The sequence below is a fragment of the Apium graveolens genome, chromosome 2 (assembly GCF_009905375.1).
Source record: "Apium graveolens cultivar Ventura chromosome 2, ASM990537v1, whole genome shotgun sequence".
Classification (NCBI taxonomy): Eukaryota; Viridiplantae; Streptophyta; class Magnoliopsida; order Apiales; family Apiaceae; genus Apium; species Apium graveolens.
In genome coordinates this window covers 30,713,967-30,858,145 of record NC_133648.1, presented here as the reverse complement: position 1 = coordinate 30,858,145, position 144,179 = coordinate 30,713,967, and the positions used below count along the sequence as shown (strand labels likewise).

At 34.6% G+C, this 144,179-nt stretch overlaps 9 protein-coding genes and 1 pseudogene across 14 annotated transcripts; 5 read left to right on the top strand and 5 right to left on the bottom strand.

Moving 5' to 3' along the window:
• Positions 1 to 3,116: 3,116 nt before the first annotated feature.
• On the bottom strand, positions 3,117 to 3,728 carry LOC141687419 (uncharacterized). The gene has a single exon (XM_074492695.1). It carries the CDS (start codon positions 3,726 to 3,728, stop codon positions 3,117 to 3,119), a length of 612 nt encoding a protein of 203 aa, XP_074348796.1.
• A 696-nt stretch (positions 3,729 to 4,424) lies between these two features.
• LOC141687416 (beta-galactosidase 3-like) lies at positions 4,425 to 7,351 on the top strand (annotated as a pseudogene).
• A 2,444-nt stretch (positions 7,352 to 9,795) lies between these two features.
• On the top strand, positions 9,796 to 15,771 carry LOC141705886 (uncharacterized). The gene is made up of 5 exons (XM_074508756.1): positions 9,796 to 10,048; positions 10,881 to 11,013; positions 12,624 to 12,868; positions 14,031 to 14,202; positions 15,372 to 15,771. The coding sequence occupies exons 1-5, from the start codon at positions 9,933 to 9,935 to the stop codon at positions 15,606 to 15,608; spliced, it is 903 nt and encodes a 300-aa protein (XP_074364857.1). The 5' UTR covers positions 9,796 to 9,932; the 3' UTR covers positions 15,609 to 15,771.
• Positions 15,772 to 50,004: 34,233 nt separating this feature from the next.
• On the bottom strand, positions 50,005 to 54,867 carry LOC141705885 (serine/threonine-protein kinase BSK7-like). Of its 5 annotated transcripts, none has more exons than XR_012568519.1 (6): positions 54,587 to 54,867; positions 53,624 to 53,932; positions 53,430 to 53,521; positions 51,230 to 51,382; positions 50,410 to 50,562; positions 50,005 to 50,247 (listed from the first exon to the last, which is right to left on the bottom strand). XR_012568519.1 is itself a non-coding variant. In XM_074508752.1 (6 exons), exons 3-5 carry the CDS (start codon positions 51,697 to 51,699, stop codon positions 50,527 to 50,529), a joined length of 288 nt encoding a protein of 95 aa, XP_074364853.1. In that variant the 5' UTR covers positions 51,700 to 53,521; positions 53,624 to 53,932; positions 54,587 to 54,867; the 3' UTR covers positions 50,005 to 50,247; positions 50,410 to 50,526. The 5 variants fall into 5 exon arrangements, 4 of the variants coding, with proteins under 4 accessions (XP_074364853.1, XP_074364855.1, XP_074364854.1 ...); XM_074508752.1 differs by having other exon boundaries at positions 51,601 to 53,521; XM_074508754.1 differs by having other exon boundaries at positions 50,472 to 50,562; positions 51,601 to 53,521.
• An 18,111-nt stretch (positions 54,868 to 72,978) lies between these two features.
• Positions 72,979 to 76,932, top strand: LOC141707229 (dnaJ protein homolog). The gene is made up of 7 exons (XM_074510272.1): positions 72,979 to 73,112; positions 73,210 to 73,370; positions 74,323 to 74,491; positions 74,583 to 74,724; positions 74,856 to 75,132; positions 75,255 to 75,453; positions 76,373 to 76,932. The coding sequence occupies exons 2-7, from the start codon at positions 73,221 to 73,223 to the stop codon at positions 76,690 to 76,692; spliced, it is 1,257 nt and encodes a 418-aa protein (XP_074366373.1). The 5' UTR covers positions 72,979 to 73,112; positions 73,210 to 73,220; the 3' UTR covers positions 76,693 to 76,932.
• Positions 76,933 to 78,045: 1,113 nt separating this feature from the next.
• Positions 78,046 to 79,379, bottom strand: LOC141705884 (uncharacterized). The gene has a single exon (XM_074508750.1). The coding sequence runs from the start codon at positions 79,294 to 79,296 to the stop codon at positions 78,277 to 78,279; it is 1,020 nt and encodes a 339-aa protein (XP_074364851.1). The 5' UTR covers positions 79,297 to 79,379; the 3' UTR covers positions 78,046 to 78,276.
• Positions 79,380 to 84,662: 5,283 nt separating this feature from the next.
• Positions 84,663 to 93,442, top strand: LOC141707227 (nuclear pore complex protein NUP1). 2 transcript variants are annotated; one of them, XM_074510270.1, is made up of 9 exons: positions 84,663 to 84,984; positions 86,746 to 86,792; positions 87,803 to 87,924; positions 88,746 to 88,953; positions 89,068 to 89,343; positions 89,434 to 89,532; positions 89,620 to 90,330; positions 90,797 to 91,104; positions 91,401 to 93,442. In XM_074510270.1, exons 1-9 carry the CDS (start codon positions 84,759 to 84,761, stop codon positions 92,998 to 93,000), a joined length of 3,597 nt encoding a protein of 1,198 aa, XP_074366371.1. In that variant the 5' UTR covers positions 84,663 to 84,758; the 3' UTR covers positions 93,001 to 93,442. The 2 variants fall into 2 exon arrangements, with proteins under 2 accessions (XP_074366371.1, XP_074366370.1); XM_074510269.1 differs by having other exon boundaries at positions 84,664 to 84,984; positions 90,740 to 91,104.
• A 2,956-nt stretch (positions 93,443 to 96,398) lies between these two features.
• Positions 96,399 to 104,584, bottom strand: LOC141707228 (calcium-dependent protein kinase 1-like). Its single transcript, XM_074510271.1, has 8 exons — positions 104,353 to 104,584; positions 103,253 to 104,068; positions 102,494 to 102,637; positions 102,243 to 102,395; positions 101,008 to 101,123; positions 99,804 to 99,971; positions 97,724 to 97,948; positions 96,399 to 96,835 (listed from the first exon to the last, which is right to left on the bottom strand). Exons 2-8 carry the CDS (start codon positions 104,031 to 104,033, stop codon positions 96,713 to 96,715), a joined length of 1,710 nt encoding a protein of 569 aa, XP_074366372.1. The 5' UTR covers positions 104,034 to 104,068; positions 104,353 to 104,584; the 3' UTR covers positions 96,399 to 96,712.
• Positions 104,585 to 106,954: 2,370 nt separating this feature from the next.
• On the top strand, positions 106,955 to 120,566 carry LOC141707226 (uncharacterized). The gene is made up of 13 exons (XM_074510268.1): positions 106,955 to 107,294; positions 107,918 to 108,045; positions 108,829 to 108,920; positions 109,486 to 109,599; positions 113,800 to 114,130; positions 114,559 to 114,738; positions 114,917 to 114,997; positions 116,655 to 116,873; positions 117,171 to 117,313; positions 119,014 to 119,180; positions 119,277 to 119,494; positions 119,662 to 119,754; positions 119,832 to 120,566. The coding sequence occupies exons 1-13, from the start codon at positions 107,066 to 107,068 to the stop codon at positions 120,012 to 120,014; spliced, it is 2,178 nt and encodes a 725-aa protein (XP_074366369.1). The 5' UTR covers positions 106,955 to 107,065; the 3' UTR covers positions 120,015 to 120,566.
• A 562-nt stretch (positions 120,567 to 121,128) lies between these two features.
• On the bottom strand, positions 121,129 to 124,802 carry LOC141707225 (GTP-binding protein BRASSINAZOLE INSENSITIVE PALE GREEN 2, chloroplastic). Its single transcript, XM_074510267.1, has 3 exons — positions 123,473 to 124,802; positions 122,895 to 123,062; positions 121,129 to 122,081 (listed from the first exon to the last, which is right to left on the bottom strand). The coding sequence occupies exons 1-3, from the start codon at positions 124,682 to 124,684 to the stop codon at positions 121,725 to 121,727; spliced, it is 1,737 nt and encodes a 578-aa protein (XP_074366368.1). The 5' UTR covers positions 124,685 to 124,802; the 3' UTR covers positions 121,129 to 121,724.
• Between the last annotated feature and the right edge of the window lie 19,377 nt (positions 124,803 to 144,179).

The following is a 144,179-nucleotide window of genomic DNA, read 5'->3' as shown; positions in this document are numbered from 1 at the left end:
AATATGTAATCGATACTCAATACAGTTAGTTTCAATTATTGATTTTTACATCAATGGCATCGTTCATAATTAAAAATTAATGAAAATAATAAATCATGTTACAAATAATCATTTTTCATACAAAGTTTATACTTATGGAAAAATCGGGTCAGGATCGGGGATCGGCCCAGATAGAAATAAGAAATTGTTCCCGATCCGCTCTCCGATTTTCGACTAAAGTCATCCTCGTTTCCCCACATATACCCAAAACCATCCCCGAATCTCCGCCGCTTTTAATACGAGGATCGGTTTGACATTGTCTTTGTTCCTCGATATGTACCCCAAAAAATCCCAGAATCACCGTCCTATCAGATGTGTCTTTCAGTGATGGGGTTCGGCAGGCCGGATTAAATGCCTGTGTGGAAATGTCTCTGCCATCGTAACGATGATTTGGTTTGTTAGAGTATCTCCAACACATACCTTTCCTTAACTATATTTTTTTCACATATGCAATTATTAGGAATGAATCATAATTGAAGCACTTCAAACTAAAACCCCTTACCTAAAAAATTTTAGGTGAGAGAAACTAAAATCCTATATTTAGGGAACCAATTTTGCTCTCCTATACATCTCGGTCACCTTCCCCTAACTTTTTCCTCCATTTTACTAATAAAATATAATATATAATCTTTAACACCCTCCAAACTTATTATTAAGTACTGTTTAATAATACTAGTTTAAAACCCGTGCGATGCACGGATCGCACAGTTTTTATTAATATTATATATTTTTTTTTAAAAGTTTTGAAGTCAATTTTTAATTTTTTCATTTAAAACTTTAAATGATATGATTTCATAATAATTATATTAGAAGAAGTATATGTTCATGACTTTTTAGAATATTTAAATTTATTTAAAGTGATTGCATTGGTAATGAAGGAAATATTATTGTAACGAAATTATTATTTTATTGAGGGTAAAAATATAATGTCTTCAATATGTGGGGATCTTAAAAAATATTAGTTTATCATTCTAATTACTTAATCGATTAACTATAACTCTATAAAAAATATTTGAAAAATACAATATTATTGCTTGAACGATATAGTTTTATTGATAATTTTATGTGTATTTTAAAAAAAATTATGTTTTAATTAAAATTTGATTTTTAGTACACATCAATAGGATACGAATTATACTTAATCTGATATTAATTTTATTTATCTCGGGTCGGTGGTTTACATTATTTTATTTTAGCCACATGCACAATACACCGACCAAATCAAACTAATTATTTTTAGTTTAATTTTATTTTTTTGAAAATCTGGATCAAAAAGATAATTTTGTTTTAGACTAAGTAATTAGTATATATGATTCTTTTTTTGTTGGTCAAATTGTATTTTTATTTTAGTTTTGTGTTAGTCTGAATAAATTATATAATGTATTTTTTATCCTGGATAAATAAAATATTTTATTTTGTTTATCGAAGTACATTAGTATAATTATTTTAGGAGGACTGATAGTATTATTATTTTATCTTATCCCGATTCATATGATATATCAACTAAATCTAGATAATTATATTTAATTTGTTTAAATTTAATTTAGCAGAAGTAACAAATTAGAATAATATAGAACTCGATATGAATTAAAATATAAATTGGTAGAAGAAGTTGAATTTAATATAAATTATAATGATATAGAGTTCGATATAAAATATAATTGAAATTGGTAAAATAATAGAGGAAGTTGACTGTAATATCAATTAGAATTAGAATTGATCGACCCAATAATTAGAATTAGAATAATTAAGTAAGGGTAATTAAGTAATTTCAACAAGTACCGATCGACCGACTACCAAACTTTTAATGTTTCGTCTATTATAATATATACTAGCCTAAAACTCGTGCGATGCACGGATTATTTTTAATATTACACAATTTTTTTGAATTTAATTTGAAGTAAAAAATTTAAGTTATAAAACTTATTTATTTGAAATTTTAATAATATGATTTGAAAATACTTATTAATATACACATAGGTGTATAACTCAGTGATACTCTAGTTTTAAAAAATAATTTAATGATTGAAATTTATATTTATATTAATATTTATAGGTGTGTTTACGAAAGAGTATTATATTTAATTAAAAGGTAAGTTTTAGTTGAGATCAATAGTATACGATTTGTAGTTTCAAAAAAAAAAATAGTATACGATTTGTCATTAGTTTGTTAACCGACTAAATCCAACTTTAGATTTATGTTAGTTTAATATGTTTAAACCCGAATAAATGGTAAAATTTTATATGTCAATAGCAAAAAAAATTATATTAGCTTGAGACCCGTTATATCAACCAAATCCAGCTAATTATACTTATTATTTTGTTTTATTTTATTTTGTCCGAGCGATTATTATTTTATTTTAGACTGAATGAATAATATGTATTATTTTGTATTAGTTTGATGACATTATATCAACCCCACGAATTTTCTTTCAAATTTTTATTTTATTATGGACTGGTCCAATAATATAATATTTTTAACGGGATCAATAATATTTATTATTTTATTTTAGTCTGATTCTTCAAATCCAACTAACTATATGTAATTTTTTTTTAATTTTTTTATTTAAAATTGAATAAATAGTACAATTTTGTTTAGCCCGGCCCTGTAAATTATATATATTATTTTGTTTTAACGAAAACCATTAGACATATTATAATTTTGTTATGAATATTTATCAATTTATGAGAGTGTTTTATTTTAAATATTGTTATAATTACGATGACTAGACCGACTACCAACCAACTTTTCATTATTTCGTCTTTAATATAATAGTATATATATATATATAGTATAGATAGATAGGTTGGGATTATAGATTTTTGATTCCCTAAATTTTTGAAAAGCAATATTTTAATATATTTTAGAAAACCAAAGTAGGTAACCATTGGAGTTACTCTTTCGTATCTTTTTAAGTTGTAAAAAAATACTGACTCTTATATATATATATATATATATATATATATAAGAGATTGAGAGAGAACTAGATAATAATGAAAGAGATCATCTTGTTATTCTATCAATCTCTCTTATATATATATAACACATTATTAGCACGATGCTCTAACCAGCTGAGCTAATAGGCCGAAGGATCAACTAGATCATCACTTCCAAGATGTGCTTCAAGATGGGCAATCCCCAAAGAATCATTTTGTTCGGTGAAATTAGTTTCAGCATTCTTTAAAGATGCTTGATATAGGTCAACAAAGTGCTTGGAGGTACGACATGTACTTCTCCAGTGACCTTTCATTCCACATCGACTACAAGTACTTTCACCCCTTTTAGCCATCGTACTTCCCTCAAATTTTTCCTCATTTATTGTCCGTTTCTGATAGTAAGGCTTTCTTTTAAAGTTGGGGGGGTTTTGTTGATTACGGCCTCTACCATGCATAAAATCATGATCACGGGCACGTCTACATCCATGCCCACGACCACGTCCACGTCCAACTGTTTTATTATCTATATATTCATTATTAGTCACCGCATTCAGTTCAGGGAATGGTGTTGAGCCAGTTGGACGTGCTTGATGATTTTTCAGCAAAAGTTCATTGTTTTGTTCAGCAAGAAGCAAAACAGAAATCAACTCAGAATATTTTGTGAATCCAAGTTCATGATATTGTTGCTGCAAGAGCATATTATTGGCATGGAAAGTGGAATATATCACTACTAGAATTCTGTCAATAGACATCGGTTGCTCAGACGACCGATGTTAAAGTTTTTTTAGAGATCGGTTATTTTAAAACCGATATTACTGCTTATATTAAATATCGGTCGAGAAAATAACCGTTGTCTATAGATATTTTTCAAAAATGAGAAACGTTAGTTAGACATCGGTTTTCTATATAACCGATGTCTTTATTTTATAGACATCGGTTGTATTTTACAACCGTTGTCGATGGTTAACTTAAAAAAATTAAAAAAAAACACGTGGAAACTTTCCCCCCATTATTCCCCAAATATCCCCCCCCCCTTAACAAAAAAAAACCTGTTTTTCCCCTAATTCTTTTTCTTGTCTCACTCTCACTCTCTCTACTCTCTCTCTCTGAGCTCTCTCTGTTCTCTCTGGTTCTTTCTCTCTCTCTCTTCCATCTCTCTGCTTCTCTCCCTCTCTCTCTCTCTCTTCCATCTCTCTCTCACGCACACAATATATCAGTTGATTGCAAGTATATAGGGTCTCAATTAAATCCCAAATTGAAGAACACCTTCAATTATCAAATCCCATCTACGAGAAACCCTAATTTCTGAATAGGTTTGTTTATTCAATTAGGTTTGTTTGTTCAATTAGGTTTGTTTGTTCAATTAGGTTTAATTTGTTCAATTAGGTTTGTTTGTTCAATTAGGTTTGTTTGTTCAATTAGGTTTAATTTGTCCGTCTCCCTTTCGTATGCCCACCAGAAAGCCATCTCTCTCCACTCGTTTATTCAGGTACTAATTATTACACACACTCTTGCCTTTTATATTGTGCTATTACGTTTATTATTTACACACAGTGATGATATTTGTGTGTGTTTTGTAGTTGTACGGTTGAAATAAGTTTGATGCAACCCTATCACACGACCACTGCTTCTGCTTTGATGACTTCTATACTTACGCTTTCGAGAGTCGGTTACGGTTGGCTCCCTGAAGGTATTTTATTTTTTCATCCTTTTTAACTAAAGATGGAGGCATTGATGTTATTGAGACATATGTGTTTTGGAATGTTCATGAGCCTTCTCCCGGCATTGTACTTTACTTTTATCTCTATTTCTAGTAATTGGTTCTTTTACATTGTTTCCATTTTTACTTTAAGATATATAATACATTTCTATTTAATTTCAGTACAATTTTGAGGGGAGATATGATCTAGTTAGGTTTCTAAAGACAGTGCAGAAAGCAGGGCTTTATGCGAATCTTCGAGTCGGGCCTTATGTCTGTGCCGAATGGAATTTTGGGTACTGTATATAGTTGTTTTAGATCTTATTTTATTTATTCTGATGCATGTGTCAGTGAGAATTAAAATGTGAAGTTGTTTTAATGGGATGTGTGTTTTTTTGTAAATTTATTCAGAAGGTTTCCTGTTTGGCTGAAATATGTTCCAGGCATTAGCTTTAGAATAGACAATGAGCCATTTAAGGTTATAATTTTGGATTTGAATTACTTCCATTTTTGCATATTTCTCAGTGTTATCGACTTAAGTAATTAACTTGTTAATTGAATGAAATGGCGGTGTTGCAGATGGCTATGAAAGGTTTTACAGAGAAAAATGTCAATTTGATGAAGAGTGAAAAAATGTATGAGTCTCAAGGAGGCCCCATTATTCTCTCCCAGGTTTGAGTTTAAAGCCGGTTATTGACCTTAGTTTTGTTATATACACAACATCATTTCAATTTGAGCTTACAACTTCAAAAGGATGGCGTGTGCATTAACTCACTAATAAAAGTTAATCATAAAATCTTCCAATTGCAATGTTTCTTAATAGTCATTGTTACTTACTAGAATATGTATATATATAAATACATATTGAGAATGAGTATGGGCTGCAAAGTAAAAGTCTTGGTTCTGCTGGATATGACTACATGACTTGGGCTGCAAATCTGGCTGTGGGAATGGATACAGGAGTCCCCAGGGTTATGTGCAAGGAGGACAATGCACCAGATCCAGTGGTAAGTACTCCTAGCACGCTGCATTACTACTACACTATTTTCTCCTTTTCAGTTGAATGCCCTCGGTTATTAATTTGACTCTCTCATAATAACCTCTTTCGTGATTTCACCTATTGTTACCACTCTTATTAATACTTTATACTAAAGTTAAACAACTAATTCTTCACCTTTTTATATGAAAATCACCGGTAACTAATTTATGCAACTGGTGCAGATTAATACATGTAATGGATTCTACTGTGATGACTTCTCCCCAAATAGACCCTACAAACCCACAATTTGGACAGAAGCGTGGAGTGGATGGTATGTGTAATCGTAATTATCTACTCTTCTGGAAGTTAGAAACTATATTTAGAAGTCACTTAATCCCTTTTTGCTATGTAAACTAAAAGGTTCGCCGATTTTGGAGGCCCAATATATAAGAGACCAATTCAGGATTTGGCATTTGCAGTCACCCGATTTATTCAACAGGGAGGGTCATTTGTTAATTACTATATGGTAATTGATTATGCTCTTGCAAAGATTTATGAAATATATCAGTTCAGCTCTTCTTTCCCAATGTCTGACTTTATATTTCAACATCTAAATAGTATCATGGTGGCACCAATTTTGGACGCACGCAGGAGGTCCATTTATCACTACAAGCTACGACTATGATGCTCCACTTGATGAATACGGTAATTGCAAATCTTTATGTTTCTTTTTCTATCAAATTTGTTAATTAACTTGATAAATTAAGCAAAAAGTCACTATCATTTGGATTTATATATCAAAAATAATTGGTGGATCACTTAAAGTCCGTGCTGCAAAAAAAATAAACGTTTTATATTATAATCTTACAGGTCTGATCAGGCAACCGAAATATGGTCATCTGAAGGAGCTTCACCAGGCTATTAAGCAGTGTGAAAAAGCTTTGATTGTTGTAGACCCCCGTGTTACCTCTTTAGGAAGCCAGCAAGAGGTTTTGCTACCATCTTTTAATGCTCTGCACATCGCAAACGCAAAATTCATTAGTTTGTAGTGTATTGATTGTTTATCATATTCCAGGCTCATATATATTCTGCAAAAGGTGGAGATTGTGCAGCTTTTCTCTCAAATTATGATTCAAAGTTTGCTGCAAGAGTATTGTTCAATGATAAACACTATAATCTGCCACCTTGGTCAATAAGTATTCTTCCCGACTTCCACAATGTAGTCTTCAATACTGCTAAAGTTTGTAAAGATAATGTCTCTTATTTAGTTTTGTTTGCAGCCTGTCTAATTGTAGAAGTCTGTCCTAAGATTGATAATCTAAATTTTGTCTCTGTTACAGGTTGGAGTTCAGACATCAAAAATGGAAATTTTACCGAGCAACGTTGATATTAACTCATGGGAGACCTATAATGAGGATATATCTTCTATGGAAGATAGCTCTGCGTTTACTACTTCTGGTCTATTGGAGCAAATTAATGTTACTAGGGATGCTAGTGACTATTTGTGGTATATAACCAGGTAAAAATTATGCTTAGTTGATATTCTTTTGATGGAAGGCTTTTATACTACTGCTTCTGTTTTAACATTGAGTTGTTTTTATGCGCATACTAGCTCTCATTGTTCAAGTGCTCTCAAGGGTGAGCACATGTCCTCCATTTGTTTAGTGTCACCTACCTTATTAACTGATACATACTAATTGATTCCTTCATCACTGTTTCAGTTTATGCATCAGATATCTTTTAAAGGATTGGAAAAGTTTTAGGCGAGACAAATATCTTTTTATTGATTGGAAGCATGGTAAAGAAAATTGGAGCCCGCATGAAAGGGGATGACTTGAGTACTAGAAATAGAAATATGGTTGATTTTACACATTAGTTGTACTTTGTTTAGAATGATAAACATATTTGATATTAGTTGTACATATTGAGAATTTGTTGATCTTGAATTCAATTGAGTAATAATATATATGTATTGGTTGAGTTTTGAGAATTAAGTTTTTTCAATATCGTGGTTAATACATTGTCTAATATTCGATGTTAATAAAGGGATATTAGCACATATAAACAAGGCAATAACATCAATTCAAAAATAAACACCTGATGTCTATTTATCAAATTGACATCGGTTATTTAGAAAACAATCGATGTCTATTGTTCAAATTAACATCGGTTATTTAAATACAACCGATGTCTAATAGGTTATAGACATCGGTTTTTTATTTGTAATCGATGTTATTTTATAAATATTGCTTGTGTATTATAGTTTTAATTGGGCCTAATCGTCCTAATATTACATTTCTACATTTAACATCAGTCGCGAAGACATCATACATTTTTTACATAGACCGATGTCTAAGGTCTTTTTTCTAGTAGTCAACATATCTTTATCGGTGATATTCTCGCCACATAATTTCAATTGAGATGTAATTTTAAACATGGCAGAGTTATACCCGCTCACACTTTTATAATCTTGCAATCGCAAGTGTAGCCAATCATAGCGAGCTTTAGGAAGTATCACCGTTTTTTGGTAGTTATATCTTTCTTTGAGATCCTTCCAAAATTTTGATGGATCTTTAATAGTCAAATATTCAGTTTTCAATTATTCATCAAGGTGGTGGCGAAGAAATATCATGGATTTTGCCTTATCTTGTTCGGAGGTTTTATTTCCCTCTTTTATAGTGTCACCGACGCCCATTGCACTAAGATGGATTTTAGCATCAAGAATCCATGTCAAATAATTTTTTCTGGTGACATGAAGTGCGTTGAATTCAAGCTTTGTAAGATTCGACATTTTGATTACTAAAAAGAGAGGGTAATACACATTAATATCAAGATAATGATATATCTTAATATAGAAGTTCACCAAAATTTCATATTTCACATGTATAATAAACATAATATAAAATCAGAAAAAATTCATGGCCATGAATTTATATTCTTGCCCATGAATTTCTGCTGTATCTCAAGTTGGTTCTCTTTCATGTGCATGCTTCGTTAAAACTTTTATAATAAGCATATTCGGTCAATATTTAAAAATATGCAAGAAAAACACATATGCATTAATATTTAAAAATGCATGATAATATAACATGATGATGGTGCATTGAATTCAATCTAAAGGTACATTGAATGCAATCTACTGTATAAAAATGGCTAATTATGATAAAGTCAAATCTGATCAGTTTCAAAGAATACCAATTTACTCTATGAAGATGATTTTATCTGAAAAAGTATAAAACACGAAAAATGTAGAAAATTTTGGGACCTTTCCAGAATGGTAAGGCTCGTTGAAAATGAACAAGTAACGAATTCAGAAAACGGATATTTGTGGACTGTAGAATCAGAATCAGCTCCTAATTATGATAATATTTTGATATTTAAGACTTTGAAATTGCATTATATGGTAATGGAATGTAAAGACAAAAGGTAGATATCGAAAAGCAATTTTCAGAATGGTATGACTTATACTATGTGAACTAATATTCAATTTAATATGAATTTTAGAAGTCACTGCATATCATCCTGAATCATACAATCAGATTACACAAAATGCAGATTTTGACATACTTATAAGCAGATTTTGGAAAAACACAATGAAGAAAGATTGTAGATAATCAAAAAGCCTTTACAACGAGTATAAACTCAATAAATTCAGATGAATAACGAATCAGATACAAAATATACAAGAATCAGGCACATAACAAGCACATAAAGATCATCCAATTGCAACCGAAGCAAAGTAAACTAAAAATAATGTACTTACCTGGTGGACAAACTGAAATAACGTAGAATCCTTCTTCTTCTTGAATTTCCAACACCTATTTACACTTTGATGATCTCCTTTCAACACTTAAGTAAACTTGATCTCCTTATTTTATAAGCAAATCGTGCTCATATATATAATATAAAAGTAGGGAGTAAGAAAAAATTTAAGGTTTCATTTTATTGATATCACAAGGTAATGTACATGTAATAAAACATAGGTTACTTGACAAGTGAAAAGCCAAGAGTCTATGTTAATTAATGTGAAAGGTCAAAAAAACATCTAGAAAGTTAAGAGTCATGCAATAATATCATAACACTAACATAATATTTTTAATTTTTAAAAAAAGAAAATAATAAAGTAAGTTGTTAAAAATTGTTTTAAGCTGAGTGCGAAAACGGTTGATTTGTACAATTTGATTCATGTTGTCCAGAGCTTCGCCGGCTGTTATTGTACTCGTCTATTGAGTATTGATACATAAACATAGTGGTTGTAATTTGATTCATACAAAAAAGATGGAAAAAGGTGTAAACAGATGGTTAGTTGACATTTCAAATTGGAACCCATCGCCCCTCTCTTTCTCTCAAGCCATTTCTCTTCTCCCCTCAGATTCTCACTCCTCCGTTACCAGGTCCTCCCCCTCCCTTATGTTTTTATATTTACTGTCTTCCGAGAACACATTTTAGCGCGAGAACAGTAATTTTAAAAACAAAACGGGGAGCTACACAATTGTTTTCGAAATAAAACATGTTTTGTATGGTTTAATTGCATTTATATATAGGTAATGCTTACTGGCTTATTGCTACACAACTAATTAACTGTATAATTGGAACAACCTGAACTTGACTACTTGACCACAATTTTGAGGCTAGGAACTGAGCTTCAAAGCTTGATTATAGGATTGTCAACAACTTACTTCACCTAATTGATATATATAGCATAAAAATAATTTTAAGTTCGAATTAAATCCAAGCTCAGCTATTTGCCGATGGGGCGAGGCTTGAGCCTTGAGCATCAAAGTAAAGCTTAGCTCGTCCAGATTGTAGCCTCAACTGTTTTGTGTTATTTATTTGACATATTCATCAGATAACAAATTATGGCTTAAACCTCAATTGTAAGTTATTAATTTTGTTAAAATATAAAACGAAACAGGCACTTATTTATCTGACTTACTTTAAGTTTAAGTTAAGAAAATTAATATTCGTTTAATTGCTGATTTTATAGTACTTCTATTGATCATTTTATTTTTTATAACTACTAAGTTATGCATTTATCAGTCAAAACCATCAAACTGATCAAGTTACTCACTAGTGAAAAGTGTATACGAGGGAAGGACTAGAAAAGAGGTGTCAATGTCGATGTAGTACCCTGGCTGGCATTCTGCATGATGATTATTGTATAACTAGTTACTCTAAGAATCTCAAAGGAGTAGTGTCTCTAATACAGAATGCTGCCATGTATAGGTTTGTGAAACTAGAAGACCAGAAGCGGGCCCTTGTGAGCCGGTTGCTTCAGTATACGCTTGTACATGAAGTTCTACAAATCCCTTTTGAGGAAATTCTTATCAAGCGCACCCTCGAAGGAAAACCCTTCCTGGTACCTGCTTCTCTGTTACTTTGTTTTTACTATTTTCCATGTCAAAGTCTTTTGTCTGTCCTCCTAAAGCCTTTGATTTAGTGTGAAAAAACAATTACCATATTCAACAACTGCTGGTGCTCTAATATGAATGTTTTAGTTTTGACATTACATGGAGCTATACCTCATCCCTTTCCCTAGAATGACCATAGAAAAAGATGATACTTATTTAGTGCCTGGTCAATTGTGTGCCTATTTACTGATTATGGTTTAGTTCTTGTCACTCGATACAGAGTAGTTTTTATTTCTGTGCAAGAATATTGTTGAAATATACCAGATTTGTTTCCTTTCTTTTAATATTTTTAGTTGGAGTAGTAGTGTAGTTGGGATCCTCCACAAAACATCTTTCCTAACTTCATTGTGTTTAATACTGTGATCTTGCATGTCAAAGGACATGCAATATATAATTTGATCACCTGGTTTAGACCTGTCACTAGTTTGTGAGACAGACAAGTGGCCTGCAAAGAGACTTGATTGGTGGCAGCAAGCTAGATCACCGTTGGAGAAAAAACAAGGCGGTGTAAGTCTACAGTCATCAAGTTTCGGTAAAATAATATGGGATTGATACAGGGAACTCCTCTTAATTAGATCATATTTGCAACTAATTAGTTTATAGTTGCAAGTGATCTAGGTCTCCTCCATACATAATAGGGTAGTGTTAATAGCAGTCTTTGTGCTTTTATGAGTATTAGCTTCTATGATGTCACTTCACTATGGTCAGTTCGTGTGGAATTCCCGAGGGCTGGTAAGGCTCGTAGTAGAGCTTTCAAGGGTTCAGCAATTTTTTGCTTAGAGCAATGTTAGGTATCCTCTGTGTAAACTGTAAAGTAAGTATATACAACTAAGCGTAAAATGCTAAAATCAATATAGATGGCCTTTAATATTTAGGCTAGAACAGGGTCAAATCATGTTTTAAGAAATTTAATATTTTCATAGATGCATCTGGTGATCATGGCACATCAACAAATTCCATTGTTAAAATAATCTGCCAGATAGTGTTTAGTACCACCGCAGCAAGTCCTACTGTTTATATTTTTTGGTATAAAATTCAATATCATGTTGCCAATCTCTTGATAGTCCGTCATTTTCGAGTGAATCCGTTTTGAGAGCTTTTACGAAGAGTCAATCTCCGATTTTAGTATAGTTGTTTTTCTATGTTTTATTTTTCCTTTCAAACACAAAAACCCTATAAAAGTACATGGAATTATTCCGACCACTAAATAACTAGGCAGAGGAAAAGGTCTGCTTCATAATTTGTGCCGATATTCAAAACTTTAATGAATACAAGTAGATGATTGAGCTTTGAAGAATAAGTAAAAGTGTTATCTTCCTTCATGTCTAGTAAAGAGCACAAGGAGAAAAGTTAAAAGAGGAAATTTTTTGTAACACTCAGTCATCTTAGACTTTTTCTCATTAGGGATAAATACATATTTAGGATTTACTTGTTATGAAATTTTCCATCTCTTATGAAGTCATTATAATTTTATGCATGGCTCTTATAGTTTGTTGGAAGTATGAAAATGTAGTCCTACTACTTGTCAAAACGTGATATACTTTATGGTTTGATATAGGAATACAAGAAGTCAAAGCTGGCATTTCCAAATTTTAATTTTAACGTGTCCCATCATGGTGACTATGTTGCAATAGCTTCTGAGCCAATATGCCTGGTGGGTGTGGACATTGTTTCTTTTGTCACTCCAGAGAAAGAAACAGTGCTTGAGTTCATTCAGAACTTCTCCACATACTTCTCAAGTTTAGAATGGGACAACATTGTTAAAGCTGGAAGCGACGAAGAAATCTTGCTTGAATTTTATCGGTACATAATAGTATATATCTCTTTACATGATTTTAGCCTTGAAAAATTTCTTTCACATAATATGTATATATACTTGATACTTTTACCCTGAACCATGTCAACCTTCAATGCTCCCAAGTCACGAACTGCTTTGCTATTACAGAGAAACTTTACATGTAAACCTATGAATTACTAAAATTTAATTGATTGTCATTTTCTTAGTTCTAGATGCTGTTTGGCTTATATAATCGCAAACTTTAGAGCAAATATTGAGCAAGCAAACATAAAGAGAGATAAAAGTGTTCAAAACATGAATAATTTAGCAAATAGAAGAAGTTCATAAGAGATAAATTGATAAAACAGCGTTTTGTTAAACCCTCAAAAAGTAGTGCATATTTACACTGAACGTTAAATAATCATGGGAATCAAAATTTACAAAGTGATCTCGGATGTTTTTTTTAGCGAGTAAAATGTTATAGGGCTTAATACGAGACAGAGGGATTTTCTAAAGAACTAAAAGCTATATAAGCAAAAAAGCATGTCTATTTGAGATACGATGTCGCTCTATATGTGTATGAGCAAGTATCAAAAGAAAACACACGTAAGCCCCTTAAAATGAAAATGATTGAAAAGTCTGCCATATTGACTGAATTGTTACCACCGCCGATGCCTGTGTTTGCAAGTAATTTCTTCGGTGCAAAAAAAATCTTGGGATTCTTTTCATCTTTCATAGGGATTTCTGACTTGCAGTAAAGATTTTGTAAAATAGATACCCTCAAGTATAAAAACGAAGTGTCATGGAAGTCCACCACATTTAGTTCTCTCCCTCCTATAAACACTTTCTTAATTCACTCTCCTCTTGTCCTCTGTAATTCGTAAACCTCTTTTCATTTGTCAAACAATTAGGAGCTAAACTTCGTCGAACTGGCTCTTTGAAGGTATATCAGTGCTTTAAATGGAGAGTGACTTTTCTTTAATCCTTCTGCTCCCTTTAGTTATCCTTTTGTCATATTCACTTCTTTTTCTGGAAGATATTGTTGTTTCCATATTCCACTTTATTAACGATGTGTACTTTTTCATTGTTTAACGAGTGTGTATAATACACAAGCACACACAAGCACACAGGGATGCAAGAATTACTTTGCTGCTGAAGCATATTTTGTAACAATGTAATATTTTGCAGATATTGGTGTGTGAAGGAATCATTTGTCAAGGCAATAGGGACTGGAGTAGGTTACAAGTTAGATGGCGTTGAATTTCATCACAGAGACTGGACCAACATACGTGTGAAAATCAATAGAAAAGAAATGAAGGACTGGAAATTTTGGCTTTTCAGCATCGGGAAAAATTACGCGGTGAGATATTAACTAGATGGCTTCCAATGCTTTATTCTATAATACTATACCGTGCTACTGTCTAAATTAATTGGTATAGCAATGTATGTCATATATTTGTATGTAACTCTTGCAGCAGAGTTGTTAAAGTTAATTCTGCAAACTAGGAAGCAGTGCTATGAGCTTCAAATAAAAAGAATATTATAGTAAAGAAGTGGTAAAATGTTTGTTCAGTGAAGAATGGGCATTGTTTAATCTTCATCAAAACAGTAACTCATATAGTAGGCATCTCTGTGTATTATGGCTCTATTCCTGCTAGATCTTTAGATTCTTCCAAGTCATAACTAATTTAACCAATCAAGAACTTTGTCGCTTAGACTCTTTATTTCACCTTGAGTACCTGTTTTGGAAAATAACACTAGGGCGCGGGTGTATGACAAAATTACTGTATATGCCAAATTTCAAGAATTTGGCAAGCACCACATTTGAATACTTCCAGAGTTAGTCCAGTTAACTTAGACCAACTTTATAGCTGCAGCATTTATCTCCTCTCCTGATCAAGACAGCTCACTAGATAAATTTGATTTCATGAACGTAACTAACTTAAATTGGCTTTTAGATTTAGGGAACATCTCTGAATCTGCTGACTGTAATGCTCTCTTGTATTTTTTTTGTTAAAGTTACAGAGTTACTTTTTATCTTTGACTTTACATGCCTTTCCCCTTATCATATCTCAATATAAGCTTTATTTTTCGATTTGGCAATAAAATGATAAAAGTCTGATCATGACCTGCATTTGGTCAGAGACATAATCTCTACGAAGTAGGCATTTTTTTTTGTCAAATTGTTGGTGTATTGTTAACACATGCCTATAGTTGATCAGGCATTTTCTACCTCCAAAGTGGAAAATTGAGAAGAAGGGTATCTCTTTTTAAATTTAGTACTGCGTGAGGCGAGGCAAGACCATACATTCTTGTTTTTCATTGAACTTGTAGCTATGAAAATGGGTTATTTCTTATTTCTATACTCACTACATGGAATTGGCCCTGCTGACTGTACCAGGCAATATTATTTTTGTTTCAGGGGATTATCATATATAGACATATTATACTTATATTTACTACCTTACTGCCTCTAACCTGACTCAACCTCAGCAGTCTAAGACATTTTTTTCTTGCGAACAACTGCAGGTGTCTATAGCCAGGGGTCACCCACGGATTGCTTCAGAGAATTACATGAAAACACTAGAGAAAACTCAGTTTGATGAAGATGAGTACAAGTTCGGTCTTAATCTTCCAAATACAAGTTTCATGTTGCGAACAGTAGAACAACTCATCTCAATCTTCCTGGGGTCACCAAAAATAACAAGAAATATGTCAAGAAAACCTCATGACCCTGAAGATAGAAGGCCTCACGCCGCTAGTTGAACTAATACTGAAAATTAAAAAAAAAATATTCACTCTGCAGGTCAGGAGGTACACGTAGTGGGATGATAATGATCTTTTCATTTGAGTACCCATTTCATATGAAGAGCTTGAGATGCCTTCATCATGAAGCCCTATTTATATCATTTTAATCTGGTTAAGTGTTTCTCGTTCTACGTATAGATTTTATTATACTACACAATACACATATCATCGTTATCCAGTAGTGCAAAGTGCAAACATGTCACTTGGCATATGTTTGTAAAAGATTCAAAGGTTACTAGTTAGGTTCCTCAGTTTTATTCCCCATCAAAGCCAGTACAAATGGAGAGCAGAGATATTAGATTCATAATCGGTTTCTTATGTCTCAAGTTGGGTCATTGAACCTTACTAGCATAGTGTTGGAAGCCCATCTCCTTATGCCCATTAAGTCAGCTTGGGCCGATAAAGACCGAAAACAAGAAACATTTATGGGCCGAAGCATGTCTGTCCCGTTATAGCGAAGATGGACCGGCCCAAGATGGACAAAGGCGTGATCTGTCAGCCATAACGCCCACGTCCCTTTTTTGGTGGAACCAACCAATAACTCCGGGAGTGTAACTTTAACAATCCAGGATGAAGCTAATTCATCAACACACACTTCCGATCACACGGACTATTTTGTATCCCGATTTACTCACATAAACCAGTTAACTTACTCTCATACCGGAGGTGAATCGGGAATCATCCGTCGCATTTTTCTCTTTGCAGGCTGAAGTCAATTCATCTGGACGAAGTCAGATCGGCAGAAAACTGGTTCCAACATATGGGGCCGTCTATGGGAACTACGAGATTAAGTCCTGAGATCTGAGATGATGACTAATAGCAATGATGAACAAGGGCCCTTTAATTACCCCTCGGAATATGGAAACTGATTTCGACGAGGAAGCTGAAATAGTCTCAACTCCCGAAGAACAGGCGATGCTGAGGAAACTGAGGGCAGAAAAGATCGCCAAAGAGAAGGGAAAATCGAAAGAAATTGATGAGGCTGAACAAGAAAAGACCAAAAAGCGAGAGGCTGATGCGCCGAAGCTCAAGGCTATAAATTTACGAAGGGAGGAGTTGGAACTGAAGGAGAAGGCGTTGAGGCCGTCACTTGAAGAGAATGAAGGGGCTAAGAGTTCTCGAAAGGAGAAACGAGTCCACGTTGAGGAAGATGAATCAACGGTCTATGACTCACACCACAAGAGGAGGAGGACGGAAGTCGCTTTGTCTTCGGACTCTGACCAGGAGGAAGAAGAGGATATGTCCCGCACTAGGTTGTCCAGGTTGGAAAAGGCCATGTTTGGGGACATGAAATTTGACCGTGAACCGGTGATGACTGAAAAGATTGAGGATATTGGCCTCTTCCAGGGGAAGGGAAACAGTTCCGGAAGATGGCTGAGTTCAATGGGAGGGGGGATCTCGAAGACTATTGTGACAAGTATGAATTGCTGATGACGGGAATGGGCCACGGCCAGACGATGTTGTGCAAGATGTTCAAGACATACCTAAAAAAGGGGTTTCGATGTGGTATAAATCACTTCGGTCACGTTCGATCTACTCCTATGAGCATCTGAAGGGGAAGTTCAAAATGCACTATTCACATTTGTGTCGAAGAGAGAAAGAAACTGAGACTTCCATCCATTGTAGACAGAGGACGAACGAGTCCCTAAGAGATTACCTAGCCATGTTCAAGTAGGAAGCATGCATGGTCACCAACCTGAATAAGACGAAAGCTATGGGGTATCTAACCACTGGACTGGACCCAATCAAAGGAAAAAAACCCATATCTTCTCTTTACGATTACCCCCTCCCCCCAAATCCCTTAATGACATATATGTGAGGGGTGAGAACATCCGGAGAAAAATGGAAATTTTGGAGGATATAGAGAACCCCGAAGAGATGACCGAAGCTACAAGTATGGCCGCTACGAGTACTCCCGAGGGTCTAATCGTGACCGAAGGGACGATCATAGGACTGATGGGAAGAAATAAACTGATCGGGGCCTGTAGAGGCGAAAAGATAGAGATTCAACCGTGTTTACCCCTCTTAACGCGCCAATTTCCAAGATTCTCCAGGAAATTAAAGACAAGTCAGGCTTCGTTCGCCCTGCCAAAATGAAAATGGTCGATCACAAGAAAAATGCCGACAAATACTGCGACTACCATCAGGATAAGGGGCATAACACTGATGAATGTTTCCACTTGAAGAAGCTAATAGAAAAGATGATCAAGGTCGGAGAGTTGAATGAGTTCGTATTGGATTTGAGAAACAAGCTGAAATAGAACGATCCAAGAAATAGAGGGACCGAAGAAAGGTATCGGGGAGAGGTAAAGACCATTTTAGGAGGCAATGCCCTTGGTCTCGATAGCAAGAATGCTGGGAAATGGTACGCCCGTCAAGTCTACAAATTGTATCAGTTCAATCTTGCAAGACAGTCCATGCCCCCTCTCCTTTACCGAAGAGGACTATGAAGATGTCATATGTCCTCACGAGGACCGGCTGGTAATCAATCCCATAAATGAAGAAAAATAAGATATAGAAAGTGATGGTATATGGAGGAAGTTCGGCTCACATTTTGTTCCATCGTACATACACTAAGATGAACCTAGCATGGCAACAAATGGAATCGTGTCGTGAAGCACCCCTTGAGGCCTTCAGCGAACATTATATTCCCTGTGAAGGTACTATCACTTTACCTGTTCTTATCGATAAAATGCTTTATACTGCTGAAAAACATGTCAAATTCTATATTGTGAGGATCGAGAGCCCTTATAAAGAACTTCTTGGCCGACCATCCTTATCCTCTTTTCAAGCCGTAGAGACGATATCGCATCTCAAGCTAAAATTCCCCACGGAAAAAGGGGTTGGAGAGATGAGAGGGGACCAGAAGACAACAAGGATTATTATGCTTGAGGATCTCGACAAAGACAGGGAATATGAGGAGAATGACTTGAATGGGAAAAGGAAATATTCGGAAGCCGAACTGAGTGGGAATAAATAATTATTAAACATTGAGTTAGAGAAATTTGGTGCCGACCTGTCTTGCCCAATTGCCGAACCAACAACCGAAGTGGAAGAGGTCGAGCTCTATGTTGGGTGTAAGACAAAAGGTTATTGAAGCAAAAGTTGAGAATTTGTTGGAAGTCAAGTTCATTGAGGAAATTGAATACCCCGATTGGCTCGCTAATGTGGTAGTGATCAAGAAAACAAACAGCAAATGGGGGATATGTGTAGACTACACGGACCTAAATAAGGCATGTCTGAAGGATCATTACCCTTTGTCGAGCATTGATCAATTGATAGGTGTTACGGCAGGCTACCAAGTCCTCAGCTTTCTTGATGCCTTCTCGGGCTACCATCAAATAGCTATGAACACTGCTGATATTCCGAAGACAGCCTTCATCACACCGAAGGGAACATACGCTTACTTCAAAATGCCCTGCGGCCTGCAGAATGCATGGGAAACCTTCCAGCATATGATCAATAAAGTCTTTGAAGAACAAAACAGACGCAACATGAAGTGTTATGTGGACGATATGATCGTAAGTCATTATTTCGGGATCATGCTGAAGATCTTCGAGAATGTTTTGAAACCCTGAGGAGAAGCAGCACGAAGGTTAATCCGAGCAAGTGTACATTTGGGGTAGCAAGTGAAAAGTTTACGGGAGACGTGGTAAGTGAACGAGACATAGAAGCCAACCCGAAAAAAATACATGCAGTGTTGGATATGGGCCCCCCGAAATGTATCAGGGACATATAGAAGCTAACAGGCTGATTGGCGGCACTTTGGCGCTTCATATCAAGATCAGCCGATAAGGCACTTCCTTTTTTCGCTGTACTGAAAGGCTCAAAAAATTTTGAATGGGGATCTGAATGCCAGATATCTTTTGAGCAAGTAAAATAGTATTTGACTAAAGCCCCTATGTTGATGAGACCAGATCCGAAAAAGACACTTCAACTTTATCTCGCTGTTTCAGATCGAACTCCGGGGGCAGTCATGCTGAAGGAATATGAAGGTAACCAACATCATGTTTTTTTATGTATCACACATGCTTAAAGATGCTGAAATAAAGTACCCCAATGCTGAGAAGTTCGCATATAGGTTGGTCATGGCCACCCGAAAATTGTGACATTATTTTCAAGAAAGAACAGTGCAAGTTGTGACCGACCAGCCACTTAAAAATATTCTGACAAGACCATAGGCTTCGGGAAGAGTGGTGGCATGATCGATTAATTTGGGCGAATATGATAGACTATGTGTCGAGAACATTTATTAAAGTACAAGCCATGGCCGATTTCATGGTAGAATGCACTTTCTCGGGATAGAAGGACCCTAAAGCTCGAAGAACAGTTGGTTCGACAACCGGGAAAATGGAAGCTCTTTGTCGATGGTTTAGTAGCGGGGTCGAAGTATGGGGCGGGCCTCATTGATAAGTGGATTTTATATCCACTTGGAATGCTTTATTACAAGCTTAAATTGGTGTTTTGGACTCAAGTTGTTGGTATTTTGATGTGTTTTTGTGTTAATGCATTTCAGGTATCAGTTATATGAAGAAAAGAGCTTTTAAAGGAAATATGATGAAAAGTGATCAGAATTGGAAGCCAAGGCCATTGTCAAGTTGTAGAGAATCTCAATAGCTTCGCGTGGGCAGTTGAATCGCCTAATTCTGACGAGTAGAACTCAAGTTATGGTCAAAACAAGATTCATCAGAATATTTTTCCCAGTCAGTAGCTGAGCGCCCGCTCAGCAGAGCTGAGCGCCCGCTCAGCAGAGCTGAGCGCCCGCTCAGAGAGCTGAGCGCCCGCTCAGGAGAGCTGAGCGGCCGCTCAGGGCGCGGCTGATCGCTGATTTCGCTGAAAAAGCCTTTTTTGAGTAGAATTTGACGATTTTAAGGGTCCAGGTCCACTAGGGGCGTATATATACTTAAAAAAAAGGGTTTTCATCATCCGGGAAGATTGGGATACCAAGGAGAAGACCTAGAAGCACAGAACAACTCCGAAAAAGAAGATCTTGTTTTCAACTTGTGATTCTTTGAATTAGTTGTAACTTTGGATGCTCGTTTTCGTTCTTGTTGAACCTAGATCTCGTTTATTCATACTTTGATTATTATTTAGTTTATTAAGACCTTGTTTATACCATGCTTTCATTGGAACCCATGGTGACGATGAGTTTGATTATGGGCTAATCGTTGTCATGGGGTTCTAGCGGATTTACTTATGGATTTCAATAATTAATTGTTTCGATATCTTGGTGTGTGGTGATTGTATGATATCCTAGTTGTTAGGTCCCAATTTGTTTGTAGAAGGGGGGGTTGAATGCAAACAATACCGTTTCGTCGAATAAAATGCGGAATAAAATTGTGAAACAAAATTCAAGTTAAATAAAACTTTTATTAAACTTGAAAGGTGTTACAACTACGGTATCGGTTACAAGGGATTAATCTCAAATCAATTATTACAAATCTAGAATAAATTCGACATGAACTTTTTCTATTTTTGTAATTAAAAGATCAAATGCTAAAAGCGATTTGAGATTAAGTTCTAGGGATTTTAATCCGCTAGATTGATACACAAGAACAAGAGAGTGATTTCTAGTTGATTGGATTTAACTTTACAAGCTAGAAATTGAAAACTTGAATTAGCAGATAAGATGAAATATTTTGGCTGCTTGTTCTCTTTTTGTTCTTGGCTTCTGTTTGATTGCTCTCTGTATGTGTTATGTAAATGAATTGGTCTCTGCTTGTTTTTAATCACCACAGCCGAGAATGTTGAACTGGTGTGACAATCCTTTAGAGCTAGTAAGACAATTAAAATGAACTAGCAAGACTTTCGGTATGACTATTGATTGTCATACCGATTGTCATAGTAGTACAAATGAAATTGTCTTACTGAATTAATAAGTGATTTTAATCTAAACAATAATTCTATCAAGACAATCAACTGAATTAGCATGACTTTCGGTATGACTATCAATTGTCATACCGATTGTCATACTAGTACAATCAGTTGTCTTTTTAGAATTAAAACAGATTTTAATCAATTAAAATTCTGTAAATCCTTAATATTAATTCTAACTTAATTAATCAATTTAATTCAATTAATCAATAAATTAATCTTTGCAGATATAATTTATTTTCTTAATTAAATTATATGACTTAATTAATTAATAGAGAATTAATACTAACGCTGAGCAGCATCCATTCTTCTGACAATCTTCTGAAAGTCACTGAGACTTATGAATCAATTCCGCCACTTCAATGCTGACACTCGATGTACTGTCTGGTTCATGAGTGACTAACTTCCGTGACGTTTCTTCATGTCTTGACTTTGATATTCTGATTGAATCCTTGTAATAAATTGATACCTTGACGAGATCTCTGTCACTTGATTAAATCCATGATCTTGATTTACATCATTGAGGCATGATCAAATTCTTGAACTTCTTCCAGTGAATCTTCAAGTCTGCAGATGAACAATGTTTCTTTGATCTTTGACAGATGTTACTTTGTGAGATCTCTCTGATGATTGATCCACTATTTACTTATTACATTCTTATTTGAGTTGAGTTAAATACTCGAATAAACGAGTAGGCTATGACATATGCCTTTCAATCTCCCCCTATTTGCTTGTTAGACAATAACAACAAATACCTAGAGGATAACTCAACTAACAAATAAGAAAAAGATATAAACAGTAAGGTAAAGTAAATAGTAGAAAAGTTCTGGATTATATTTAATATTTTCCAGATTCCAAATGAAATTTACAAGTGAATACAAGATAGATGTTCCTCTAGCCTGAACATATAACTACATTAGACTATCTTGATTCATAACGCTCTAATCATATTACATTGAGTTTTGAGCTAATTGACTTCAGTTGTCTTCTCTCCTGACTTCACCTTCTTCTAAATCTTGAAGCAATTCCTTGTCAAAGACACGATCCTTTTCTGAAGTGAAGCTTGATGGTCTGACTGGTTGAACTCCAACTGACTTCAGCTTATTCTTGAGTTGATTGTACCTTTTAACATTCTTTTCACAATAAGCTTGAATCAAGTCAGCAGCTTGAGTCTTCAACATGGATGAATATCCAGCAGTTCTCAAATGATGTTCCATCCAGACCAGATGCTTAGCTGAGTAGTCTTTAAGAGATTGTACATCTAGTTGACAGATTTGAAGACAATCAGACTTAAAGAATCTCACCTGATGAGGATTGTTGACCACTTGAGGACTAGCCCTGCTGGCAAACTCTTTAAGCCTTTTTCGAAGAACTTCATTCAATTCTGAGCTTCTTTTGACTTTGTTTAAAAGAACCCAAATCTCTGACAACGAACGATTCTCAAATAGATGAAGTGACACCTTGAATGATCCTTCACTCTGACAATATACAAAAATGCTCATCTCATTTAGGGATCTATCAAAAGCAGCTGTGATCCTTGAGACTTCAGTCTTGATAGCATTCATGTACATGTCATTGTTAGGATTTGAGATTTCCAGCTTGTCAAGAAGATGTAAGAATTGCCTATCATTGTTAGTGCATAGCTGAGGCATATCGAGTACTCTCCTAGCTTCATCCCATTTTTCACCAATCTTTAGTCTGACATCTCTTCTCCTTTCTTGAGCCTTAATGTCATGAAGACGTTGCTTTTGAAGAGTTTCTGTTCTTTGTATGTCTTTCCTCCTGTCAATGATCTGAGAGACCTTCTTGAGTTCAGCTTCTTTTCTTAGCATCTCTGACTGCTCTTTCTGAAATTCTTTCTCAAACCTAGGATCCACTGTATCTTCTTCTTCCCAATCTTCAAAATCACTTTCTTCTTCAGCTTCAAATAACCCATCTTTATCTTTCTGAACTGGTTCAGTGGGAATGTCAAAAATATCGAAGTCATCCTGTTCTCCACTGTAGTAGACATCATCAGCCTTTCCTTTATCTCCAGCAGAAGTATCTTTTTCTTTCCCTTTGGCACTACTCCCTTTCTTCTCCCCCTTAGTTGAGGGATCCTCTACTGACTTTCCTTTGGAACTTCCATCACCTCCAGAGCCTGATCCTCCACCAGACGGTCCTTCAAAATAAGCTCTTTATTCTTCATTAGGGTAATGAGAATTCTTGATCATGTAATATAGGTGCTTCATCCCTTCATTTAGATGTTCCATGCCCGTCTCTATCTTTAGAAATCTTGAGGAGTCCAGTGAATGATTCATCTCAACGAGGTCTTCAAGAGAAGTCATTCTTGTGTGTAGAGAGCAGAAGTTGGATATGTCATCAGCTGATAAATTTGGAGTGTCCTGAATAGAATTGAGCTTTGGTATTACAGTAGTCTTTAGATCTGAGATGTCATTCCTTATGATTGCAAGCTGATTGTTGACAGAGGTGGAAGAAGAAGACCGTTCAACCACTTGTGCTTTGAATGCTTGAGCTTCAGCTTGGCTTTTAGCAAGTTCTTCTTTTAGGGCAGCAATCTGAGCTAACAGGTTTACAGTATCAGTGTCTGTGTGTGCTCTCACCTGAAGTTCACTCGTGTTTGGTTCACTCATCTCACGTGCATGTGTTTCTCTCAATATAATTGCTCGTGAGGAGTCTTCCAGTTGCTGTTTGTTGGGTCCCAATATGTTTGTAGAAGGGGGGTTGAATACAAACAGTACCGAATAATCGAATAAAATGCGGAATAAAAAATGTGAAACAAAATTCAAGTTAAATAAAAATATTATTAAACTTGAAATGTGTTACAACAACTGTATCGATTACAAGGTATTAATCTCAAATCAATTATCACAAATCTAGAATAAATTCGACATGAACTTTTTCTATTTTTGCAATAATTAGAATCAAATGCTAAACGCGATTTGAGATTAAGTTCTAGGGATTTTAATCCGCTAGATTGATACACAAGAGCAAGATAAAGATTTCTAGTGGTTTGGATTTAACATTAACAAACTAGAAATTTAATCTTGAATTTCTGCAGAGAAGATGATTTTATATTTCAAGGCGGCTGCACTTTGTTCTTGGCTTGTGTTTTTGTAGTATTTTTTTGATATGCTGCTTCTCTGCTTCTATTTAATCAATCAGCTGAATCAATTGAATTGGAATGACAATCCTTTAAGCTTGTATGACTTTCGGTAGGACAATTGAATGAACTAGCAAGACAATCTGAATGAACTAGCAAGACAATCAGAATGAACTAGCAAGACAATTACCCTCCTAGAGTAACTTTCGGTGAGACAATTGACAATGGCCTAGCATGACAATCGGTATGACAATCCTGATTGTCATGCTAGTTCATTTTCAATTGTCTTGCTGATTTAATGCTTGAATTTAATCCAATTAAGCTTCTGAAAATTCCTAAAATTCCTAGAATTAATTCAGAATTAATTAATCAATTAATTCAATTAATAAATAAATTATTCTTCGCAGATATAATTTATTTTCTTAATTAAATTAGATGACTTAATTAATTAATAGAGAATTAATTCTAGTCTTGAGCAGCAACCATTCTTCTGCAAATCTTCTGAAAATCACTGAAAATTATGAATCAATTCCATCACTTCAACGTTGACACTCGATGTACTGTCTGGTTCATGAGTGACTAACTTCCGTGACGTTTCTTCATGTCTTGACTCTGACACTTTGATTTTCTTCAGATTAAATCCTTGTAATAAATGATACTCTGACGAGATCTCTGTCACTTGATTAAATCCACGATCTTGATTTATATCACTGAGGCATGATCAACTTCTTGAACTTCTTCCAGTGAATTACCTCCTCAAGTCTGTAGATGAACCTTGTTCTGAATCCTTTGACAGATATTACTTTGCGAGATCTCTCTGACGGTCGATCCACTATTTACTTATTACATTCTTATTTGAGTTGAGTTGAATCCTCGAATATACAAATAGGTCTATGACATATGACTTACAATCTCCCCCTATTTGTTTGTTAGACAATAACACACAAATACCTAGAGGATAACTCAACTAACAAATAAGAAAAAGATATAAATATACATGCAAAGTAAATAGTAGAAAAGTTCTGGATGAGATTTAACATTTTCCAGATTCCAAGTAGATGTTCCTCTAGACTGAACATATCTTCAAGTAGTTCCATCTTCATTTGTACAACCACATTTCCTGTTGAGAAGCCCATATCTCTTGCTTCTCCCCCTATGAGAATCAACTGATTAAAGAAGATCACCTTCGTTTTACCACCTCTCCCGTACAATAGGATCCGCAGATAAAGACCAATGGTACTCCCCTAACAGCTTCTTCCCTTACTAGGAAATCACCTTGTGTTTACCACCTCTCCCGTACAATAGGATCCGTAGTTAGAAACAACAATGGTGTGGTGTAGTGTACATTTTTAGGATCTTTTTCTTCCTCCATGCTATTTCTCCCCCTTAGTTGAGGAATCCTCCAAACTATTTCTTAAGCTTTTATCTCCCCCTTAAAGAAGGAATGTATGCCGTCGTCTGAAGGAGTTCTCATATTTCACTTGGTTGGAAAAGAAATAACAAGTAGTTTCTCTTTCTACCTCACTGTGAGTGTGTGATTCTGTTTAGTGTACCTCACATGTGTTTCACTCTTCTCTCCACTCGTGTTTACACTCATTCTCACAAGTGTATCACTCTTCTCTCATAGCTCCATAATCCAGCTGTACCTGCAAGGAAAATCACCTTAGCCATCCTTAAGGAGGTCACAGGTGGTGCAATGGGAGTTCACAAATCCCCATCCTTGTTAAACTCGTCAGATGAATCTGAGTCATAATTTACAAGTTGCTAGTTTCCCTTTTAGGGTTCCAGATTTGAATTCTGGGAAGGTAAACAATGATCCAACGAATTTAGCATAAAGATCAAAGTTCCCTTCTAATGTCTGTGAAGACATTTCCTTGTGACTTATCAGGTAATATATGAATCATTGTCAACAAGTTGCCGATCTGCACCTATGTCAGATCCACTATCCGCAGATGCATCCAGGGGATTTAAGCCTGGGGAGGTAGACACTGACCACTGACATATGGCTTTTGGATCAGTATCCTCTCCTAACACCTGTAAAGGCAATTGGTCCACTAACGAACCTTGAACAATCGAATCTGACCTTAAAATGGTCGAAACTCTTGTTTCCGTCAACTCATCCTTTGTGTGTGTAACCTCTCCTTGTGCATCAAGAATTGATTATGTTTGAAGTGGTGACACTACATCGGATACCTTGGCCGACAGGCAAAATTCAATAGACTCACCCTGTTGAGAGAATAAATCTAGTAACTGTTTTTGTGCCTTTTCAGCCATTACATCTTTTTGAGAAGATGTATGGGGGCTAGCAGTTGTCTCGGTTTAAATACTACTCATCTATGTAGGAGACAGAGCTACTGGGTTGACTACAGAACCTTCCTTATGTGGTGCACTAAGGCACTATCTCCCTCACGCTCATTCATACTACATTTAGTGGTAAGATAGTGATGGTTGGTTCTGTTTTTGTGTTTGTCTTTACAGTCTGGGATAGACGTTGTGGGTTTTCAACATCATGACTGTCAATGAAAGAAAGTCATTGGAGACTGAACCTGTAACACAGAATATATGGTAATAGAGAGAAAATGATTTACAATAGTGATTTCAAAAGATTTTACATGACATAAGAAATCACTAATGTAGAAAGAAGTTTGATTTTGTTTTTCAATATGAATGAGTTTTTGATAAAACATTGATCACTTAGTGTAAAGTCTAAGTAATTCTCATTCATGTCAAAAGCTTACAAATATCTGCAACATAATATTAACAAGATATCATTGACCGATACTTGTCAAGTACTTTAGATACTAATTGTTATGTTGCATAATCAATATACCACTGCACATATAAAACAATATGATTGTGCTTAGTGATAAACTAGTTATAAATATGACAACTCTACTAGTTCATATAAGATTACAACTTCTGTTAGAGTGCCATACCATGTCCTTGACGATTGCTTGAGCAGTATACTAGTTCATACCAACCTGAAGTGAGATTGTGAAGAAGAGATTGCATAGTCCAATAGATCTGCAGCTGCAAAGTCCATGAACTGTGGTGCACTGACTTCCTCTTTTAACTCACCAATCAGGAGTACACTTGTACACATTTTACTAGAGTACAATTCCAAGTGTAATGTGCAGAAGGTGCCTGATATGTCATAATATTCTCAAGTCTCGTCACTGGTGCTATATGTTAGATACTGCTTCCTGATAATAACCTAGCACAATATACAAAATTACAATGATAACATTCCCAGCTTGCAAACAGCCATATCCCTCAGATAAACCTTTGCTGTTATCTCCAAAGGTAACCATGGGGCCAGCTTTCTCAATTCACATTTGATAGCAGGGCTCTATCTCCGGTCATATGTCTTGATGATCCACTGTCAAGAATCCACACTACCGGTTACACCTGTTTAATGCCCTGCACTACAAATGGATTAGACCTTCTTCGGAACCCAAACTTGGTTGGGCCCGGCATACTTGTAGAACTGTCCTTTGTCAGGCAAAACAACATTTTTAATTTTAATTGCCTCAACTTTCTCAATGACTGAACATTTGACCTTGTAAACAGCGTTAACAAATTTCTGTTTAAGCTTAGGCACAAATGTCTCCTTTCTAGCCTTAGAAGGACTAGCAGTCTTAGACCTATCATGCTTCTTGTTATTCACATGCTGACGAGGAGTAGTCTTATCATTAGACACATGCTTACCATTAAAATAAGCATACATCATATTAAAAGCACAAGACATACAATTAGCAACACCACATGCTTTATGAGAGTGATTAACAGCAGGCAATTTATGCATGGTAGACATGGCATTATTGTTATCCAACTCATGTGTGTCTGAGTTAGTCTCAGTTGCTTTCACAACTTTGACTGGAACTTTTGACTCACTTGACTTGGAAACAATCTTCTCATAAGCATGATCCTCAGCACGTATTTCTTCTTGAATAACAGAAGAGGTCGCATCAAATGGTTCAGCAATTGATGCTTTATAGAGGGGTTCATCAACACCCTTAAGCACATATGGTACTTCCCTCCCTTTAGCACAGACATGAGGAGGGGAGTTTATGCCTAATTCTCCAATAGCAGCATTGTAATCATAACCTATTCCAGATGTTTGATTAACAGCTTGCTTACTGTAGAACTCTTTAGCCTTCGAACAAGAATTGAAGTAGGCTCTAACCTTAGTCTCAAGACCGGTGATCTTATCTTTGAGAATAGTTTCGAGTTTTCTATAACAGTCAACTCTATTCTCTAGAAAAGATACCTGTTCTTTTAATTTGTCTTGATTAATGTGCACAAGTCTTAATTCATTGACCTCTTTCTCAAGGTCTGTGATCTGTAAACTTAACAGTTCATTATCACGACGTGCACAATCTAAGTTACCTCTTAGATGATAAACCATTTCAGCATCAGAAAGTTTTACCTCTATTCTTGACGATGAAGCTTATCCATCAATAGCCATAAGAGCAAGATTTCCTTCATCTTCATCTTCACTGTCAGTATCATCCCAGCTTCTTCCCTTTGCCAGATAAGCCCTTTCAGAGTTCTTTCTTACTTGCTTTGGCTTCCTACATTCTGTGGCAAAGTGTCCCAACTCATTGCAGTTATAGCATCTAATGGTGCTTCGATCAACCATCCCTGTTTTGTACCCACCACTGCTGGTGTTAGAGGATGAAGATCCACCTTTCTGGAATTTGTTGTAGTTGGACTTGTACTTAAGCTTGGGATTCCTCTTGAATCTGATATGGGAGAATCTCTTGACAATTTGGGCCATTGACTCGTCTTCCAATTGCTCCAGCTCTTCCAAGGAATAAAAATCATCACTTGATTGATTTGTAGTAGGAGGATCATATTCTGCTACTAACTCATTTTCCTCACCCTTGGAAAACTGTACCATTCTTTCTAACTGTTGAGATTGTTGTTGTTGTTGACCTTCAGCTACAAGTGCAGTAGATGTGCTGACCATTCTATCCTTCCCGTAGACTTCCTTCTGTTGAATCTGCTCCAACTCATAAGTTTTTAACACTCCATAGAGCCTGTCCAAAGAAATCTCACTCAGATCTCTAGCTTCTCTAATGGCAGTGATTCTATGTTCAAGATGAGCTGGCAGTGTTAAAAGGAACTTTTTGTTGACCTCCCTGATTGAATAATACTTTCCATTGATGTTCAGGTTGTTGATCAACGCATTGTACCTCTCAAACACTTCAGTAATTCCTTCTCCTGGATTTGATTTGAAATGTTCATATTCAGAGGTTAGGATTTCCAACTTGTTCTCCCTAACTTCCTCTGTGCCTTCATTAATTACCTCAATAGTTTCCCACATGTGTTTGGAATTTTTACAGTTCATCACATGTCTGTTCATCAAGGGATCAAGGGAATCAATTAATATTAATTGAAGGCTGGCATCCAAGGAGGCTTCTTCCTTCTCAGCAGGAGTAAAATCTTCAGGCTCTTTTGGATAGGTTCTAGCTTCAGTAGTCACCACACCATCTATTATTACCTCCGGTTCAATAACCATCGGAGTTTTTATACCCTTCTTTAACAAGTTTGAATATTTGGGATTTGCAACTTGTAAAAATAATAGCATCTTCTTCTTCCACATGATATAATTCTCTTTATCAAATTGTGGAATTTTAACGGTTCCAACTTTATGTGAAGTCATTATGAATTTTTGAATAAATAAAAATTCAAGGAGTTGAAAAATCACAAAAGTCTAGGATCTTGATTTGTTCGTTAATCAGAAGGCTCTGATACCAATTGTTGGGTCCCAATATGTTTGTAGAAGGGGGGGTTGAATACAAACAGTACCGAATAATCGAATAAAATGCGGAATAAAAAATGTGAAACAAAATTCAAGTTAAATAAAAATATTATTAAACTTGAAATGTGTTACAACAACTGTATCGATTACAAGGTATTAATCTCAAATCAATTATCACAAATCTAGAATAAATTCGACATGAACTTTTTCTATTTTTGCAATAATTAGAATCAAATGCTAAACGCGATTTGAGATTAAGTTCTAGGGATTTTAATCCGCTAGATTGATACACAAGAGCAAGATAAAGATTTCTAGTGGTTTGGATTTAACATTAACAAACTAGAAATTTAATCTTGAATTTCTGCAGAGAAGATGATTTTATATTTCAAGGCGGCTGCACTTTGTTCTTGGCTTGTGTTTTTGTAGTATTTTTTTGATATGCTGCTTCTCTGCTTCTATTTAATCAATCAGCTGAATCAATTGAATTGGAATGACAATCCTTTAAGCTTGTATGACTTTCGGTAGGACAATTGAATGAACTAGCAAGACAATCTGAATGAACTAGCAAGACAATCAGAATGAACTAGCAAGACAATTACCCTCCTAGAGTAACTTTCGGTGAGACAATTGACAATGGCCTAGCATGACAATCGGTATGACAATCCTGATTGTCATGCTAGTTCATTTTCAATTGTCTTGTTGATTTAATGCTTGAATTTAATCCAATTAAGCTTCTGAAAATTCCTAAAATTCCTAGAATTAATTCAGAATTAATTAATCAATTAATTCAATTAATAAATAAATTATTCTTCGCAGATATAATTTATTTTCTTAATTAAATTAGATGACTTAATTAATTAATAGAGAATTAATTCTAGTCTTGAGCAGCAACCATTCTTCTGCAAATCTTCTGAAAATCACTGAAAATTATGAATCAATTCCATCACTTCAACGTTGACACTCGATGTACTGTCTGGTTCATGAGTGACTAACTTCCGTGACGTTTCTTCATGTCTTGACTCTGACACTTTGATTTTCTTCAGATTAAATCCTTGTAATAAATGATACTCTGACGAGATCTCTGTCACTTGATTAAATCCACGATCTTGATTTATATCACTGAGGCATGATCAACTTCTTGAACTTCTTCCAGTGAATTACCTCCTCAAGTCTGTAGATGAACCTTGTTCTGAATCCTTTGACAGATATTACTTTGCGAGATCTCTCTGACGGTCGATCCACTATTTACTTATTACATTCTTATTTGAGTTGAGTTGAATCCTCGAATATACAAATAGGTCTATGACATATGACTTACACTGTTCTTGTGTACCTGCATTAAAAATCACCCTAGCCTCTTCAAGAGAGGTCAGTGGTGGTGCAATGGGAATTCGCGAGTCCCGATCCTCAGTCAATGCTATCAAATCTTTTGGAATAGATGTCTGAATTGCTTCAGGGATAGATTGACCGAGTTGCCCTCCACTTTCTCCAGATAAATCTGCGAGTGGAGAATCCCATAAGGGAGCCAGAGGTGTTGGATCTGGGAGGGGAGAAAATGACTCTATTAAAGATGGCGGAGAGTCAGATTTTCCCTCTGAAGCATGTGACTGCTCTTCTGCCGTAACTATGGCAGGCACTGTAACCGACTCTACGTGCACTCCTCGCTATGTGTCCTGAGTATGATCTGGGGAAGTGTATGGTTCCATTGTGAGTAATGGAATTGTGCTTGACTCAGTACAAGATGCCATGGCCCTATGGCGAATTTCAATAGATTCATCCTGTTGAGAGAATGAATCTAGTAACTGTTCATTGGCCATTTCAAAGTCCATGTCCTGTTGGGAGGACAAGGATGGGCTTTCAGATGCCTCAGAATATGTTCTTCTTTTCTTAGGAGGAGGCAGAGCTGAGGGTTCACTCATATTTAACAATGTACTACTTCCTAGTAATCTCCTGGGTAACATTTTAGACAGTGGGGGAGAGGTTGAGATAGAATGAGACGCTGTGTTTGGCTCTATGACCTGGGATTGAAGCTGTGGTTCTACAACTTCATGGTCAGCCCTATCAACCACTGGGGGTCTGTCAACAGAAGTAGGAAGAGAGTGAGAGTGAGGAATTACTACCTGTAATGGAAGAGCCTGGGTGGCTTGAACCACTGGAGGTTGAGGTTGCTGTTCATGACCGGGAAGATTGAAAATAGGTAAGGGAATATAATTGGCCATGAAAGCAGATACAAGTACTGGAACTTGCATGAATTTGAAGGTTGTGTCTTGGCGAGTGTAAATCTTTTTGCTAACTGGAGGGGGTTCAGTTACAGCAGAGTTAGCAAAAAGGGCTTTGTGTTCAGGTGTGAGTAGATGATCTGCTATAAGCATGAGAAAACGAGCATAGTAACATGATACCCTACGATTTGTAGAATGATCACGTAAAGCAGAACTTAGACGTCTCAAGAGAATGGGAAAAAATAGTTTGCCAAAATTGATCCTTTGATTGAAAACAACCGCAAGACCAATATACTGCAGAGTGGAAGTGATGTTATGAAAATTGGATTTTGTGCAGTTGGCAAACACTTTGGAAAGTGTATCGAAGAAAATATCCCATTCAGACACCAAATTTGATTTAGAAAGTTTGGTTAAATTGATCACCCCCTGATAGTGAATAGCATTGAAAAAATTTGTGATATCATTTTCAGAGGGTAAATTACAGAAATTGTCAAGTGGAAAATTTAGCGCACGATTGACGACTGTTTCATCAACTACATACTGTGTGTTTGCCACGGTGAATGAAAAAGATTTTGAATCATCGGCCACAGTAGAGGTTGTGCAAATCAGTCTAAGAAGATCGATATTTAAAATCACATTTGATTTAATAGCAGAGCTAACAATCGAATGGTCATTTAAAAATCTAATCCAAGGCTTAAATTTTTCAACATCACATTTTTCCGGATTAAAATAACCAACCTGATTATGCGCGACAATTTGGAAATTGAGAGCCATTTAAAATAATAATAAGACACACGCTTTTCAAAATTTTAAGAATAATATTAAGAAAATTCGAATTAATTAAATTAATTTAATAATTCGAATTAAATTAATTATAATCGAAAAATTTAGACAGAAATGTATCTCGTTAGAATTTTTTAACTCACAAACACAGTTTTAATAAGCCAAAAGACACAAATCAGAAATTAAAATTAAAAATAAAAAGTTCAAAATCAACAACACAAATGGAATTTGAAGGGGCAAACTGATTTTTATAAAAAAAATTTTAATAAAAAATCAACAGCACCTTTGTATATATATACTTGTATGTATATATCACAAAGTGATGAAATAGTAAGCTGAGTAAAAACTCGAGCAAGGAAATACTCAGATTGATGGTTTGGTTCGAAGAGAGAGAAGAGAGAAAATTAAGAGATAAAAACTGTTAGATTTTTTGAAATGAACTGAACTGATGAAATGGTTTAAAAACAATACACCAAACGCCTTTATATAACAGCTGGTATGACAATCCGGGATTGTCATACCGATTGTCATACCAGGCAAAAGAAGGAAAAGAAATACAATAGAATAAGTATTAAAATTATAACTGGTATGACAATCTGATAGTCATACCGATTGTCATACCAGGCAAAATAAAATAAAATAGATATATATAATGTTTATAACTGGCAAGACAATCAATAGTCATACCGATTGTCTTGCCAGTATAAAACTATACTAAAAAACACTGAAATGACAATTATATTTGCAAATGACTTTCAGCAAGACAATTTCAATTGTCTTGCCGATTGTCATTCTGGAAATAAAAGGATTTCACACAGAATTAATATGAAAATAAGTATATATATATAAGTACTGAAATGATTTTCAGCAAGACAATTCAATTGTCTTGCCGATTGTCATTGCAGTAGAAAACAAAATAAAATAAAAGGAACAGACTTCTATTTATGTACTGAAACTATATTACAAAATAGTAAAACTGAAATAAACACTTAAAATTTTTACAGAAACAAAGACAATATATCAGAATTTATTATTTTTATTCCAAAAATAGATTTCTCTTGAATTTTAGCAAATAAAATTCATAGAAAAATATTTTTAGAGGAAATACAATATTCTGAGATATTTTAAATTAACAAGAAGGGAAAATAACAATAGATAAGATAATATATATTACATAGAAATAAGCAAGAAATATGATAAAATGATAAAATAAATTTGCAAATGAATTTTTCATTTATGAAAAATTCATTTGTAAATTCATTCAAGAACAGATCCCAGATATTAACTAAATTAATCACTAAAACTATTCAACATGCCCAATTTACCAACTAATCCGGTAAATGTGGATTCGTCAAGTGGTTTAGTGAAAATATCTGCTATTTGTTCTTCTGTTGGAACAAAAAATAGTTCAACAGTACCATTCATGACGTGCTCTCTAATAAAATGATACCTGATGTCAATGTGCTTTGTCCTCGAGTGCTGCACAGGGTTGTTGGTAATGGCTATTGCACTTGTGTTGTCACATAAAATAGGAATCTTGTTCAATACAGAGCCATAGTCTCGTAGTTGGTTCCTAATCCACAAGATCTGAGCACAGCAGCTTCCAGCAGCAATATATTCAGCCTCGGCCGTTGAGTTGGAAACTGTTTGCTGTTTCTTGCTGTACCATGAGACTAGCCTGCTTCCTAGGAATTGACAACTTCCTGAGGTGCTTTTCCTATCAACAACACTTCCTGCATAATCTGAATCTGTATATCCAACAAGGTTAAAACCAGATTCTTAAGGGTACCAAATACCTAGATTTGGTGTTCCCTTAAGATATCTTAAGATTCGTTTAACAGCAACGAGATGAATATCTCTAGGATCCGCTTGGAACCTTGCACATAAGCATGTAGCATACATAATATCTGGTCTACTTGCAGTAAGATAGAGTAACGAGCCAATCATACCTCTGTAGCTTGTGATATCTACTTTAATGGAGTTTTCACATGGTCCAAGCTTGACAGCTGTAGTTGATGGAGTCCTTGCTGATGCAGAATCCTCTAGATTGTACTTTTTGAGTAGTTCTTTGAGATACTTGGATTGACAAATAAATGTTCCATCTAACCTTTGATTTACTTGTAATCCAAGAAAGAACTTCAGCTCTCCCATCATGCTCATTTCAAACTTGCTGTGCATTAATTTAGCAAATCTCTTACAGAGATTATCATTAGTAGACCCAAATATTATATCATCCACATAGACTTGGACTAATATAGTATCATTCTTATGTTTTTTAGAAAAGAGAGTTTTGTCTATGACACCTCTAATAAAGCTATTTTCAATAAGAAATTCAGAGAGAGTGTCATACCATTTTCTTGGAGACTGTTTTAGCCCATAGATAGCCTTGAAAAGAAAGAAGACAAAATCCAAATGATCTGGATCTTCAAAACCAGGAGGTTGCTCTACATATACCTCTTCATCCAGCTTTCCATTCAGAAAGGCGCTCTTGACATCCATTTGATAAACTTTAAAGTTTGAAAATGCTGCGAATGCCAGAAATATCCTGATGGCCTCAAGTCTAGCCACTGGAGCATAGGTTTCATCATAATCAATACCTTCAGCTTGAGAATACCCTTTAGCTACCAGTCTTGCCTTGTTTCTGTAACCACACCATCTTCATCTAGTTTATTCCTGAATACCCACCTAGTACCAACAGCTTTCTTGTGTACAGGCCTAGGTACCAGTTTCCAGACTTGTTGACTTTCAAACTGATTGAGTTCATCTTGCATAGCAATCACCCAATCTGGATCAGACAGTGCTTCTTCAATTTTCTTAGGTTGCATCTCAGAAAGAAATCCTGAGAACATACACTCATTTTGAGTAGCACGTCTAGTTCTGACTCCAACATCTGGATCACCAATAATCAACTCAAAAGGGTGAGCTTTATTCCAGACAATCTGTCTTGGAAGATTTGATCTTGATGATTCGCCTTGAAATTCATTGTGATGTTGTGTCCTACTAGATGATCCTTCAGCATCTCCCCCTGAGTTGTTGCCATGTTGACTTGAAGATTCTCCGTCAGTAGCAGTGGTATCTCCATTGTTGCCAAAGTTTCCATCACTATTACCTTGAGTATCATCAGGATTAACAGGTTCTTCACCAGCAACAACCTCAGGTTCTTGACCATGTTCTGATTCTGAATCTGACGTATCATCAAACTTCAGTTTCTCAGAAGGATCTTCAGTTTGGATACTAGGGAGTTTAGTGTCATCAAATGTAACATTGACACTTTCAGTTACTTTATGTTGATCAATGATATACACTCTATATGATCTTCTTCCATATCCAACAAAAATACCCTCATATGCCTTTGCCTCGAACTTACCACGACGATCATCTCCATCCTTGAGCACGAAGCATCTGGCACCAAATACATGAAAGTATTTGATAGAAGGTTTCTGTTCATTCAAAATCTCATAAGGAGTTTTCATGAAGTCTTTGTTGATTAGAGTTCGATTCTGAGTATAACATGCAGTATTGACAGCTTCAGCCCAAAAGTACATTGGAAGACCTGATTCATTTAACATCGTTCTTGCAGCTTCAATCAATGTATGATTCTTCCTTTCTACCACTCCATTTTGCTGAGGGGTTCTAGGAGCTGAAAATTGTCTGGTAATCCCTTTGTCTGTACAGAATCCATTGAGAAGTGTATTCTTGAATTCTGTCCCATTATCTGACCTTATTGCTCTAACAGGGACGTTAGAATCTAACTCAATCATCTTGATATGATCAATCACAACTTGTGGTGTTTCATCCTTAGAGTGAAGAAATAAAACCCACGTATACTTGGAATAGTCATCAACTATCACAAGACAGTAACACTTCTTTGACATAGAAAGGATATTAACTGGACCAAATAAATCCATGTGCAATAATTGCAGAACACCAGTTATGGAAGATGTGTCAGTGCCTTTGTGACTTGCTTTCTTTGACTTTCCTTTCTGGAAAGCCTCACATAGTCCTTCTGGAGAGAATTCCAGCTGAGGCAAACCTCTTACCAATTCTCTTTTGACAAGAGAATTCATTGTTTTGAAATTGAGATGGGAAAGTCTCTTGTGCCATAGCCAACTCTCATCTGACGATGCCTTTGCATAGAAACAATTGACTTCAAGATTGCTTCCAGAGTTCATGTCAGCTACGAACAGATTTCCTTTCCGGATTCCCATTAAGGAGGGTTTTTCACTTTTCTTGTGCAGAATCTGACACTTCAGCTTGTCGAATAAAACATTGTAGCCGTTGTCACAGAACTGACTAATGCTAAGCAGATTGTGTTCAAGTCCTTGCACAACATATACATTTTCAATGATAACATTTCCAGCTTGCAAACAGCCATATCCCTCCGTTAAACCTTTGCTGTTATCTCCAAAGGTAACCACTGGGCCAGCTTTCTCAACCACATTTGATAGCAGGGCTCTATCTCCGGTCATATGTCTTGACGATCCGCTGTCAAGAATCCACACTACCGGTTGTACCTGTTTAATGCCCTGCAATACAAATGGATTAGAACTTCTTCGGAACCCAAGCTTGGCTGGGTCCGGCATACTTGTAAAATTGGCCTTTATCAGGCAAAACAACATTCTTAATTTCACTATTCTCAACATTCTCAATGACTGAACATTTGACCTTTAAAACAGCCTTATCAAATTTATGTTTAGGCTTAGGCACAAATGTCTCCTTTCTAGCTTTAGGAGGACTAGCAGTCTTAGACCTATCATGCTTTCTATTATTCACATGCTGACGAGGAGTAGTCTTATCATTAGAAACATGCTTACCATTAAAATAAGCAAACAACAGATTAAAAGCACAAGACATACAATCAGGAACACCACATGCTTTATGAGAAGGATTAACAATAGGCAACTTATGCATGGTAGACATGGCATCTGTTCTATCCAACTCATGTGTGTCTGAGTTAGTCTCAGTTGCTTTCACAACCTTGACTGGAACTTTTGACACACTTGACTTGGAGACAGCTTTCTCATAAGCATTATCTTCAGCACGGATTTCTTCTTGAATAATAAAAGAGGTCTCATCAAATGATTCAGCAATTGATTCTTTATAGAGGGGTTCATCAACACCCTTAAGCACATGTGGTACTTCCCTGCCTTTAGCACATACATGAGGAGGGGAGTTTATGCCTAATTTTCTAATAGCAGCATTGTAATCATAACCTATTCCATGTGTTTGATTAACAGCTTGCTTATTGTAAAACTCTTTGGACTTCGAACAAGAATTAAAGTAAGCTTTAACCTTAGCCTCAAGACCGGTGATCTTGTCTTTGAGAATAGTTTCGAGTTGTCTATAACAGTCAACTCTATTCTCTAGAAAAGATACTTGTTCTTTTAGTTTATCTTGATTAATGTGCACAAGTCTTAATTCATTGACCTCTTTCTCAAGGTCTTTGATTTGTTGATTTAACAATTCATTATCACGACGAGCACAATCTAAGTTACCTCTTAGATGATAAACCATTTCAGCATCAGAAAGTTTTACCTCTTTTCTTGACGATGAGGTGCTTGCATCACTAGCCATGAGAGCAAGATTCCCAACTTCTTCATCTTCACTGTCAGTATCATCCCAGCTTCTTCCCTTTGCCAGGTACGCCCTTTCAGATTTACTCTTCTGATTAGAATCATAAGAGTTCTTCCTAGCTTGTTTTAGCTTCCTGCATTCTGTGGCCAAGTGTCCCAACTCATTACAGTTGAAGCATCGAATGGTGCTTCGATCAACCATCCCTGTTTTATACCCACCACTGCTGGTGTTAGAGGATGAAGATCCACCTTTCTGGAATCTGTTGTAGTTGGACTTGTACTTGAACTTGGGATTCCTTTTGAATCTGACATTTGAGAATCTCTTGACAATCAGGGCCATTGACTCATCCTCCAATTGCTCCAGTTCTTCCAAGGAATAATAATCATCTCCTGATTGATTTGTAGTAGGAGAATCAAATTCTGCTACTATCACATTATCTTCAACCTTGGAAGACTGTACCATTCTTTCTGACTGTTGAGATTGATGTTGATATTGTGGTTGTTGTTGTTGTTCATCAGCTACTAGAGCAGTAGACGTGCTGACCACTCTTCCTTTCCCGTAAACTTCCTTCTGCTGAATCTGCTCCAACTCATAAGTCTTTAACACACCATAGAGCCTTTCCAAAGAAATCTCACTCAGATCTCTTGCTTCTCTTATGGCAGTGATTCTATGTTCGAGATGAGTTGGCAGTGTTAAAAGGAACTTTTTGTTGACCTCCCTGATGGAATAGTATTTACCATTAATATTCAGGTTGTTGATCAATGCATTGTACCTCTCAAACACTTCAGTGATTCCTTCTCCTGGATTTGATTTGAAATATTCATATTCAGAGGTTAGGATTTCTAGTTTGTTCTCCCTAACTTCCTCTGTGCCTTCATTAATAATCTCAATAGTTTCCCAGATATGTTTGGAATCTTTACAATTCATCACATGTCTATTCATCAGGGGATTAAGGGAATCTACTAAGATTAATTGAAGGCTAGCATCCAGGGAAGCTTCTTCTATTTCAGCAGGAGAGAAGTCCTCAGGATCCTTCACATAAGTTCTCGCTTTGGTGATCACCACATCATTTTCTATTACCTCCGGTTCCATAACCAGAGGAATTTTTGGACCCTTCTTCAACACTTGCAAATATTTGGGGTTAGCAACCTGTAAAAACAGTAGCATCTTCTTCTTCCACATAACATAATTTTCTTTATCGAAAAGTGGAATTTTAACGGTTCCAACTTTTTGTGTAGTCATTACGAATTTTTTGAGTGAATAAAAAATTCAAGAAGTGAAAGAAACACAAAAGTCTAGGATCTTGATTTGTACGTTAATCAGAAGGCTCTGATACCACTTGTTAGGTCCCAATTTGTTTGTAGAAGGGGGGGTTGAATGCAAACAATACCGTTTCGTCGAATAAAATGCGGAATAAAATTGTGAAACAAAATTCAAGTTAAATAAAACTTTTATTAAACTTGAAAGGTGTTACAACTACGGTATCGGTTACAAGGGATTAATCTCAAATCAATTATTACAAATCTAGAATAAATTCGACATGAACTTTTTCTATTTTTGTAATTAAAAGATCAAATGCTAAAAGCGATTTGAGATTAAGTTCTAGGGATTTTAATCCGCTAGATTGATACACAAGAACAAGAGAGTGATTTCTAGTTGATTGGATTTAACTTTACAAGCTAGAAATTGAAAACTTGAATTAGCAGATAAGATGAAATATTTTGGCTGCTTGTTCTCTTTTTGTTCTTGGCTTCTGTTTGATTGCTCTCTGTATGTGTTATGTAAATGAATTGGTCTCTGCTTGTTTTTAATCACCACAGCCGAGAATGTTGAACTGGTGTGACAATCCTTTAGAGCTAGTAAGACAATTAAAATGAACTAGCAAGACTTTCGGTATGACTATTGATTGTCATACCGATTGTCATAGTAGTACAAATGAAATTGTCTTACTGAATTAATAAGTGATTTTAATCTAAACAATAATTCTATCAAGACAATCAACTGAATTAGCATGACTTTCGGTATGACTATCAATTGTCATACCGATTGTCATACTAGTACAATCAGTTGTCTTTTTAGAATTAAAACAGATTTTAATCAATTAAAATTCTGTAAATCCTTAATATTAATTCTAACTTAATTAATCAATTTAATTCAATTAATCAATAAATTAATCTTTGCAGATATAATTTATTTTCTTAATTAAATTATATGACTTAATTAATTAATAGAGAATTAATACTAACGCTGAGCAGCATCCATTCTTCTGACAATCTTCTGAAAGTCACTGAGACTTATGAATCAATTCCGCCACTTCAATGCTGACACTCGATGTACTGTCTGGTTCATGAGTGACTAACTTCCGTGACGTTTCTTCATGTCTTGACTTTGATATTCTGATTGAATCCTTGTAATAAATTGATACCTTGACGAGATCTCTGTCACTTGATTAAATCCACGATCTTGATTTACATCACTGAGGCATGATCAAATTCTTGAACTTCTTCCAGTGAATCTTCAAGTCTGCAGATGAACAATGTTTCTTTGATCTTTGACAGATGTTACTTTGTGAGATCTCTCTGATGATTGATCCACTATTTACTTATTACATTCTTATTTGAGTTGAGTTAAATACTCGAATAAACGAGTAGGCTATGACATATGCCTTTCACTAGTATTGGTTGTGCTTATTCGTCTTATGTGCGTAGCTAACATATAAGATAGTGTGTTAATCTCTATTGAAGCGACAGTGAATATAGAGGTTTAGAACTTGCCATGCTAGCATAGGTTCATGTATTTGTTATATATGATTCGTAGGTAACTCTAACCATTTTACTTGCCCTATGTAATCAAGATAGATAACTTGTGCTTAAACCGTTATGTTGTCAAATTCTATAGACATATAGGGTCTCAATATAATTGGTGCCTATTCAGCTTCTATCTCTTTTGTGGATGTCTGGTAGAATGGTAATCGTGCAATGAAAGTTGGCATTTATCAGTTTCGTGTTATCTGATTAGTGTCATCACCATCACATGCTAAGGTTAAGAACAATAAGGCTATTGAATGAAGTATTTAATGAAGTTAGGATCCCATGTTTGTCATATATAGTAATTCAACCTCAATTCTCTTAGTTAATGTTATTTAGTATAATCTCTTAGTTTAATAAAAACCCAATTTGTTATTTGTCTTAGCATTGAGCGATAACCATACATTGTTGCATAGGTGCATAAATTGAACTTAACCTAAACCAGTCTATGTGGGAACGAATCTGATTTATATCTTATACTACTTGCGAACGCGTATACTTGCGTGAATATTAGCGCGTATTTTCGCCCTAACACTCATCCTGTCCTCTCCCGATGGATTTGAAATATGCCAGGCTATTCGGTTCACTTTTCCCCTCACCAACAATGAGGCCGAGTATGAAGCCTTGCTAGCTGGGATAAACTTGGTGAAGAACCTAGAAGCAAAACACCTGAGGGTGTTCAGTGATTCCATACTGGTAGTAAAGCACTTTTTGGGGGACTACGAACTGAGGGATCCTCAGACCCCGCGCCTATGCTATCAAGGTACGGGAATTGTCTTTGTCTTTTCAGTCTTTTGAATTGAGTCAAATTGCCAGGGAAAATAATAGCTGAACCGATGCACTATCTCGTTTGGCGTCAACCAAGACTCAGAGCCTCACTGGTTCAATCTACCTTTCCGAAGTGAAGACTCCTTCAATTGATAAGTAACAGTGTATGGAAATCCATCAAGTGATAACATGGATGACACCAATTCTAGCCTTTCTGGAAAAGGAGACATTACCCCTGAGTAAAAAAGAGGCGCAAAAAGTTAGATAAATTATTAATTGGAAACTTTACAAAAAGTCGGTTTCCTCTCCTCTTCTCCGATGCTTCGACACTAAAGAACAGAAACTAGATCTAGAGACGGTCCATGAAGGCATCTGCGGCGAGCAGCTTGCTGGAAAAGCCTTAGCCTTCAAAATTCTCCGACAAGATTTCTATTGGCCGACGCTAAGAGCCGATGCACACCAGTACACAAAGAAATGCAGACAATGTCAACTATTCAGCACTATTTTGAAGCAACCCCCAGAGGAAATGGCTTTGGTCCTTAGTCCTATCCCTTTCGCCATGTGGGCAGTAGATATTGTGGGAATCATGTCGGCCAACACTAAACAGGCAAAGTATTGCATTGTGGCTATCAACTATATGACCAAATGGGTTGAAGCTCGTCCGTTGGCCACTATAACCAAAGAGGCAGCGAAGAAGTTTATGCTAGAACAAGTTATACCGAGGTTTGAGATCCTCAAAATGTGTGTTTCGGACAATGGTACCCAGTTTATTGGAAATAAATTTAGAACTTTCTTGCACCGTGTCGGAGTCCGGCATAAATTTAGCCTTTTTAGTCACCCTCAAGGCAATGCGGCAATTGAGGTCGCGAATAAGATCATCTTTGACGGCATCAAGAAGAGATTGGGTAAAGCCAAAGGCTTTTTGGCTGAAGAGTTTCCATGGGTCTTATGGGCCTACTGAACGACACCGAGATCGTCCATATGTGAAATACCTTTCTGACTAGCCTATGGAACAGATGTTCTTCACCTAGTTGAAGTAGGCCTGGACTCCTATCGAATCGAGATTTTTAACATTGAAAGCAACAAGGTCGATTTGAGAGCCAACATAGATCCCTTAGAAGAAGAAAGGGAAGTAGTGCACCATAGAAATCTCAAGTACCAACTTCAGAATGCCCAATACTATGATTCGGGCGTAAAAAACGTAATTTCTTCGTCGGCGACCTAGTATTGAGGGAGTTAGCTAGATCAATGTCTACTAACCAAGGAAAACTTCAGCCTAATTGGGAGGGCCCCTACTTGATGGCCGAAGTAATCATGCCGGGAACATACAAGCTGAAGACCTTGACATGAATGCCTATCAAAAACACTTGGCATGCCTCTACACTCCAGAAAATTTTCCAGTAAACTTGTTTGAAGCCCAGCTAGTCTATTTCAGATTATTTAATTCTGTCATTTAATTCAGTATTGCAATTTGAATTCCCTAAAACTGAAGCATGTATGACATTGTATGAACTCACATTTTTAAATGAAAGTTACATGTTACCCATTCCATTGTTACTTAGCATTGAATGACAAATGTCTAGTTTAGCGAATTATCGAACGCGTATATTTTAAAGACAAAATTTTAGACCTTCGAATAGGGGTAAGAAATCAGCCAATTTATTATATTTCTGAAGTCGCCACGCGTCTTTCTCTAAAACTGTGCAGCGAGAAGGTAATCAACAATTTTACTAAAGCCCAAATTCAGGCTGAAGAAGTAAACTTTTTCAAAATTTTACCAACGCCCAAATTAAGGCCGAAGAAGTAAACTTTTTTAAAAATTTACAAAGACCCAAATGGAGGCCAAAGAAGTAAACTTTTTCAAAAATTTACTAAGATCCAAATTGAGGTCGAAGAAGTAAACTTTTTTAAAAATTTACCAAGGCCCAAATGGAGGCCGAAGAAGTAATTTTTATCAAAAAATTACTAAGGCCCAAATGGAGGCCGAAGTGGTAAACTTTTTCAAAAACTTACTAACAGCCAAATTGAGGCCAAAAAAGTAATTTTTTTCAAAAATTTACTAAGCCCCAAATTGAGACTGAATAAGTAAACTTTATCAAAATTTCGTTAAGGCCCAAATTGAGGCCGAAGAAGTAATATTTTTCAAAAATTTACTAAGGCCCATATGAAGGCCAAAAAAGTAAACTTTTTTCAAAAATTTACTAAGGCCCAAATTGAGACCGAAGAAGTAAACTTTTTCAAAAATTTACTAATGCCCAAATTGAGGCAAAAAAAGTAAATAAAATATAAACTAAAAATGTCAGGCGAAACGAAATGTAGTTAAAATAAAAGTAAAGCCCGAAGGCAACTGAAAGTTAGGCCCGAAGGCATAAGAAGTCGAGCCCAATGGCATTAAGTTTACACAAATTTAAAAAAACAAGGGAACAATATAGGCTAATCAGAGAGGTCTTCATCAGGATCGGAGGAGACGACAAGGGGCTCATCCTCAGCAGGCTTGCCAACAGGGTCGTCCATGCCATCATCAAGTAGAAATTTGCAATCCCAACCCCTGTCGTGAGCCCGAATGCCGGCCTCATCGAAGCCCATTTGGAAGCACCGCTCCTCCGTGACCTATGGTTTTTTCTTCTCCTTACGGAGCATCGTCCCAGAAGTCCGCAGCTGGGTGTCCCTCCGCTATAGGGGTGAGTAAAAAACCGAATTAAAACCGAACCCAAAATTGAAACCGGTAATAACCGCATAAAACCGAACCGCACGAAACCGAACCGAAATCGAAAATTGAAAAACCGAACTGAATCGAATGGTTGCGGTTCCAGTTTTAGGGTAAATCCGAACCGAAATAAACCGAACTGCACCGATTTTTAAAATAAATAAATATTAATAATATATACATGTACATATATTAAATTAAATATATTATAAACTGTAAGTAAGGTATGTTTATCATTAGTTCCTTCCCTATAATCAGGGTTACAATTTTACAAATTCTAACTTTTACTTAACTTAAAAATCATGTTTGCTCAACTAATATAGCATTGTGGTATTCTCTGTATGTTGTGTTGTCCAATTTTTTACAAATGCAGGCTCAAAGGTATGAAGCAGTTTGTCATTGCTGCTTGCTTGCTTTGGTTTCATCCTGTAAAACAAAATCAGTTTTTTTTATAGTTTCCGGGTTTTATTATCATCTTTGAACAATGTATATTATTCTCATTTTTATGTCTTGCGGTTTTATAACCGAAACGATTCAAACCGAAACTGAGTTTTTTAAAACCGAAACTGATCTGGCGGTATGGTTGCGGTTTCGATTTTTAATTTTAAAAACCGAAGGTATGCGGTTCCGGTTTCGGTTTTACCATAAAACCGCACCAATCCGCACCGCGCTCTCCCCTACTCCGCTCTACCTTCTTCTCAGTCGGGACAACTCCTTCTCCATAGTCTTCTTATCAGTGGACAAGGCCGAAGCTTGCCCCTCCGACACTTCCAGTACCTTTTGTACTCGGTCCAATTCCTCTTCAGCTTGGGTCGCCCTGACCTTCATCTATGTCACCCCTTTCATCCTGGCCTGCATGTTTTAGACCTTATCGGCCACAACAGCCGCCCAAGGAACAGCCTGAGAGGGATGCACAAAAGAAAATTAAGACAAAGATAATATAGAGGAAAGAAAAAGGATTGTAGTAAAACCGAAGGCAAAAATATACCAGGGAAAGACGAGCCATGAGTTCGGTACAGGCATCAGTAGGGTCGATCGTGCCCTCTAGAGAGATCGGGACCAACCTCCCGTATGGTCGCAGGAGCCTTGGACACTGTGGAGTCAATAGAAAGTATACGTCATTTATGGGTGTACGTCTCTATGACGTCACCGTCCTGAGCACGAAGCCTTTTTCGGGGATCCACTTCCGAGTCTGACGGATCAGGCCTGTTTTTGCCAAAAAGCTCCAATAAAGGAGTGGACGCATGAGTGGGAGAAGGTACAGGAGCACGAGCATCGGCGTCGTCAGGCCAAGAATCCCTTTCAGCAGCCCGCTTTTGGGCTAGCTTCTCCTCCACCTTTCGCCTCTTCCTTTCTAAAATATCATGGCGGATGGACACTGTATCAATAAAAAACGAGACAAACATCAGTAAACAGGTTGAATATCAGTAAATCTGAATATCTACAAGCAGTATTACAAGAAAAAGAAAAAACAAGTAAGTAAAAAGTATTACCACTACCCCATAGGGAGAACAACCAGTCAGGGTCCCTACTTTGGGTCAGAGCTAATTTCGGAAGTTTAGCATTAACAAGTTTATGATAGTCTGCAGACTCTTCGACTCCCAGGACCGGTAAAACTATTGAAGTAGGGTCGACGTCCCTCCAAACGCCGAACTCAGCCAGCAAGATGGTGGAGAGGCAACACCAGTGCGTATGGCTTTTTTTGTTGCTAGAATTGGTGGCACACCAGTCTCCCCGACTGGACCTTCGGCTTATGGTGAAGAAGTTGTCACTCTTCCCGTTCCTACGGAAGTCATGGTGAAATCATAAAAGGGTGGTTGAAGGCTTTACCTTCGTCGTCTGGCATCGAAAATGGAAGTTATTTATATGGATGAATTCGTTAGGGTCCATCTGGCCGAAAGCTATCTTCATCTCCCTGAAAAGGTGTTTAAGGAGTTTCAGCAGATGGACCCGAAAGCAGCCTCAGAAATTGCTATTGCGTAGTTGCCTAAAACGGCAGGGACAGGCGGGTTGTGTTATAGCCTATCTGGTTCCTTCGGCATATACATGTGGTAGGCTCCTCTAGGAATGTGATACTTGGTGTAAAAGGTTTCTATGTCTGTTTTCTTGAGTTGTTTGTGGTTGTTTGCGGCTGGGAAAACAACTATGTCGCCAAAATGGGCGGGGCCCGAAGGAATTCGTGCCACATTAGAAGGACCGGCACCTTGGTTAGACCGATCCATAATCCTGCATATGAAAATAAGGAAATGTTAGCCATGTACTCAGACCGAACATATAAGAAGCAAGAAGAAGGAAAAGAGAAGGTCGAGTATCAGTCCGCAGAAGGGAAAATATAAAAGCTAATAGAGTTAAGGGATCGGCTCCCGAAGTATGTTCAAAGACTTCAAGGGTTTGAAGACTGTTCAAGACCACGAACACAATCGCATGCCATCTTTAAATCCCATAAACTCTCTAAAAAGAAGAAAAATGAGAAAGAATCCAGGAACAATGTAATAATTTCTAACGTCCACGTCCCTTCTTTGGTGGAACCGATCGATACCTCCGGGAGTGTAACATTAACAATCCAGGTTATATACACGATGAAACTAATTCATCAACACACACTTCAGATCATACAGACTATCTTGTATCCCGGTTTACCCACATAAATCAGTTAACTTATTCTCACACTGGGGGTGAATCGGGGGATCTTCCCTCACATTATTCTCTTTACAGGCCAAGTCAATTCATCTGGACGAAGTCAGATCGGCAGAAAACGGGTTCCAACACATAGTAACCCGTGCTTAGCACCAGTTATTTTCTAGAATATTTTTATGCAACATATAATAGTGTTTTTGATTATTTTTTTATTGCTAAGTTTTCCATGGCTCACATATATATGCTATAAGATGAATAAATATCAATATGTGTGATTTGCATGTAAGACATTACCAACCTACACAACGTTACTAATAGCTCATTAAATAAATTATATAAATTTTCTTGTTTATTTCATGTACTCTGTAACAAGTGTATGTTATTTAGTTAGTCTACATTTGAAAAGAAAAAAAATCAAATGCTAATCCATAAAAAGAAATCGGCGGTATATCCACATGAAGTAAACTAAGAATTATTTCATATGTTGAATTATTTTCGATTGCAAAATGTTTATTAATATTCACAAGAATACAAAAATGGTTAAATAAATCATTAGATGATCAAACTATTTTATTACTCAAGTCAATAGTCTAATCAATAATCAATTTTTTTGACCGTTAGATCATGATTCCAACGGCTTTAATTAAAAAAATAGCACTCCGCTGTAATTTTTAGTGATCGTGCATCGCTAGTCGCTCCACTAAAAATTATAGCAGAGTTGTCAAAGTTTTAATTACGGTGTCAAACACTTGCATCTACACTTATCCATTTCCTTGATATCTACTTTCACAATTATTCCTCCACAACCATCCAATATTATTCTGTTATCTACCAACACTAATTACATTAGTTTGATATTTAAATTTGAATGGATAAGAGTTGTATAAAATCGAAAATACAATGCTTATACACTACATAAATATTTAGCATGTGGTATATAAATGAGTCTCTTATTTTTTTGTATCATGATATGTGGCGGAGAAGAAGGAGAGCGAGATTGTGTATTGTATATTGTTATATGAGTTGTATAATTTTTTTATAATTTTAATTTTTAGTATACTAATATGATTTTAGTATCTTAAAAATATAAAATTATATATTTATTATTGTAATATCTTCAACCATTCTGCTATAATTTTTAGCGGAGCTATTGAGTCTTCGCTATAATTCTTAGCGGAGCGATAATCACTCCTCTAAAAATTATAGCGGAGTGCTGATAATTATTTTTAATCCTAACCGTTGGAATCGATCCAACGCCAAAAAAAAAAATTTTGGTTAGACGGTCCTTCACAATTATAAACGATTTACAAGTACCCTTCTCAATTGAAAAAGTTTAAAAATACATAATCAAGTTCGTAAAACTTACTGTCAAAATACCGAACAAAGTAAAACTTATATGAACGTTAATGTAAGTTGTTTTTTGACAAAAATAATATTAGTTTTCAAGATATTGACGTCTAGGTTGATGTTATATAATTTAAATGTCATAATTCACTACTAGAAAAAGTAAAATAGACATCGGCTAAAAACCGATGTCTATGAACAAAAAAATCTGATGTCTTTGTGGGTGATGGTAAAGACCGCCCATTTAATATCGATTTTATACTGATGTTAAAGAAGACATATAACATCAGTTCTTAAAGATGTTAAATTTCTAATGCATATCTAATCTTTATATATTATCATAATATGATATTTTTATCAATTTAAACATATGTGAGATAAGCAAAATATTTTCATTTACCCATTAAACTGATGTTACTAATACCAGTAACAACGAGTTTCAAGATAAATCGATGTAAACATAACTTTTGACATCGGTTCTTTATTTCAAATTGATATCTATTGGTGACAAACCGATGTCTATAAAGCTTAATAACATCGGTTTTCTGTTTTAAGATATTTTTTTGTTGTAGTAAATAACATCGATTTTATTCGATATTACTGATGTCAATGTTCCACTAAAACTAATTTATTAAGTTTTGATAGACATCGGTTTTTTATTAATGTACATATTATAAATATAGATGCCGAAAATTTCCAAACCAATAAACTGTCAAAATCAAATACTACTTTATATAAGTTGTCTATATATCTAACAACCAATATCCAAACATCAAGTACAACATTTTCATCTAATCCTAAGATCAAATAATATACATATTCATCCATCTATTCTAATTATTAATTATGCACTAGCTACAACATCCAACAACATGCAAAGCTTCCGGTTCCAATCCTCAGAACTGTTTCAATGAGTGCTTCTACTTTTGAACCTGAAAAATTAAGGTCCCCTAATTCTGCGCTGGAAATAATTATGTGCTGGGAAGGATCTGGTCGATTAGCCTTTTGGTTCGCCTGTACAAATATCAAGCGTGTTTACATGCTTAGAAATTTTAGAATTCATAGTGTATATGAACTAAGTTGAGTGTCACCACTAACCGGTTCAATTTAGATACATAGACACATAGAAAGTAAATGAAGGCAAGACATAACATAAAATTTTATTCAGTAGCTTACTATAACTGCTTAGGAGAAGATGGATATTAAACTCCATACATATGTGAAGCACTCAACAGCACCTTAAAATTCTTTACGCCTGAAAGCAGCATCTCCTTTTTTCTTTGAGTTTATAGTTTAATGAACCTGATGTGTCCACGTCTGAAATGACAGCTGCATCCAGATAAAACAAACCAATGAGAACAAAAATTACTATATAGAAAATTTGGTGGATATGAGAATTCGATTATTGGTAATAACCGACTCTTGTACTATTTTTGGCTACAAATTCAAAAAAAATGATGATTTTAAATGGGATTTTGTTCTCTGAATCTTTTTAAATCCTAGTGGGATTCCCTAGAAGCAAGTTAATTAATTCCCCAGTGCAGCTACATTAGTGAACCAAGATCTAACAAAAATGCTAAGAAACAAAGAAAAAAGATTTGAAGAGAGCCGCCAAGACTTCTTCCTAAGTTATTTGACAAGCTTTCATATCTTTAAAGATCTTCTGGCTGGTATAGCTAGACCCCGAGTGGATTGGAGCCCCGAAAAGAAACGTAGAACAAAGAACATGCTAAGTCTAAAGTTGGTCCATTCATAGTTCAAGTCTTATATCCCAAGTAAGCATGTAAAGCCAATATACAGGCAAGGAATAAACGAAAATATAAGAACATGTCATATTTCAAATAAACTTCTAACAAGACAAAAAGGTATTTGAAAGGTTTAAGGGCTGAAACATCAATTCTCTTTTAATATAAAGAGAGTGGACATACATAGAGTTACATATCTTGTACAAAATTAAACTTCACTGATGGAGATGATAGTAAGTAGAACTATATACCTCAGTTGCAGCTCCCTCATCATCTTTGTACCCGAGTTTTTCTAGTATTTCATGTATAGATGTCAAATCCTTTCTCAAGAAGGCATCACCAAGTGGAGATAAAGGAAAAGCAGCATTGTTGTCTGGTACCCCCATTAGCTCATTAGATGAGACCTGAAAAGGTAGAACAAATCCAAACAGAAGAAATATGCAATTAAATGCCAAGCCCACATTTCTCCAGTGTTTTCCAAGGAGTCCATCAAGAACTTCATACCAATATCCTCACAAAAAAAACCCATTACTAAATATCAATTTTATGTATTTGTATAATTTTGACAATGTAAAGATCTAAGTATGTATGCATGGAGATTGGTCATAGGAGTAATATGAACCTGAATGACATGGTTTCTGAAATCAACTTTTTCTCTTTCTTTTTTTGTTATGTACTCAACATAGAGAATACTGATTAGATAGGCTGTCAAACTTCCCATTAATCCATAGAACAGCTGAACCAAGCATCATAAGTAGAGCCACCATGCCAGAAGAGCTGATAAATGCTTGCTTTTAAATCTTTAGGCTTCCCACTTTCAGTTTCCATTTCAACATAGTTCCCTGTTAATACAATTTCTACTACAACTTTTTCTTCCCCCATTGTTTTTTATCACAATGTCTAATATTTTTCTACTATTTTAACAAATTACCCAAAATCATTCATTCATATAGTTTTAAGATGATTCCTGAATCTGACAAAAATGATATATTCATTTTTTTCACTTTATGGTCTATCAACGATACATAACAAATTCATAAGAAGCTTGCATTTTTATCTCCATATAAGCATATAAAGATGCTTTCATGACTTACAAGTTATAACAATGTGTCTTGGATCTAACTGCTAGATACATTTTGACATCATATTTACAGCGGGCACAACGCCACAACTATTATATTGTTAGTAAGACATTAATATCAACTAGTATACTCTGGTATTAACAAGATGAGGTCCATCACAAGTAATAGACAACATGCTCCTTAACATATTAATCATCCAATTTTCACCATTCAAGATTCCATCCAATTTTAATCATCTCCTTTTAATTTGTTGTAGCTCCCTACAGCAGATACCTATAAAGACCTTCTTTTACTTCTATATGTTCTCACCTAAGCAATAAGAAAAGAGGTTCGCTGTTATATATATGTACTCTAATAAGTTCAAAAATTCATGTTCCCTCGACCAACAAAACTATTTATTACTTCTGTACTTAATAGTATCTCCAACTAAGCTCACATCTATAATTCAAAAACTAGTAAACAAAAAATATAAATACATCTGCAATTATAACCATAAAAACCAATGCAAACCATCATTCAGCAACTAAACCCCGGAATTCCCACCCATCAAAGCTCTCAAGTCTCCACATCTAAATATTAATTAACTCAAATATACTAAAACAAGAGCATTCGATTAAATCTAACGAAACAAACATCACATAATTTGAAACACAGTTCACAATATAACAAGCTTAAACAAGCATATAAACCCCAGAAACCTAACCAGACATACTAATTCAAGCAAATTCAAACAAACATCGCGTAAAACTAAGCAAAATTCACTGAAATCAAGCTCAATGAACGAGATTAACACTACCAATATTTACACATGCTATTCGATGCTTAAATTTTCAGTCTTATGAACCAACAAAGGAAAGAAAACAATCACATATTACAAATGTTTAAACAAACTGGACTATTAAGGAATATTACAATAATCAAAGAGCCGTGACTTTCCTATTGCCCAACATAACATATGTTTTACAACCTTCTCTGCTACAATATCCCCAGAACTACTCCCTACCATTAGTTGACATCTGAAAACTTACTCACACGACATACCAACTACAAATGCAACAGGAAGCAGGGTCTATGTTTCTGTGGTCATGACAACAACATACACTAGCCATTTCAAGAACTATAATGCCTTAAGTTAGCAGCGGTAAGTATCGCGAAAAAATGAGCCCATTGTAGGACTTTCGAAAGCATTCATTACAAACACAACAAATATCATATAAGCTTAAAAAATAAAAAATAAAATACTAAGTTACATTTAAGATTCCGATGGCATAAAAGCACCCCAAATCACTATAACTAAACAAGTCGATTTCTATTACCCAAAATCTTCATTATTATCTCATTACCCACTATTCTCGAAAAGGTGTCATACCTCAGCTTTCTTGAAGTGGGCATAAAGGTCATCGATGTATTCGACAACGGCAACGGCAAATAGCACTTGGTCACCTGGTTAAACCGTATATTCTAAGAAAAACATATAAAAAAATATGCATATAGTTAATTTTCGAGTTTCTAATCTAACAACCTAAATAATCTAACAAGGATTAACAATTACTATATACATACAATGGGTAAATTGCTGCATTTTCCAGTTTGGGCACAATTATTTTCAGACCTAGCAACTTGGCCTCGACCATCAAAGACACCACCATTGAGCGTCAAGGCATCGATTTTTTGGAAAATGATTCATCCGTCCTGTGATTTGAGTTGGTTGAGGTCTGTAGGAGCCTTCAAATTTCCTTGAAACTCAACTGTAATGGGAGCTTTACAGGGACCGAGGAATGTCATCGGTCCAGAAGCATATTGTCCTGGTGGAACCACTAGCTTACTCAGAGTTGGCGATGAACATGCTTTTTGCCAAGAACTTGTAAGAGCCTGCAGAAAAATCAAATATGCAACATAAATTTAATTTCACAAACTAAACATTGCAATACAATAATAACAATGATAACAATGTCACCTTACTATTGACATCCAGATTAGGAAACATAAAAATGCTTGAATAGGATAATGTGATGTTACTTATAGATTGATCAAAAGGGAGCCTGAGATGACCACCCCAAATCCAGGAAGCCTAAATTTAGGCAGGGTATCTTTGAAGCCACCGTGTATTATGACTGCTGGTATATATATGTATTTAAACATGAGGTTGAGATAAATTTGGTGTTGTTCATAAAATATATAGAATCAATATAGCACACTGCACAATCTCATTCTCAACCATACTTTGACTGCTTTACTATTATCATTTCATAACTTGTTTGTTTAAGATAAAAATTATGCATCAAGCTCTAATTAACCAAGAATATATGATATATAATTACCCGCAGTTCCACTCCGCACAAACATAAATCGATATTGAGACTATATATTGAGACTATATCGTTATTGAGATTTAAAATTTATGGACAAATATCGAAACTTAGTTTGTTCCATGGTTATTAACATATCCTCAACTAATTAAAAAAACAAGGGTTTTAAATTGAAACCCCCAATTTGAAAATTTGAAATTTGGTGTTTAAAACTTACCCGGTTCAAGTTAGCCTCATTCTTGAGATTCTCGCCTCTTTAAACCTCCGTCTCCAAATTTCAACCTCTGGACTGGAAACCCCCAAATTGAAATCGAAGCTTTGACCTTGAAGCTTTGGTATTTGACCTCGAAGCTTGTAAAGGGCAGAGTTGGGGCAGATATGCTTGTTGAAATCGAAGATTATAGATATTCATCAGCAATGAGTACACTGTTCTTGTTCTTCAGTGTTCCGTCTAGAGAGAGGGTAGAGAGTAAATTGTTTCTTTCATTTTATGATTAATATTTTATTGAATCTGTATGTAGTAATTGATAGAGTATGTTATTATATTTTTAATTTATGTTTTTAAGTGTAAAGTTGAAAAGAGAGGGGAAATAAAAAAAAGACTAAGGCAAAAACCGGGAAGTTGAAAGAGGGAATCAAAATTTTGGTTAAGGGGGAAAATGGGGAAGGCGCACTCCAGTAATTTTTAAAATATACTTATAACATCGGTTGGGCTAAAACACCGATGTGTATATTAATAAAAGACATCAGTTGGTTAAAACCGATGTAGAAAACACCTTTTACATCGGCTCCAGAAGCAACCGATGTCTAAGAGACGATGTCTATTCTACTTTTTCTAGTAGTGATTCATCAACTAAATATTAGATGTGAGGATAATTTAATTTTTTTAAACTAAATAAAATGTCTTATGTATTGTCAATGATACATCGCTCATCGATTAATTTTCGATATTTTAATCTTATGTCTTAAATTCAATCTTTCAATATCAACTTTGTAAATATTCCTATAACTGTATCGATTGATGGTACTTTTTTGTTGCTGAAAAATTCATATTTACAAACCTTAAGTTTACTTAAATTTAAAATGTTCATACATATATATATATGTGATATATATATATATATATTTATATAAAGATGGGATCTATTTATTTTTAAGCTAATTTTATATTTTGTTTTTTTCACATGACACACACACGTATTATATAGGCACGACAGTGTGGCAAAAGTTTATATAAAAATATATGTTTACACATAATTTTAAATACCTAGTATATACATGGGCAAATTTGTCATTGCACTCTAATAAAATGTCTCACTATATTTCATGAATAAAATATGTAAAATAAATGGTAATATAGTAATGGTGATATTATAATTATGTTTGAAGTTAATAGTAAAAAGATTTATAATTTAGGATAATCACGTATAATGTGTATGATAAAAACCACAGGTGGCAATATGGTGTAGTGGTATGAAAATCTATATGTGCATTAATTGACATGAATTTGATTCTCAATAACAATAAAATTTTGAAATAAATATTAAACACACGGACAAAAATTGTCATTTCACGAGAATAAAATATCTTACTAATTTTATATGCTTGTTGGGCTATTATATATAGAATAGATTTTCTCGAACCAAAATAGTACCCCCTCGTCCCAATTTGTCTGTACTATATGATTTTGTGTGGTCAAATTGACTCAATTTTGACCGTAAATTAAAAATTAAACTTTCATTATTTTTAAAACCCGAAAAATATATATTAAAGTAGATTACATGTACTTTCTAATGATATAAATTTTATAATTTTTTTATTATATTCCATATAATTTTTTTGCTCAAAATTGGGTCAATTTGACCATAAAAAGTCAAACATGACTGATAAATTGGGACGGAGAAAGTAAGAGTTAGGTTTCACCTAGTTTGCTAGTGACTTGGCCGAAAATAAATCCTAGTGATCCAGTTATGAATCCGAATTCATCTTTAATATAGCAAATATAATAAGGATTCGTATAAAACGAGAGAATTCGAATTCTACTTTAAAATTCGAACTTAATATCGAGTCAAATCTCACTGTTCCAATATTCGGTCATATTTATATAAACGATTAGAATAATTTCAGAGTACTTGTATTCATTAAGGATATTCTATTCCAATTCGTTAATTATTTTCATACATGTATATTAAAATAACATTTTACAAAATAATCGCATTTTAGTTTTGTAAATATTTATTCGAATATTCATAATTTTTTAGTTTTATTATAGACAAATATGAATCCGAATATATAAAAACGGGTAATTTAGTTTTAATCGAGTAAAACTGGATAAAATACTAATATTCGTATTCGTATTCAAGTCGAAAGTAAGTGTTAGGTCACACACACACACACTGTAGAGGGGGTGAATACAGTGTAAATTACAATCAAATCGAACTTTAATAACTCAAGTAACAGAAAATAAACTTTATTGAAATAATAAACTCTGTTACAGTATGGAACTATTACCTCTCAGTGATGAACAAAAATCATGAGAGCTGCTACGGTTATTATGAATAATATTTTCGATAATGATAACACTTATAGTGTAAACCCTATGTCTGTGTTTATATACTACACAGTTACAAGATAATTGCTAATTGATATGGAATATAATTCTGCTTCCTAAAATATATCAATCATATATCTTTTCTTCCAAGTATTCTATTCTTCATAGAATTCCTTCTTCATGCATATCTCTTCTTATGTTTGTCTTGATCTTCTTTCCTTTAATCAACTGCTGTCCTTATCTGAACGTCCTTCAGTACTTAAGTTCTGATATCCATCTTCTGATGATTATCTCCTGATAATATAAGTACTGATATCCTTAAGTCCTGACTTCCAGTAAGTACTAATTTATCCTGTTTAAGTAAGATCTGAAAACTAAACATAAATCATATTAGCCATGACATTATCAAATATATCTAACAATCTCCCCCAACTTGTAAATTAGCATAATATACAAGTTTAACAAATATTTGATGATGTCAAAAACATTAAGTACAAATGCATGAGAATTAGACTAGATAACTACAACTTACAATCCTTAAAGCTTTACCAATCTTTAACTTCTGATAACAACTTCAGTCTATACAAATATCAGAATTTAAGCAGTTGTAGATCTTGACTTGGCTTCATCTTCTGATCTCTCTGATGTCAGGAGTTGTTTTGAGATAGTTCTTCAATAAACATCTCTCAGCATATCTGAGTTCATCAATAATCCTCCTTTTAGCATCTTTAAGTTCTGCAGTATCTTCACCGATTTGAAAGATTGCAGCCCTGAGATCATTAATCTTAGCTTTTCTTATATCCTGATCCAGTCTGATCAAATATGCCTTATCAGACTCAAGATTGAATTCCACAACCCTGTAACCCAGAAAGGTAGTTATAATCTTAGCAGTGTTGGGGTTCATTTCAACTATATCACCCTTGTTATCTCTGTACTTTGGAAGATATGTGCTGTCAGACTTAACAGAATAATGCTTTTTCTGTCTCTGAATCTGATCCTTCAAATAGTTTGCAGCACTTTCTGTTAATCTGTCATTCACTTGAAGTAAGAATAGTACATGCTCCAGTTCTTCAAAATACTTCAATGGAATGGCATTTTGCCTTATATGATAAACCCTACCATCTGTCATGAAGTACAACAAGATGTGTTCTTTCAAGTAGGTATGGTAAACCATTTGTACAGATTCCAGTTGATTCAATCTCTCAGGAGTTGCTCCAATACCTGGTTCAGTCAAGGAAGTTGGATCATTGATAGTGTTCTGTATTCTTCTTTCATCAGCACTTTCCAATCCAGTTTTATCTCTTGCTTCCTTTCCAGTAACCACTTTTGCTTCAAAACCACTTGCAGCAGTCTTCAAAGGTTGAGTCTGTTTTGCTTTAGTGAATCCTGGTAGGAGTTTCTTTGATTTATCTTCTGATATCAAGTTAACTTGAGCTATGTCAGAGGTTACTTGCTTCTTCAAAATATCAGAATTTACTGTCTCTTGACTCTGAACAACTTGAGCCATGTCAGAGGTTGTCTTAAAAACTTTTCTTGAAGTCAGAGCAAGATCATTCTTTTCATTAGTAATTTCTTCATTCACAGGAGGCACATAAACCTTGATAGGTTCACCAACTTTTTCTTTACCCTTGGATCTTGGATATATCTGCGGTTGTGATTTAGCCATTGTTGCTTCAGTATTTGTCCTTTCTTTTATCACAATGCCTTTGAGTTTTGGAAGTGTCTTTTTACCAGAAGCTTCAGATTTAGACTTGCCTTTTTTTTATTTAAGTTTGGCTTCTTCTTCCATTAAACTCTCCAAGTCCATTCCTGGATTTTCCTGAAGAAATAACTGTCTTGACATTTCTTCATCAAGATCTAAAAGTTCATCAGAACTTATCCTTTTACCAGTAGCAGAACTAATTCTTTTTCCTGTATCAGAACTTGTCTTATGACTTGTGATTTCAGCTTTTCTTGATGAGAGACCTCTACCTTGACTATGACCTCTACCCATTCCAGGGTTTCCTTGATCATCCTTTTCATCATCCTTCCCCTTCAGTGTCTTATCAGTTTTGCATTTGGACTTAATTACTTTCTTCCCCTTTTTGGCATCAGCAGGTAAGAGAAGAGAGACAAGCAATTCCATTGAGGCTTGGATTTCATTAAGTTTAGATTGCTGAGAAGCTTGATTTTTCAGAATATCATCAATCTGAGCTTGTTATGACTCTTGATTTTTCTCAATATAAGCAACTCTGTCAAAGGTAGGTTGAAAGAATTTTTTCTTGTCAATCTTCTGAACTTGTTCTTGCTCCATTAATTCTTCCCGTAAGTGATGTAACTCTGCATGAGTAGTTGAATGGAGACCTTGTAGATGTTTAGTACTCAATCCAGTGACTCTAAGCTGTGTTTTGAAATCATCAGTATTTAACATTTCATCAGCTTTTGTCAAGTGCTTAGCCAGATGTTGTGCAGTTGGAGCACAGGTAACTGAGTTCCATTCCTTAGTCCACTCTTGTCCTGCAGGAGTTTCACTCCAGGGCACTGGTGCTTCTCTGGTAACAAACTTCTTAACTAATTCAGATTTAAGAACAGTTTGTTGAGGGGCATGTCCTGAAGGACCTGCTTCATCAGCATCTGCATTTGGAGCAGCATCACCAGTATCTCCAGCATTTGCAGCATCAGAACTTACAAAATCAGTATCTTCTGATAAAACAACAGTATGAGTAGCAATGGAGGCTTCAGGATCATCCTCTAATTGCTGATCTGGTTCCAAGTTCTGATCAACAGCTATATCCTGATGCTCACCTTTAGTCTGATCATCATCATCTAGATGTAGAGAAGGTGTAGTAGATAGTTCTGGAGTTTGAGCAGCATCAGTAACGGGTGTTGTTGATGGATTAGTTGTTGTTGGAGCTTCTAAGTAAAGTACTTCAGGCACAACCAAGTTCTGGATATTAATATCAGCACTTGTGTCTGAATCAACAGGAGATACACTCTTAGGAGACACATATGGTGTGTTGGCCTTTTCAGTAGTAGCTTCCTTAGTTGGAGTTAATGGAGAAGCAGTAGCTTTAGCAGATTCTTGTTCTTGTGAGATCAGAGATTCCTGATCGCCTTTCTTAGTTGCTGCTTCCTCATCATTTGAAACTGGCCTTTTTGCCCTATGTTTCTTGTATCTCTTTGAAGGTATGGATTCCTTGGGAGTTTCATCAACAGTCATTCTTCTAAGCCTTTTGAGAAGCTTAGATCCCCCAATTGCAGAATCCTTCTGAGAAGGAACTTTCTCAGCTTCTTTATCAACAGGTTCTGAAGTAGGAACCTGTTCCTCACTATCAGATTCATCTCTCAAAACAATCCTCCTTCTCTTCTGAGGTGTTTGAGGAACAGACTTTGTCCTCTTAGGCTTGGAAGATGAAGGCTTCACAGTAGGTGCAGAGGATGAAGGTTGAGCTGTCTGTGAAGTGGAGAGATATGATTTGAGATATGACTTGAGGGTAGGTTGAGTAGTATGAGTGGTATGTTCTGATGGTTGTTGTGGTATTTGAGATGTGGTGGTTGGTTGGACATCAGGATAAACAGATCTGTAGGTGTCAGGATCAGCATTTACTAAGATATGTTTTACAGATTGAGGAATCTGTAAAGGTCTAACCACCTTTTTCTTAACATCAGCATTTACCAAATCATTAAAGGCTCGTTTTGAAATTTTGAAAGATGGAGTTAAGGTAGTAGTAGGTTGGGGTTCATCAGTACAACAATAGTTATAAATAAGCTGACAAAATCTAGCAAAGTAAACAACATTCCTATCTTCTGTCATCCTATCCCCAATAAAACCTATCACAGTATTTGCAAAATCAAAATGAGTTTGGGTAATGATAGCATACCCGATGTGCTGACTCATTATAGGGATAGCATCAAAGTTTGAACACTTATTCCCAAAAGCTTTAGTGATGCAGTCAAAGAAGAAGCTCCATTCCTTTCTGATATGAGCCCGTTTCAACTACCCAAGCTTTGCCAAACTCTGCTCATACCCCAAACTAGCCATGAACTCTTTAAGAGCTGATTTCTCCAGGGTTGAAAAAGTACATCCTTCTGGTAGATGTAGGGCTTTGCGAATTGTACCAGGAGTTACCCCATATGTAGAATCATCCACTTCGAAAACAATACTAGGAGTACCATTTGGACCACCATTATCAAAGTTTCCAGTCCTCCAAAATGTCAGAACTTGTTGGCTCGAAAAGGTTGAAGGTTGGGTCAATGCATACCCAATTTCACTGTGTGCAAGAAGATCTTGCACAATATGCAACTCAGACGGAGCTTCAGCATTATCAAGAATTGTAGCGTAGTTATTTGGAACAAATTTAGCTCCATCAATGATCAAATCCTTAGGTGTCATGAAAATAATCGAGATTTAAGAGTGCCTGTTAGGTGTTTGATAAAATGTCTATATGAAAAACCAACGTCAGGAGAAGAAAGAGAGTAAAAGCAAATAGAGAGATAAAGTATAAAAGTGAATAAAAGATTAGAAAATCCTCTCTCTGTCTTACTTATACTTTGAAAAAAAATGTAACTGTTGGACACCTGTCAGACATGCAGTAATAATGAATAGTTAATGGGCACGGGAAAACAGTTGTCACTACTTACCCACTTACAGTTTTTCAAGGAAAAACCGTTCCACTTACCCAGTAATTCCATTAATCAAGGTAACTCAGTTTTAATTCAAAATTGAAATTGTTTCCACTTATTCAATTATTTTTCACTGCAACACCAATATTCTGAAAAAATTCGAGTGAGAATGACCAAAATAAATCAAGTAAACAAGTACTGATAATGTAAAATCAGAACTTAATTTAAATCAAAATATGAAATGGTCATCAGAATATGAATATTTATCAGAATTTATCAATGCATTACAGAACATCTCAGAGACAAGAACTTGCAAAAAAAGAAATTTCATTAATATATTAAGAGAATACAGTCATGAAATTTAAATTACATCAGAACTTTTACAAGATTGTCCTAAGCTGATAAACCTAACGTCAACAACCTTTGTCCTAGCTCAAGAAGCAGGGCAAGGCTGACGATGAAGAAAAATAGGAAGAAGAAAATAAATCATTTCTTCTTCCTACTCTCGACAAACAGAATAGCGAGTCTGATGATTCGCTCTTGCTGGCGGAGAGCTTCCAACCTTTCCTCCTCCAATCGCTCCAGATGGCGATGGTAATCCATGTAGAAGAACAGGAGGTGGGTGAGTACCTCCTGGGGAACTGAGTCCCATATCTCATCAGGAATGGCAGTGACATGTCATTCCTGCTGCCAGGCTTCACAGCTTAGCTCCATGTTGAATGTTTCATAGTTCAAAAACATGTTGTAATTGACCATGGTGTTTTTGATATAAAGAGAATGAAGGTGAGTTTGTGATAAAAGAGTTGATGTGAAGGCTGATGTGAAGTGGTTGTTTATATAGGCAAAAGAATGCCAGGAGACGCAAGGAAATTTAATGCTAACAGGTAGAGTTAATTCTACCTCATCTCCCTAGACTGGGAAGATGAAATACAGTCATTGGAAGTGTAAGTCAGGGTTTAATACGCACAAGTAACAAGTAAACATTACTGTACATGTACATGAACCACTATCCCTAATGATATGGACTGTTAATATTCTACCCAAACATATTCTGATTTAAAATGAGACTGTTTTTAGATTTTATCCACAAATAAGTCAAGTAAAGGATCAGATTTTAATATCAGAATTTAGACTTATATCAGAACTTAACAGTTATCAGAACATGATTTCTTAACTCGAAAAATGAATGCCTATCTTAGTAAGTCCTCACACAAATTCTGATATAGATTCTTCATAACTTAATCATCAGAACGTGCAATCAGAACTTGTCCTCAGAATTTGTGCAATGTGACACATAAATTGTTCATCTAAAATAACATAGATCACTACAGTAATTTTCATCATTCATATGGAGTGTTTAGTGTGTGCATTAAGCTAAATATCAGACAAAGAGTAAAGTCTGATTCACTTCAGTACATCTTAGAAAAAAGGCATAACTAAAACTTTACTAAAAATCTGTCATTATTCTGAAACCTACTATTGAATGAGTTCATGCTTGAGTCCACCTCAACTATTTTGTGCTAATTTTGTGCATCTTTTTAAATTTCATTTTACAGTGGCTTCTCAGTGTAAGTGAGTCACGACTGCTTATCAGAATTTATGCTATTATCAGAGTATTTCTCCAGTAACCATAGAGTGTGAAAAGTTACCAAGAAAATATTTTGCTTTTCTGATGCATATTTACTTAATACCAGTAATGCACTTGGGTCGTTCCTTCCACATTTTTACTCTAGATCTCAAAGGAGTACCAGATTTTAATCCTTGATTCTTTTCTTTTTCTTTTGATAAGAGAGGTTTATCAGCACTTAGGACATTCAACAGATTTACTAGCATCAGAACTTAACAGATGAGAAGCATTATTCTAGTTTGTGACTTAGTAATAAGATAGACAAAGTAAACTCAACTAAGCTCAATATCATAATTTGCTTGTGTCAATAGATTTCCACAGAAATAATTACTTCTAACATGGGATCCCTAGTTTATTAAAGACTACTAGGTCAGCATCTAACACATGTATCCTCATAGGATTGAATAGTTACATAAACAGACATATCACTATCAGAGTTTAGAAAGTTACATCAGACAACAGTCAGTACTTAAGCAAGTTTTCAATTAAGCACAGAATACACAAAGAGAGTAATTTCTGTAAATACTGATCATAAAGTCTGATGCATCAGAATAAAACTAAGCAAATTTAGAGAAAGAACCTGAAACCATTCCAAGTTCATTTACCAATCTTGTAAAAGTAGCTTCACACAGTGGTTTTGTGAAGATATCTGCTAGTTGTTGATCTGTTGGAACAAAGTGCAATTCCACTGTACCTTCATCCACTTGTTCCCTTATAAAGTGGTACCTGATGCTGATGTGCTTTGTCATTGAGTGTTGAACTGGATTACCTGTCATAGCAATAGCACTTTGATTATTACAGTAAATAGGGATTTTGAAATATGTTAACCCATAATCCAGTAACTGATTCTTCATCCAAAAAATCTGTGCACAACAGCTTCCTGCAACAATGTACTCTGCTTCTGCAGTTGATGTGGAAATTGACTTTTGTTTCTTGCTAAACCAAGAAACTAATCTGCCTCCAAGAAATTGGCAGCTTCCACTTGTGCTTTTCCTGTCAATTTTGCAACCTGCAAAATCTGCATCTGAGTAACCTATTAGTTTAAAATCTGATTCTCTGGGATACCACAATCCCAGATCAGCTGTTCCCTTAAGATACTTGAAAATTCTTTTCACAGCTGTTAAGTGAGGTTCTCTTGGATCTGCTTGAAATCTTGCACAAAGACAGGTAGCATACATGATATCAGGTCTACTAGCAGTTAGATAGAGTAGAGAGCCAATCATACCTCTGTAATCAGTAATATCTACTGATTTACCAGTATCCTTGTCCAGTTTTGTTGCAGTGGCCATGGGAGTGTATGCACTTGAACAATCTTACATTCCAAATTTCTTCAGCAAGTTTCTGGTGTACTTAGTTTGACAAATAAAAGTGCCTTCATCATTCTGCTGGACTTGAAGGCCCAGAAAATAGCTAAGTTCCCCCATCATACTCATCTGATACCTTGACTGCATTAATTTGGCAAACTTCTTGCAAAGTCTGTCATTTGTAGACCCAAAAATGATATCATCAACATAAATCTGGACCAGAAGTAAGTCTTTTCCATGGTTGAGGTAAAACAGTATTTTGTCTATAGTTCCTCTGTTAAATCCACTTTTCAGAAGAAACTGAGCTAAAGTCTCATACCATGCTCTAGGAGCTTGCTTAAGTCCATAAAGTGCTTTATCAAGCCTGTAGATATAATCTGGATATTTGGAATCTACAAAGCCTGGAGGTTGTTCAACATATACTTCTTCCTCCAATTCTTCATTGAGAAAAGCACTTTTCACATCCATTTGAAAGACAGTAAACTTTTTGTGAGCAACATAAGCCAAAAATATCCTTATGGCTTCCAATCTAGCAACTGGTGCAAATGTTTCATCATAATCAATTCCCTCCTGTTGAGAATATCCTTTTGTAACCAGCCTTGCCTTATTCCTTGTAATTATGCCATCACTATCAGTTTTGTTTCTGAATACCCATTTTGTACCAACAACAGATCTGTTCTTTGGTCTTGGCACTAAGGTCCAGACTTTGTTTCTTTCAAATTCATTTAACTCTTCCTGCATTGCTTGCACCCAATCAGCATCTTGAAGAGCTTCTTCCACTTTCTTTGGCTCAGTCTGAGAAAGAAAAGAATTGTAAAGACATTCGTTTGAAGTACCTGTTCTATTTCTGACACCTGTATCAGGATTTCCAATTATCAAATCAGGTGTATATGATTTAGTCCACTTCCTTACAGATGGAAGGTTTTCTCTAGAACTGGATGCTCCTCCATGATACATGCTGTCTTCATTTTCATTTTCTGATGCTCCTCCTGAAACTATGCTCTCTGAGTTGGATTCTTCAGAATTTAGATTTTCAGTACTATTAGAACTTGGCTTATCAGAACTTGACGAATCAGAACTTGAAGAGCCAGATGTATGTTCTGATACTTCTTGAGATGTGGTAATATCTTGAGTATGCTCCCCCTGCATAGGTGCATCTTCCTTTGGCGTAGTCACCACAGTTTCAATAACATCAGAGTTTAATCCATCAGAGTTTGCAGTATCAGGACTTATATCGTCAGGATTTTCAGTATCAGAATTTGAGTCTTCATTTTCAAATCTCAGCTGATCATGATCAATAAAATCTTCAAGTCCAGTAATCTTCTTATCATCAAAAGAGACATTGATAGATTCCATGACCACTCTTGTTCTCAAGTTATAGACTCTGAAGGCTTTTGTGGAAAGTGGATATCCAACAAAGATTCCTTCATCGGCTTTTAGATCAAATTTAGATAGTTGTTCAGGATGAGTCTTAAGAACAAAACACTTGCATCCAAATACATGAAAATACTTCAGATTTGGTTTCTTTTTCTTCACCATCTCATATGGTGTTTTTCCTTGCTTGTTAATGAGTGTTGCATTTTGAGTAAAATAAGCAGTCTGCACAGCTTCCGCCCAGAAATAGGTTGGAAGCTTTGCTTCTTCAAGCATTGTACGTGCAGCTTCAATGAGAGTTCTATTCTTCCTTTCAACAACTCCATTTTGCTTTGGAGTTTCAGGAGCAGAGAATTCCTGCTTGATTCCATGGTTTTTGCATAACTCTTCCATTATCAGATTCTTGAACTCAGTACCATTATCACTCCTTATAATTTTCACAGAATCTTTGACCAATTTATCCAGTTGCCTGACATGATCAATCAAGATAGATGCAGTTTCACTTTTTGTGTGCAAGAAATACACCCATGTGTATCTGGTGAACTCATCTACTATGACCAAGGCATATTTCTTCTTTGCAATAGACATGACATTCACTAGACCAAATAGATCAACATGTAGTAGGTGATAAAGCTCAAGTATTGATGATTCAGTCTTGCTCTTGAATGAGGATTTTCTTTGTTTAGCCTTCTGACAAGAATCACAAAGGCCATCAGGAGCAAATACTGACTTTGGCAGTCCTCTCACAAGATCTTTCTTGACCACCTCATTTATATTGTTGAAATTTAAATGAGAGAGTTTCTTGTGCCAATTCCAGCTTTCTTCAATTGATGTTCTACTCATCAGGCAGATTGCAGAACCATCAATATTTGTTGAAAGCTTGGCTTCATAAATGTTACCACGCCTGTATCCTTTCAGAACAACTTTGCCTGTAGATTTACTCACAACTTCACAGTGTTCTTCAAAGAAATCAACATGATAACCTCTGTCACAAATTTGACTTATACTCAGCAGATTGTGTTTAAGTCCTGAGACCAGAGCTACTTCATTAATGATGACATTCCCAAGATTGATATTGCCATATCTCAATGTTTTTCCAATGTTGCCATCTCCATAAGAAACACTTGGGCCAGCTTTCTCCACAAAGTCTGATAGCAGGGCTTTATTTCCAGTCTTATGTCCTGAACATCAACTGTCCAGAACTAGGATATTTTTCCTGTTGCCCTGCAATCACAAAGACCAGTAATGATTAGTTTTAAGGACCCAGACTTGCCTGGATCCTTTGGCCTTATCAAGTTTGTTAACATTTACAGCGGATTTAGCATCAGAGTTTATGTTAACATTTTTCTTATTAGAATTTACACTATCAGACTTTGAATCAGAATTTACACTAGAAGGAACAATGGAAACTTTCTTTAAAGAAGGTTTTATTTGATAATAATCATAGTACAAACTATGATATTCTTTACAAGTATAAATGGAATGTCATAAACTACCACAATGAAAACAAGAATTTTGTGGCTTATATCTAACAGACTGACTCTTAACTCCTGACTTTGAAGGTAAGGAGTTTATGTTCTTATTCTTCCTGCAAAAAGAAGCCAGATGGTTAGAATTTCCACAGTTATGACACGTTTTCCTAGGAGCTTTAGGAACAGATTTATAATCATTGCTTTTATTCACACCTTCCTTTCCATTCTTATTTTTCCTAGGTGATTTTACCTTGTTTGCATTCTTAACATCTTTCAGCTTATGCTTAAGCTGCTTCTTTGTCATTAAGCCTATACTTCAGCTGTCTTTTCCTGTTTTAGTTTATCAGAAGTTAATCCCTTTTTAACTTCTGATTTCTCATTATCAGACTTTACAGCTACAAACTTAACAGGTTTTAACATTGGCTTTTGCTTAACAATAACAGGCTTAATTTCTACAGTTCCTTTATCATTTTTATCCTCTCCATAACCTAAGCCCTCTTTCCAGTTTTCACTACTTAACAAATTCTGAGTTGTTCTGCCAGAGTTAGTCCAAGTCCTGATAACCTCTCTTTCCTTTTCTAACTCAGTTTTTAGAGATTCATTCATTTTTAGTACTTCATCCCTAACATAAAAGGCATCATATCTATCTTTCTGAGTTTGTTGGAACATAACTAACTCTTTTTCTAAGTAATCATTTATTTTCTTAAAAGCAAGATTTTCAGAAGTTAATCTTTCATATGTTAAGGTTTGATCTCTATAACTAACAAACATGGTTTTAAGATATCTTCTCAACTCATTAATATCATCAGTATGAAAAGCATAAGTAGTTTGAGGTACCTTTGATTCAGCAGCTTCAGAACTGCTTTCAGCACTTGCCTTATCAGCATTTGCCATCAAGGCATAATTCTCCTCACTTTCAGAATCTGAGGTGTCTGTCCAGCTTTTCTTCTTTGTGACAAGAGCCTTGCCTTTGTCACTCTTCACTTTCTTGCAATCAGGAGATATGTGGCCTTTCTCACCACAGTTATAGCATTTGACATTGGTATAATCTCCTATGTCAGACTTTCTTCCTCTGCCCTCAGATCTTCTGAAATTCTTCTTATAAGAACTTGTGCCTTTCCTGGAAAACTTCTTTCCCTTCCTGAACTTCCTGTATACAATCTTTGTGATCCCTTTCACAATAGGAGCACACAGCTTCAACATCTCTTCATCAACATCCGTCTCAGGCAGGCTTTCAGATTCCGAGTCATCATCACTTTCAGAACTTGATGACTCAGTATCAGACTTTGTGAAAAGAGCTTTACCCTTGTCTTTCCTTGAGGTAGGTGCTTTGGGGGATTCTTCTTCAGCTTTAAGAGCAACTGTTCTTGACTTTCCTCCTTTCCTCTTGCTTCTTTGTTCCATCTCAAGTTCATGAGTCTTGAGCATTCCATAGATTTCATCAAAAGTTGTTTCATCAAGATTGTAGTTGTCTCTTATTGTTGTTGCCTTTAAATCCCAGCATTCAGGAAGAGCTAACAGGAATTTAAGGTATGAATCTTCAAGATCATACTCCTTATCAACCAGTGACAGATCATTCAAGAGTTTGACAAATCTATCATATAAATCAGTCAATGACTCATTAGCCTTTGAGTCAAAGTGTTCATACTCTTGAGTGAGTATTGTCTTCCTGTTCTTCTTAATCGTATCAGTTCCCTGACACCTTGTTTCCAGGGCATCCCATATCTCCTTTGCAGTCTTGCAGTTTATTACCATGTTTGACATTACATTATCAATGGTACTATGCAGTAAGTGTCGTACCTTAGCATCCTTAGCAATTGATGCGATATCTTCAGCAGTGTAATCACCCTTCTCCTTTGGTACAGTCTTTGCTGCTTCACCTGCAACTGCAACTGCGAGCTTGGTTGGTTTGTGAGGCCCTTCCTTGATTCTATCAAGATATTCTGGATCTATCACTTCCAAAAACATGGTCATCCTCACCTTCCATATGGGATTTTCAGATGGTCTCAATATGGGAACTCTGATGGTCTCATATCGGCTTTGAATTTGTGTCTTTGGAGGTTCTTCAGTTTTGGTGGGCTTAGTTGGAGTTTCTGTTTCAGACATGATTGTGTTTGGATCTTAAACTGTTTGTACGCTAACAGATTGGCTCTGATACCACTTGTTAGGTCACACACACACAGTGTAGAGGGGGTGAATACAATGTAAATTACAATCAAATCGAACTTTAATAACTCAAGTAACAGAAAATAAACTTTATTGAAACAATAAACTCTGTTACAGTATGGAACTGTTACCTCTCAGTGATGAACAAAAATCACGAGAGCTGCTAGGGTTACTACGAATAATATTTTTGATAATGATAACACTTCTAGTGTAAACCCTGTGTCTGTGTTTATATACTACACAGTTACAAGATAATTGCTAATTGATATGGAATATAATTCTGCTTCCTAAAATATATCAATCATATTTCTTTTCTTCCAAGTATTCTATTCTTCATAGAATTCCTTCTTCATGCATATCTCTTCTTATGTTTGTCTCGATCTTCTTTCCTTTAATCAGCTGTTGTCCTTATCTGAACGTCCTTCAGTACTTAAATTCTGATATCCATCTTCTGATGATTATCTCCTGATAATATAAGTACTGATATCCTTAAGTCCTGACTTCCAGTAAGTACTGATTTATCCTGTTTAAGTAAGATCTGAAAACTAAACATAAATCATATTAGTCATGACATTATCAAATATATCTAACAGTAAATAAACTGTAAATATTTCAATTCAAATACATACCAAATGCGAATGAGTATTATGAATTCAAGTTGAATCTAAACATGCTATTGTTCACACATATTCCACTCATTTTCAGCCCTAGAAAATGTCACAGATTCAAATCATTTTTCTCCATCTCCTCATACTTAAACCGATTATAAAATTGAGCGAGGTTATCTCTTATCTCTTGTCGTCTCAGGTTATGGATACGATTCTCACTCACCCCCGAAATTTGTTAGAACGGATACTCATTTGTAAGACGCTTGACGTATAAGTGTAATTAGTAAAAAAAATAATCCTAAAATTGGTTTTTTCCATTTATAAGTCGAGATGTATAAGTTGCAAGCGCCAACTCAAAGTCATATTTGTCAAAAAAATATTGTTATTTATTATTTAAAAATCTTTTATAATTCAATTATATAATATATATATATATTCAATTATATACACAATTGACAACTTTTACCATTTTGAATCTGAAACTCATGTTATTTCTGAGTTCCAACCATCAGATATGAATTAATTAATGATCTTTTTGTTATTTAGAAAATTATTTATTGATTAAAATAAGTGTAACATACTAATATATATATTGTTTCGATTAGTTTGAATTCTGAATTAATATGTAATTGATGATACATAAATAAACTAATAATTTAATTCATAAAATATAGTTTTTAATGCATTCATTTTTTTAGCGAAAACTCCTCATACAGAGTACTACAGGATTAACTCAAATACTCGGGATTCGATAGACCGATCAAATCAACCCTTGTTCCGATTTTTTCAATGCCTGTAACCAATGTTCCAAAAATCGCTAGGCATGCCAGGGCGGTCAGGGTACATTCGAGAGATTAATCAGCAAGTCGGAGATTAATCGAACCGATTTGCCGGAACATTAATCGAAAGAATATAAATATTATTTTTAATTTTTATAATTATATAATGATCAATATGTCAAATATTTGTTTGAAAAAAGAAATTACAATGATATTAAACAATATATACACATTTGATATGCGTTATATACTAATTATTGAGTTTACAATATTAACTGTATTTTAATTCACACTTTTAAATTAATTATAATATGTTATTTTTATATTTTAAGTGAGAAAATAAATATATTAGATCACTTGTTACTTCTTACCAATACTTTATATTTGAAATTGACATGATATTGTGTGAAATTATGAAATCAGTGAATTAAAATTATAAAAACGTAAAAAAAAAATCTTTTTACTTATTTTCCGCCTAGACCGCCTAGAACCGATTTTTGACCGCCTAGTCCGTCTAATCCCGATTTTGACCCAATTTTTTTAAAAAACGCTTAAATCACCGCCTAGGTCCGAGTCGGGGCGTTTTACCACCGCCTAGCGCTTAGGCGGCCGCCTAAACCGATTTTTAGAACACTACCTATAACCGTTAGGGTTCATTCTGATTTTTGACTAAAATTAAAAATATCATATTGTATAAGAGCATCTCCAACAGGGGCTGTTTGCAAGGGTGCCAACATCTATGTGGCAAGCACATTTGGGTGCCTTCCTATTGGAGAGGCAAGAGTGCTCAAAGGTTGCCAAGAGAAATTGTCAACTTTTGGCAACCTCTTGGCACCCCCTCTTAATAGCTAAAATACATTTTGTACTAAATGTGTGTAAATTACAACTTCCTCTTTTATTGTATCATATTCATTTATTTATCAAATGTGCGGACTATTTAGGCAACTTGAAATGGTGCTAACTATTGGAGATAAAAGTTGCTACATTGGAGATAAAATAAAAAACTATTATTTTTAGTGAGTTGGCAAGTCTTGGCACCCCTAGAGGGTGCCTCTATTGGAGATGCTCTAACAAGTTAAAAAATGAATTAGATTAAGAATTCGTTTAAAGTTAAAAGTTGGTGTGAGTCACCTTTTTAGATAATTTATATTTTAATTTATAATTTTATTTGATTAAATTGTATTAAGAGTTGTCATTTTCCTAAGCAAGAGCCTAGCTGCCTCCCTTCTCTCCTAAGGTTTGTTTATTTTCAAGTAAATCGAGGGGCTTCCACTGGTTTTCTCCGGTGGAAAGCCCCAACCCCTTCATTTTATTTTTTTCTTGTTAATTTCCCTCCAATAAAACCCAATTATTTGGGTGTTTGTGTGTCTCTCCTTTTGGAGTGTGTGTTTTGTCTCTATTTTTTGAGTGTTTTGTTATGTTTTTATTTAATTATGGTTGGGTTTATTTGGTGTTGTATCGGTTGAGAACGAGTTTATTGATATTCTTGGTGATCTGCAAAGCCTGCATCGAATATGGAGCGGTGTTGATTATTGCAAGAGCTCACCTTTCACAACCAAAGATTGTTCATCTTTCACGGGTTTACACTTTCGGCATGTCTATAGCTGGTATCTGGCATGTAGATAGCTGGGGTGTTTTCGGCATGTTTATAGCTGGTGTCCGGTAAGTAGATAACTGTGATGTCGATTCTCCAATCTCAGTTTATGTGATTGGTGTTTCTGAACATTGGGCTAACAATGGTTTTTATGTGATATGGTCAATTGCGATATTGTTATTTTCAGAGATATTGGTCCAATTTGGATCGTTTGCGATGTCTTTAATTTCGTTTTTAATTTCAAGAATTTTTAAATTCTATGTGTTAAACGATCAGAAAACAAATAATCTAATTGTTTTTAGTATGGTATTTGTTTTACCACCCGGTTGTATCCACGGTTGAGGGTTTATCCCGACTGTATTATATTCAAGTTAATAAAAAATTTCTGCATTTGTAAAAAAAGTTAATATCAACATTCGACAGAACTGTTCACCAATTATTTCTATTTTTACATTTTAAATAATTAATATATTTTCGATAATGCAAAATTAGCCAAACAAAATATTCACTCAAAATTTTAAGTATGAGAAAACAAATCTTGGCCGTCCAAATAAATGATACACAAAAGAAAATACAAATAGCAAGATCTGATCTTGAAAGCAAACCCTCTGTCATTCTCTCAGCCAAGCCAATTACTCTTGTGATCTCATTCCACACTTTTCTTGGGTAAGTTCCTAATCCCACTCTCCTCACTAGCTATATATACATGTATTTCATTTTGTATCTATTAATTTATAATTTTTTTTTTGTTCATTTCTTGTAGATTGAAAGAAAATGTTTGGGAGAGCACCAAAGAAAAGTGACAATACAAAGTACTATGAAATTCTTGGTGTCCCAAAAACAGCATCACCTGATGATCTAAAGAAGGCTTATAGGAAAGCTGCTATCAAGAATCATCCTGATAAGGGTGGTGATCCTGAAAAGGTTGCTTTTTTATTGGTTTTAGTGGTTGTTTTTTCTTGTTTTTGATGATGAATTGTGTGAAAGATTGGATCTTTTTGGTGTTTTTGTGTTCATTTGTTTGAGATTTTATCTGGGTATGTGTTTTTTTGTTGTGTTATGAATTTGGGTGGGTTTGGATTGATGAAAAGAGAGGGGTTGTGATGAATTGGGGATTTAATTTGTGCCCTTTTGACCTTTGCGGGAGGTGATCGAAGGTTATGTGTTTATTTCCGTTTCTCTTTAAAATCTGATTTTGCTTTACGGTTTATTGGGAGGTAGAGGGAAGTGGCTTATTTTGTGTCTATGGATAGTTGTGTAGGTTGAAATGCAGTTGAGTATCAAATGGATGAGGGTGGGTTTGTCAATTTGTGGAACATGGACTATTTGTTTTCATTATTTTAATTTACAAGTCGAGGTTAGGTACAGGGCATTAGTAGTACATTCTTCCCAGTGTATTGCATTGCACTATGTTACATCAACTTTCAGGATGTGATGTTACATTTCTTACCAACAGAAGTACCCGCTCCTATTTAAACATACCCGAAATTTATTTACGGACCCTTGGTGATGGAGAGCGCTGAATAGTTTAGGACTCTGGATTGAGAATTAGAACAGATTAATTTTATGCCGTGATGAGAAGCTATGTTCTTTTGGTTATACTGGGATTTCTTTCAGTTTTCAAAATAAGTAATGATTTTTTTCTCTTTACTTGAATTGATGTTAATTAGTATAGTGCAACCATAGTTATTGGTTTAGTAGTATTGATTTTACTGAATTCCGTTTGTATTAGTGAAATTTTATATACTTTGTTTGAGTGGTGATTTTGAGCATCTCTGTAAAATTTAAGTAAAAAAAAAGAATCAGTTTCACTACTTTTTGGTTGCTGTCCTTTTTTAATAAAAGGCTTAATATAACCTATATCGTATTGTGCTAGTTTAAAGAGCTTGCCCAAGCATATGAGGTTCTGAGTGACCCGGAGAAGCGTGAGATATATGATCAGTATGGAGAGGATGCTCTTAAGGAGGGAATGGGTGGTGGTGGAGGTGGTGGCCATGACCCGTTTGACATTTTCCAATCCTTCTTTGGTGGCAGCCCATTTGGTGGTAAGTTTGCTTTCATGTTTGCTCAATTTTCCAATTTCTTTGTGCAAAATTCATATTGTTCTCAGATTTAGCATTAAACCTGTTTTATCAGGAGGTGGCAGCAGCAGAGGAAGGAGGCAAAGAAGGGGTGAAGATGTGATTCATCCGCTTAAGGTTTCACTGGAAGATCTGTGCAATGGGACTTCTAAAAAGCTTTCCCTTTCACGTAATGTAATTTGTTCTAAATGCAAGGGGTAAGTAGTCATCTACTTTCCTGACTGCCTACGTTCTGTACCTTATTGTATCATGGGTCAAGTTCTGTACCTTATTGTATCATGGGTCAAATTCTTACACTTGTTATGATTGTGTGCGTGCATATATGAAGAAAAGGGTCCAAGTCAGGTGCTTCAATGACATGTCCTGGGTGCCAAGGTTCTGGAATGAAGGTTTCTATTAGACACTTGGGCCCGTCTATGATCCAGCAGATGCAGCATCCGTGCAATGACTGCAAGGGTACTGGAGAAACAATCAACGACAAGGATCGCTGTGCTCAGTGCAAAGGTCAAAAGGTTGTGCAGGAGAAAAAAGCGATTGAAGTTGTTGTGGAGAAGGGTATGCAAAACGGACAGAAGATCACATTCCCTGGAGAAGCTGACGAAGCGGTAATTAGAACATTCCCACCACTAAGCTTAAGATTTTTAAAGGCCTCTTTTGCTAAGATCTAAACTTTATTCTCACTTTGCTATTGGACTGACAATGTTTTAAACTCAATTTGGTATTGCAGCCTGACACAGTTACTGGGGACATAGTGTTTGTCTTGCAACAAAAGGAGCACCCCAAGTTTAAGAGGAAGGGTGACGATCTGTTTGTTGAACATTCCTTGTCTCTTACTGAAGCACTCTGTGGCTTCCAATTTACCCTGACTCACCTGGACGGCAGGCAGCTTCTCATTAAATCCGAACCAGGAGAAGTTATCAAGCCTGGTAAGTTGGAGTATTGCAAATTAGCTTTTGTTTTTATGTTCATTTGTAAGTGGTGATACCAATGAGCATGTGAAGTTTGAATTCACATCTATAACTAAAACAAAGTACAGCAAATGTCATCCTTACTTACCTGTCAATTTATCTTTCAATTGATGACATCATCTTCAATTAGGTGTCAGCTTCTCGTCATATTTACTTATGTGTCAAACTCTCTCCTAATGCCCCCCACTAACTTATTTTATGCAATCCCTTAATTAATACATCAAATAAACATCAACTAATTCTCTCACTTCCTCGTTTCCCTGATCATCTGTATTTTGCATCCCTTTAATAAAAAAAATCTTTAAAATTAATTTTCACAATTTTTATCAATACTTTTTATTAAATGTTTAAACATTGTTTATTACTAACTAAGCACATATATATCTTATGACTAAACACATATTTTAACAAAAATAAGTGAATATATTTTAAGTCATTAAGACCTTTTCAAGATGACATTAAAATTCTTACAATTATATTACTATCCTTAATAATTTCTATAATATTTTTTTTTAATATGAATTATTCATAATATTTAATTAACTGGCCATCGTCGGGGACTAATCTAGTTCTTGTTATATGTCAGCCTGCTTTTTGTCCATTGTTTGCCTTTATATTGAGCTTATCCTTGTTTTTCATAGTGACCTTTTGTATTCTCATGCTTATTTTTTTTCTATTAGAACCATTATATGCACTGAAATATTCTAATCCTAATCCTTGACCATAATAATTTTACACATGAATTTATATGTCAGTGGAGGTTCATAATTGAGTCTTATTAACGAAGGTTAAATTTTGTTTTTTTTTTGAATAAAAGCTTTAAATCGTCTTCTTTAAAAGCCACACTAATTTAGTTACTTTTGTCATCTATCCACAGATCAATTCAAGGGAATAAATGATGAAGGAATGCCAATATATCAGAGGCCATTTATGCGAGGGAAGCTCTATATTCACTTCAGTGTAGATTTCCCGGAGTCCTTGAGCCCTGAGCAGTGCAAAGCTCTTGAGTCTGTATTGCCTCCAAGGCCTTCAATTCAGATGACAGACATGGAGCTGGATGAATGTGAAGAAACAACTCTGCATGATGTGAATATTGAAGAGGAGATGCGACGGAAACAGCAAGCTGCCCAAGAGGCATATGATGAAGATGAAGACATGCATGGTGGTGCTCAGAGGGTGCAGTGTGCTCAGCAATGATCAGCCTGTTGAAATCTGTGTAGCAAAAAGATAATTATGGGTGTCGGATCATTCATCATCCCTCTTTCTTCTACCTCTTCAAAATGCAAATAATATCTAGAGTGTGTTGTCATTTACCATAGGCCTGATCTACTAGTTTGGATTTAATTCTAAAATGTTGGTTTAATATCTGAATTGCAAACATTTGGTAAACCAAAAGACGTGAAATGTGATGTTAGTGTGTACTTGTGTTTCTTCTAATGTTTTCTTGAAGTCTTGAACAAAGCTGCTGCTCATGGTGCAGCAATTTATGATGGTATCATGCACTGAATTTGATCGTTTTACTAGCAGGTTAACTGGTCAGTTAAAGCAATGACCGCTGCACCTTAATGTTTAGGTATCTCAGGTCCAAAACAGTCTGGCTGGTGATTTTTAAAATTATCAAGTTCTTCCCTGTTTTCCTGTCACAACTTTACTATATATAACTTTTATTAATGTCATATAGCATTAAACTGTGCTAGATACATTAAACTAGGTTCAAGAGGTAGAAGTTGTCACTAATGTTGCTGATGCTTTCATGGATGACTTGCTCGACAAAAGGTGGAGAATTATCATAAGCTGCAAAGCTTATTTATTCCATCCCACAACAGCATATGATCTAACCAATTCATAATTCCTTTGACGAAAATTTTTGTAATGGCAGAAATTCTTGGACTCAACTCCGTAGCATCTGAACTCAGTTGTGCAACCTAGAGATTTCTGCAACACCCCGCCCTTTAAAGATGAATCACTGATAATAGGAAGAGAAAATGGTAAATCGATTTAGTCCAAACAGTGTGCCAAAGTTATGAACGGGATTTACTAGTCACTGGTGTAGTAGGAATGGGAGGTCAAAGCAAGACTGCACTAGCTTGTATGGTTAGTGTTGCTGTCAATAAATTGTACAAGGAGAAAAGGATGTGTTTTACGTACGCACACACCGGGAGTTGAACTCTAGACATCCTTACAGCTGGTGCCTAGTAGGAAGTTTGGATCTAGTAGGAGCTCTTGATTCATATTTGTACCTTATTGCAGCTAGTGAAGAACTTTGGATCCTGATATGCAAACTAAATTTGGATCTTTTGAACATTAATTGAGCTAGCTTATTTGCTGTAAGTTAACACTTTGTTTAGTCATCAAATTATTCAATTGACTAAGCTAGAAACATTTTTGCTGAAACTGATACCATCATGCCAGAATAAGAGTTTCAGTACACTAATCATGAGCTCAAAGAAGTATAAATCTTGCTAACTTCACATAAGACCAGAGAAAAAGAGGTCCAAATTGCATAAGGATCAAAACCTCATAACTTGAATTAAGATGGGACTTTTAAGTGGTGACATCTGAAGTTCTTGCCTGCACTACAGATCAAACAAGGAAACAAATGTACAAAGATGAAGACCAATTAAAAAACATGTTGAAAGTAGCAGAATGTTTCCGACTGGATAACAGTGTCCGTATCATGGTCTTCCTTAATATGAGAAAATCTTGTTAAGGATGTGATATTATTATTCAATCAATAAAACAATTTGAATAAATAGTAAAATGACCTAAATATTATACAATTCAACAACAAATGGGGCAAATAATCAACCCATTCTCATTACATTCTTCACATTGCTTCACCTTTTCCTCGCGATGAACAAAAACTCTCCTACTTCCATTACAAACAATACAAATCAGAAACCGAACCCCGACACACACCTCACACACTCCCTCTGATCCAATAACCAAAACTCCGTCAAACAGACGCCGTAGCTTCCCTTGCTCATGTAACATTACAACCATTTCAGCCCCTCCAATGTACCTTCCTTTTATAAACAACTTCGGTGGCACTACTTTTTCCCCCAAAATCCTCCACAACTCTTCCTTAAACTCCAAATGCATTGAAACATCTCTTTCAAAATACGAAACTCTAAACGTTTGTAATAAAAACCGAATCCTAGCACAATCTTCAAACGTCTTTCGTATCCCTCTAAGCCCTGTCGTGTACAAAATCACCTTGTTCTCGCCTCCTGGTGGACACTTTTCTTCAAATTCAAGTAACGGATTCTCGATATCTGAAATCCTCCGCGCTTTCAACGGTCGATTCTCTACCACATTTTCCTCAATCTCTTGTTTAATTCTCACTCTTCTCTCATTTTCTTGAACTTTCACTTCCACCACCGCTTTCTCAAATACCGCTAAAAGATCAGGATCAAAACACGAACCCGAACCAAAATCCGGCTTCTTAAATCCCACATTACCAATTTCCAATAAAGGACTTCCAACATTGGACCTCACAGCCCGGTTTTCGCGCTTTTCTCCAGCATTCTCTTTATCCTCATCAACTATCTCATTTACCACAATATCTTCCTCCTCATCTATATTCTCGACTTCTCGAACTTCTCCAGTAATCTGCTTCCTCTTTTCGATGTCATTTCCATCTTCTTTTTTTCGAGGAATCTGGAAATTCTTGGATTTCGAGATCAAATTTTGAACAAAACCATCTGGGGTAGTAGCTTGTAAAATTAAATCTTGCTTTAAATACCCGATTGATTTCACTGACTTCAATTTTTTTAGAAACTTGCCTTTCATTCCCTTCATTTTTTTGTTTAAAATTTTTGAGTGGGTGATTTAGATCTCTTGGATTTCTATTGTTAAGGGTTTGTTGACAACAACAAACTAACGGCTAGTAAATTGGTGGATAACAAAATTTTAAATTTTTTAATGTGAGATGGATTTAAACGGTACAGGATGTGCACGTGGTTTTAAATATTGAAAGATTCTCGCTTTGTAACCAAGATGCCAGATTTTGTGCTCCCTTTTTTTAAAGTTGGAAAATATCTATAAGTGATATCAACATCGTAATTTATAAGTTCCTAACTTAAAACCTGTGCGATGCATGGATATAAAAAAATATTTGAAAAAGACAATATTATTGATTGAACAATATAGTTTTATTGATAATTTTATATGCATTTAAAAAATATTTATGTTTTAATTAAAATTTAAGGTTTTAGTTCACATTAATATGATACGAATTTTACTTAGTCTAAGATAAATTTGATTTATATCGGATCAATGGCTTACATTATTTTATTTTAGTCCGATGTCCAATACAGCGATCAAATCACACTAATTAATTTTAGTTTAATTTTATTTTTTTAAAGCCTCGATCAATAAGATAATTATATTTTAGAATGAATAATTAGTATATATGGTTTTATTTTTGTTAGTCGAATTGTATTTTTATTTTAGTTTTGTGTTAGTTTAAATCAATTGTATATTGTATTTTTTATACTCGATAAATAACATATATTATTTTGTTTATCCAAGTTTATTAGTATAATTTTTGTAGGAGGATTGATAGTATTGTTATTTTATCTTAACCCGAGTCACATAATATATCAACTAAATCTTAATAATTATATTTAGTTTATTTAAATTTAATTCAACCCGAAGTAACAAATTAGAATAATATAGAACTCGATATAAATTAAAATATAAATTGGTAGAAGAAATTGAATTTAATATAAATTATAATGATATATAATTCATTATAAAATAGAATTGAAATTGGTAAAATAATAGAGGAAGTTGACTTCAAAATCAATTAGAATTAGAATTGATTGACCCGATAAATAAGATTAGAATAATTAAGTAAGGGTAATTAAGTAATTTCAGCAAATATCGACCGACTACCAAACATTTAATGTTTCGTCTATTATAATATACTAGCTTAAAACACGTGCGATGCACAGATCGCACATATTTTTTTTAAAATTTATATAATTTTTTTAAAAAATTTTGAATTCAATTCTTAATTTTTTTCATTTAAAATTTTAAATGACTATGACTCATAATAATTATATTAGTAGATGTATATTAGCATAACTTTTCTAAACATTTAAACTTGTTTAAAGTGATAGCATTAGTAAGGTGGAAAATGTCATTATAACGAAATCATTATTTTATTAAGGGTAAAAATATAATGTCTACATTATGTTAGGACCTTAAAAATATTATTTTATCATGTTGATTATTTAATCGATTAACTATAATTCTATAAAAAATATTTGAAAAAGACAATATCCTCGATTTAACGATATAGTTTTATTGATAATTTTATGTGTATTTTTTAAAAAAAAATTATGTTTTAATTAAAATTTAATTTTTAGTCTCATCAATAGGATACGAATTATACTTAGTCTAATATTAATTTGATTTATTTCGGATCAGTGGTTTATATTATTTTATTATAGCCCGATGACCAATACACTGACCAAATCAAACTAATTATCTTTAGTTTAATTTTAATTTTTTTAAGTGTGGATCAATAAGATAATTTTGTTTTAGACTGAATAATTAGTATATATTATTTTATTTTTGTTGGTCGAATTATATTTTTATTTTAGTTTTGTGTTACTCTTAATCAATTGTATAATGTATTTTTTTATCCTGGGTAAATAAAATATATTATTTTATTTATCCAATTCATTTGTATAATTTTTTTAGGAGGACTAATAATATTATTATTTTATCTTACCCCGATTCACATGACATATCAACTAAATCTTAATAATTATATTTAGTTTGCTAATTAATTTAGCCCGAAATAACAAATTAGAATAATATAAAACTCGATATGAATTAAAATATAAATTGGTAGAAAAAGTTGAATTCAATATAAATTATAATGATATAGAGTTCGATATAAAATTGAATTGAAATTAGTAAAATAATATAGGAAGTTGACTTCAATATGAATTAAAATTAGAATTGATCGACCCAATAATTATAATTGAAATAATTAAGTAAGGGTAATAAATTAATTTCACCAAGTACCGACCGACCGACTACCAAACTTTTAATACTTTTAATGTTTCGTCTATTATAATATAGTATAGATAGTATATATAGATTTAGGCGTTTGGATAATTTTAAGAATAAATCGGTGATCTGTTTCGAAAATTAAAATTTATAAGTTAAAATTTTTATTTAAATTAAATTGACAATAACAATTAGATATGTTAATAAAATTTATTCTATAAAATAATCTAAGATTCGAATTTCAACAACAACTTAATTAAAATATCCTAACCGAAAGAGATGACTTATCTACTTGGATCCAGTCTATAACTTTTTGGTCCTCATTGAGTTGAAAAAAATTCATAAACCTACTTATATTAGAACTTAGTTTAATGGTTTAATTTATCTAAAAAAATTATTTAATTATTTCACATGTCTAACTAATGTTAATATCTATTTTCTTAAAATCTATATTTGAGAATAATTATTTAGATATACTAACTTATCATACCACAATGTAAATAATAAAGTACTAAATAAATATAAAATCACAATATAATAATTTTAAAAGATAAGTTGAGTTGCGGTTATGAAAGTATATGTGTGCACATTTTCTGATTATCTCATTTGTTGTTGAAATATGATCATTTTAAAAAATTTACCGAACAATCCAAATTTGTTTAGAACGGGCTTTAGCTCATATGAGGACAAAACGAGAAGCCGAACTAAATCTTAATAATTATATTTCACATGACATATCAACTAAATCTTAATAATTATATTTAGTTTGCTAATTAATTTAGCCAGAAATAACAAATTAGAATAATAAAGAACTCGATATGAATTAAAATATAAATTAGTAGAAAAAGTTAAATTCAATATAAATTACAATGATATAGAGTTCGATATAAAATAGAATTGAAATTAGTAAAATAATAGAGGAAGTTGACTTCAATATCAATTAAAATTAGAATTGATCGACTCAATAATTAGAATTAAAATAATTAAGTAAGGGTAATTAAGTAATTTTACCAAGTACCGACCGACCGACTACCAAACTTTTAATGTTTCGTCTATTATAATATAATAATTAACTTTTTTAGTTAATGTTTTAAAAGGAGTGGGTGGAAATCAGAAAGTAAAACTCGAATTTGACTACAAGTGCTAAGAGTGATTTTTCACAATTTCTTTAATAAAATTGATTTTGCACCAGATTACTCAAAATTCAGATTGAACCATAGGTTAAAAATGAGGAACGAATGTTTGACTTTCTACTATCAACTAAAATATGAGTACTTGTATATTTGTTTCAGCAAATTTAAGTGGTAGAAACATATTATTTAATAATTAATAACATGTCACTTCTAAATACTATTAATATTTTAGAAAAAAGCTAACACATATATAATATAACTTCACATTGGACTTTTTTAGTTAATGTTTTAAAAGGAACGAGTGAAAATTAGAAAGTAAAATCTGAGTCTAACTACGAGTACCCAGAGTGAATTTTCACCGTTTCTTTTACAAAATTGATTTTGCACCATAATACTCAAAACTAGAGTACATAAAAAGTTCGGGACCAAAAATCTGACTGAGCCCGATCCGGTCAAAACCCTGTCAAGTCTGGTTCGGTCGAAGTCCGGCCTGGTACCGTTCCAGGCTTAAAGCCTCGACGGACCCTATATTTTTAGGTAGAACCCGATCCGACCCGGTTAAAAACCTGGGCCGGTCTTTGGACCGGCACGATTAAAAATTCGAAAAAACTAGGTTAAAATCTGATTATTTTATTATATTTTCTTATATATTTATGAATTTACATTTACTATAACTATAATTAATAATTAACACATTTATATTTACATATTCGTAATAAAAAATATAATTTATATAATTTGTTGCTGGAATAATGAAAGAAGATATTGCAAATACACTATATATATTTGGATAACATTGATAAAACATATTATTCAACAAACATGTTTATTTAAATATTTTTAACGAAGTAATGTTTTCATAAAATATTCTATGCAAACTAATACATTTTTACGGTGATCCAATTGCTAATATATGTAGTTTTTAAAATCTCTAATAAAACTCTATCCAATTTAAATTTGAAAAAAAACCGGTCCGATCCGATCCCCGAAAAAAGGTTCGGTTAGGCCCTCCTCGATGGCCCAAACAGACTCTGACATTTTCGAAAAGCCCGGCTCGGCTCGGCCCGGTGAAAGTCAAAGTTAGAAAAATCCGACCCGGTTAAAACTTAAACTTTTTAAGCCCCGGTCAAAAACCAGCACGGTGGGCGTTTTGTGCATCTCTGCATAAAACACAGATCTAACTATAGGTTAAAAACGAGGACCGGGGGTTTGACTTTCAATACTCAAAACTAATTATATCGAGTTTTGATCATTTTTTTACAAAATTCATTTTGCACTGAATTACTCAGAGCTTGGATCAAATCACGGGTTAAAAATGAGTACCCGATCCGAAGATCTATCAAAATACTGATTTTTGGAATATTGTATAAAATTCATTGAAATCTTTATTCAAAAATAAAACAAAATAAATCTACAAAATACCAGTAAAAAAATATAACAACTTCAGTTTTTCTACCATTACCCATGAATACATAATAAGGGTATATTTATAAAATTTGATTGATATATTTTTGTGTATGCGAGGGATACACCATTGTTAAAAAGAAGGAAATAATCAAAATGACGTAAACTTATAAATTTTCGCGATTGTTGTGTGACCACGAGCATATGGTAAAAAATTTATTACAAAATTTAGTATTTCCTCAGTTTTTTTCGATTATTTGCATTTCTAAGATAGCGTGTGTCACACATTTTATTTTATGGTATATAAAAAGTGTAGTTATATAATTTATTTTATAATTTTAATTTTTTGATTAAAAATTAAATATTTAATTTTTAAAAAATAATTATATAACTATATTTTATATGTATTTTAAATTACGTATAAATAATTTATTCCGGATGGAGGGAGTAATAAAGAGACGGTTAGACTAGAGATTAAATAATTTTATTAGCGTTCCATAATTCACTAGCTTATCGATAACACAAATTTTATAATTTTCGTACATATCACAAATCTCCCCCGTCCCCTCATGTAGATATAAAATAATAAAAATTTAATATAAGTAAATAATCGAAGGCGCTGCATTCATTTCCTCTCTTCTCGATAAAACCCTAATTTACTCTCTCTCATCTCTCTCTCTCTGATTCAATTTGACATCGATGGCGATAGCGAGCGAAGGCGAGACCTCGTATCGCGGCGGAGCGGGAGGGAAATTTCAAAAACGACCTGCTAGGAGGCACCAAACGACGCCATATGATCGGCCGCCGTCAATTGTTCGAAACCCTAGACCAGGTGGTTGGGTTTCCAAGCTTTTTGACCCGGCCAGTAGGTTTATTTCTGCTAGAGCTTTCAAGTTTTTCTCCAATTTCAGGAAACGCATCACAGGTATATCATTTTATTAATTTTTGTATGTATATGTATGTATAGTTTAGATCTGTGCAAAATTTTATTGATTTATGTGTTTTGTTATTGGTCGTTGTGTTTTTCGATTTCAATTTGTGTAATTGATGGTATTAGGAATGCTTGAATTTTAATGAAGTTGATTGTAATTGTTTTCGAGATTTATGCGTGTATGTGATGTGTCTAGGTTTTATAATTGGGGGAATTTTGGAAATTGGTGATATTCTTGATTTTTGTGATATGATTATAGTGTTTTGTTGGTTGAGCTTTTGGTTCAGCTGTTTGAGTTTTCGGCTTTTTTGTTATTCTTTGATAGCTACACCTACATGTGTTAATATGATTGTTATTGTGATTGTGTGTGATGTTTAGGTTATAGCTAGCATCCTTTTCGTGATAAAAACTGTATTTTGCTGGCGTATATCTAATACTTTTTTGGTATGTGTGCGTGTGTAATAGCTTGGAAGTAAGCGTGTTTAAAAGTTGATGTTACTGGCGATGAAAATACCGCACCTGTACCGGTTTACTGCTACTAAATACACTTTATTCTCTTGGCTAAACATCTATACTACATGTATCTTTTTTACCTTTTTTTTCGTGTATTGATTCATAGTAATTTAATTTTACAGCAATACCATACTTTCTAAAATTACTAAAATTTAATTCCTCCGGTCATCATCATTAAGAATATATTCTCAATGATAATCACGGAGAAAATTATTCATCAAGGTCAGCTGTCACCAGCAGTACAAGTTACACAACTTTAAGGGTTACGCGTAATTCAGTGCAAAAAGTGATCTCTCTTATATAAGTAACACTGTGTCTTTGTATGTATCATTGTTCAAATATTTTATTTCTTATAACAACCCTTTATTTGTTCTGGGAAATTTTGAAGTTAAATTTTTCTCTCTTAATTTCGTGCCTGCAACATTTTAAGGATCACTTTTTTAAATTTACTTAAGTTATGTCAAGGGTGGTGTCGAGATTTCTTCGTGGCTCGTTGATCACAGTTCTCTTAATTCTTATGGAAAGCATGGGCTTCACATGTCCTTGTGTCCTGTGTTTGGTTAGGAGGTTTGGTAGAGAAGGGGTTGAAATATTTTTTTAAGGAAATTAGAGGTGAAGGAGAAGGATGACTTGGGGGAGAATGAACAAATTGTCTTTTTGCAACCACTTCCAATCAGATGGCATGATAGTTGTTTAGATTGACATTTTAGGAATACTTTTTCGTGTCTAGACAAAGAACTCTTTAGTCGTCATTGATGTTTTTTAAACAAATTTTGAAGTCAATTGTATAAAAAGAAAAGGAAACAAAAAAAGGTATATAGAATGAAATGGGAAGATTTTTAATAATCTAATATTGAATTTATATTTTGTAATCTTTTATACAGTGAAAGATCTTGATATATAAATGTTGGATTGTTTGATGTGATTATGTAGGATTGATGTTCCCTAGTGGAGATCTATAGAATAACGACTATGCAATGTATAGGTTGGAAGACTCATACTCTTTTGCAGGGCTATGCATATTTTTTAGGTCATATTTGTATGTCATTAAACAAGATCATGACGTTTACTAATTGTAACTTCTAGTTTATTTCTAGCTTACAGCTTTGTTGATTTTCAGTTTCATCATTTGCCCCTTTATGTTCCAGAAGATCTATGTAGTATGTCTTTGTAATACTGTATTCTTGCTGTAATTTAAATCACAATTTGATTTGCTACTTAATGTGACTTTTTCTTTTACAGAAGCAGAGCAGGAACCCAAGGATGGACCTCAGGAGGTAGCTCCAAATGTAAGTTAAAACTATTATACTGTTTTGCTGTGCATAATATATGGACTCACTGAATTAAGCCCCATATCTATCTTTATGCACTTTATCACTCTGTGCCTATACCTGAGTCTACTTTATTCAACTTCGAGCGCCCTTTCATCTAGGATTCAATTTACTGATTCTGGTGGATGGGCTTCTTTGCTGGGATTCATGCTGAAAATATAAATGTTGCAAGGCGATAATTGGAAATTAGAAAATAGTTATTAAATTATCTATGATATAATATCTGACGTTGATTAGTTATTTCAGTTTTAGTACGTCTGTTACTTTTTAAAGATTCAAGTCACGATCTTTACTAGGGAGGCATATGTCGTCTTTTGCATGCTTAATTCGAGGTTTTGTAAATCTAGAATTGTTTAAAACATGTATGAAGAGAATTAAAGTATCAAGTTTTGGATGATGCACAGCTGATTGTGGGGTTAGATGTGTTCCACCAATGTTTGGTGACTTCTCAGTGGTGCATTTTTTAAAGTTTAGAGCTGATTAGGAATATGCAGAAGTGCAGGGAATAAATCAAATTACTAAAATTGTTACAGAGTTTTTGGGCTGTTTTGGAGGGGGCGGGGGGAATAAGCCTGATCTTAATAGTACGGATGTTGTTGAAGTGAACACAGTTATTGCAACTGACAGTTTGATTATTTTGACAAGCGATTTCAATTTTAAATTTAAGGATGACATTTTTATTAAATGATAAAAGAAACATCATTTTCAGTATAGAAGAGAATGACTTATTTTTAGGTAATAACTTGCATTAAACAAAGCTAATTAAAAATATTCAAAATTCTAAATTACGCTAAGTTGCATCAAATATTTTAATGAAGAATCAAGTCTTGGTAATACGGAGCATTGTTTGCATGTAATCATGTGCATGTTGAATTTTTATTTGACACTCCTTTTAGAAAATATTTTTTTATTACTGATTAATCTATCTTTCTGCTCAATGCTAACTGTTATTCTATTGTACTTTACAGTTGGTAGATTGCAATGAAGTGCGTGAACAAGATATTGCTTTCAACGGGAATATGAGCAACCGCTCTGAAGGCAATGGGATATCAGATCTTGAACAAATGTTACAACGAAAGACTTTCACCAGGTTAATTTTTCCTACGGGTTTAATTCTTGATCCTTCATGTATAGATGCATGTGATTTCATTTCTGTTAGTTATGGGTATATTTAAAATTTGCAACGTGAGGTCTCCCCTAGTAAAACAAAATCAGTTCAGAAGTCGTAATGCTTACATAATTTTTTATATTTGGATTTTGTCGTCTTCTTACAGTTTTTTTTAAGAACTTGTACATATGAGAGACATCCTTTCCATGTGCTTTTTCTACGTATCCGGTATTCCTTAATGTGATGTGTTAATGGGAGTAAGGCAACACATGGCATGCCTGGAGGATAGTGCAGCTAATCGGCTATTTTGAAATAATCAATAATAATTCCTGAACCCATAAAGTTATCATATGAGCTTACATGGTCTTGGATTCAAGTCTTGCTAGACTCATAAATTTACTTGCCATTTCCTTGTATATATTACTTTGTTTGCAGCTGTTGTCGGGGTTTTTTTAATATACGTATATGTAACATATATATATATATATTTGTATATTTTGTATCTACTAGTTTTTAACCAATTTTGGGGTGTATTTCTTAGTATATTATTCAATCATTCAATTTTTACAGACTTTCGTATCATCATTAGTGTATGATGTTGCATACTTCTAATACAATTTGGTACATTTCTTGTTAATAGTTTATCTTTCCTCGACTGAGTTATTCTTATGCAATTCTATTTTACTTTCTAGTTAAAAAATCGTAGTTTGACATTTTATAATTTTCTTGGAAATTAACAAGCACACTACTTTTGAAATGAAAATTATATTTATGAGGATATTAAGCTTGCCATTATTTTACAGGTCTGAAATTGATCGTTTGACTGAACTATTGCACTCAAGGACAACGGAATCATCATACCGGGATAAGGAGAAAACAAGTGAAGGAGACCTGTATAAGTCTGTATCTGATATTGAAAAACACAAGTTTTCCACAAGAGGCCCATTGCACGAAAATAGGGATGATGGCATTAGATTACAAAATGTTACTGCTACTGGTGATAGTTCAAAAGTAAGATAATACTAATTTATAATCTTTTTGATGTTATGTATGGATTTTAATGTTGTATATGTTTTGTAGTGTATTTAGTTATGTACTAATTCACAAAGATGACTACATGATTAGGTTCTTGAAGAGGATATTGCCTCGCCTGCAGAGCTAGCAAAAGCCTACATGGGGAGGTCATCTAAAGCATCACCATCAATGTTGGGTGTGCGTTCTCAATCTTTCAAGGAAGAAACACCGTTGCTTAAACATGGTGTATATCCTTCAAAATCATCTGCACTGTCGTTGGTGTCAAAGTCTGTGCTGCGTGATGGGGCACCTGAGAAAAGCTTCGCTACACCGAGATCTCGTGGAAGATCGGCAATATATAACATGGCCCGAACACCATATTCTAGGGTTCGTTATACTTTAGCTAAAACAGTTACATGCTGTCTATGAGATTATACACATTCATAGTCTGATTTAACAATTTTCGTGCGTTTCTAGGGTACTGGGACTAAAAATTACATTTATGCGGGGCCTTCATCATCATCCTCTCCTCAGTCTGTCTGGGAGCACAATGGACAGTTAGGGTCTAAACAATTGGTATGTGTTCTTTAGAGAATAGATACACGGACCAGTGCACCTGAATTGTACGGAATGTTAATTTCTCTTCATGTTCTTTGTCTACAGGCACTGAAGCGAATGAGTTCTGTGTTGGATGATGATATCGGATCTGTTAGTGCCATACGCAGAATTCGACAAAAACCCAATTTGTTGTATAACACGAGTCCACTTTCTGCGCGGGGGACTGATCTTGGTCATAGTGCTGGTCAACACCATGTATATCCGTCAGATAAACCTCTTTTACTAGAAGATGCTAACAACAAAGTCTCTAAAAATAGGGAAGAATCTGAGGATGATAGCGTTGCTGTTTTCAAGTATCCCCTTGTTCATTCACAATCACGTCAGATGGCCTCTAAAATTTTGCAACAACTTGAGAAGATTACCCCGCAAAAGTCATCGGAATCAAAACAGATTACCGCAAGGGATAAATCACCTATTAAGTTGACTTCCAATATGCTTCGTGGGCAGGCTCTTAGAAGCTTGGAAAATGCGGATTCAACTAAGTTTCTGCAGAAGCAAGAATGTGGGAGGTTGGAGGATTCTGGCAATGCACTGCAGGATGCTGGTGGAGAAACCTCCAAAACGAAAAACGTTGTTGAGGAAAATGGCTTTAAAGAATCAAATAGCTCTTTGAAGTTGATTCCATCTTCTGCAGGTGCTAATTCTACAAGCTCCATGAAAAATGCTGTACCTGACGTGAAGAATGGAGAATCTTTTCGAAAATTTTCAGCTCAACCTCCTCAGAAGAAACGTGCTTTTCGCATGACTGCAAATGAGGTTGGTACCATCCTTTATTTTCCTAAGGCAATGTAGCCAGTCCTAACCATTTTCTCAGTATGTTTGCATCGTTTCTGTTCTACTGTAGACTTGCTGTTTAGTGGATTTAACTAGAAATGTTTCATAGAGAACTTTTACCCGTTAGTATAATGTCTGTCACTTTAAATGGTGAAGGCACATGTAATTAAGCTATGCAATATGATTGACCATATACTAGCCGACTGTTCAATTTACTGGTTGTAAAATTGGTGTTCCACTTATTTAACAGTGAAGGTGTTACAAATGTCATTTTAGATTAAATCTCTGGAATTCTATTAGCACAGATGTTCACTGCACTGAAATTCAAACATGTTGATGAACATGTTTATCTATGATATATGGTTATAATTGACCTTGTGTTTTCATGAAGGATTTTGCGGAACTGGATGACGAACCGTATACTAATGGATTTGCTTCTGGTGAAAAGACAGAAGAATTGCAGATTGTTCGGAAGTCTGTTTCTCCTCGAGCTACAGCAATGGAGAAAATTTTAACGAAGGCTGAAGGCAAGATACCTGAGAACCTGACATCAAGCAGTACCATTCATAAACTTTCTGGCGGGTCTGTGGCTGCCTTAGAAAATACTGGAGTCAAAACTCCTGCTGAAGTGGCTCCCACCTCAAATTTTCAGCAAGACATTAATGCTCAATCGACATTCTCTGCATCTCCTTCCGGTGAATTGGCTGGTCTGGTCCCTCCTTCTTGGTCTAGCTCAAGGCGACAGACCTCAAACAGGTAACTGTCTCCTTTTTTTATACCTTCAGTGTTTTTTGCAGCTTTTAGTTTTTAGTTTTTGGTTTTATAACAACTGACACTAGAAACGAATAAATTTCGTAAATAAGAAAGATCATCTGTTTCTTGAAAAATTTCCTGTTCCTATAGAAATGTACAACCAAGGCAAAACCAATTGTTAGTGATTCAAGCTGTTGATATTGTTATGGCTAGACTCTGAAGTTCTCTCATCAGTTATTGCAATTATTAATTGCGGCCTGCCTTGCATGTCAGAGGATGACTTTCTATTCTTGTTGCAGCTTTGGCGATCATATGCAGCTGATAATCAGGGAGACTGACAAGGTTGATTTTAAGAATTCAGAAAAACTGGAACATGTGATTTCGCCCTCGGAAAATTCAACATCGGCTGCTGTTTCAGTTTCTACAGCAAGTGTGTTTGTTTCCAGCACATTACCTTCTGAAAATTTAAGTAATGGACTAGTTGATTCAAAACCTTTTAGTCATTCGTTACCTCCTAAGCTGTCTTCAAGTACTTCTACGGAGCAAGCTTTTGAAAATAGCTCTACCATTACCCATTCTCTCACTAGTGCTGCCATGACATCAAGTAGCACCAGCATCAGCAGTCCGTCTATATTTTCTGTAAAACCACCCTCATTTCCCATAGTAGCTGCCACACCACCGCCTTCATTTTCTTCGGAACCTGTGGCATCACCCATTTTCAGTTTTGGAGCATCAAAGACAGAGTCAAGTCCAGCTACAATAGTTTCGACGGTCGCAGTTCCAGGTACTGCGGAAATGAAGTCTAATGAGGAAACACCTATTAGCAATTCTAACAAACCACCTTTGGGTGGTGCATTTGCAACGACAAATGCAGGAAACAACCCATTTGGATTCAGCAATTCATTTGCTGCTTCGTCTTCTACAAATAATCAATCTCAGGTGGCTCTACCCAGCTTTGGAAGTTCATCCACAGTTAGTTCTCAATTGCTACCACCTACAACAGGGACGTCCACAGTTACACAGAGTGCACCCTTCCAGTTTGGTTCATCCGGGTCATCAACGATATTTGGGACATCAGGGTCATCTTTCACCGCCAATGTATCTGTGATGGGTTCATCAGTTCCTCCCACAAATCCATTTGCTTCAGGAACTACCTCTCTCAGTGGTACCAGTTTCCCCTTTTCGTCAGTTTCTCCCACAAATCCATTTGGTTCATCTGCAAGTTCACCATCCCCGTCCCCTTTGTTCTCCTTTGGAGCATCACAGACAACAAGTTCTACAAGCAGTATCCCGTCGATGTTTGGACAATCCACTGGTACTACATCAGTGTCCACGTTTTCATTTACTTCACCCACTGCTACAACTTCACCTATGCCGTCTTTACCGCTATCAAAACCTGTGTTTGGAAGTGCAACTGCTCCTAAATCTCCTGGGAATAGTGGTGATCAAATGAACATGGAAGATAGTATGGCTGAGGATCCTGCACATTCATCCAATCCTACTGGACCAGTGTTTGGCCAACCATCTTCATCCAATCCTGCTGTGCCAGTGTTTGGCCAATCATCCAATCCTGCTGTGCCAGTGTTTGGCCAATCGCCCAATCCTGCTGTACCAGTGTTTGGCCAATCAAATCCTACCATGCCAACGTTTGGCCAACCATTGGTATCACAATCTCTGCCTACCTTTACTTTTGGTTCTGCAGCTCCTCCGTCGATAGCAGCCTCGCCATTCCAGTTTGGTGGTCAACAAAATCAAGCCACTCCACAGAACCTGCCTTCATTTCAGACATCTAATAGTCTAGTTAACAGTGGAGGGAGTTTCTCATTGGGATCCAGTGGCGGAGATAAAGGTAACCGGAAGATGGTACGAATCAGCAAAAACAAAAATAGGAGGAAGTAGCAGACATCTAACTGCCATGTCATTTGCTTCTGGGGAGCTCAGATTTTTCTGGTGAGCAGTTAACAGATAATGTTTCCTGTTGCTATTAGTCATTGAGATTTGTATCAGTGATCATATTCATCAGCCTCGCCTTGCGTAAAATTTGGCAGACTCTTCTGTTTTTTTTCTTTTACCCTTTCACAGCATCACTTTTCGGTTTGTTTCTTGTCATTGTTGTTAACCCTGTTAGCTGCTCAGGAGTAAAATGTCTAAATTTTGTCCCAAGTTATTAGTCGATTATAGAACAGTTCGACCATATTAGTAGAGGTAGGGCTATCATGTTTTAGGTCTGGAAATGGTTTTGTTATATGAACATAAATTTCTTCTTTTCTGTATGCTATGTATCATTAAAAGGAAATTGTTTGAATATCTACCGAGTTAGGTTTTTATTTGCAATCCTGTATGATCTTCTGGTTCGTTTAAAATGGATTAAATAAAGCCAAATTTGTAAGGTCGGCAGCTAAATGCAAAAACTGGTTAAAATAATAAAACCATGTACTTTGAAGTTGCCCTAATAAGAGACTTGTTTTGCAAAGTCTCCGGTCTTGCTGATTTATTATTAGCATTGGACAATCTGAGTGGTTCGTTTCTTGGCGATCCCTTGAAAACTGATATACAGGTATATGTTCCTGATTTGTTATTTTACACATGCCAGACGACTGGTTTGGTGGCTTATTACACGTACGATTTAATTAGATTTGTTGAATGCATGAAAAAGAAATCAGAAGGTAACTTCAGAGGCCGTCTTTGAGACAACTCCCCAAATGAGTCGAATGATAAAAAAATAAAATTGGATTGGTGACTACTTCGTTGCTTTTACTCTCCAGTAGAATAATGACCCCTCCTAGGCGTTGCTTCAATTCCTAGTTTGCACATGTAGGAAATGGATGTTATGGCAGCTTCTTTGAATGGAGGGCTCCAAAAACACATATTACACATATCGACCTGTAGGGTATTTTGTTGGAGGTTAAGATAATAAATTTGCCAATCTTTAAATGCCTAAAGATTGGTATCAAAAGTGTTGGTTTCGTTTTTTTTTATGGTTTTGTTAATTTGGTAAATGTTATGCTAAGAACGGACAATTAAGTTTATTATTTTGTATTTGTATGGCGTCAAGTTTAGCAAATTCATCTGATATTTTTTTTATTGAAGGCGTACCTTTCTTATAAGTTTTTATATGAAAGGTAAGAAGGAAGCTAATATTGTTTTGAGAAAAAAAAAAGCAAGTAGAAGTGATAAATAAACTCATTTGTTTTGAAATCATTTGATTAAGCTGGTGTTTATGGTCAAGTTTTTTTATTTTCATTTTCATAAGATCTATGACATCAAACTACTCAAAGATGTAAAGTTTATGCAAAATAGTACTGAACAGGATGTACTGATATTAGTATATCATGATGTTTGGTGTGTCCATGCTTCTTGCAATGGTATCAAATCCTATTGATCTGCTCTATTAGATATCATTGACACACAAACAAACGGATATAATATGCAACAATCTATATACTTATATAAAGTAGAATCTGCTTTCTCAATCTTCTATTCTCTAATCTTTAAATTTCTGTGATTTTCACTATTTATCAATTTAAAATCAATTTATTAAAATTATTAATGAAAACATTATCGGCAACTCTTAACCTTCTTCATTTATTGATTTATATTGTAACTGCATACACTTTCACTTTATATTGCATTAAGATTCGGTTATAATGTTAAAGAGAAGGCGAAAAATCCCTTACTCAATACACATCTCTATATATTTACGGGCAAAAATATTACATTTGCTGGGGGAAAAGAATTCTCATTTTGGTTTCACTTTTCTTCCTATTGTCTAGAAGTTTATCAATATACTGCACAAACACATGGGTATTTCAATTTTATATTCATGCCCAAATTAGCATGTGCCTGGTATAGTCATTTTGCTAACATTTTTAATTTGTTAATTAATTTACATGCATAGAAAAAAAAATTGTTTCTATTTGTGATGTGTCTACTTCAAATTCACGAGGAGCCGAGGATAATCTGAGTACTCATACGGGTCAATATTGAATCAACCAATACAGGTAAGACAAAAAGGTACAAAGTTTGGTCAAGTGCATATATATATATATATATATATAATGGATTAACTATGCCTTACATCTCTATTTTCCCTTTTACTTATAGTTGTTAATTGGTAATTAGCATTATCTTCCGGGTTGGTTTCCACCACCGCGTATATTAAATTATTAACTAAGAATGAAGTTTTTCTTTAAATGTGTAGATATGGTATTTTCTTTAGTAAAATATGTTATATATTTTTTTCAAATTCAGAGGGGGTGATAATTCTCTTTTTTCCTGCTTTTTTGGGTTTTCATATATGTATTATGGGAATATGATGAGAATTATTGAATTGCTCCCGTCAAAATGCAACGGATTGAGTGCCAAGGTTGATAATGATTGGAATGTGGTATGATTAGAATGCGGTTGAGATGAGATAGGCTCTACAAGTAAAAATTATATATCAGAGGCAATTGTATACAAAATAGGGAAGAAATCTGTAAATATAATACAAATTATGTTTAAAATTAGATTTTGACATTATATTGAACCCTTAACACTTTTATTCTCGGATTAAGTGCCAAGATTGATAATGATTGGAATGCAGTTGAGGTGAGGCATGCCGTAAAAATTGTATAAAGGAGGCAATTGTATACAAATTACGAAAGAAATTTGTAAATATAATGCACACTATGTTTAAAGTTAGATTTTGACATAATATTGAATTTTTAACACTCTTATTCTCAAATTCCTACATTTAATGGTTAAATTTTGACATTGTATTAAAACCTCGTCATTTTTAGTCTCAAATTTTCATCCATGCCAAAATTTCAATCGGGTGCTCGCTTTCTCTATACAAGTTCGTCATTCGTCATGCAAAAATTATCAATGTATAATCATATATGTGAAATATCTTCAAATTTTGAATCCAATAAAATCTGAATATAATAAAACTTGATCAGTACTAAGTTCCATAGAAAAATCATGATTTGATTCCAACATCTTTTTATATAAATACGTTAATAAACAGCGCGAAACGCGGTTATTTCACCTAGTTTTATAAATATGATAAAAACTTGAAATTTACATAACTTTGTTTAGAATCGTCAAATAAATGCACATATTTCTCATCTCCACAATAATTTAGTGGTTGTTGGATATAAGTATGAACTAATCGATGAGAGAGGGAAGTTATTCAAGCAAAATGAAAATTAAGAAATGTATGTAACACAAGGTGTATGCAAATTTTAGAAAAAGAAACCTTCTCGATACACTGAGCAACATTTAAACATCTTCGACCTAATGTAAATTGCGAAATGTTTTAAAGAAAAAAGAAGCTGGTGTGGCATTCCATTGTACCTTTAAAAAGTCTATAGTAACGTATGTTCCTAGCTAAGATTTTAAAAACCAAAATTACAAAAGTAACAAACATACATCATCCTTTCCCTCTAAGCTAAAATGCAAGATGTACAAGCTGAACTCGGTGTCACATTTGACACGGAACTATATGAAAAAGATCCAGAGTGGAGCTTATGAATGTTTCTCCAAACTATACTCAAGTCCAGAAGAGTATATAATTCCAAAAATAAATGGAACCTACATATATATGAAAATAAATTAAATTTGCTTGCTTCTAATGTTTAATAGCTTCTTTGAACTTGATGCTGAAACTATTTTCTAAACCCTTCTTGGCAACATGTCCTGCATTTCCTCCATGCATCATTGTCACAAACTCATTGTAATCAATCCGCCCATCCTGAAATATCCATATATAAAATTCAACATGATTCCAAAAGCGATAGTGCAACACATAAAGAACGTTATGCCTTCGAAATGCTGCTGCAAGTACTAAACTCAATAACATCTCTTTACGATATAAAGAACTAAAAAAGGACACGAGGGGTGACGAGAATATTCTACAACACATCTTCACTTTTTGTACAGTACATATATGTACATTGGTGTATAAATATGGTATGTTACTATCCTGCAAGGTAGAAGGGGGATCTATCAAAATTCTCGAGTAAAGCATATTTACTTATTCGATATTTAGGATTTCACAATTATGGGACAAAAAAAATTGTGGGAAGAGCAAGATTTACTGAATGATAATTGCATAAAATATCATAAAATTCTTTCTAGAATGGGTGTTATAACATCATTTTATATCTTATAGTATGTAAAAAAGGGGACGAGACGAGAAGTAGAAAGTTTACAGGGGAACTTGGTTAAGAGGGGACAAAATTAGTATTCAACTATCATAGATAATGAACAGCAAGTTGGCTAAAAGATGATATTAAGAAGACATGGAACTTCTGATAAAAGAAAACATTCTAAAGCGTCCTTTATTTGACAGTAAGTAATTGTAAGTCCCAAAATTAAAACAAGGACCCGAATTATGAACTGACTTTTAGTCATCTACTCATCTATCATATAGGTGTTGCCATATTATCTATCATATGATTGACTTCGAGTTCTCCTAGAAATCATGCAGATTTACCATTCTGTTATCTAAAAACCCAAAAGTTAATTACAGGTCATATACGGCAGTTACTGCTGAATTTCAGATAAAAAAACATAGTTCCACTCCTATCAATCGAATTCTCAAGATGTTTACATGAAACTTTAAAAGAGAAAGTCTTACATTATCCTGATCAGCTTCTTTGATCATTTCTTCGAGACGTGTATCTTCTATCCCAAATTCCTCGCAGGCTTGTTGAAGCTCGTCTTGGGTGATATAACCACTTCCATCCTTGTCAAAGTAGGAGAATGCCGCAAATAGATGATCTTCTTTCTCAACCTTGTTGAGATGCAATGTCGCAGCTACAAACTCCCCATAGTCAATTGTTCCACTTTTATCAACATCTGCCTGAAATTTAAAGTAGGTGTTCCGTTACCATTCTGTTTTTAGATGAAAAGTATATTCAGAAAGCAACAGGACAAAATGCATCAAGAAATTACACACACACACACATACTTACATATTTAACAAGCAGCTTTCTTAATCTAAAATCCTAATTCATCCTAAAGCTATTAAACAATACATGTTTGTATAGCATGATAAGAGCCAAGAAAGACGTTATCCTCCAATTTAGAGTATCATAATCTTAAGTGTTGAACAAGCAAATATCATCTAATACTATGAAGCATCGGATATTCTTCTTACATGTGGAATGAACTACAAAAGCCAATATAAGGTAGCATTTCAACAATGCCTTTAGCTTACTGGAGAACTTGGATATATTAGCATAATAACCACAATATCAATTCTCGAAATATTTTCACAAACAAATAAAAAAAAGGATAGCTGTCATTATTTTCTGGAAAGGTCATAAATATGTTGCCTAGGAGTTAGGAAGCTAAATTACACATTTAATTGAGCACTTCTGCCGCCGGCTAGAAGGCCAAGACTTCTTGCATTTGCTAGCTCTAAAATTCTACAAGCTTAACATTACATACAATTAGTGTAACCTAACTACTATATGATGTATGATAGCTTTCATTACTGGAACAAGTAATAATACAGTATAATTGAATTAGCTTGTAATTATTCAAAGAGCATCCTTTCCTAGCTTATCATTGAACCATGGTTTCAGACCTCCATTAAGCTCATCAGGCATCAAATGATCAGAGTGTTTGACCTTCGAATATACTACTCCATCCGTCCCCCCCAATTGGTTAACAATATGGGTGGGGCACAGAGATTAAGAAAGATAAAATAAAAGTGAAGAAAAAATTAAGTTAGTAGGATCTGCTAAAACTAGTGAAGAAAAATATGTTATTTAAGGAAGTTCTAACAATTGGATGACACATCCCAAAACGGAAAGTGTTAACAATCTGTTGCGGTAGGAGTAATGTTTAGTAGCTCTATTCTTGTACAGAAATAATTACGTTATAACTAAAAGTAGTGAAAACTGAAAAGACTGACAGACATGTTTTCGTCGATCTTTATTTTACAGAAGGGAAGCAATAATGCTCTCCACAAACCCTGAAATCTTTTCCCATATTAAGATCACTAGTTTTGTTCAGAGAACACAAATAAAGAAATATATATGCATCAAACCTAGTGAAAAAAGTTTTTCCTTTCATGATAAATAGATTGCATTCACCATTTTATTTCCTCATTGATATCTCACCATCACCAATTGCAAATAGCCAAATACCTTTGGTCTATTCGTATATACAGACATCTAGCATAAACAAATTCAAATATACCAAGACTAAAATATGCTAATTCTTATAGGGAAAATCTTTAATTGCTATCCCCTGCAAAATCTGTACTAATGTTTAGTAGTAATAGTTTGCAAACTTTTGTCTCCTTATTTGAGGATGCAAGATTCAAATGCTTCACCGATGACATGTTGCATTCTATATAGCTCCATACCTCCACTACTTTGCATCTAAGACTAACTTTCTGATAGGACAAATTTGAAAGGATGACTATACATATCATGAAGCAAATTTACGTAGGTACTTTTTCAGTCTTCACTTGCCAAAACAAACCAAAAAAAATTCCTCGTTAAAGCAATTTTTTGGCGTCCAAACTCTAATTTAATATTTGATTCATGCAAAATTCTATCCGATGCACACAAAAATATTCTTTTACATAAACTGATTGATGCATTTATTTACACCCCATTTGACAACTTTGCATGGTAAAATTGATTTACATATAAGAGCATGTTTCTCAAAGTATTGAAAGCTACATTTGTTATTACACATACCGCTTGCATTAGATCATAAATCTCAGATTCTTTTAGGTTTGAACCAATTCTACTGATTCCAGCCTTCAGTTCTTCAAAAGTAATATGACCACTATTATCTGTGTCTATCATCTCAAACATTTGTTTCAGTCCAGCTATTTCTTCTTCAGATAGGCTTTCTGCAATTACCTACAAGCATAGGAAAATTTAACAACCATCAATAATGATAATAATAATAAAAGAAATGCTCAATTACGTTTTAACCAAGTTAAGATTAATTCATGATTACTACATAATCAAAGAGGGGAAAAACCTATGTGTTTTACGAAGTCACTTGACAATTAAATCTTCTATGAAAGGCTTTTTGTTTGTATGTGAATTTCTTACATTACAATAATCACAAACTTAAAACAACTTAATGGAATATTAACATCTTATACTTTTATATATAACTCGACTAGATTACTTCCTCGTTATATTATATTCATTTATATTAAATAAAGATTAAAAAATGAAGAATGAGGAGAGAGAATTACTAGTGGTAATAACTAAACAAAAAAACAAAAAGTAAAGTTAATTAGTGGGAGAAATAACGGAAGATGATGTCGGCAATTAATGGAGGGCATGACACATCTAACAACTAACTGTCATCAACAAAGGAGAGCTTGATACATCAGCATTAATATAGGAGCCAACCTCTGTTCTAGTTATAGGTGTCGGTGTAATTGTAATTAGAGGCTATCACCTTAATCAAATTTTGTTTTGCTATTTGTTGCAAGAAAAACCAGCCAAATATATATAATTTGCATTAAAGTTGGTAAGCCCTAAAGTCTTTTTCAACATAACAATAATAGTTTTTTTTTATCTTATTCAATTAATAACTATTCACCCCAAATTGCTCGTAACAAAGCATCAATTAGGCAAAGAAACTAACTCGATATAACTAGATCAATCAGTTTAGTTAGACAATATACATATAAAACTTATTTAATTTATTTTAAACAATATGTGTGCATTTATTTATATACTAGGTCTGGTATCCTAAATGACCTTCTCTTACTTCATTCTACTTTACATGACTTGCTCCTTTCTTTCTATGTTTATCTCCAATGATGTTAGGACTTTCCAATGCACTCCAATTAGTTGATGATAAGAACACTTTGTTAAGTGAATTATGTACCTTGCATGCTAATTTGGAACATTTCTTTTATATCCTTATACTTACCCTAAGAGCCATTTTCTTGAGCTTGTTCATGGCAGAGAATTGTTTTATGCGACTTATGACAGCTGAATCCAGTGGTTTGTCAGGAGCCACACCATCGACTTGGACCCATGGATGACCTGGAAATGATTAAACTTCGTATTAGCTATAAAGTTTCCCAGATGATTGAAGTTTTCGATAAAATATCTTGCATAAACAGAAAAAGAAACATATAAGCATGCTAAAAGTACAATAATTCGCACTTTGATAACAAATAGAGGACAATTACGAGGACAATTACTAGGAATAATTGGTAGTGTTATAAAAATTTCTGAGGAGCCTCGAAGCGGCTTTTGACTTTGGGCAAAAAAACAAGTGAAAAATGTTTTAATTACTAGGAATCTGAGACGGAGGAATAACTTTCCTTTCTGCTGTTTGCAAATCGTCGAGAAGAGAGTGGGAATATAGAAGGAACAAGTCCCATAATTAAAGGTAATAAACTAATTTAGTTGGTGTATCTACCTATATAAAACCTCGATAATGAATATTCGATAAACGAATAACCTCGTCAATTAATTAATTTTCCCGGTCCCAGCAAAATAGAGATAATGTATTTTTAAACACGATAAATGAATAAATTCTTCAGTTCCAAGTGTATTCATTCATTGAGGTTTAAATGTATGAAACCAGCACCCTTGTAACCATAAAATTGATGACAAGCAATCAAGAATACATAAAAGAGGCCAACACTAATGTGTTCAACTCGGTCATTGGTCATTGTTAGAGTCTGTGATGTATGTTGGCCAGCTTGAATGATGCTTTAAAATACACATCACCAAAGAGCTTGAAATTTTAGTTCTAATGATTACAAACACATCTTTTATCAACAAATTAACATGATCATTTAGACATAGAAAAAGACATAAAACCTATATCATAGATGCCTGCTATACTACGATAAAAATAAACAGCATCCCCTCCTGGCCCAACCTGGTTTGTATTTCAAAAACTTCAAAAGCATAAACAACTCGGTTGATATTTAACTGGTCAATGGTATCATCGGTCAGTGATATAACCGCTTTTTTGGCTAATATGAAAGAAAATGAACATTCAAAATCAGTGTAACTTAATTTTAAAGACCGTTATGAAAAATCTTTGAAAGCCTTAATTGATTATCCTACCATCATAATGTTCTAATATAAGCAAGCCTCACAAAGAGACATTAAAAACTGTAAAGTAATGAAAACAAGAGCACTCACAAAGAACTTCATGTGCGGTTAGACGCCTTTTGGGGTCTCGAACTAACATTTTCCTCACCAAATCTTTGGCACTTTCTGAAATACTTGGCCAAGGATCTGATGAGAAGTCAAGATCACCATGCAGAACCTGGTCAAATATTCCTTGCTCTGTCTCTACAAGCCATAAAAAGTTTATAGTGATAAATCAGTAAGATCACACACCAACATAAAAAAATAGAACTGTAAACTACTTGTACTTTTCAAATTCTCACCATCCCAAAATGGTGGAACTCCGCTTAGTAGGATATAAACCATAACCCCAGCACTCCAGACATCAGCTTCAGGACCATAGCGCTTGCGGAGGACTTCTGGAGCAACATAATATGGGCTGCCAACAACGTCACTGAAAGTTTCTCCTGAAAAGTACAATATAAATCAACATGACTAGAAAAGTCCCTGGAGGTAACAATTGAGAAACGAAAAGCATGTGCAGAAATAATTAATAATATGAAAGGACATGTGTAGAATTTTACAGGTAAGAACTTAAGGGTTTAAGGAAGGAAATTTATCCTCTCCTGTAGCAAGAACATACTCTTTTCATATAGGTTGTGTTTGGTTGGGGTGAATGGAATGGAATGGATCTAATAAAAGGTAATAAATGGGAGTTGGAGGGAAGAGTTGAAAAAAAATAGATGGACAAAATTGTTATGATAAGAATTGTGAATAAAATGGGGTTAGTAAGGAATACAGCATTCCATCTCAAATTGGGGGTGTTTAATTATAATGTAGGTGGTTTGGAATGGAATGGGTGAAAGAATGAAAATTTTAGAAAATTTAATCATTTTTCACTTAAAATCTCATTCCATTCCATTTCATTTCATTCTCCCCAACCAAACACAACAATAGTACTAGTGTACTACTAAAGAAATTAAGTTCAGCTCAGAGAGCATTGCTGATACGTTACTTATCATGAGGCAGTGGCTTTCATGATAAGAATACAAAACCCCAAAAAAAAAATTAAAAATAGGTACCTGGCTTGAAGAAAATAGACAATCCAAAATCAATTGTCTTAAGAAGTGAATCCTCCTTCTTGTCAACAAGCAGAAAATTCTCTGGTTTCAGATCACGATGCATAACCCCTAAAGAATGACACTCCTCGACCACCCCAACAATAGTTCTAGTAAGTTCTGCTGCTTTTCTTTCTGTATAATGCCCCCTTTGAATAATTCTATCGAAAAGTTCACCCCCAGCACACAACTCCATTACAACATGTACAGAGACAGCATCCTCATATGCCCCTTTAATCGAAATAACATTTGGATGCCCTGCCAAATGGTGCATTATCTGAATCTCCCTTCTCACATCCTCAACATCTTCTTCAGTCAACAACTTTCTCTTTGCAATCGATTTACAAGCATACTCTTTACCCGTCGCTTTCTCCACACATAAAAATGTAATTCCAAACTGCCCTTGCCCTAGTTTCTTCCCTAAACTAAACACTTCTTTCAAATTCCCCGTCTTTCTTTGTAAAACCGAATCCGTCCTAAGCCCTGCACTAGGCACCCTCTTCATTTGAGGCTTCTTAGGTTTCACCACCTCTTTCGTATCCGGCTTCTTGATCGACATCTGCTCAGGTGGTTTACTTTGAACAGGTGACTCCGGTTCCACATCATAAACAGGTACTTGATCAACATTTACCACCTCATTGCCTGCAGCCAATGCTTCATCGGGCCGGGTTCGCCAGACTGCAGCAGAAACTGATTGCAAGAAACCATTTTTACCAATACTTGGCCCCACACAAGTATTACCCATCTCAACCAATCCTATGTTCTACACAATCAACTCAACTACAAACAAAAGAACACAATAAAAATCAGTTCTTTCTCAAAACCCACCTAAGTTAAGGATCTAAGTATCTAACTATACTTCACTGTAAGTATAAATTGTCAACCATCAAGATCCAATCTTTATAGCAAAACTATGCATATATTTACACACAAGACACATAAATACAATCTTGCAAAGTCAACTAATACAATCTGCTAAAAAACAGTAAAGGGGTATGAATAAAAGTTGAAATAATGATTAATAAATAAAAGATTTTAAGACAAGAAAAAAGGTGAGATCGAACCTTGTAATAAGAAATGGAGAATCCAATGTAAAAATAAACAGGTTGAACTTAAAACAAGGAAAAACAGACCATTTCAACTCTTGGGAAAGAGAGAGGCAGTAGCATTACCAACTGAACAGGTACTGTCTTTTTATTAATCTAGTTTGATAAATTATGCAACACATAAATTATATGAATGAATATAATAATAATAATGTAGTAGAGAGGAGAAGGTGAGCTGAAAGGGGCTTGAAAAGGGTGGATATATTGTCAATATGGCAAGTTTTGTTACAGCTATTTTATGTCAGAAAATGGCAAGTTTTGTTTTATAGTTTCAGTTTTCTGAATTCAATAATAAAATTAAGAAATGTGAACAAGTAAAAAAATATATATTGAAAAATGATAAGTTGGGAAGACTTGTATAATTATTGGAAAATAATTATTTACAAAATCATTAATAAATCGGCATTTTACAAGTAAAATTGTATTGATGAGTATTACTTTACTTTACTTATCTTTTAATTTAGCAACAAAAAAAAATTTGCATTGATGAGTAATTAAAATATAAAGGTTGAGTTTAAACTCGATAAAATTTAAACTTTTTTAATGTATTTAGTAAAGATTTGACTTCGTTTGAATTTATATACCGATTAAATTTGAACTTAAGAATTGGACTCGACTTAACTTTCTTTATAATTTCAAGAACATAATTATTAAAATTTATCTGCAGTTTGCATTAAAATTTATTTTCATTATTTAATAATTAAAAAATAGTTAAACTTTTTTAAAATATTCTTAATTCTGCAGCTTTTATGGGAATCGAACTCTAGATAATTCATTCACTTATACAATCTCAAACCACTACACCATACTGTTACATATATATTTTATTATACACATAATATGTAAATTTGTTAAATGAATATTATATTTTATGAAAGAATATATATTTTTCAATAATTTGAAGGAACTAACTAGTTCAACCGATATTTATAAAATTTTATTTAATTGAAAAATATTTAATTTTAGGAGAATAGTATAAAATGTTATCAAATTATTATATGAAGAAATATTATAATCGTAATGAAAGAAACTTAAAAATGATTTAAATAATGATATAATTACGATTTTTCCTTTGAATTCTTGAAAAAAATTATAAATATCAATAACAAATCTTAAAAATATATAATTTATTTTTATGTTACAACCATTATTGATACTCGATTTCGTAAAAAATATATATGGATTGTTTGTCATTGATAATGTGAATATTATATATAAATTATAACAATTTATTTATTACATAATTTTAATTTTTGAATAATTTTAATTGCATTTTATTTAAGTAATCGATTGTCTCACTATATGTTAACAATGATTATACATGTATATAAATCAGATATTTAGCATATAAATAATTGAAACCATCATAATTTACTAAGAAATGTAAAATATAATAATTTACATGCTAACACACCCATATATATAACTTAATTTTACTTTGTTAATAATAGTATAAATAACTAACTAACATTTTCTCATACATACATACGTTAAATTTCAAAAACTAATATTTTTCATTAAAATCAACTTTAATATTAACAATAATGTAAATTTTACATTATTGTATATTATGATTGCAAGTCATTCTGATTTTATTTATGCATTTTTATCTTTTTAAATTGAGTAAGTTAGTAGTTGACAGTACATATAGTTTATTTAAATAAATTCAAAAATTTTGGTCAAGTGTTCAACATATATGTTAATTTTTAGTTTTTTTAAACATACTAACGACATTCTACATATAAAGTTTAATCGTTTCGTTTTAAACATACAATCACTATCCTGTTTATATTCATTTATTAAATACAAATTATACAACGTAAATAAGAATATATAAAGTTTGCTTAATGAGCTATATTAGAAATGTTGTATAATTTGGTAGTATTGTATGAAAATAATACGCATTGATAAATAATCAATTTATATTTAATATACGTTAGACATTATACAACATTTACAAATAAGAAAACAATTAAAAGTGACTACAACAACCTCCTTGTATTTTCACTACAAATAATATAAATAAATGAGCTCCTAATTAGTTAGAAGCCAAAATCAAACAATTTGTCTAACAATTCTCCTTAAACTCACTCTCTATCTATCATTTTACTCATTAAAGTCATTTATATTAAATAGACAGGTAAGAGAAATATTATAAAATAATAGTTGAGGTGGGGGTATTCAATGTCAAAAGTAATAAAATATTCGAAACTTTTAGTGTTATAAAGGGGGACACGGAACTTATTGAAGTAAAATATAATTACAAAATATATAAAAGAATTTTAGAAAATGACGGTTATTATGCTATTATTTGGTTATTACACAGCACGGACTCAAAGATAGTTTATACACGGTCACTCTGGTAATTACAAATTTTAAATTTTAATTATTCGATTGAGATATTGATTCATTTTATATAAATAATTATTTAAAATTATATATAATTTATCAAAAAACGATTAAATTTAAAAATTTCATTTAATTAATTTATACAATTTATTAACGATTTTTATAACCATGATCATTAATAGTATGACTCCTGATCCAATGGCCAAACAGTAGTGCAAGTACAAGAAGACTAACCTACACGTACAACATGCATAGATATATCTATCTATAATCCATCTATAACATTGTCCATGTAATCTGAGTAGTAAAAAGGGGGGCTAAGATGCCAGCAATTTCATCACAGCTTAGCAACTGTTTGACTCGTCTCATATCCTTCCCTCCTCGTTCTTGTTCCTCTCTCTTTGCATTTCGACCTTCCTTTCACTATTTTATTCACCAAAAATGTTACCACTCTCACCATCTTCTCAAACACCGCCATCACCTTGCATGTCGCCGCCCTTCTTTATTCTCCCCAAGATTCTCCATCTCCTCCCTTCACACTGCAACCCCAGGTTCCTATTTTTTCTTTTTTACCTGTTTTTTCATTGCGGCATTTTATCAAACATTTGGTGGGCATTTTGTATTAATGGTTGGTTTTGCTTTAAACTGAAAGAAAAGTAATTATATTTAAATTATTGTTGATAAGCTAAGGGGTATATTGAACTAGGATTTTGATGTATTATATACAATCCATGGATTTTAATGGATTATATCAGATTTTGATTTTACGCAGATTCTAGATAAAATGTCGTAGAGTTGATGAAAAGTCTTTAGGATTTAAACACAATCCTTCAAAATCTCATGAATTATGGTGGGATTTCAAAAACCATAAAATACATTGAACATTGCCACAAAATCCATCATTTTATGAAGTCCAAAAAAATCCTTCAGCATGTGAATACCATCAGATTTTAATGGATTTTAAATAATCTCAGTTGAATACCTTTAGATTTTTAAGCATAATTTAAAATCCCGATTGAATACCACCAGATTTTGTAGCATAATTTAAAATCCTAGTTGAATACCATAAAATTCTGATACATTTTTTAAAATCCCAGTTGAATACACCTAAAAATCCCTGATTTAAGTTTTTTTTTTAAAATGTTTGCTAATGGATTATTGAAAATGTAAGCAGGTGAAGAGAGGTTTGATGTGATTGTGGTCGGAGGGGGGCATGCAGGATGTGAAGCTGCTATTGCATCTGCTCAGTTGGGGGCAAAGACTTTGCTTTTAACGCTCAACATTGACCGCATTGCATGGCAGGTCAGTGTTTGAGTTCTTATTTATTTGCTTTTGTTTTAGTTTCGACAAGCCTTAATGTTGAGCTTCTTTGAATATTATGTCACATGAACTGGAGTCGCCAATGGACTAATTATCCCCTTCATTCTAGAAATTATGGTTGCTTTTTAGTTGCATAAACTAAATGAGTTTTAGTAACAAGATCTGCATTAACTTTATACTTTTAAAAGGTGTAATTCCGTCTCTTGGGTAGCTTTATAAACAGTTAGATAAATTCTAGGGAAATTAATACGTGTCAACGAGTGAATGGTTATTCATTAATTAACATTGAAAGAAGTAACAACTAACAAGAGGTTAGAGGTACTGGAATTATTACCTTCTTACTAAACAGGGCAATGAAAGGAACTTAATTTACAAAAAGTTTGTTATTTTTTGTCTGGTTTTAAAGTTTATACAACCACGCGAGTATTTTGTGGAAGATGAGGTCTGTCAGGTAAAGGTGCTGATTTATTATATTCAAGTCAATATTTCCGTACTTACCTTATACCTTATACTTCCTGATAAACTTTCTTGATTAATCGGACATACTGGGGTTTCTTCTTAAAGTGTGTTAAATTTGTACTTGAACCACAAGGCAGCGACTGACTCCTTCCTCTTCCCTGTCCTGTGAGTTAATATATAGCATCCTCTACTATCAATTTCCGCTACTCTCTCTGTAATATAGATACCTATTCTTCTATTGTCACTGCTTGTAAAGTTAATGCATAAAATAGATTCTACTTTCTTACTCATTAAAGCATTATATAGCCATGCAATCCGGCTGTGGGGGGACCTGCAAAGTCACAGTTAGTACATGAAGTGGATGCACTTGGTGGTGTGATTGGGAAGATTGCTGATAGGTAAACTTTCACATTTTTAATTGTTCTTCTATAAAGCCCAACAAGAATTTATGAAAGCTCAACATCTTATATTATGCCATGAAACACACGATTCTCAATCTTACTTATTTTTTTGGCAGCTTTATTCTGAGAACTACTATACTGATCATTAATTAAATCTTCTGATTTGAAACAATGTGACACTGAATTTAGTTGAGTGAGATATCCTGAGTAACCTTCATATATTTAATAGCTCCTCACTGAGCATAACTTCAAAGGTGTAGCATGTAAAAAGATATGCGTGAGACTGTTTTTATGCTCTTAACTTTTTGTCCCTTCAAACTTCTGTGATAGCATTGCCTAGAATTGCAGCTTGTAAGCTGCAAGAGATACCCTAAATCATTAAAATTATCAAGCTTAGCTTAGCTTAGCTTAGTGTGTGTGTGTGCAAGTCAAGCTTAGAGTAAACAAATGTTGTTTTTTCTTCCTTTCTATACTTAGTTTCTTGATTCAAGTAGTCTAAATTTCTGATGCTTACATACTCTGTATTATCTTAGAACTTAAATATTTACACTTTATACTTTAGGTGTTATTTGCAAAAGAGAATTCTAAACATATCACGAGGTCCTGCTGTGTGGGCATTGCGAGCTCAAACTGACAAGAGGGAATATGCTACAGAAATGAGAAAAATAGTTGAGAGGTATGGCTGCATTCTTTATTAAGTTGCAAGTTTCCATTTCACTTTTTAGGCTAAAAAACACATACAATACAAGGTTCATGTAAAATTATCTATCCAAAAGAGTAATTGTTCTAATTAGTCTGTCCCTGTTCTCACTTTATGTAAAAGCATGCACTTTCGGACTATTAATTCTAAACACAAAAACTTAAATAAAATAGATTTACAGAATCGCATATTCACTTTTATTTTCTAAACTAAAATATGTACATTGCATGCAAATATGCTAATATTTAATTAAAAGAGTTGAAACCAAACCTCACATTTATACTAAAAATATAAGTGATAAGTTGACGTCGTGAATCAAACTAATTTAACATGTTTTCTAACTGAATAAGCCAAATTAATTATTTTAATCTTCCAGACATATGACCAAGTTTACGAAATAAACATAGAATATTTTAATTAAATAATATAGTGATCACAAGAATTTAATAAATCCATAACTTTGATTTCTGAAAATTTATAAAATAAATAGTTCACGATATAATAATTTTAAACTAAAATCTCTTCAAAAGGATATGATTCATAAATAAAGATAACACGCAAACACGTAAAGTAGCACATATAAATATTAAAATATATATAATCATATACATGTAATCCCCTTAAAGTAATATCCTAGCATGCATACACATTCTAAATAAACCAATAAAAGAATATTTAAAGCATGGCAGAAACGAATTCAAAAACTAACATATAATTAATATATGCATAAATCAGGATACGCACAAGGCTTGTTTACTCATGTTAACTAATACTTGCGACCCACAACATAAAAAAGAGTACAAGGCAACAACAAGTATGGAAGCATGGAGAAAGAGACTCAATTTATTTTTACTATATTTTTACTATAACACCGTACAAAGGAGGACACAACATAGAGTATCACAGAACAAATATATGCAATAAACAAATAAGCAGACAAAGCCTCCGTACCTCTCCGGCGAAGTGATGTAGCGTGTACAAGTTTTTATTAATGATAAAAAGTTCTTATATAGACACAAAAAATCCTAATTTTAACTAGGAAATAATATAACCTCTCCAATTAAATTCCTAAAATAAAATATTTGACACACGCAATTACCTAAACTAAAGAGATATTGTTTTTCTAATTTTTCTCACAATTCTTCCCATAAATAACAAATCTTTTTCCAAAACAAATAACTTGCACAAATAGTTTCCGGAATATTCTAATATAAATATTTATCTAAACGAATTAACATTCAATATCTAATAAATAAACTAAAAATAAAGTTACGGATTTTACATTCTTCCCTCCTTAAAAGAATTTGGTCCCCAAATTCACAGAAATAAATTAAACAACTTACTTAAGAAAAGAAATCACATCTTAATTACGATAGTTGTCATTTCCTGTGAGCAGAAACACACGTCATTTACCCATCTTGTTATCTGCTTCCTTGGTGGCGGTGGCGGGTTGTGCGGGCAATTCGAAATCTTGTGTCCTACTTTTCCGCAATGAAAACAAGTACCTGTATTCCAACGGCAAACTTTGTCGGGATGATTCTTGCCACACCTCGAACACCTTTCTCGATCAACTTGACCTCCAATATTATCGTACATGTGTGGCTTCTTGTGTGGTCCCCCTTGAAAAGATTGTCCACCAGTTTGAGCGAACCGTTTCTTATTCCAGCTGCCAGACGCCTTTTCAGATTATGCCAAGCCTCTCTCGATCACTAAAGTCTTGTTGATAGCCTCGTACATCTGAAGTTCAAATGACGCCACAGAATTCCTGATGTCGCTTCGAAGTCCCACTTCCAATCTTCGTGCTCGGCTGCTCTCATCTGCTACTAAGGTTGACGTGTACTTCGCTAGCTTTGTAAATTCTGATTTGTATTCAATGACGGTTCTTCCACCTTGTTGAAGCTAAATGAAGTCTCTTTCATACTTGTTAAGACGTAAAGACGAGGCTAGGCGACACTCTACCGCCTAACCGCCTAGACGGTAAGACGCTCGCCTAGACGGTCATTAGGCGGATTATACAATTACTATATAAATTGGATATATTTTATATGTATATACATTTTATATGTTATAATAAAATAGAGTAACAATAATTATATTATAAAAGTGAATTTTTACAGAGTAGGTAAAAGAAAATAAGTCTGATGCATACAAGTTAAAGAACACATTCAATACATTCTTTACGTTCTGGTTTAGGCCAATATCCATACTTCCAACCAGGATCAGCCGAGTTAGCCTTACGTTTAGGATCAGTTTTTGGATCAATTGATTCGTTGCTCTTTCCAGATTCAGCCATTACATACACTACCAAAGAGTAAAAGAGTAAAAAGATTAAGAAAAGAAGAAGAAAAGAAGAAGAAAGGAAGAAGAGAAGAATATATATATATATGTATATATGTATGTATATGTAAGATATAAGAAGAAAGAAGAATGATACCTTAGCCGCTCTTTGTTGATTAGGGTTAGTTGTTGAAGGCTGTAGAAATTGGGTCTTATAACATAAATCTAAAACTGGGCTGGACCGGGCCCAAAAATAGAATGGGTTGGACTAGGTCAAATCGGCCTAGGTTAAAATAAGACCGCCTAGGCGGATTTTGGATGGATTAGGCGGTCGCCTAGCGGCCTAGACGACCCTAGGCGTAACCTTAACAACTATGGTCCCTCTCTTTTTGCATACGAACTGTTCTCGGAATGTACTTGTCCTCCAAAGCCTTCTTGATTTTCTTCAAGATTCGCTGCTGCCTCGTTCTTCCTCTTTTCGATGAGCCACCAGTCGTAAGTGCTTCCTTGCAATTGTTACACAACTAAGGTCACCTGCTACTCATTGCTCCCTAGAAATCTGAAAGTTTTTTCCATCTCTTGGATCCACATCTCAACGATAGCCGGGTCTGTAGCTCCATCAAAAGTTGACGGGTTCAAACGCTTGAACTGAGAGACGATGTTAAGCTTTGGTTGCTGATTCACAAGCACAACTAGAGTTTCAGCAAACTGACGTTTCCTCCTTCATCATTGTTTCCCTGATTGTCATTGTTGTACTGATCTTCGTTGTTGATTTTTGTTGTTCTGGTTGTTACGTTTCTCCCCGTCCATCTTTTCCATAACACACAAAACAAATTCTAAACTTATAGTCAATGATCAAAAAGCACAAAAATCAAACATATCAAATAATCACACAAACAAATGCCTAAATCCAATATAATTTCCTAAGACCTATACGATAGTCTACAGGATTGCATCCTAGGGAATGTACTAGTCCCATACCTAATACACTCCGAAGGACAGCCTGGCTGTGATACCATTTATAACACCCAAGCTCACAACCGAATGCGTACCAGACCCAATAACCCACCACAGGTCAGTCCGAAAAAGCTAGCGATTTAGTACACATTAGTTATTGACTTTTATCTATAAATGTCACAAACACACTTATTCTTATCGATGTGGAATGTTACACTTTACATGTCTTCAGTACCATGCATTTTTCGGTCAGATTCACGCTCAATAGATAAATAATTTATTTTTACTCCGCCTCTATATAAATAAAGTAGATTCTTATATTTAAAGTTTTGATATATTTTTAAATTTGAAGTTGAAGAAACATAGAAAATGTTTTGTCTACAAAGCTGCTAGACATATTTTATACATTCAATCCTAGGAACCCCGGAACCCTCAACACTAAATAAAGGTTTTAGAGGAAATTAGAAATAGTTCGAACGCATATTGTAATTGGAACACAATGTAAATATTCAGTTATTATGGGTTTGGAATAGATAATTTTCCTTTATTGCAATCCTATGTTACTCAGACTCTTCATTTTACCTTCAAGTGTCGGTGTCGGACACTCGACACTCGGATATAGAAACTCGGATTTGGACACTTATTTTAGACTGAAAACATGCAATATTTTTCAATATATTGCCGAGTCCGATACTTGGACACGTATTAATGTCGGACACTTCTAGCCGAGTTCTGAGTTCGAGTAACATAGTTGCAATCTTTAAAATGTACATGTCATTCTTATTTGGAGTCGATGGGATCTATAGAACTCCTTAAAATAGACATTTTTTGCAGATTATATGTATGATTTACATTACTTATAAAACAACTTTAGGTGCAGCAAGTTTTTGTCTTTCCCATATCTTTTAATGTAACTCCTAATATAGTTATATGTTTTCTCAGCACACCAAACCTTTCCATTAGGGAAGCAATGGTTACAGATATATTGTTAGGAAACAATGACAACATCGAAGGTGTACGGACTTTCTTTGGGATGGACTTTTATGCTCCTTCAGTTGTACTTACTACTGGAACTTTTATGAGCGGTAAGATTTGGGTTGGCAGAACTTCCATGCCTGCAGGAAGAGCTGGTGAGTCAGCTTCACATGGGCTCACTGAAAACTTACAGCGACTTGGATTTGAAACTGGTCGATTGAAAACTGGAACTCCGCCACGTGTGGACCACCGAACCGTAGATTTTTCTGGATTAGAACCTCAGCATGGTGATGAAGAGGTTGTTATATTTTATCTCAGATGTATTGTATAGGTGATATGAAAAAAAGTTTTTGATACACAATGTGCTTCTTGTAAGTTGCATGTACTTTCCAACATTTTTTAAATAACATAATGCTACATTACCACAGCATTAATCTATTTCTCCCTTGCTTTTACTATTTTATATGCCTGTAATTGTTAGCTTTGCACTTCTGCTGAGGCAATTTCTCTCGCATTCTATCAAATATGTTTTTTATCTTATATGATTGACAGGAATAGCATCTCTATATTTATCCCAAACTCATCTTTTTGGAGCCTAGGGATTTTCAGTGAATGAAAAAACTAACAATTCTTTTTTTTTTTACTTTACAAACCTTACTGGTAATTATGATCTTTATAAGTTAATTAGACTGAGGGTATCTATTTGATTGCATTTTCGTGAAACAGGTGAGCTGGTTTAGTTTTGATCCTGACTTCCATATCCAGAGAGAGCAATTGTGCTGCTATCTTACACGTACTACAAAGAGCACCCATCAGCTAATTAAGGATAATCTGCATGAGACCCCCACTTATGGAGGTTGGGTGGAGGCTAAGGGTCCCAGATACTGCCCTTCCATTGAAGATAAGGTGCACCTCATATTCTAAAGATGAACTGGATTCCAACTGTATTATGTAGCCTTTTTCCCAGATAAAATGCATTCTCTATACTTACTGGATTGACTGTTGAAGTACTGACGGGATGTGGTTGTGAAACTTAAAAGTGTTAAATATATGAATCCCTGATTTAGTTTGCTTTTGGTTATAGGTTGTCCGTTTTCAAGATAAAGAATCTCATCAGATTTTTCTTGAGCCGGAGGGTCGGGATGTCCCTGAACTCTATGTGCAGGTATGCTGCAGAAGTTACTTCACTTGCTTTTGTTTTTAACGTGTCAATAAGAAGCAACTGATCTGTTGCTTTTAGTAGGCCATGTACAGTTTTACTTAAATTGATTTATTATCTACACTGTCATTTTTAATTCATAAGCTGTTAAATTAAAAATAGTATCCTTTATTGACAAGTGTCTCTTGCTTGCATATAGTTCAGAAAGTGCCAACTCATACTTTAATTCTTAAACAGGTATCATCTGTCATTGATAGTCGTGCTTATGAATTCTACGCATGCCAAGTGTCCATATTTGCAGGCTTACATCAGTAGTTCAATTTTTGACCATAATTAATTTTTTTGATGTGGAAGATAATAGAAAAAATAGAAGATGTTTCTAGGCTTGTTACTAAATAGTATAGTGTTAATTGGTTGTGCAAGACAGGATCTAGGCACTTAAATTGAAAATAAGTGTCTTTTAGTTATTGACTAATAGTATGTACTGTTAGGAGAGGTTTCCCTTTTGACTCTATTTTCTTGTCTAATCATTTTATCCATTTGTATCTGATTCGTTTTTGTACTATATATAGAGTAATGAAATTTATGCATCTGAATTAAAAATCACCATTTATCTTTGGTTTCCCTGTACAATCTTCATCATCTTCATACAGAGTGCATGCAACTCAGTCTATTAGCTGCCTTGCATTAGACTTTTGTAAACTGCATGAGATAAATTCGGAAGAAATCCTTTACCCTTTCTGTTCCTGTAATCCTTTGTTCTAGCCTCAATTAGTACAAAGTGCCAAAATCTGAGTCTTTTCAAAAGATTTCGCTTGAAATAGTTTTCCACATATTTCAAGAAATCTTCAACTTATGATGAAGCTGGAATAGCTTCTTGTGCAGTGAAAAGGGCTGCTTCACAGAGTGTCTACCTGGACTTTGAGCATATATTATCTGTACTAAAGCTTGAAGATAGTAAAAAAACAGTGTTATCGAAAGCATTAAGTGCACCGAAGCGCAAACCCTCCCTGAAGCCTAGGTGCGTAGCGCAAAAGCGAAGCGCGCATTTAACAAAAAAAATTCTAATATATGTAGGATTATACATTATAAAACAGGTTTATAACATAATTTATGCTTTATAATGTATTAAATCACACTTCTAAAGCAAAAATAACATGATTGATACTTCATAATATATTAAATTAGAGTTCTCGAGCAAAAGAAATCCTAAATTTTCCCATCAAGATTTGAAATTTAAAGTTTTTGGGTAAGCTCCAGGCTCCCGGATTTCATTCATCATCTTCATCCAAGTCATGTCCATATTCATCTTGAAAATCATCCTCCCAATTATCTTTAAGTGTGGAAGTGGTCCCTTCAAATTCAAACGCTTGTTCTTCCTCCTCTTCCGCATCCTCGTCTATAAACGTCGTCGTTTTTTTACTAAAAAACAACAATTTATTTAGCACATATGTAAAAATTTCTTTCGATGGATAAGTTCTATCTACTGAAGTGTGATATAAGTACTTGTGAAGGATTCTTTATCAAGGATTTATATTGTTAGTTCTATTGCACAGTGTAGTTCTATAATTTTCATCGAAAAGTTTCCTAAATTAGACCAGAGAATTTTTGAAGTTGTGCTTTGTGTATTAACATGCAATAAGTTCCCCTATTATGATACAAGGGATTCTCCACTGGATTACCGGAAAGACTTCAATTGCCACTTTTAAGAACTCTGCCTGGACTTGAAAACTGTTCAATGCTAAGGCCGGCTTATGCAGTTGAATATGATTTTTTGCCTGCTTACCAGTGCTCGAGGTCTCTTATGACAAAGAAAGTTGAAGGCCTTTTTTTCTCTGGTCAGTTAAATGGAACAACAGGGTATGAAGAAGCTGCAGCACAGGTAATTTTATATATTCCTTTTTATTCTCGTCCATTATCTTTCCATTCCAAACATCTTTTATATGTTGTAAAATTATATATTTGATAATGATTTTTATTTGTGCATATAAATAAATACTATCTATGATGTATATCAATTGAAAATTATTTTTGTCCATGCTATATTTTTCATGACTACGTGTTCTTATCTGTGCTATCATTAAAATTTATTTATAATCACATAAATTAGAGATAAGTATGCAGTAACCTTTACCAATTGCAGACATGTACTCTGAATACAATTTCCCCTTACTTATAGGGTATTATCTCTGGAATTAATGCTGCCAGACATTCAGATGGTAAGCCCCTTATCGTTCTTGAGAGGGAGAGCAGTTACATTGGTACGTTGATTGACGATTTGGTTACGAAGGACCTCCGAGAGCCTTACCGCATGCTAACAAGGTATCATTTATATTATTTTACCTTTTTCATCTTAATATTGTTTGCTGGTGTATAGCTGTAATGATTTTATTTCAAATTGTGAATTCCAATTTTGCAAAGATTGTGGGAAGAAGTGAGTGATGTTATACCAAATATTACCAATAGATTTGATGAATTTCACGACCTTTAATTATAGTAGTTTAACAAACATGAATAAGAGAAAATGGATGGTGGAATGCACCTTGGAGACGATAAGCGTCAACTAATTTCAAGACATTACAAGGACAACTTACTAATTTGATATATTTATGGCCATTAATCACTGTTGCCTCCTGAATTCCCCATGCTTGATGTCGCCTCCTCCTCAATCAGACCATAATATTAAGGTTGACAAGAACTTGGCATCCCAGTTTCATGTTCCTGCTTTAGACACTAGATACATTACTTTGACTCTTTCCCTTGGCAACCATGCTAAAAGTTAGTATCTTATGTTTTCGTTTATTTGTCTCTCACTAATATGATAAGAATCATTCCATTACTTTGCATCAAATTTTTTAAGTAGGTTTTAGATAATCTTTGAAACAGCTTTAATATAACAGTTTTGTTAATTGTTCTTGGGCTTCTTAGTTATTGGTTTAAACCCCAATGAAAATTATAAAATGATCTTTAAAATGCTTGTGTGGAATTAAAGAGTGGTTTAGTAATAATTAACCATAATAGGACACTCAAATATAATCGACTTAAATATATCAGAGGTTTATGGCATGTAACAGGGTATATTTCCTCAAATCCACATTTTCGTTTACGATTTAAGATGGTTATAAATTTATCCGATTCTGTTGTCGAAATGAAAACTGATACCGTGAATTGTGCATACACTACAGATGATTACAGCAATCACAGTAGAATTAGTTTTTAATTGAAACTGTGTCGAATTGGTAGCAGGAGTTATATTGGAAGTATGATTTTCATTTTATGATGTCATTTATGGCACGAGTGTATGCCTTTTTTTCACTTGATAGAGTAAATTACTCGAGCTTGTGTCTCAGTGTGCAACTGTTTGGTTTTCTAAAATTGAACACGTGTGCGCACACATATCCACATAACAGAGTAGAAAAAGGTAACATGGTACTATTTGGTGCATGTGTAGCCTTTCCTTTGAGGTCCATCTTTATATTACTTAAATGTTGGATTAACTATAAACGGTGCCAGCTGATTTTTAGACGAAATGCTAATTTATATTACTTGAGTAGAGCTCCTAAATTTATATGTTTATCAATTATCATGATATAAAATTTATTGGCTTATTTGAAAGTTGTTTGCTTGGCTAATTGTCATTTTCTTAAATTTTCTTTTTAAATGCTACAAGTATCTGTAAGCGTGACTACTGTGCAATTTTTTGGGATCGTTGTTTCCCTTTTTCATATTGTGTTAATAAGATCAGGGAAAATTTTAGAGGTCCTATCAATCTTTGGCTACAACAAAGACTATTTAGAATTTTTCTCTCTCTCATTTCCATTTGTAATAAATTGTAAGCAATGGATATACTGTATGTTGAAAAGCGTGCATATGTTTAAAATGATTTGTGTAGAGATAATTTGGCCATGTCACTCTTAAAATTTAGATTTCCTTTATGCAACTACTAAAATCTTTTGGATAGTATTTTATCATTTAGAAATCAAATTAGTTATCTTGTTGTTTTCATGTTGTGTTATTTCCAGCCGATCAGAACATCGACTGCTTCTTCGTTCGGATAATGCTGATAGTCGTCTCACACCTCTTGGACGTGAAATTGGCTTGATTGATGATAGACGCTGGAAACTACACGAGGATAAGCAAGCACGAATTGCAGAGGAAAAGAAGAGATTAAAGACCGTCAAGATTACAGGTCTGTGATCATTCTTCCTCTACAAGTCTTCGCTTTAGTTGCATGCAAATAATGGATCCAGGCTGTGTTGGGTTTTGAATTTTGATATACTTTCAGGAGGAGATCTGTCTGCAGATGTTACGCTATTGTCTAACCAGCCAGTTAAGGGCTCTTCAACACTGGAGACTCTGCTTAAAAAGCCTCACATACATTATAAACTTTTTGATAAGCATGGTTTTGGAAATGAACACTTGTCCAAAATGGAGAAAGAGTGTGTGGAGATTGATATTAAGTATGAGGGCTTCATTAATAGGCAGAAGACCCAACTTCTACAGGTGATCATAATTTTATTGGCCTAGTGCACTATATTGTATATCTATATTTAAAAAAAGTGAATTTTGACATTCTGGAGTTGGGACTTCTATTGTTTTACATGGTAGCATTAGCACTCCAAATATGCCAAGATCTTATTTACTAATCTCGTATCCCAAATCATGCTCAGATGGTACATCAGCAACATATACCTCTTCCACCGGATCTGAATTACCATGACATGACAACTTTGTGTATTGAAGCACGTGAGAAGCTCTCCAAGGTATGTATAACATTCAAGACAACAGCACTAGAAACTTTATCTTTCCATTTCTTAAGTGATTTTATTATCTCATTTAGGTGAGACCTCAAACCATTGGTCAAGCAAGTAGAGTGGGTGGTGTGAGCCCTGCTGATGTAACTGCTCTGCTTATCATCCTGGAAACCAACCGAAGGAAAGCTCAGCAACAGAAGCGGCACCAAATAGTAGAACAGATCAAAAGAGAAGCAGATCAAAATGTATCTAAAGTTTCTTCAACTTGAATTATCGCTTGATGCATGACATCTCATAGATGCAATTCTGCCATATCCTAAAAGCATGCGATGCACAATCTTGTCTTCCAATCCAGAATTTTAGCAAATAAAAGCAAGCAGGAACGTCATATTATTCAACATGTCGAGTTGTCAACTTTTGACAGGGTTACTCAAACATCTGGAAAGATTCTGTTTGGTTTCGGGCAAGTAGAATGTGTTATTACTGTCACTGTTCCGAATTGGTGGAGCCACTTGGGAATTATGAGCGGGGCTTCTGATCATCCGGGGAAATGAAGCATTGGGTAGTCATAGCACACGGGTAGAGCCTACGGCAATTTTTTTTTTTCTATTGTTTTTTTCTCATGTATATCCCATGTCTTCTAAGAAAGAGCATACAAGTTCAATTGTTTAGAGGATAATAAAAATCTCTAGTATTGTCAAAATTCACATCACGTCAATATATGATAGAGTGTTTTTGGTAATAGAAAACACGCCGCAGTTGTTAAATGGAGTAAATTATTAGAGGTGATTGCAAGGAACCCAGATTTATGTTTGGTCTCACCCCGGGTATTTAGTTATATGGGGTGCTTGTAGTATCTTGAACTGGCCCCTCAACCCTCTTTCTACTGCAGAATGATGACCTGTGTTGCTCATGAGTCATGAGTTCTCGTGTGGTCTCATATTTTAAATAAATTTTACTTTGAAAAAAATTACGTTTATAAGCTTTCTGCATTTTAAAATTAAAGCAAGAGAAAGTTGCTGATAATTATCATTTTCTAAATCACACAAAAAATACACTACAATAAATTTGGCCTTGAATACTATAATTAGAAAGAAGACCCTCTTGCCCCGTTTTAAAAATCGATTAATTTAGGATGTTTTATCAATGAAATTGTCAAAAGAAACAGTGTATGATGTGATTGTGAGGGCGTGATGTGTAATTGTTTATAGGCTAATACAAGTTCATGTTTTGCATAAAGTCACCAACTGCTGGGTTTACTCATTTCAAAGGTGCAAGCTCTATATAACTGCTAAACTAATGGTTTGCTAGTTGCTACAACATACAAATACATCACACGTGTAAATTATGTGAACACTGGGAGTAACAACAGAAGGAAATTATGGCAACACCTGTATTCCAAAGAATGTAATTGTACTGACAGATTATTACCAAATAGGCTTCCATTTATGTTGGAGCTTCATAAATAGGCATTCTCAACAAAGCATAATATAAGTTGCATGTCCATGAACACCAATGAACTTTAGTTACCACAAGTCCAATAAGATTCCAAGCCAAAATTACAAAGACGTAATTTTCTAATAATGTAACTTAGGCCATGATGATTCATTTATATCAGTATCCGAACCAAACTATGTTAGTGCCATCGAGAAAATTTTCTAATTTCTAGAGCAACACTATGACTCTATTCTCCTGCATCAAGGGAAGTTCACAATGATTCTCTGCACTGTAAGTGTCATGATGGTGATAATTATAACAAAAAAAAACTTTTTCTGTGTCGAGAAAAGTTAACTGAAAATTCCCGCCTTTCCAATTTTCTGCCCGAGCATCTGCAGTGATGGAGGGGGCAAAGGGGGCATGAATATTCATGTTGCTCCACATAAAATTCATCTTTCATGTATGTCTAAGCAACTTTTGGGTTACCACCACAAATAGGTCAGTTGCTGATTTTTTTTCCCATAAATGTTGATTGACAATTGTCATTGTGCTGATACAGTAGCAGTAGCCCCGGTCAAGTTGCTCATTTTCTTACTCTTTGTAGTCTTACTCGGCTTATTTAAAGCTCGGTCAGCATTAGATACAATTTGTGAGACTGTAAATCCCGCAACTTCAAAATTATGTGACCTATGCGGAATTAAGGAATTTCGACTGATAACATTTACTCCTTCGTAGGTCCAAACATTTAAAAGAGCCTCACCTTTTAGGCCTATGGCAAACCAACCAAGCCCTGCAGCTGCAATATCAACAGAACTTAAATCCCAAGAGTTGCCACTGACACGAAATTCCTTCTTCACCCAATTTCCCAGCTCTTCAACGCGTGACTTCCCATTAGGTGGCTGAAATAAAGATATATATCGAATCACAATCAGTTATATGCAGATACCAAATCATTAGGAAACTACTATAATATAATATTTCATCAGCAAGACATAGATGGTGCGAAATCTAAACTGAAAGTCCCCACAATTGTTTGGGTCAGTACCATCAATTTTTTAATCAAGTAATGGAATTGAGAGCTAGGAATGCTTACTGATTACTGAATCTTGGCTTTAGCAACATCAACATGTACGTTTTATACCTTTTTTAAAGATTTGCAAACAAGCTAACATCCTTCTCATGTGTTTCATCTGGGAAATTCTGACTATTAAACAAAGTTTTAGACCAAGTGTTTCATCCTTTTGTACTATTTTGTTGCAATTTTTATGTTACAATAAAAATCAACCGGAGCTTCTTTTAAAGATGTATACCCAACTTCACTGCCTGATAGGCCAGATACCCTCTTATATATGGACGATATTTTACACAATTTAGAGGTAACCATAGTGATTATGGCGCTGCACTGCTGCTGACACTTCATCCGCCTGCTTAAACAGCTTTTCGGAATAAATTATTATAAAATCTTTATGACTTTATCCTCAAACTTAATTGTAGAAGAACCAAACACCTTCCTGTAAGAAGGTGCAAGGAGGAATAATTCATGCCAAATGCAGCACTTAAATTCAAAATTACTTATAATTTCGCTATTGCCGAACAAAAGTCACCTCATCAGGCCTGAATCATTATTAATCATAGAAGTTTAGCTGAAAGAACTGCTTAAAGGGTAGCATTAAATCATCAGTTAATATAGGCAGTGTCAGTCAGCTTTATACCTGTAACTGGCGCCCAAAATGATCTTCCAACATTGTAAGTATATTCTCTGTTTTACCCATGTGCAAAGGAAGATAAGGGGATGCCCACACGGTAACATAAATAGAATCAACTAAGGTTTCTTCAACGTCTAACCTCATAAGACCAGCAATATGAACAGAGTAACCTGCCTGTCACAATAAAGAAAAACAGAATATTATCTACATATGAATCCAAAACTTGGTTTATAGACAGGTCTACTGCCGCATCTATAAGATTGAAGAATTTTGTTCCAGTTAGTACTATTGTGTAAACAATTCGATCTAAATTATCGCAAGGAATCAATATTAAGTATTGACATATTTAGCCTAAATGAGTGCCAGCATCATAGTCAAAATTAATAATAATAATAAAAAATTAGACATACAATAATCCCATAATTTGAACAACATTTCGTGAAAAACACTTTACATAATCAGCAACATTGGAATAAGAGGAAAATTGACCCTGTGACTTAGCAAAGTACATATGGTATTTTAAAGGCATAGCTCTTTAAAATAATTCATCTGGAAAAATGCTATACCAAAATATTAGCACCAACCTTAATTCTGTATGTCCTCGGTTTCAACTCCTTGCTAATGTGAACTAACTTCTGTTCCTCCTTGGTCAACCTTGTTGTAATTTGATGTGGGTGCAGAAGCCCTGGTGTATCAAACAATCTAGCCTGACGCGGCAAAACGCCTTCAACCCTAATAATCCCCAAAGTTGTGCCAGGAACCGGAGCTTCAGTTAAATGAGTTACATTTCCTCCAACGGACTTCCCAATTGCATTAATCAGCGTCGATTTTCCAGCATTCTGCGCCCCCACTGCCCATACATGACCTCTCGAACCTGCCAATCCCACCACATCATCAACAAGATTCTTCAATCCCCAATCCCTCTTTGCACTCACTAAATGCACTCCAGCTAACTTACTCGCTCCGCCCTCTCTCGCTCTCGTCCTAACCCAATGCTCCAGCCCTGTAGGCGAAACAGAAGTCGGTAACAAATCAATCTTCGTCACAACCAACAAAACTCTAGGTACATTCCCCGCTTTCCCCTCTTTCCAAGCCTTATAATTCTCATCAATAGTATTCGAAACCAACCTAGCCACAGTCCTCGGAAACGAGCCATCAAAATCAACCGCATCCACCACCATCAAAACCACACTCCGCGGCCCCGAAGCAGAACTCAACCTCCTGCCAACAGTATGATCAAAATCAAAATCAGGCAACAAATTCTCCACACTCGAATCCTTAACTTTTCCGTAAAACCTCAACGAATGACACCTAGCACAAACCACAGGCTTTTTAGGCAAACCAACTAAATTCTTTTCCGGGGTCTCATCATTTTCGATTTCAAGAAAGCCCTTCTTAACAGAACCTGAAATCTCCAATTCTTCAGCAACTGGGTTTTTATCAATAAGGGTCTTACAATCAGACCCTTTTACAGAGGGTTTAACAAAAAAGCCAGGCTTTTTAGAGTCCAAATCTTGCATATGAACACCACAACCAGGGCAAATAGAGAGAGAAAAAGCACTAGATTCATCATAATTTCCATCTCTAAAATTGGGTTGATGAGGAAATTGAGATCTGGGTTTTGAAGAAAAGGGTCTAAAAATAGAAGTAGTAAATGGTGGGTTTAGGGTTTTAGTAGGGTTTAAGAAAAAGGGGATTGGTAGGGGGATAAGAATGTTAGATACAGGTTTTGTGTATGAGTTAATAAGAGGAATGAGGTGCTTAAGCTTTGATGGTGAAAGGGTTTTGAACATCATTTTTAGTTCTGTGTGTATTGTATGTAGTGCTACTCCAGGTTTAAGAAGCTGGATGAATGCACATTAGAGAGGGCTTCGTATCTCTGCTCTCGGAATTTCCGATAAACAGATGTTTGAATTTCTTAATTTTAAATTAAATTTCTTAATTGTAATTTCTTAATTGTATGAAGTTGCAAATGCGCGAGGTTAATAGGCAATAATCGGCGCCGTCATACCTCGTTGAATTATCATTGAAACACGTATTCAGCGGTTATGTTGTTATTACATTTTTTTCATGATTTTTTATATTTTCCGCAGAAATTCATCTGTATCAGAAGTCAAAGATCCAAATGTATCAAAATTAAACACTTTAAAGTTGTGTTGATTATTCTTACACGTCTTATCTTAATTTTTACTTAATTGCCGTTTGGTCAACTATAAACACCCCATAACAAAACCTAAATACAGGTATATTTTCCTAGAAAGTTTACGAGAACCTCTTTGTTAGTTGAAATCTCTGCTACAACACATCTCTAACTATGTTATGACGATACTTAAAACTGAGAAATGCCAGCCAGCCTCCACTCTTTGCCAATGCAAAGAAATCCCAAAAGGGGTATGTTGCTACCATTTTGTAAGGATTAAGAAGCACCGAAGTCATGTCTAAACCCACTGATTTAAAATAAAACACAAAAAAAAGGATCCCAGAACAAGGAAACACCGTTTTAATTTGAAAATGGAATTTCGAAGTATTCTTTACTCAAGTGAACCGGAATCCACTTAACTTATTAAGACAGACGACTTCGAAGTTATCCAGAAGATATCTTTAATCTATAGGGTGCTATTTTTTACAGTGACCCGCATGTTCCCCAAATATATTCATGCGAGATAAGTATAAAAGGACATATGCACCCTCTGAAATAAGGGGATAATAAGTTTGTAGCGCAAAATTATCTGATATTCAGCTGACGTCATACGTTGTCCTAAACCTTCTATATGAGTAGTCAGTAGATAGTCATGAGCATGTTTAATTACTGCTTGTTCTGAGAAGTCAAACACAATATGTAAATTCTTTCAAACACCACTTAAGTAACAATCTGCCGAATAGTGCATTGAATTTTTCAAATTTACATTTGTGAATATAAGCTGCAAAGAGTCTTTTGCAGAACCAAACTACTTCTCAATGTGAACCTCATCACATTTCCGCAATATATGATTATGCAAATCAATATACTGTATCTGAGAGACAACAAATGCAAATAGACTAGCATCACATGCAGTAACACACCTAAACGAATCGGTAAAATAGCTAACCTCTATTGAAAAATACCAAAATCAGATGTTTCAGATTTCATAATATTATCCAAAACTTTCCTCAAAGAAGCATCGAATCGAGTAAAAAATAGTGGCAAACAAGTACGTAAATCATAATAGAGTTTAATTAACCTCATACATGCTCTAAGAAGCACGAACTCACATTGGAGGTCATTTAAGTTGCTCTAATACACCCATAATTTTTAAGAATTTGGACACTTTTATCATCAATTTTTTTAATAAACACATCAACCATACTTATAACTCTCCCAAGAAGTCTGACACCCTCTTGAGGTCGACCAATATCAAAAGAAAATAGCTCATCTTGAGAAATACGCGGATCAATAACATGTCAGAATTTCCATGTCATCCTGATATTCAGCTCCAATCCAAATTGAGGTACTTCTGATTGAACGATAAACTAAGTCTTATAGATCTCAATTGAGTCCCCAATCACGGTTGCATTATCCAAGTATCAAGCCTAAATAGAGAAACTGCATTTATCGCGAATCTTTAGAGCCATGAATGCAATATAAGGATAAAGAAGAGATGACCTAATGGGTCTTCTTGTTTTATTCCACAAGCCGACCGGATGAATCCAATTCTAAAAAATAGTCTAGCTGATTATCCATAAAGAAATTCCACCCAAGAAGAGATGGACGGACATGTGAGTTTAACCTTTTCTAACATTTTCCCCTATCAATCATATTAAATACATTTTTAAAATTTCACAAAAACATTGAAAGGTTAATTTTTTTACCAGTGAGCTTCAACAAATCGACCAACTACATGCAAAATAGCCTCAGCACCTTCTGAAAATCATCTTAATTTTTATTTTATATAAGAATGAAAAATTATAGTTATGTTTACGCGTGATATTTTTAATATCTCGGAAAAGATCAAGAATTATTGAAATATGATAAAGGAAGTTGATATGGATAAAAAATAACAGTAAAAACATGTTAAATATGATATTTGTTAAACTAGAAAGGTTCATTTAATGAGGTTCAGTTACTAAAATCCGGTAATTAATATTGCATTCATTAGGCTTTATCCTCTGATCCAAACTTATGGTATGATCAAGTCTCAATAAAGTCAAAGGGCTTGACCCATTATTTTGACAACACAAGGCTTGTATAAGACCCATAAAACATGAATTTATTATTAAATTTATGAATAATTCTAAAAATTTTGCTGATAAAATATGTCAGAACCAGACTCAAACTATTAAGGGGTTGTTTAGTTTAATATGTGAGATCGGGTTGAAATCATGAATCAGGTTAAGATGGTATGTAGTTGATGTATCATATCTGATATCATGTGTTTGGTTGAGTGCTGAAATAAAATTTTTAATTTAAAATATTTAAGTCAACCAATTTTAATTTAATTAAATATTTATTTTTATTATTATTTTAATATATTTTTGGTTCATATATTTATTTTGGTATTAAATAATTACATTTTAATACTTAAATAAAAATTAAAATAGTAATCATAAAGTTGATTCTTATACCGCTCTCGCATACCCACCTCCCCACTTGGGTATGAAAATCCATACCTTGGGGGTTTGAGGAAATGAATATAATTTTTTTTCTGAACCAAACACCAGGTATGGGGTTAAAATTGATAAAATATAGAGAAAAGAGGTAAAAGTAAGATTTTATTATAATATGACTTATTCTCATTTACAATAGAAGAGAGGCTTATATAGCCAACAACCAAACATAGTAAAGGAAAATGTTATAATCAGAAAACTATTATAATAATGAAACTATCCAATAATATAATATCATTATATATATTAACATCTCCCCTCAAACTCACGATGTTGAATTGGGAGTTTTCCAACCAAGAGACAGAGCCACATAACCAAACAAATCCAAAGCTGCAACACCAGATTCAAGAGCATCTAAACAAATCAAACGAATTCAAACAAACCAAAATGTGAGGTCCGTAATACAACTTTAGAGAGGGGGGGTGAATACAGTTTATGCAAATAATTCGATAAAGCTCAACAGAATCAACATTTTTAATATAAATCAGATAATAATTGTTACAAAAGTACTCTCTCAAAAGGATGAACAATTATCCTTGAGAGCATCTAGGTTATCTGAAAGATATAATAATTCGTAACACATATAGTGCAAACCTAATCTGTCCTTATATAGTGCAAAGTTACACAATCAATAAGGAATCCTATTTTTATTACAATAAGGAAGACTAATACATATCCATGTATGATTGCTTCTGTTAAGTAAAGTCCTTCACCTTGTTGACTTCTGCAATCCCTTTCCTTCTTTGATATATACTGATGTGACTAAGTACTGATCATCAAATCCTGATAAACTGATACCGATGACGTCACCTTCAGTAAATCCTGATATCAAAAACTGATAATAAACTCTGATAGTTTATATATTGATATCATCAATTTTTTCTAACAATCTTCCCCAACTTGTAAATTATGTAATTATGTATAAGTTCTAATTGATGATGTCGAAAACTATCTAAATACATAAATCAAATATATACAATCTTACAATAAGTGGTTATCAAACTTTATCTTCAATTCTGAACTCTAACATGGTCTTCAGCTTCTTCAAGAAACTTCTTCAATAGATTTTCTTTCATAACATCCAAGTACCATTGCATCCTCTGTTTGATATCTTTTAGCTCATCCGTAGATTCATCATTTTGATAGATGGCTGCCCTGAGGTCATGTAGCTTTGAATTTCCAAGTGATAGATCATCCAGTTTCAGAAATACAATCCTCTTTCCATTAGGATTAAAAGTAAAAACTTATCTTCCCAGAGACATAATCAATTTGGCTCCTCAATTAGGCATATCAGCAACATATTCAATTTCATCAATATACTTTGGAATGTAGTTTGACTTGTAAGTCAATCCTCTCTGCTTCTACTGTATTAAGTTCTTCAAAAATGCAGACCATCTGGCAGTTACAGAGTTGTTTACCTTGATAATTGTAGCAACAAATTCCAACTCCTGCCATGGTTTATCTTTCACCTGCTCTTGTGTCAACCTCAACCTCATCCCACACTCCAGAAAATAAATTAGTTTTTCTCCAACAAAATCAATAACAATTTGTACTGATATTATCTTCTGCAAGTCTTCAAGCATCATGTTATTTTCAATTTTTGTCAGATTTCCATGCTTTCTTAGAATCAAAGCATCAACTATAAATGGATCAGCACTTAACCTTCCCATACCACTTGTAATTACAGGTCTTCTAGCATGAGAACTCCCACTATAAATCTTCTTTAATATTTCAGAAGAATCTCTTCTAGGTGGAGACTTCTTGCTTCCCCATAGAAACTTCCTCTTCTCTTCAAAAGTAAGCTCTGGCATATCAGAATTTATGTTCTCAGAATCATGATTTTTTATCTCACCTTGAATTGGGTTTGAAGGATCAACAAATTGAGTAATATCAGAGGTTGTGTTTGGTTGAACATCAACATTTATCTTCTCATTAACTTGAGCATTGTCAGAGGTTAATTTCAGTTTATCATCCCAATCAGCTTTATCAATCTTTCTTCTTTAATGAGCTTGACTAACTTCTTCTTCTTCAACTCTTTTTTCAGTATCAAAAGCTTGAGCTACTGTATAGACTAGATCTATTAGTATTTGAGGTTTGGATGCTTTAGATACTGATTTCCTTATAGCAACTTTAGCTTTAGGCTTTGGCTTGGACTTCTCTCATATCTTCTCTTTCCCCTTATGTCTCCTGCCAGCATTTAAGATTGTTTGGGACCTGAGAGGTCTTTCAGCATCTGCTTCACTTACCTCCTTTATGACTACCCATTTGGTTGGTATGTTTGAAGGATCATCTTCACAAGGTAATTGAGAGATATAAGCATAAATATTTATTGTCCTCATGGATTTGAAATCTTCCTCTAATTGCCTAAGCTGTTCAAGATCAACTCCATGATTTTCTCTCTCAAAGATTCTTCTACTCACCTCAAAATCAAATGCCTAAATCTTTGGGTCCTTGTAGAAAAGAGTTGTCATTTTACCTTTAACTTTCAGAGTTTGTAGATACTGACTTGCTTCTGCACCAGCTTCTATCTCCAGAATGGCTTGGTCATCATTAGCATCTGTGACTGTAAGAGGTTGTTGAGTTGTAGTAGTAGTCACAATCAGTTCTTTTGATTGTACTCTCCTTTCACTCCTCCTACTTCCTCCACCTTGTCTAGATTGAGACCTAGTGGCTTTTGATGAACTACTAGTCCCAATTAGCTCTTCACTTTTCCTTTTTACAAGCTCCTTTCTTCCTCCCTTACTACTTTCATCAGGATTTTTATCATCAACATCTTTCAATGTTAGCTGCTTACATTTAGATTTATCAACTTTCTCCCACTTTTTGGCATCATCATCAAGCAGAAGGGAAAGAATTAGCTCTATTAGAGTGTGTACCTCAGTAAGTTGCCCAGACATCTCTGATTTACCTCCAATCTAGCCTAATTGGCTTCAATTTGAGTTTGTCTGCCAACAATAGGTGCAACATGCTTCTGAATTTCCTTATTTATTAGATAATGAACTAGTGGTTCTAAACCATCTCTGGCGATTAATCAACAATTCAAAGTGCTTTTCTTGCGTCTTCTTGATAAACCAGCGTTTATATATAGATGTAGGAGGATATGTTTGGGAAGTAAGAAGCCCCTTTGACATCTCTTCATCTGCAAATAGTTGTGGTAACAAAAGAATCTCTGATTTGCTTGATTTGAGAAGTGGTAGATTATTGAGTTGTATGTAAAGATCTGACCAAAATAGTAGATATTTTTAGATGATTTAGCATATCAGGATTCTGGATTGTCTTTTCAGTTGCTTCCAAATGATTGACAACATTGATCTTGGATATAGGATATTCAGCATCCTTTCATTTTTCATTCCAGATCACATCAAAGAACTCCAGCTTGTTCTTGGCATTTAACTCCTTCAACTTCTATTGCCTCACATGGGTAGGCATATTTTCAGGGAAAAATAGTTAATCTAGATTCTCCTCGGAATCTAGAATAACATTAAGATCTGAAGTTTCAACCTCTTCACCATCATTAGATTCTTTCTCATGAACAGATCCCTCATCAGCAACTGGCTCCTGAATTATCTGCTGAACTTCAATTCCAGCTTCAGCATTTAATACAGAATCAGAAATTGGTGTTGTATGTGATCTAGATGCTTCAAAAACTGTCATATCATCAACATTTAACTCCACATCTTCAAGAATAGTAGACAGGTGAGGTGGAGCTTCAGTGTTTATCTCCAAGACCTCAGTTCCTGTGGAATGCTATCGTGACCCTGTAATGAATAGATCTTCTTGAATAGACTGTTGTGCTTCTACATCTTCAGCAACAACATGGAGAATAACAGGTGATGGATTGATAGAGTGAGTGGATTGTAGGAAAGTATCGGTACTTAGACCTGCAGGGAGATTATCGACACTTGGTACAACAGAGTTTAACCGAGAGACTATAGACTGTTGTTTAACAGCTATTTCTTGTGTACTCTGTGCACCTTGTGATTCTAAAGACTCGGCTTCTTTGAAAACATCCAATGGAGGTACTGATAAGATATCAGTAGATGGTGGTGATGGATGAATCATGCCTTCAACATCTATAACCAATATCACTACTTCATGAGTTAAGCCTTCATTGCAACTTTGATGCAATGGTTCTTGTGGGGTTGGAGATTCAGGAGTTGCTGAATGACTTTGACATTCAGGTTCTTGTGTACTCCTCTCTTTAGATTGAGTTTCTAACTCCCGTGCTTTTTCATGTTTGAAACCAACTCTTTGCTTAGAAGTATGCTTCTTAATTGAATGAAAAAAATCTTTAATCATTGCAACTTCAGCCGTGAGCTTAGCAGATTAATCACCAAGCCATTGTTGAATGGACTTTTCAGCAAGATACTCTATTCCTTCAATATTTTTTGTACTACTTTGAAGTGCAGGTTCTTGTGTGATAGGATCAGAATTTGTAGCTGCTGTATTCCTTTGAGATACAGGTTCTTGTGTGCTTGATCCAGGGAAAAGACCTTCCTTTTGCAGCCTCTTGATACTCTCTTCTACTTGCTTATGAATTATTTCCCTCACTTTTTTCCTTGGTTGCTTCACTGGAGAATAAGACAGTTCCACAGGTACATCAGGATTTGTCTGGAAATCAGAATATGGAGTAGATGTACTCTTTGTCTCATCAGCAAGTTCTTTCTTAATCTTGAGCGGATTTTGAGCATAATAGGTTTTGGCTAGCTCCCTTTTCCTTGTCCTTGGGTTTGTACCAGTTTCAACAGTATTTCTGGTACTTTGAACAACATCAGTAGTTGTGCCCTCATCAGTTGGTAGAACAACTGGTCTTGGAGAAGAATCAGAATTTAAGCTTGGAAATTTTAAAGATAAGGTAGCATTGTCTTCATCATCATCTAATTCTAATCCTGCAAGCACAATCTTCCTCCTTACAGACTCTGAAGGTTTAGAAGATTGAGGAACTTGTGTTGCATCAACTTTTGATTTGGCTACATCATTATTTATAACAGCTGATCTACTACCCTCCCGGGGTTTCTCAACTGGAGCCTCAACCCTGGCAGCCAGCTTAAGTTTCTTCCTTTTTACAACATGTGTCTTTTGAGAGCCACCCGAGGTGGTTTGTGTTTATGTTTGAGTTGTTGTGCTGGGGTAAGCTACGGGGGGTTCCCAATGGTGATTGCCTGCAGCTGAGCTTTCTATTTGTTAGGAAAACCATAAGTCACAGGAAGCCTTGTAATGAGCAAGTTCCTAGCAACCAATGGCAACCTCAAAGGAACTAAATCCTCTTTTTTTCATCTTGTGAAATGAGATCAGAAAAAGCCCTTTTTGTAAGCTTAAATACTGACACAATTTGATTAGTGGGGATATGGATATCAGGGAAACAAATATTGAAAATCAACTGACAGAATCTAGCATAATACACAGTATTCCTATCAGCAGTGAATCTATCACCTATAAAAAGATAAAATTACTCTACCAAAATTATAATTTGCACCATGAATTAGAGAGTACCCTATTTGTTGTGTCATGATAGGAAGAACATTAAAGTTGGAAGACTTGTGGTTGAAAACCTTTGTGATGCAATCGAAAAAGAAATTCCATTCCACCCTGAGCTCATTCCACTTCAGTTGACCAAGGTTCTTCAAGTCCTTGTCATAGCCTATCTTAGTGAAAAACCTCCTCATTTCAGCAACACCCACAAAATTAGTGTAGAAGGCTAGAGCAGGAAACTGTAATGCATCCCTTACAATTTGAGGAGTTACAACCTTTGTCTTATTGTCAAACTCAAACATCAGACTTGGAGTCCCATTGGTACCTCCATCATCATAAATACTAGTTCTTCAGATACCTAGTACATGGTCACCTGAAATTATGGGTGGAGCTGTGAGAGCAAACCCAATCTCACTTGATCTCGAAAAGTCCTGAAATATATGGAAATCAATATTGACACAGTTATTGTCCAGTATAGCCGAGTAATTATTAGTAACAAACTTGGCGCCGCCATAACTGAAAGATTTAGAAGCAGCTGGTGAAGTCATTGTGAATTTGCAAGAAAACGTTCCGAGAAGAAATTAAGGTTTTAGAGTTTACGGGAGAGAGAGAGAGAGAGAGAGAGAGAGAGAGAGAGAGAGAGTAAATTAGCAGAGAAGAAGATAATAGAGATTAGATAAAGTGTTAATTTGAAATCATAAAATTGATTTTGTTTAACACTTCACTCCACTAATTCAGAAATGTTTCAGTTTAGTGGGACACGTGGCAGCCTACTATTGACTGTAAAAACAATCATGTAAACGTGTAATAAAGGTAGTTACTATGCACATGGTTTCCCAGAATAATGTTTTGTGTATACTCAAACATTTTTACATATCCTCACGCCATCAATAAATAACTTTAATCATGCATAAACTACACACTTGTACATTACTTCACCACTGTAATTGATATATTGATTAAAATAATATTTGAATAAATTCAAAATTATCGTCAGAATATAATGGTCAATCAGAGTTTGACCAATATCAGAGCTTATATAGATAATCTGAGTTTAACATGCAGCTACTGGCCGGAATTAATAGAAGCTAATTACATGCTTCCATGGTATCATAGTTTAACACTATAATCAGTATTTAACACGTACTGATACATGATAAGAAAACACCAAACTCTAATTATCAGTAGTTATTCCAAATTATCAGAGTTTGATAAATATGCTGATATCATTCCCAATTCATTCACTAATCTTATAAAGGTAGCTTCACAAAGAGGCTTTGTGAATATATCAACTAATTACTGATCTGTTGGAACAAAGATCAATTTCACTATACCTTCCAGCACATGCTCCCTTATAAAATGGTACCTAATACTGATGTGTTTAGTCATTGAATGTTGTACTGGATTTCTTGTCATTACAATAGCACTTTAATTATCACAATATAATAATCCAGTAACTGATTCTTCATCAATATAATTTGAGCACAACAGCTTCCTGCAACAATATATTCAGCTTTTGCAGTTGATGTGAAAATTGACTTTTGTTTCTTGATAAATCAAGAAACCAACCCGCCACCAAGAAATTGGAAGTTTCCAGAAGTGCTTTTCCAGTCTATTTTACATGCTGCAAAATCAACATCTGAGTATCCAATTAATTTAAAGTTTGAATCTCCAGGATACCATAATCCAAGATTCATGGTACCATTGAGATATTTAAAAATTCTTTTCACAGCTAATAGATGTGGGATCATCTTGGAACCTTGCACAAAAACATGTAGCATACATGATATCAGGTCTACTAGTAGTCAAATATAGGAGTGATCCAATCATACCTCTGTAGTTAGTTGCATTCACTGATGAACCAGTATTTAAATCTAACTTGGTTGCAGTGGCCATTGGAGTTGTTGCAGTTGAACTGTCTTGCATTCCAAATCTATTGAGCAAATATTTAGATTGATTTATGAAGATTCCTTCTTCAGTCTGTTTTACTTGTAAACCCAGAAAATAACTCAATTGTCCCACCATACTCATTTGATATCTTGACTGCATTAGCTTTGCAAACCTCTTATAAAGTTTATCATTAGTAGAACCAAAAATGATATCATCGACATATATTTATACTAATAACAAGTCCTTATCATGGTATTTATAAAATAAAGTTTTGTCAATTGTACCTCTTATGAAACCACTTTCTAAGAGAAATAGAGCAAGTGTTTCATACCAGGCCCTTAGAGTTTGTTTAATCCATATAATGCTTTATCCAGTTTATAGACATGATCAGGATTTTTGGATCAATGAACCCTGGAGGCTGTTTAACATAAACTTCCTCTTTAAGTTCATCATTCAGAAAAGCACTCTTTACATCCATTTGAAACACTTAAAACTTCATGTGAGCAGTATAGGCTAGGAAAATTCTGATTGCCTCAAGCCTTGCAACTGGAGCAAAAGTCTCATCATAATCAATGCCTTCTTGCTGAGAATAACCATTTGCAACCAATCTTGCTTTATTTCTTGTAATGATGCCCTCACTATCAGTTTTATTTCTGAACACTCACTTTGTACCAACAACTGATATGTTCTTTGGTCTTGGCACAAGAGTCCAGACTTTGTTCCTTTCAAATTCATTAAGCTTCTCTTGCATTGCTGTAACCCAGTCAGCATCTTGAAGATCTTCGTCCACTTTATTTGGTTCAGTTTGAGATTGAAAAGAATGGTAGAGACATTCATTTTGAGTGGCTTTTCTGGTTTTTACACCACTATCAAGATTTCTAATGATTAAGTCAGGTGTGTGTGACTTAGACCATTTTCTTGCAGATGGGAGTTGATTTCTTTAAGAAGAACCTCCCCTTGATCTATGAACTCTCTAGTATCTTTTTGACTTGTACCACTATCATTTCCTGATGCTCCCCCTGAATCAGTATTTCCAGTGCTATCAGTATTTGATCCATCAGTATTTGAGGAATCAGAGTCTGATGAATTATTTACTATTGTTCCTTGAGTTAAATCACTTGTAGAATACTCTTGATGTGAATCATGTTGCCCCCCTCTACATGTGCTTCAGTATTTACAAAATTTCCACTGACATGTGAATCATCAGAGTTTAGAGTGATATTAGGAGTTATTGTATCAGGATTTATCCGTAGATCAAGATTTAATTGTTCAGCATATTGTACTTCATTTTTAAATCTTAACTCATCATGGTCAGCTGCATCATCTAGACCTATGATTTTCTTGTCATCAAAAGATACATGTATAAATTCCATGACTGTTTGTGTTCTCAGATTGTACACTCTGAAAGCATTTGTTGATAATGGATAGCCACAAAAATGCCTTCATCAAATTTTAGATCAAATTTGGTAAGCTTTGCTGGATGAGCCATGGAGAACACCATCTTCTGGACCACACTTGAGATGTTTTTATAGCCTGTTTTTCTGCAGGTGAAAGCTCTCATAATGGAATCAAACATGAATGATCATTCCCTCCTCAAATGCTTCTTGTTCAAGCTGGCAAGGTTGTCCTTTCATTGTAATTGATGAAGTTCATGAATTCAGCTAGTTCTTGTTGAGTAGACAGCTCCACCAGGTTGTCAGCAGGAATGCCCAAGCCAAGTTGACATCATTCTCAGTAAATTCCACCTGTTGGCCTTGGATTGAGCAGATAACCACCATGGATACAGCTTGGTTCTCATGCACAATTGTCCTAGACATAACTGAGTTCCAGAAATCATTGAGAACATCCAGGTACAAAATAGGATTTACAGTTAGAGCACCTGCAAAGTATGTCTCAAATAGGAACTTGAAAAAGCTCTTGAAATTGTCAGGAGCTTGGTTTGGATATGTGAAGGCCAGGTAGTTAGTTTCATCCTTAGGGATAACAACTCTAACATTGTTTGATTCCATTTGAAGTGTTTAAATTTGAGTGGGTAAGAGATTTGAGAGAGAAAGAGTTTGAAATGAGGGAGAACGGTTATGATTTGCAAAAGCTAGGTCAATTGAGATCTCGAAAGCTTAAAGATGAGTTATGTCGAGATGTTTGGGTATTTATAGAAAAAGGTAAATGACTTGTCGAGAAGTAGGAATAAACAGTTGGGATTTTCTCATTGAGAAGCCACATGTGAGAATAGATACATATCGATATGTCACTTTCCTAACTCTTATCGAGAACTCGGTAGTGACTTATCGAGATATCAAATAAATACCCAGTTTGTCATGAATGGACTGATTTTTTCCAATTTTCATTTGAATAAATTAAAATAAAATTTGAATGATTTTATATCAAAAGTATCTTACTAAAATAATTTATCAAATTAAATTATTACAGTTATGAGTTTATCGAGAAGTCTAAAATGTATACTTGTAGAGAACTCAATGAATTAACATATATCGAGATCTCTACTAGACTTATCGAGAAGTCATAATGAGACTTATCGAGAAGTCAAGAAAATGACTTATCGAGAACTCTATCGAGAAGTCTCAAAATGACTTATCGAGAAGTCAATTAGACTTATTGAGAACTCAGTTCTCTATGTACTTTTGTTGCTTTTGATTCTGTCTTATGATAATTTCACATATTAAAAATGTAAATTAACAATTAAACAGTTTTATTAGAATTTGGAAAATTCCGAGCTAAGCTAATGAAAAATAAATATACAGAAAATTCTGAAATATTTATAACTCATATTCCAGTTAATTTTCAATTAAATCAAATTAATTTGATTCATTGGAAATTAATTTGCTGCAACATATTAGCTGAGTTCTTACCTTTAGGATGAAAAATTTAACATTCCAATTTCACCAACAAGTCTGGTGAATGTTGCTTCATCCAAAGATTTAGTGAAAATGTCAGCTAATTGTTTTTCTGTTGGAACAAAGATAAGCTCAACAGTACCACTTGCAACATGTTCTCTAATAAAATGATACCTTACATCAATATGCTTTATTCTAGAATGATTAACTGGATTAGCAACAATAGAGATAACACTAGTATTGTCACACATAATTGGAATCTTGTGTAATGCTAGGCCATAGTCCATTAGCCGATTTCTAATCCAAAGCATTTGAGCACATCAACTTCCAACAGCTATGTATTCAGCCTCAGTTGTGGAAGTTGACACATATTGTTATTTCTTACTATACCAGGATATAAGTCTTTGTCCAGGAAATTGACAGTTTCAACTGGTGCTCTTTCTGTCAACCCTGCATCCAGCAAAATCTGTATCTGTGTATCCAACAACTTTAAATTTAGTTCCCTTAGGATACCACAATCCCAAGTTTCCCCTCAAATATCTGAAAATTCTCTTCACAATCATCAAATGTGATTTCTTTGGATTGGCTTGAAATCTTGCACACAGACATGTTGCAAACATAATGTCTGGTCTACAAGCAGTAAAATACAACAAAGATCCAATCATTCCTCTATAACCTGAAATGTCCACATTTTTTCCTTTCTTATATCCATCTAACTTTGTAGCTGTAGACATAGGTGTTGATGCAGGTGAACAATCAACCATACCAATTTTCTTCAATAAATCTTTAACATACTTGGTTTGGCTGATGAAGATTCCATCACTTCTTTGACTGACTTGAAGTCCAAAAAAGTAACTTAATTCTCCCATCATGCTCATCTCATATTCACTCTGCATGAGTCTTTAAAATATTTGACACAATTTTTCATTGGTGGAACCAAAAATGATATCATCCACATAGATTTGAAATAGGATCATATCACCACCATGCTGCTTGTAGAAAAGAGTCTTGTCAATTGTTCCTCTTGTAAATCCATATTTAAGCAAACATTATGACAATGTATCATACCAAAATCTAGGTGTTTGCTTTAATCCATAAAGAGTATTGAGAAGTTGGTAGACAAAATCTGGAAATTCTGGATCTTCAAAGCCAGGTGGCTGTTGCACATACACCTCTTCTTCCAACTCACCATTCAAGAAGGCACTCTTTACATCCATTTGATATACTTTAAAGTTTGAATGTGCAGTAAATGCAAGAAAGATCCTTACTGCTTCAAGTCTTGCAACTAGAGCAAAAGTTTCATCATAATCAATTCCTCCTTCATGTGAGTAGCCTTTTGCAATCAACCTTGCTTTATTTCTTGTTACAATTCCATTTTCATCCATTTTGTTCCTGTACACTCACTTTGTTCAAGTTATAATTTGTTCTTTGATGTAGGAACCAACTTCCAAACTTTGTTTCTTTCAAACTGATTTAGTGGTCTTCTTGCATAGCAGATATCCAGTCAGGATCAAGTAGAGCTTCCTTAGTTTTCTTAGGCTCAATTTGTGAAAAAAGTATGCATGTAGACATTCATTAGCAGTTGCACTTCTAGTCCTCAATCCAGTATTTGAATCACCAATAATTGCTTCTCTTGTGTGACTCCTATCCCACTTTCTGGTATGAGTTTGTTGACTAGAATTTTTTGCATTTTCTTTACCATTGGCATGACTTGCAGAACTTTCCTCTCTTTCTCCCCTTGGTTTGTGCTATCAAATTCAGGTTTTTGAGATGGGTTTCCATTCTCATGATTCACTTGCTCAGTTGACTCTCCATTCATTTTGTTGCTTGTGTTGATTTCAGTTTCATCTTCAGAGTCACTATCAATGTTCAAAATTTCAAACTTAAGGGCTTCATCTTTATTTTCATCAAGGCATTCCAAGCCTGAACACTTGTCATCATCAAAAGTCACATATGTGCTCTCCATAACTTTCTTTTGTTCAAGCACATAGACTCTGTAGGCAGTTCCTTCCAATGAATATCCCATAACATTTACTTCAAAAACTTTATAGTCAAATTTTCCCACATATCCAGAGTTGTCTTTTAGAACATAACACTTGCTTCCAAACACATGCATATGCTTCATAGTAGGCTTTCTTTTTGATAAGATTGAGTAGGGTGATTTGCCAAGATTTTTGTTGATGAGATATCTGTTTTGTGTGTAGCATGTAATGTTGTAACACCCCCAAATCCGGGGTCGGGGATCCGGGTTGTCACGAGTTCCATTTCCCTTAATAACACCCAACCTTAATAAACAATCAACTACTCTGTACTGTGACCCCACAATAAACACACACACCACAAGTTATAGTCTCAGAGATGAATATCCAAAAATAACACGAGTCATTTTATTCCAAAATTATATGCCATTACACCTTAAAAGGGTTTCTGAATAAATTTACATTTCTTTGCCATTATTACAATTGATAAAGATACATAAGTCTGGTACATCATGTTGGGAACCACGGACTTAGGGTGTTACTATGTTTTACGATAAAGATTACGAAAAGAGGATTACCTTGTTAATGGTTGATTCCACGCTCTTCTATTGTATTCCCAAATTCCCTTGAGCGAAGTGTGGCCTCCGTCTTCTCAAGTTATCCTCTCTTCTTGCTCCTTGGTGGCTACAATATGTTTTCACATAATCCCAAGCAAGAAGAGAATAAGAATATATATAGGCTACAATAGGGACCATGGATAATTAGGTTGGGCCTTCTAATTACATCTTGAGCCTAGCCCAATGTAATTAAATATTAATTCAATCCACTAAAGAATTAATATTTGCACTACCTTTCCTAATACCGTAATTTAATTAATTTGGTTCCAATATTATTTGCTTATTAAATTCCCCATGTTTAAAATATCATATGTCCATTAATTAAATAAATTACTGATAATTTATTTAATTAATATCTTTTATCCTTGATCATCCACTCAACATTTATTTAATTATGCCAGAATAAATTCCACCTGCAGGGTTTCACATAATTAAATCTTTTTGAGCTTTCAAGGGGACATCATTAACCCAAATATTATCAGGACATGAATTCCTTCAATAAATAATATCCACCATGTATATAATTCCATCACCCAAAATATAATGATATAATTCAAAAGAATTATTTCATATATAAATCAAAGCATGTAAATAATATACACATGTCAATTACTATTTCCGGATTAAGAACCTAAGCATTAATAATAACATAGAATCTTAGTTCTCCTTCTTAATCAGTATTAAGGGAACAATTCTAAATTTGATCCTGTTCAATATACACAAAGTATACTAGTATTATTTATTAGTCAATATAAACTAATCCAAATAATACTATAGCCATACCAGTGGATTGTCTAACACCACCTGTGCTGTGAACCTTATTATATTATATAACCGTATTTAACAATCTAATATTCTGTATCCCATTTGATACTAGATTGTTCACAATATATAATATTAGACAACATGTAAACATTCAAATGATTCTCAAATAAACTGGCCAGAAATAAATGTACATACTTCAAATAAATATTTTAGTATACACTAACAATCTCCCACTTATACTCAAATTATTCTATGTGTACATCAGTGTTTATTTAATCCACTATTACATAAAAATCTATGTGTCCATCCATCTGACTCCTATCGCTTCCACATGCTTGTCAAAAACCTTGGTTGGCAAGCTCTTTGTGAAAGGATCTGCTCGGTTGTCTTCTGATGATATGTGAGCCACAACTATATCCCCTCTCTTTACGATTCCTTGTATGAGATGATACTTACGTTCAATATGTTTAGCTGCTTTGTGGTCTCGCGGTTCCTTTAAATTTGCCACAGTACCAGTGTTATCACAATACACCGTCAAGCTCCTAGGTAAATTAGGTACCACATCTAAGTCCAAAAGGAAGTTCCTGAACCATACAACCTCCTTGGCAGCCTCAGAGGCCGCCACGTACTCGGCCTCCATGGTGGAGTCTGCAATGCATTTCTGCTTTACACTCCTCCATATAACGGCTCCACCTCCCAAAGTAAAAACATATCCCGAGGTTGATTTCCTCGTATCCCTATCTGATAGGAAATCTGAATCAGTATATCCCAAAGGAGATAGATCTGAGGCCTTGTAAATTAACATATACTTCTTAGTCCTTCTGGGGTACTTGAGTATAGTTTTTACTGCACTCCAATGTTCCTGACCTGGGTTCGACTGATATCTACTAACCATGCCTACAACAAAGCAGATGTCAGGCCTCGTACATAACATAGCATACATTAAGCTTCCACATGCTGAAGCATAAAGAACTGCTTTCATGCTCTCTATATCCTTAGGTGTCGAAGGACACTGCTTCTTAGATAGAGCAACTCCATGCTTAAAAGGTAAAAAACCTTTCTTGGAGTTCTGCATGTTAAAACGAGCTAATACTTCATCAATGTAGGGCTCTTGAGATAAAGCCAACATCCTTTTCTTGCGATCCCTTATAACTTTGATCCCAAGGATGTATGCCGCTTCACCTAAGTCCTTCATGTCAAATTGTTTGAACAACCATGCTGTAACACCCCCAGATCCGGGGTCGGGGATCCGGGTCGTCACGAGTTCCATTTCCCTTAATAACACCCAATCTTAATAATTACTCAACTACTCTGTACTGTGACCCCACAATAAACACACACACCACACGTTATAGTCTCATAGATGAACATCCAAAAATAACCACAAGTCATTTTATTCCACAATTATCTGCCAATACACCTTAAAAGGTTTTTTGAATAAATTTACATTTCTTTGCCATTATTACAATTCATAAATATAAATAAATCTGGTACATCAAAAGTTGAAAGCCTAGCCTATTGGTAGTTCCTACCTCAGCTACGGCGGCATCAATGCTTCTAGAAAACTGCGGAACGTCTCCTAATCGCTTGCGAATCGGGAGCTTGGTTCTGTTCATCTTTTCTATCTGTTGTTGTGTGATGAAAGAAGAAAGCAAGGGTGAGCAGCAAGCCCACCAAAATAATATGTATAATGATTAATAGTATATGAGCCTTCTCATAGTACTCATGAAAGTCTTGGTCAAAAGAAATGAACCAAGTTGATATCTTAATGCGATGAAGTCGCAAAATATTCAGTATATATACATATATACTTTTCAAAATCTTGGAAGTCCTCTTCCATACATAATATACACAGAGTTCCAGTTTATAACTGTATAAAAATATTGTTGCAAGGTGATCTCATATATCTAACCTTGTCTCAACATTTTTTTTTCTGAAAATCTTTGTCATGCATAAGATAATCATTTACTAGATATAAGTTTAAAAGATGAAGTTACAAGATACTCCAATATACTTATATCTTTTCCAAATACTACTTGAACTACCACCGTTCAAGTTATAATTAGTTTCAAAAGTTTATCACGTAGATGAGACTACAAGACCAGATTTGAATAGATTAAATCTTTAAAATATCATCAAAATAAAATGAAGTTACGAGATACTTCATTTAATGCAAACATCATTTTGAAAACTTGACCCTGCCAACACTCAACAATCGCCCAGCCGTAGCCTTTCTATCGAAGTGCTCTGGATAGTGTTGCAGAAATATCCAATTGGATGATGAACTCATTACGGGAGTTTGCCGCGCCAGGAAGACCACTTACAATGATCAGTCGTAGTAGTACAACCCCACCATTTTCTACATGTAGAGGAGAACCTGTCGGATTTACTTGTCAACCGAACACTGAACTCCTAAGGAATGGACCGCCTTAGCGGAACTTCCAGGCCATTTGGGCCAATATAAAAAGGCTGGGCCGGCGCCACTCGACCACTTACGCCACTCCTAGTTCAGATGAAATCCATGACTCTGAAACGTAAAGCTCGTTCCCCCTTTCCCCAAGTAGAAACTTGTTGATACGGCTCCACCAAGAAGTCGTATCTAGTTGGAAAGGAGAACTCACCGATATTTCCCAGGCGATGCCTGTTAATGGATTAACTTGTTCCAAGAATTTTACTTCCCGAGTGTTGGGTAAGTAATCGATTCATTTAACAAAACAGCAACCTTGTTGTGAATATAAAATACACCACAGAGCCGGATCCCTCAGGTTTTGAGCGAGTATTTAAATCCCCTTCGAAAGGAGGATCTTAAATATAAAAATGAGTTTTGGGATCCGCTCTAACTTTTAAAAATCATTTTGAAGACTCGCAAAACATTTTTAAGAATGTTTGGAGTGATGCTGATTTAACAAAATAAATCAATCCCAATATATTAGAAAATATCTGAATATTATTATTTAAATAATATTCCCATAAAGAATAATCTTTATAAAAATAATCGAAGTAGAAGTATTAAAACTTATACTTGAAATGGATATCAAATAACCAAAGATATACTTATATGAAAGTACT

What these genes read in the sequence shown, in the direction of transcription:
- LOC141687419 (XM_074492695.1), bottom strand. Translation starts at nt 3,728, where the DNA reads ATGTCTATTGACAGAATTCTAGTAGTGATATATTCCACTTTCCATGCC.
- LOC141705886 (XM_074508756.1), top strand. Translation starts at nt 9,933, where the DNA reads ATGGAAAAAGGTGTAAACAGATGGTTAGTTGACATTTCAAATTGGAAC. An exon ending in TCGAAGGAAAACCCTTCCTG is followed by an intron (nt 11,014 to 12,623) that starts GTACCTGCTTCT and finishes GGTTTGATATAG; the next exon opens with GAATACAAGAAGTCAAAGCT. An exon ending in GCATCGGGAAAAATTACGCG is followed by an intron (nt 14,203 to 15,371) that starts GTGAGATATTAA and finishes GAACAACTGCAG; the next exon opens with GTGTCTATAGCCAGGGGTCA.
- LOC141705885 (XM_074508752.1), bottom strand. Translation starts at nt 51,699, where the DNA reads ATGGGAAGTTTGACAGCCTATCTAATCAGTATTCTCTATGTTGAGTAC. An exon ending in TCAGAAACCATGTCATTCAG is followed by an intron (nt 51,383 to 51,600) that starts GTTCATATTACT and finishes CTACCTTTTCAG; the next exon opens with GTCTCATCTAATGAGCTAAT. An exon ending in ATGAGGGAGCTGCAACTGAG is followed by an intron (nt 50,563 to 51,229) that starts GTATATAGTTCT and finishes ATCTGGATGCAG; the next exon opens with CTGTCATTTCAGACGTGGAC.
- LOC141707229 (XM_074510272.1), top strand. Translation starts at nt 73,221, where the DNA reads ATGTTTGGGAGAGCACCAAAGAAAAGTGACAATACAAAGTACTATGAA. An exon ending in ATTTGTTCTAAATGCAAGGG is followed by an intron (nt 74,725 to 74,855) that starts GTAAGTAGTCAT and finishes GCATATATGAAG; the next exon opens with AAAAGGGTCCAAGTCAGGTG. An exon ending in CTGGAGAAGCTGACGAAGCG is followed by an intron (nt 75,133 to 75,254) that starts GTAATTAGAACA and finishes TTGGTATTGCAG; the next exon opens with CCTGACACAGTTACTGGGGA.
- LOC141705884 (XM_074508750.1), bottom strand. Translation starts at nt 79,296, where the DNA reads ATGAAGGGAATGAAAGGCAAGTTTCTAAAAAAATTGAAGTCAGTGAAA.
- LOC141707227 (XM_074510269.1), top strand. Translation starts at nt 84,759, where the DNA reads ATGGCGATAGCGAGCGAAGGCGAGACCTCGTATCGCGGCGGAGCGGGA. An exon ending in TTTCAGGAAACGCATCACAG is followed by an intron (nt 84,985 to 86,745) that starts GTATATCATTTT and finishes TTTCTTTTACAG; the next exon opens with AAGCAGAGCAGGAACCCAAG. An exon ending in CTACTGGTGATAGTTCAAAA is followed by an intron (nt 88,954 to 89,067) that starts GTAAGATAATAC and finishes CTACATGATTAG; the next exon opens with GTTCTTGAAGAGGATATTGC.
- LOC141707228 (XM_074510271.1), bottom strand. Translation starts at nt 104,033, where the DNA reads ATGGGTAATACTTGTGTGGGGCCAAGTATTGGTAAAAATGGTTTCTTG. An exon ending in AACCGCACATGAAGTTCTTT is followed by an intron (nt 101,124 to 102,242) that starts GTGAGTGCTCTT and finishes AATCATTTCCAG; the next exon opens with GTCATCCATGGGTCCAAGTC. An exon ending in AAGAAGCTGATCAGGATAAT is followed by an intron (nt 96,836 to 97,723) that starts GTAAGACTTTCT and finishes TGGATATTTCAG; the next exon opens with GATGGGCGGATTGATTACAA.
- LOC141707226 (XM_074510268.1), top strand. Translation starts at nt 107,066, where the DNA reads ATGCCAGCAATTTCATCACAGCTTAGCAACTGTTTGACTCGTCTCATA. An exon ending in TTGACCGCATTGCATGGCAG is followed by an intron (nt 108,046 to 108,828) that starts GTCAGTGTTTGA and finishes AGCATTATATAG; the next exon opens with CCATGCAATCCGGCTGTGGG. An exon ending in CCTTACCGCATGCTAACAAG is followed by an intron (nt 117,314 to 119,013) that starts GTATCATTTATA and finishes TGTTATTTCCAG; the next exon opens with CCGATCAGAACATCGACTGC.
- LOC141707225 (XM_074510267.1), bottom strand. Translation starts at nt 124,684, where the DNA reads ATGATGTTCAAAACCCTTTCACCATCAAAGCTTAAGCACCTCATTCCT. An exon ending in CGAGGACATACAGAATTAAG is followed by an intron (nt 123,063 to 123,472) that starts GTTGGTGCTAAT and finishes TTATTGTGACAG; the next exon opens with GCAGGTTACTCTGTTCATAT. An exon ending in ATTTTGGGCGCCAGTTACAG is followed by an intron (nt 122,082 to 122,894) that starts GTATAAAGCTGA and finishes TCTTTATTTCAG; the next exon opens with CCACCTAATGGGAAGTCACG.